At 37.8% G+C, this 144,179-nt stretch overlaps 1 protein-coding gene across 4 annotated transcripts; it reads right to left on the bottom strand.

Annotated features, from left to right (window-relative positions):
* Positions 1-31,317: 31,317 nt before the first annotated feature.
* Positions 31,318-143,868, bottom strand: LOC119539920 (cytidine monophosphate-N-acetylneuraminic acid hydroxylase). 4 transcript variants are annotated; one of them, XM_037843815.1, is made up of 16 exons: positions 143,745-143,868; positions 136,893-136,941; positions 106,908-107,111; positions 103,481-103,572; positions 82,038-82,147; positions 77,099-77,289; positions 69,978-70,125; positions 69,524-69,605; positions 68,589-68,726; positions 67,705-67,840; positions 56,378-56,518; positions 53,106-53,280; positions 51,552-51,668; positions 37,721-37,836; positions 34,704-34,800; positions 31,318-32,628 (listed from the first exon to the last, which is right to left on the bottom strand). In XM_037843815.1, exons 2-15 carry the CDS (start codon positions 136,901-136,903, stop codon positions 34,725-34,727), a joined length of 1,737 nt encoding a protein of 578 aa, XP_037699743.1. In that variant the 5' UTR covers positions 136,904-136,941; positions 143,745-143,868; the 3' UTR covers positions 31,318-32,628; positions 34,704-34,724. The 4 variants fall into 4 exon arrangements, 3 of the variants coding, with proteins under 3 accessions (XP_037699743.1, XP_037699744.1, XP_037699742.1); XR_005217972.1 differs by lacking the exons at positions 136,893-136,941; positions 143,745-143,868 and adding an exon at positions 107,717-107,982 and having other exon boundaries at positions 34,526-34,800; XM_037843816.1 differs by lacking the exons at positions 136,893-136,941; positions 143,745-143,868 and adding an exon at positions 136,370-136,612.
* Between the last annotated feature and the right edge of the window lie 311 nt (positions 143,869-144,179).

The following is a 144,179-nucleotide window of genomic DNA, read 5'->3' as shown; positions in this document are numbered from 1 at the left end:
TGTGAGCAAATGCCCTATGCCCTCTAACAAACTGGAGTCCAACAAAGCATAAGAGATTGATTATCTATTGTCCCTGAAAAGAGCTGTCATAAAAGGAGTAGCCTTCTATTGTTTTCCCTGGGAAATAAGCCTGAAAATGCAAACTACAAGCCAGTATTCCTCCAGAGGTCACTGTCACTTTGGCCCTTTGATTGCCACTCTGTCCTGCAGAATAACAACAGTTAACTTATTTGGGTGCAGAGGTGCCTGCTCTTGGGCAGTGATGCTCAACTGGCCTGAAGGAGGGATTGCTGCAATTGGGGCAGAAAAGGGGAGAGAAGTGATCCTATCTTATTTCAGAGAGAGAGAGTCTCATTTTAAGTTTTCCATAGGCACAGTGAACTATGTGGTTATGCAGCAACGGCAGAAGATCTACCTATGTGATAAATCCTACACTCTTACTTACCTTTTTGAAGGCTCTTTTAAAATTAGGTTGTGGGCTAGAACTAGAAGGGAAGAAGAGTTTCAAGACTCACCTTTTTCAGTGGAAAAGATGGTGCATGAAGCACCTGTCTAGCAGTGTAAACAACAGGAGATAAAATTGCTCCCCAAGAGGGCAGTTATTGAATATGTCATGATAAATCCAGCAAATACTCAACACCTTGCGATAGCATTTATTCAGGAAAAAAAAAAAAAATTGAGAGCTCAAATAGTAAAGTTGATTGATACAATTGAATGATAAAGGGCAAAATGAAATGATTTTTTAAAAAACTGTTATATATGACACAAAATTTCCCATTTTAACCACTTTCAAGTATACAATTCAGTGGTATTAATTAAATTCATAATATTGTGCTAACATTACCAACATCCATTACCCAAAGTTTTTCATTACCTCAAATAGAAACTCCTTATCCATTAGGCATTAACTCCCCATTTCCCCCTACTCCTTCTCCTGGCCCCATGTTAACCTGTAATCTACTTCCTGTCTCTATGCGTTTACTTATTCTAGGTATTTCATATAAGTGAGATCGTACAATATTTGTCCTTTTGTATCTGGGTTATTTCACCCGACATGATGTCTCAGGGTTCATTCATGTTGCAACATGTATCAGAAATTCATTCCTTTCTACAGCAGAATCATATTCCACTGTATGGATATACACATTTTGTTTATCTGTTCATCGGCTGATGGACACTTGGGTTGCTTCCACCTTCTGGCTATTGTGAATAAAGCTGCTATGAACATTGGTGTACAAAAATCTGTCTGAGTCCCTGCTTTCAATTCTTTGGGGAATATACCTAGAAGTGGGATTTCCAGGTCTTATGCTAATTCTATTTTAAACTAAAAGAAATGTTTTTTAATAGGTTTTAGAATCTTAATCATTCCAATACGTGATCCCTGCCTGCCTGTCTGCCTTCTTCCTGTCCACAATTGTGTTTAGACTACCTCCCATGTGTTAAGTGCCAGGGATGCTGAGATGAATATGTCCTTTGGGGAGCTTAGGCTGGGAGAGGAAGGCAGTGAAATAAAGTGTTTGAGGCTACAGTCACAAGATATACAGAGTACATTGGGGAAGCCATACTTGAAGCCGTGTGGTGAGGGGTCAGAACCCCTCTTTGTATGAATGTGAGTGTATAAAGGCACAACATCCAGTGTGGTGAGTCCTGGGAGCTGCAAGTACGATAGCACTGATAGGATGTTTATGGGGACTGGAGTAGCGGTGACGGTGAGGAGATGGTGGGCTGATGGTGAGGTGATGGTGAGGTGATGGTGGGGTGATGGTGAGGTGATGGTGATGTGATGGTGGGGTCATAGAAGGAACAAGAAAGAGCCAGATTAGTTTTCTCAGTTGACTCCATCTTGGTTTGGGCAGGGGAACAGCCTCAATTTGGGCAGAAGAAAATTGTTTAAGCAGTTATCTGTTTAACCTTTGTGGTAGGCTTATTCTGGGGATACATCAGAATGTTGAGGAGAAATATTCCCTTATTATACTTAGTTTTAGAAGAGTCATCTTTTCTCTGGTCTTAATGTCATTGGATTTGGAGCCCTCCCAGCCTTGTCAGTTGAGAAGAGGATGAAAGACAGTGTTCAGAAGGCAGCTTCTCTTCTGTTCACCTGTAAGTAGATTCTGTTCACCATAAATTCAGAATCAGAGTCTCACAGATTGCGATATCACTGCACTACCCCTTCCTTTCACAGAAGAGGAAGTAGAGACCAGAGAGGTTAAATGTCTTGCCAAAGGCCACAAAACTAATTAATTCCTGGGACACTATTAATAAATACCCAGTTATTCTGATTCTTTCAGGACAGTGTTCTTTCCATATTCACAAGCCATCAGACTTCTTGGTTATAAAATATATGTACTTTTGAGCAATGTTTTAAACATTATATATTACGAGTGAGCAAACAGCATAATAAGGCATATGTTTTAAAAACTGTGCTATGAACAGTCAACTCGATTCCTGAATTGTAATGCCTATCTCTAAACTTTGAGATGCTGATCCCTTAGTGTATAACCTAATTGGTCTCTGGAACAACGCGTGTCTCTGAGACACCTGAAACTCAGAGCTAGAGCTCGGCAGATATGAATGTCAGTATTAGTGCATACAGCAACTGTTAAAAAAAGCTGAAAAAGAGCCCAAACTTCAATTAGTGATATGAATGAAGCAGATCTGGTTAAGACTAGGGCAAACCAGGCCAAAGGGTAAAGGTCGAAACTGACTGTGTTTTAAAACTTCAAGTTCCATGTGAGACCAAGGGAAGAGATGTCTATTTGGTGCAGGATCTATATTTTCTAAACAGTATAACTCTACAGTTGGTTTGTTCAAACACCACAATTGCATAGAACTTTGAATAGTAAGTGAGATACGGTAGGTTAGTATAGGTTAGAGTGAAATAGTGACACATCCCAAAGTAATTTGGGCAGAGAATAAAAAATATATTTACAGCCACCCCCTACCCCTGAGGAGCTGGGGGAAGGTGCAGAAGTGTTGGACTTCCTCACCTGGACTGGTGTTGATGTTGTCACAAACATTGGGACTGGCGGTTTGATGTGCTGAGCCTTCTGTCATGGGACTTGCCCTTATGTAGCTCGTTACTACAAAGGAGAGGCTGAACTTGCATATAATTGTGCCTAAGAGTCTCCCCCTGAGTACCTCTTTGTTGCTCAGATGTGGCCCTCTCTCTCTCTCTCTAACTGAGCCACCTCGACAGGCGAACTCACTGCCCTCCTCCCTACGTGGGACCCGACTCCCGGGGGTGTAAATCTCCCTGGCAACGCAGGATATGACTCCTGGGGATGAATCTGGACCCGGCATCGTGGGGTTGAGAATATCTTCTTGACGAAAAGGGGGATACAAAATGAGACGAAATACTTTCAGTGGCTGAGAGATTTCAAATGGAGTCAAAAAGCCACTCTGGTGGACATTCTTATGCACTATATAGATAACACCTCTTAGGCTTTAATGTATTGGAATAGCTAGAAGTAAATACCCGAAACTACCGAACTCCAGCCCAGTAGTCTGGACTCCTGAAGACGATTGTATAATAATGTAGATTACAAGGGGTGACAGTGTGATTGTGAAAACCTTGTGGATCACACTCCCTTTATCTAGTGAATGGATGGATGAGTAGAAAAATGGGGACAAAAACTAAATGACAAATGGGGTGGGATGGGGGGGTGGTTTGGGTGTTCTTTTTTTACTTTTATTTTTTATTCTTATTCTGATTCTTTCTGATGTAAGGAAAATGTTCAGAAATGGATTGTGGTGATGAATGCATAGCTATATGATTGTACTGTGAACAGTTGATTGTACACCATGGTTGATTGTATGGTATGTGAATACATTTCAATAAAACTGAATTTAAAAACACAAAACAAAAAAAAAAAACTGTGCTATGAAGCCAAAGATTCGGAAAATTTTCATGCCACTTATTCCCAGAGGGACATTTATCTAACTGGCTAATGTGTATTTTTATACGTTCACATTTTTAGGCTGGAGAAGGAAGTGATTGAAGAGAGATAAAGCAACAGTAAAGGGTCTTCTCTCCTTGACATCTCCGAGGGTCCTGGACTCATGGGAATCTGTTCAGCCTGCTTTAGGGAGGTCATCCAAGAAGCCCAGTTTTTCTTTCTTACCAGATTAATCCAATTCAGTTCAGAAAATGTAGTAGGCATTTGGGATACAAAGATGAATAATACATGGCTTTGCCCTAGGGAGTTTAAAATCCATGGGGAATCTACAGAGATGCATGAATAACATTACCAGATACAACGTGATCAGTGTCATAGCAGCAGCATTAAGTTGCGTGGGAGCTCAGATGATGGAGGACTCACTTGAGCAGGCAGGTTTGGGGAGGAGATCACATTTGAGCTCTGCCTTGAAAGATGGACAGGATGTCAGAGAGTGGAGAAGCATGAGAAAAAAAGGCATTCTAAGACCAAAGAATGTGGGGAAAATGACAGGTAGGATGGAGAGAAAGAATGAGGGAAGGTGGGGAACCACAAAGGCAGGCCTGAGGGGAGGCATCCCAGCTGAAAGTAAAACAAGCCTTCTACTTGTAGTACAGTAGGGGAAGCTCATTCTGGGCATCCATGGGCCTCTCTCACCACTTGGCTGTTCTGTCTCAGCCTCCTCAGGAATCCCCAGTTCTCATTCTACCTCCCTGCTCCACAGCTGGCTGACAAGAGAGTATCAGAGATACTCACTTATGCCACATGTTGCCATGTGAATGAGCCAAAGCAAAGAGAAATTTGGAGAGAGCAGCAGCTGCCCACTTAGAGCCTCAAGGGGTGAGAACAGCCTTGATGGAATCATCATGTTCCAAGCTGTGCTTTGAACCCAGGCATCAAAAGTTGACCCATTTCTTGGGACTTACCTCACGCTAAGAAAAATCTCAAGAGAGAGACACATAAATCAGAAGGAAAATATATTAGTGGGTAAGAAGGAAAATATATTAGTGGGTAAGAAGAAAAACTGCCAAGATAATTAAACATTTTGGATAACTGGTCAACATAACAAAAATGAAATGAACTTTTAAAATACCAAAAATATAAGCATTTACTGAGTGCTTACTGCATGCCAGGCATTGTGCTAATTGTGTTTTGGGAAATTATCCCTCATACATCTGGAAAGCCAAATCATAATTAGAAATGTGCTTTGCTAAAGTAGAACCTGAACCATGTTGAGTTAGTTGGTTGATGCTAATGGTTAGTGTTATCAAGTCAGGATAACCAATTCATCCTGGTTTGTCTGGGACTTTCCCAAAAGTCTTGTGTCTGGAGAAACCCGTCAATCCTGGGCAAACCAGGATGGTTGGTCACCCTATATCAAATTACGACAGTCCAAAGTATCTCTCTTCTCTAAAATGGTTAAGTTGTAGAGAGGTTTGGACATCTGTTTGAATGGGGCAACTACTCTCCTGGACAGCACTGGATGAACACCACCAAATTGCATCCTCCAATTCCAATTTTTATGTCATGCACTCCTTTCCAATCATTGCAGGCTTTCTTCCTGTGTCTAATGAGATGGAGATGGTGAGGCAGTACTACAGATTGGCTCACTCAGTACCAGCACTCCTTCTAGCATGCCTTCCTGCTCTGTAGTGGTAGAAATCTACAGCATTCTCCAGACTAGCTTGCAGCTAAAGCACCTCGTTTGATGTAGGCTCTGCTAGGCAGGTGGACAGACATGAGTCTTGGAAGGAGCCTGTGAGCAAAACAAGTTGGCAGGCTTGTGCAGGATGAGTAGACCTTTTGATAAGGACTGTGGCTTTTATTCTAAAGCCAGCTGAGGAAGGGACAACTTGTTGATTCAGCAGCTTCCTGATCATGGCAGAGGCATGGATCTTCTGGAGACCCGGTGTCACTAGCTCTCTTAGGCGGCCAGTTCTGAGCTGAAGTTTAGGCTAGCCTGTGTACCTTCAGTCCTCCCAAGGAATTTGTGAGCTATTGGTAACCATTCATAACTCTCCTCCTGCATAAATTAGCCAGAGGATTCTGTAATTTACAACAAAGAACACAGACAGATACAGATGCTAAATAGGATGCCATCACTAAGAGCTTAATAGTGGCTTCCTGGGATACTGCACTGAGAATTCTGAGACCTCATCCAGGCTTCGTGAGGGAGACCGTTCTGATGGATTAGGGATTGCTGTTATGGTACCAGAGAGAGAGAATAATTGCATTTGTGCTAGACTTCTGCTGTGTTTATGACTCTTGACAAAACCATGTCTTCCTCCTTTAGTTCTACTACCATACATTCATTTTAAGGTACCTTCTGTAGAGGTTGGAATTCTAAATTTTTTTATTTTATAGGTTTAGCTCTGGAAACCAGAAACTTTAGACACATTTCTTTAACCTTAACTTTAGAAATATAAGCTATGATTGTACTTAATGTGAATATTTGAATTATTGTTGACATAAGTTCTTGAAGAATGTAAATATTCTGTTGAAAATTTCTTGCTCAGCAAAGAGGAAAAGAAGATGAAAGAATATTTACATTCTACTGAACAAGGAGTATTACAAACAAAGTGACTAGTCAGAGGGCACAAAGATCTGACTCAAGTTTAAATCTCTCTCCTCATATGTATTCTGTTGCCTGTAATCATGATTACAACTTCGCTTTAATATTCAATAGTTTTAGAATAAAATTTTGTTTAATCTTGTCTAAAGTTTGTAATATATATGTGTTTGTTATAGAAAAACATACTTATTCTTCAGCTGTAGAATATGACTATCATATAAAACAGTTGGTTCACTTAAGCTATAAATGAAGTTATCAGCCTTGTGTTAATTTCTCTTCTACTATATAAATTGTTGAGGATCCCTTGTCAGTCAGAAAACATTTTGACTGACTCTCCTTACAGCGGTAGAAAGAAAATAATGCCACTCTTACTTAATCCAAAGACAACACAAAGCATGATTTCTTTGTCAACTCCTAGAGTTTGGGATAAATCCCTCATTGTCTCTCCCTTGCACCACCTACACCTGAAAAGGCTGACCTCTACCAGAGGGATTTTCACTTTCACCTCTCAGGGCCAAAGGGTGAGGCTATAGTGGAGATGCAACAGGCCATCCAGCTGCTAAAGGCATTTTGCCCAGGCATTGCCTGGTCTGACAACCCTAGAGTCTAACTGGGATGAAACCCCCATGTACCCAACCTGGGGTATGTGGGCAGGATAGAGAACTCTGAGTTGGAAAGAACTGAAAACAAATTTCATTTTTCTTCTCGTTTGATTAAGAGCAGGTGTCTTTACTGAGTGTCTTTTAATTGCAAGCAATAGAAATCCGCCATACATATAAACTGAATTAAAAACAAAAGTAGCAGAGGAAGGTATTTAACATGAGATTGCAGGGCAAGTGTTTTAGCCAGTTGTGTGATGGAAGACCATGGAGAAACCAGGCAGCAACTGCTCAGACTCTGCAGGACCTCATTTGCTCTTGGAAGCCACAAGGTCTCTGATTTGGGCTTCTGAGCACTCAGCTGACTCCCACCCCCCACCCCACCCCTACCCCCCGCACCCATGTGGGCAGTGTCATGGCTCTGCGGTTAACCCAGAGATTTCAATCCTGACGGCACTGTTTCAGGCCGTGTCCCCTTACTACCCCACTTAAAGCCTGAATGTCGTCAGCCTTAATGAGAATATCTATAGTTCCTATCCAGTAGGGTTGTGGTAAGGATTAAATGAGCTCAGCTATGTGAAAAGAGTGCCAGCACTTGATAATTACTAGCTATTCATCTGGTTGTATGCTCTTATCTTCTTTTTCTCTGTGGACTGGTTTTCTTTGCTTCACTGGGTCTATGTCCAAGCCTGGTGAGCCCACAACCGCTACACAGTTTCTAGGTCTACCTTTCCCAGTCCAAGCCAACAGCCAGACAGAATGTGGCTCTGAGTTTCCAAACTGAATTCTCAGAAGAAAGGATCACCTTGACTCAATTGTGATCACAGAGGAGGAGATAAACTTAGCTGTGGAGGGTTGAAATTGTATGTGTGTGTGGATGTGTGTGTGGTGGATATAGGTGACAGTGGTAGTTCTCAAAGAAAGAAAGGGTGTCTTTATGGGCTGGTTAATCCTCCCAAAAGGTGTGAGCCCATGTTGAGCCATTATCCAGATACCTTCCATCCTTGCCATATCTGTGTTGCATCTCTCCTTATCCCTGCCTGTGTTCCTTTGCTCCCATCTGCCCTTGAGCTACTGAAGCTGCATTGCTCATTGTACAGAGAATGAAGGGCCTGGGAATCTATGTCTTCTTTTCCCTCCCGGTGGCCTTAACCAGGGACTGCTGGTGAGGGATATGAACGCCTTGATTAGGGAAGAATTTGAGGCATAATTCACACTGTAGAACTCCCCTGCAAGATCAGGCAAGGACCGGGACTTTGCCTGAGATGGCAGCCTTGCTTGGCTTCTCCCTTTCCATGTGGCTTCCCCCACCTTATTAGTCTCCTCTGGGAGCATTTCCTCAATAAGTCACTTACATGTGAATCCTCAGGGTCTGTTTCTGGAACTTAATTTAAGACAATCCCACAGATCAAAAAATGAGCCTGAATCTCATTTCTGAGCTATTAATGAATGTAATTGATTTCCATGTGAAAGGGATTCTTTTTAATCGCTAAGATTTGATTTTGTTTCTCAACCTTGCATTCTTCAGTAGGGTAGACCCACCAAAAGAGGCTTATTGAGGGAGTCCTATCTCTGCCTTCAGAAAATGATCTTGCAAAGGAAACAAGGAGGACAGCCACTCATGGGAAAAAAGAAAAAGAAAAAAAGGAGAGAGAGCAAGAGGGAGGTTGGTCTGGAATGTGATTTGATCTCCTCTGCTGCTGTCTCCATCGCCCCCCTACCCCCTGCTAGCTGGCGAGAGCAGTTTTTTTTTGTTGTTGTTGTTTTGTTTTTTAATATTTATTTATTTTTTTAATCTTCATTTTATTGAGATATATTCACATACCACGCAGTCATACAAAACAAATCATACACTCGATTGTTCACAGTACCATTACATAGTTGTACAGTCATCATCTAAATCAATCCCTGACACCTTCATTAGCACACACACAAAAATAACAAGAATAATAATTAAAGTGAAAAAGAGCAATTAAAATAAAAAAGAACACTGGGTATCTTTGTCTGTTTGTTTGTTTATTTGTTTCCTTCCCCTATTTTTCTACTCATCCATCCATAAACTAGACACGGGAGTGTGGTCCTTATGGCTTTCCCAATCCCATTGTCACCCCTCATAAGCTACATTTTTATATAATTGTCTTCAAGATTCATGGGTTCTGGGTTGTAGTTTGGTAGTTTGAGGTATCTACCACCAGCTACCCCAATTCTTTAGAATCTAAAAAGGGTTGTCTAAATTGTGTGTAAGAGTGCCCACCAGAGTGACCTCTCGGCTCCTTTTGGAATCTCTCTGCCACTGAAGCTTATTTCATTTCCTTTCACATCCCCCTTTCGGTCAAGAAGATGTTCTCCATCCCACGATGCCGGGTCTACATTCCTCCCCAGGAGTCACACTCCACATTGCCAGGGAGATTCACTCCCTTGGGTGTCTGATCCCACGTACGGGGGAGGGCAGTGATTTCACCTTTCAAGTTGGCTTAGCCAGAGAGAGAGGGCCACATCTGAGCAACAAAGAGGCATTCGGGAGGAGGCTCTTAGGCACAATTACAGGGAGGCCTAGCCGGGAGAGCAGTTTTAACTTTCTGAAAAATAGACTCTTCCTGCCAAGACTGACTGCTTTGAAAGCTAAACATGGGAAGGCTTAAATGGAGGCAAGATAAGAGATGACATTTCTAGGACAAGCTGCCACCTTAGCTGATTCTCACTTAGTAACATTCTGAATTCTTATTACTAGGGTTCTTACTGCTGGTTATAAGGACAAGCACTTTGAAAGGATTTCAGTGAGAGATATTCTTTCAGGGAGGTATCATGCAGGCTACCTTGATTCCTCAGGCTTGAAGCCAACTGAGGAGCTCCTTTGGGCTGACTGGTCAGTCCTTGCTTGGAGCTGGGACCATCTCAGTACTAGACAGATGAGGCCGTCACTGATGGGGTGTGATTTGAGTGTCCCTAATTCCTAAACCCAATTCAAAATATTTCAGCCACCTCAACTTGACACTTATGACTGAAATTTCACTCCACAAATTCATCTCCTTGGTCTATTGTTAAAATGTAAACCTCCTGAGGGAGATAAAACATTTCCCTATTGCATTAACCAGGATTTTGTTGTTGTTGTTGTTGCAAGTGATAGAAAAAACTAAAAAAATGGCATAAGCATAAAACAAGATTTAATTGGCTCAATATTCAAGGTGCAGCTAGATTAGGTGCCAGAACAATGTCATTAGAAATCTGCCTTTCTCCATTCATCAGCTCTGCTTTCCCCTGGTCTGGCTTCGTTCTCAGTAAGCTCTTCCCAAAGGGTGGCAAAGATGGCAACTGTGTTCTCTTAGCAATCCCAAAAGAAGAAGTGCAGTTTCCTGTCATCCAGCCCAAATTTCAGGACTGCATCTCATTGGCTTAAATTGGGTCATGTGCTCTTCCATGAACTAATCACTGTGACTCTGACAAGGTCTCAGTCATGTGCCAGTGGCTGGAGTGGGGAAGAGGAGTCAGCCCCACCCAAACCACATATACTAAGAGAGGGAGGGTGTAGTTCAGCAAAAAAAACTTCAGGTACCCTTGTTAAGAGAAGAGAGGATGGGTGTCAGGAAGTCAAAACCACTTTGAAGGTAACAACTATTAGAAAGCAACGCCCTACAGGATGAAGTGCAGTAGAGATTGTAAGGACAAGATCTTCATAAGAAGAAAGCAGACCCTGTGTGGGTTTGTGTGTGTGAATGTGTGTGTGTGTGTGTGTGTGGTGTGTCACTGCCTTGGGGCTCTTGAGGAGATAAGGGGCAACTAGGGGCTGTGGGATTTTAATAGTGCACTCTTAGAGGCTGAGAAAGCTTCAAGACTCTGAAAAGTAACAGTCGATTCCCAAGTAGCATGGCAGGTACTGGGCAAGAGACCAACACTGCAGCTCACAGTTCATACTTGACTTTTAAGGCAAGCCCCACCTTCAGCCTTGTTTAACAGGAAAGAAATAATCTATTAATTCTTTTCTAAACCATAACCCAAGGATCTTTAGTCATCTTCATGTGATGTATCCTTAGGCTAGGTGTTGGTGCCTGGCAGGGACAACTGTGATAAAGCTGGGAAAGGCATTCTGTCTTGCTTGCTGGACTATCCCATGAGCTCTTTTTATTGTTTTCACAAATGGATAGTAATATGATTAACAGGCAGCTAACATTTACCAAGTACTATATTGGGAGGTTTTCTCTACCTCATTGCATCCTCACAGCAACCCCACTAGAGCTATCCTCTTCTTCCATCCTACAAATGAGGAAACTAGGGCTGGAGAAAGGTGAAGTGATTTGCCAACTTTGGAGTGGTACAGCCAAGATACAGATCCCAATAGCCGGATCCTAGACCCTGCATTCTTAACCCCTCATGCCACAAAAACTGAGAATCTGAAAACAGGAAGACTCAAGGGAAAATGAAGGGGAGAATTTAAAGAAGAAAAGATTGAAGCTGAAAGCAATCAACAATAGGGGATGGGAAGAGAAAATCCAGTTGTGTAGATATAGCTGCTGACAATCTGAGAACAAAGTGAAGGAGCCAATGTACTTTGAGAACATGCTGCCCTTTATTTGCTAAAGATGTTATCACTATGGGTGGGGTGACTGTATAATTGATTGTCCAAACCAAGACCTTTTGAGAGTGAAAGAGGGCAGTGTTAATAATTACACTGGGAAGACTACAGTAAACCGGGACTGGCCTGGACAACTAGGACACAAGGTCACCCTAACTAGGGCTACTAACAGAGAGCCAAGCTTTATCCTATTAGTGGTGATGGATATCACCAACTCATCCCTAGCCCTTCATCCACCATCCCTTTGTGGGCTGCAGGCTGGGCAGTGTAGCATTTAGTAACTGGCCCTGTGCTCTAACCCACCAAGTTGCTGCTTCCTTAGTGGGTGGAAGAAGGGACATCCACTCTGGGAGGAATAATAACACCTGACATTTATGAATTGTTAAGTTTGTTTAATAATGTTAGATACAGAGCTAATAAGTGAGGTGACCAAGACTTTAATTATAATTAAAAAAAAAAAAAACCTTTAATATTCTAGAAATTGGGTTGTCTTTCCAGGAACATGGGGAGCTACTTTTTATATGTATATATTTGTATTTAATTAGCATTCCATTCTTGGTTCCGGGAAAAAGTTTCTGAAAGCAATAATGTTAGATACTAAAGATAAAAATCTAAAAATAACAAAAAAGATATGAAATGGCTGTACCTATAGCTGCCAGGATGAGCCCACCTGGGCTAACACTCTTCAGGGTCCCTTTCCTAGATGACCACAGCCAAGGGGCTGAGCAAGGCCAACTGGCTTGGGGGAGCTCAGCCCGATGTATGGCTGGCAGCCAGAAAGCAAGGCCTGGACTCACACCAATCCTCAGGCCTCACTCCTAGCTGAGCAGTGCTTTAGGGCAGCTTCTGCCCACCAGATATATTTGGGGGACAAAAAACAGAATTAAAAGAATTAATTAACCTAGTTAAACCAGCAATAACTAAGAAAGGCAGTGTAGCAGGGTGGTTAATAGATTTAATTTTGAGGTTTCAAGCTCAGTTGTGTGACTTTGGGCAAGAGACGTTAGGGCTTAGATTTTGGGTGTCAGTTTCTTTGGGTCTCAGATCCCTGATCTGTGAAATGGGGATGAGAGCAAACACTGTTGGAGCTTTTACTTTGTTTTAGGGACTAGGCTAAGTGCTTTATGTAGGTTATTTAATTTCATTGTCTTAACAACTTTTAAGAGGCAGGTGCTATTATTATCTCAGTTTTGCAGACAAGAAAACTGAAGCTCAGTGAGGTTAGTAATTTTTCCAGGGTCACACAAATTTAAAAAAAAATACTATTTTATGGGGTTTGAGAAGATATTCATTCAGTGTTGAACATATTGATTGGAATACTGAAAGTACTTAATAAATGTTAGACCTTAATAAAAATAATGATAATAATTTAAGATCTAGCATTACTTTTATCTTACATTTACATTTGTAATTTGGAACGTACTACTTTGGATCATATTTCTAACCCACCATATGTCAGGAAGATCCTTTGGATAAAAACCCTGAAGCTCCTGCCCCACCCCGATATCCTAAGAGAACCACATTGTTGACATGACCCCATCCCTGAAAGCCTCCAGGAATCTGAAACATCCAGGCAGTTCTTGCTGCAGCTGGGAAAATAAACTATCCACATGCATCTTAAACCCAGAGAATTATCCTCCTAAACAATGTATCCTTGGTAGAGAGAAGGCAGCAGAGGTGTGGGGGGTGGGGAGTGGAGAGGGCGGGAGGGGGAGAACAGAGCATAGTTCAATCATCTGCCCAGCTCCTCTGAAACTGATACTTGTGTGCTGGGAACCCATTCCTGGCCATCCCACTCTGCCCGCCTCAAGTTGCTCAACTGTCCCCAGAAATAGCCTTACAAGGAGGCCAGTAATGCCAAGCACAGGTTTTGTGGACACATGGGGAGCACTTTAAAGCTTCCCTCTCAACCTTGCAGGACAGAATGTGTACCTGGGGTCGGACAAGATGGTCTTAATCATATCCCTCACTCCCAAGTTGTGTCTGGACAGAGGGCACAGGAGAGGCCCTCAGCTACAGAGAGATGCCACCTGCCTCCACTCCATCTACCAGAGAAGTAACACACAAGGGTTTAAGAGCATGGCTTTATGTGAAGGACAACACAAGTTCAAATTCCTGGATTCCAGTGGATTGTGTGACCTTGGACAAGTGACTCAACTAGCTCTTTGAGGCTTGGTTTCCTCATTGGTAAAATTGGGATAATAAAACCTTCTATGTATCTTAAAAGAAACAGGGTATGTCATGTGCTTAGCAGAGTGCCTGACACATGATAAAGTTTAATAAATGTTAGCTATTATTACCAATGTGTATTTATGGAGGATGTCACTGTGTTAGGCAGTGTGTCCACAGAAATACAATATAGAGGGTCTGACCTTCAGATCTCACAGACCCAAATAAAAGAGACTCACATAAAATAATTGGCAATTGGGTAGATGCTCAGTTGTGTGGTACAATGTGGGGTTAGAGAAGGGAGAGACAGGTTCAGGCTAGATACACCAAGGGGTAAGTGTTGAGGATGGTTAGAGTCTTAATGGGTGCAGAGAAAGAAAAAGTTCACTGGGAGCCAGATGTGTAAGTAGCACTCCAAAAGGAAACAGGAGCAGCTGATCAAGTGGGCTACCCAATTTGAGACCCATGGGTCTCAATGGTGAGGTAGATCCCCCTAAAGGAGTCATCTTACCTACCCCCCACCCTCCAGGGTCCTTCAAATCTCAAGCCTGTAAAAATCAGCATAGGAATCGAGTCCACTCTGGAATGAGAATCATAGGCAGTCTCCCCTACTGTGACTTTGAACTTTATATATGATAAACTAAGTGATACTGTGAGTTACTGGTATGAATTACTCATTTATTTCCAATGTGAATTGATGACAACTGTTAGTTGAGTGTGGCAACAAGATTGAGCTTTGTTCTGTTTTCATGTGGGTTTCTATTTTTCTTTGGTTGTCCATTTCCTACCTCCCTTATGTCCAAAGTTAAGCTTATTCTAGAGGGTGCTGAATTTGGATACAATACATATAGACACAATCACAGAAGTTTCTTCATTTTGGCCTAGCACTTTAAGTTCAGAGTGTTTTGCAATTATGTTCCTGAGGAGTTCTTGTTTTCTCTAATGAACTCTGCAAAATATCAGCCCAAGATGAATTTTTAGCCTGGGAAGGATTTCTCCCTTTATTTGCTCAGTTGGAAAGCACTGCTCTTTCTTTCTCCTTAAGCTGAGCGCTCTTTTTCTTCCCAGATGCCTCTTTTCTGCCTCAAGTCACTGATGGGAGATAAGAGCGATCTGTGGTGTTTTGTCCTCTTGATAGCTTGTTTCCAGATGAGAGTAAAGCTCAAAGTGATTCTCTCTTTGGGCAGAAGCACACATGCCATATTTCCTGAGTATTGCTTTGGAATAATAATCTGTTGGTTTCATAAACACTTTGTAAAATGTATATGATGATAATATAAATATTATTTTAGGTGTGTGCCATTTTCAGAGTTGACTGTGGGTTCAGCTGCAAGGCACCTGGCCTCGTGGGGAGATGGGCTGGTGGGTTTAGGGCAGCTGAGACTCACTGTTGCAATAACCACAATTGCCTTAGTTGCTGTGTCCCAAATGTCTATTTGAACTTAATCCTTAATAATGTCTGTCTACCCAAGGGCAATAGAATGTTTGTTCCTGGCTTCTGAAGCCATTGATATTTTAATTTTTTTCCCAGAGAAATATTGGCCTGAGGCCTCTGGAAACATTGCCTGGCCTTATGAAATTTTGCTTGACTGATTTTGTGGAGGGGAATTAACCCTGGTCTTAGAGTTTTTTCATGCAAAAGGGATAAATGAAAATTTTTACTGCTGAATAGACCCCCATTTGCCTGAGTCAATTACAGCTAATGGAATGACCAGCTCTATAAATGCCTTTTTAATGGGAATAAGATCTTCACAGGTCCAGACTGGATAGTGAGTAAGCCACAACACCCCATGTTCCCAAAACAAAAGTTTCTCTTCTTAGTACCTATAGTTTGGCAGGGATCCCATGCTGTGAGTATCAGATTATTATTAACACATGAGACTTTCTCATCAGGACTACGCCCTTCAATTGTGTGGTATTTGTGGTTAATATAGCAGTACTATCCTCCCATCTTGCTTTTTTAATTATGTAAATGAAATAATAAAATATCCAACTTCCCATCCACCTCAGAGGATGACGCTAGAAATAAAATCCTTACGAGTGGACATTTCAAAGTTAAGAAAATCTAGCCTTTGTTTACCTAAGGAAGTGTCCAGTAGGAGGTAAATCTCTCAGACACGGGCCCCTTTCTTATTCTGTTGGCCCAAGATGCACAATTTGGAAAGATGGGGGGGTTGGGCTGGGGTGAGCCGTGTTATCAAAGGATAAGAAGTCACATCACTTTGACTTCCAAAGGCACTTGCTAACTCCCCTGTTGGGCAGTTAGGGAAATACCCCCTTCTTAAAATTTCAGTCTCCTTTCTCTGAAAATGAACATGTCCCTAGAAGATGTGTGGGTGGGAGAGAGCAGAGAGCTTCAGGGTTACTGATAGCACCCGTGGGAGGGTCTCTGAGAAGACCACGCTAATGTCCATGCCTGCCCTGGATGGCAGGAGACCCTGCAGCCCCAAAGCCAACTGCCCACTCCCTCCCGGCCAATGATCAGGGATCCTGGAGTAGAGCATTCTGCAGCTAACTGTCCCTGTGAAGCCCTTGAGGAATTACTAGAGTAAATATCTCAGAGGAAGGAATTGTACTGCCTGAGGCCAGGCATGGTCCGGGACGAGTTCCTTTAAACAGAAGTTGGGGTCTCCGTGGTGGGCGTAGGACGCCTGGGTGAGCTGGGACGGAGAGTTTTTTCTTTCTTTCTTTCTTCCCCCAGAGAGCCCTGGGTTTGAGAGCTGGGAAGAATGATTAGGAATTGCGTGCACTCCAAAGGGTCATCCTGTAAAGGGTAAAAATATCTTAGGTATTATTCCATGAAAAAGGGGGGAAATCATGTTTGGTGTACACGGTTTAACCTCCTGCTCCGTGATTTCCTTAATTAACCCAACGCTTAGGTGAAGTGTATCACACTCATTCAGTCTGCGAGGCGTGGGGTGGAGAATGGGGGGCGACAGAGCAGAGGGGGGCCGTCCGGTGGCCGGCTGCCCCGCAGAGGAGCTCGGCAAGACCACGGGGCGAGCTTCCAAAGGATCACTAGGGGCCCAGATGAAGCCCCTCTCTTCCTAGATATGTCGCAGGAAATCGATTCTTGAAACTGCGAAGGGCGGTTGCTTGGTTTACATTGAGGGTCAACAGGGAGTCTGCAGCCACATCCACAAGGCACAAAAGGAACAAAAGAGTGAGCGCTCAGGTCGCTGTTTTGATGTGGTCCTCTTCTGCCACTTATCGACAACATCGCCTCATTACAGTTTCCGAAAGCACCTAGACTCCTTGGGTGGAAACGATGAGAACCAATTCAGGAAAATTAAAATTATTCAAGGCTGCATTTTCTCTATTCAATGACGATAGCTTTATTGAGTCTATGAGAAAATACGTATTCTTACAATCTATATTACCTATTTTATTGGGTAGAAGAATATCAATGAGAAAGGTTACCATTATTTTCAGCAGCTAAAATAGTATGTGGGCTTAACAGGGAGGTAGAGTTCTAATATCTTTTTTCTTACATTTGGTTAGTGCTTTAGAATTAAAAGTGGTATTACATATTTTCCAGTTTTTATTGTTGCCATTGCTCAGAAAATATGATCATCCTATAGAAAGACTTTGTACAAGAGAAATAGTATAATGATAAAATTTGCAGGCAGGAGAGGGGGTAGTTTCTGTGGAATTAACATTATAGCACTCCATGCAGAATGAACATGGAAGATTATACATATGTTACACTGGCTTGTAGATTCACTGGAAGGTTGGGGAAGATGCTATCAAAAGCCACAATTGTTCAAATCCTTTTATTCAGTAATCCAACTCTGAGAATAATTCTACCCTAAGGAAAGAAAAACAAAAAGACTGATATGGATGATATTGTTCATAAGATTGTTTAACAGTAGAAGAAGAAGAGTTCATTCAGAATATGGAATATTATGAAGACATAAAAACATTTCAGCATGTAGCAATATGAAAAACTGCATGCTCAAGTAAACTTAAAATGGTATGTTATACATATGACAGAATACTATTCGGCTATAAAAAAGAACGAAGTCCTGATGCTCACGGCAACATAGATGAACCCTGAAGACATTATGTTGAGAGAAATAAGCCAGACACAAAAGGACAGGTGTTGTACGAGCTCGCTGATATGAACTGATTATAGTAGGCAGACTCACAGAGTTACAGTCTAGAGTATAGGTTACTGGGGAATAGAATGGGGATAGAGAATGGGAAGTTGATGCTTCATTTGTACAGAATTTCTATTTAGGTTGATTGTAAAAGTTTGGAAATGGATGGTAGTGATGGTAGCACGTTACTGTGAATATAATTAATAGAACTATAGGGGTGAAGGTGATTAAAAGAGGAAGCTTTAGATTGTATGTATTACTAGAATAAAAACTAAATGATAAAAAAATAGGACTGTACAACACAGTGAATCCTATTTTAGATGAGGGACTGCAATTAATAACAAATGTAAAAGAATGTGCTTTCATGAATTATAATAAATGTACGATCCTAAAAAAAAAAAACAGTATGTTACAGAAGGAATATTGAATAACACTAGAAAAGAATATTTAAAATATTGAAGTTGAGTTAAAGTGGTCGAGGTACAGAGTCTGTAAGGTATATTGTCATTTTTGTTTGTTTCTAATTACACAATACAGAAGTCCCTTCTTGTTGTGATACATTTAAATAACATGGAAATATATAATGTGAGAAGTGGACCTCATCACCTCCCTCCCCTTACCCAGCTGCTCCCTGTTAATAGATTGGTATAAGCCCTCCAGATCTTCTTCCTTGGAGTTAACACATACACACAGACACATAGACACACACGTACACATTAAATTATTTTAGCATAAAAGTGATATTATATCTTGTTTTTTGCAACTAGGTTCTTTTAAAATTATACATTATAGGTCTTTCTGGATTAGTAAATATAGATCTTCCTTATTGTTTTTAGTGACTATATAATATGCTCTTTCCTAATATATTTAATTATTTCTCAAATGATAGATACTTGTTTCTTCTAATATTAAAATTATAAATAATTATGCAAATGACCCCCATTCTTGTACATTGCTCTTGATATGCCCTCTTAATAAATTTAAGCTTCTTTTCATTTATTCATTGACCATTTGTATTTCCTCTTTAGAGAATTTTCTATTGACAGCTCTTGCCAATTTTTCTATTTTGTTGTCCTTTTTCTTATTTTCTTGTATCTTAAGTTCAAATATTTCCTATTTGTAGGAGTCCTTTACGAATTTTAGATTTTTATTGAGATTTCACTAGATTTAGAGATTGATACAACATAGAATATTTCCATCCAGGAACATAATATATTTCCCTATTTATTCTAGCCTTCTTTTATGTCCATTGGCAATTTTATTGTTTTCTTCATTTAGCTCCTGTATGTTGCTTGTTATCATTCATATTACATGTCTAAAAGGAAACATTTTAATGGCTATTTACATAACTAAAATACTTTTTAATTGAAATAATTATCAGTTGAAATAATTTATTTTCTTAAGGCTGTAATGACCTGTCAAAGAATAACTCAGTGGAGTATAGTTAATTATTAGCCTGCTAACTTGCTTGTATACAAGGGAGGGCACTCAATAGATTGATTACATTATCTCTAACACATTCAAACCAGGATTTAAATACCAAAAAAAGAAGGAACAAAGAAAGAAGAATATAGCTTGGGAACAGTAAACTTTATTTTCCTTTCCCAAGCTGCTCATTAGGTGGCAGTTAGCGAAGAGGCCAGTGGAAGTATTCAGCTCTGAGCAGCTGGGTCACCAAAGAAAAGAGTTTCATTTGTTTATGGGTTCTCCAAAAACAAAACAAAACAAAACAAAAGGCAACCCACCCTTGCTTGAACTTTAAACTGTGACGTATTCGTGTCGAGTTGTCTCTGCACACTGTTGCTATGTTCTTTTTTAGCACCCCCACCTCTGTTAGGCCAGGCTCACCGTAGCCCTTATTAGAATCTCTCAGATCTTCAGCATAGGTTCATCCAGATGTGGAAATAAAGTTGCTAATAATAATATTTCACGTACAATTTTCAGAGACAAACTGGAGCATGGTAAACTGTTCTACTTCTGGAAGAGAATATGTGCAAGAATAGCCTTGACCATTTGGATAAAGGAGAGCAATAAGAAGGGACCCATCCCACCTGCTCTCAAAACATAGTATGCAATTAATGGCAAACAGTGTGACACTGGCACAGCAACAGATATACTGATCAATTGAATAGAATGAATTACCCTTTCTCAATGTCTGCATTGCGCGTCCCACTAGTCCAGAGTTTCTCTCCCAGGACCCCATGACATTATGGAGCAAATGGGCCACACAGCAGTAGATACAAATTTCCCACAATTCTAATTTGTATTTGAGCACTCAAACTTTACCATTGGCAAGAAATGCCATTGGTTGTTTTCCTTGAAGTAACAGGCTCATTTCTGTCATTTTAAAGAAAATGTCTGCCAAATACCCAAGTCTGAATAACCGGTTTGCCAGTTGTTCTTCAACAGAAAAAAATGTGTTCCATGAATAACATGACCACATGTTTTTTTTAGCCTGCAACTCAATCTCATAAGTGCTTGTCCCTGAGACAACCACCGTACTTGGGTATGCAACAGAAGCACTTTATGTGTACTTCTCATGGGAAGAGCACTTGGTGGTCTAGATTTAATAAAATCAATAATTTTTATTGCTTCACCAAGGATGTTCTTGAGGTGAAATGAGCTATTTAAAAAAAAAAAAAAACTGTAAGTGCGTGAGGGTGAAGAAAATAATGACTACTAGCACAATTTGATGTCACACTGCCTTGATTCTAGCTAAGGGGTCGAAGGTTGTTCATGTCATTACTTCTGCACAATTAATGTAAAGGTTAACACAGAGAAAGAGACAAATAATGACTCCCTATTATTATGAAAATAGTTCTGACCTCAAACACTTTCTGAAAGTGTCTTAGAGGCCCCCAGGGGACCGTGAGCCACATTTTGAGAACTGCCACAGTGGAATACAGGCATACCTCGGAGATATTGCAGCCTCAGTTCCAGGCAAGCACAATAAAGCAAATATCACAATGAGGCAAGTCACATGAATTTGTTGGTTTCCCAGTGCATATAAAGTTATGTTTACATTATAGTGTAGCTTACAGAGTGTGCAATAGCTTATATCTAAAAAAAAAACAAAAAAAAACAGTGCACACACTTTAATGTATACCTACACCAGCCCAAGCAGAGACAACAGCAACCACAAGCTTCACTGGTATTACACGTTGATGGAACTGGGGATGTGTCATTTGAAGAAAATGGTTATGAAGAAGGAGATTATGACAACAATGAAGAGGAAGACAGGGAAAGATGGTGCTGAAGATTGGCATGTGTAAGAAGTAAGTTTCTAGGAGAAGACTTGAGAATCCACTCAATCGTTTCCTGTTTTACTTGGTGCCCAACTGAAAAATTGTATCCTGTTTTTTCAGTCTTTTGGGGTGCTATGCAACATATACTTTTAAAGATAAAGTAATTTTAGATTGTTCTGGCTAGATTTATCTTCATTAACCATTAAAATATAATTGTTTTATATAGCTGGTTAATACAAAATGAATGTATTCCAAATTAAATTGTATTTATAAAGGTGGTGGAGAGTGCAGGTAATTCTAATTCTTTGGTTTAAGTCTTTATGGGGTAGCTTAAACTTAAGACATTGGTAGAACAGAGAGATGTGGTTAATTTTTTGTTTGTTTGTTTCAATAATTAAAAAGATATGAGAACATTAAGGAAAAGAAGAGACTCCAGAAAAATGCTAAATGTGACAAATTTATCCATATTCCATACCATTTCCTTAGATAATCTTATTTACTCTTAGAGTCTGTTTTCAGTTCAACAAACCATTCCTTCTTACTCCTCTTTAGCTTTATATTACTAGAAGTATATAAATATGACTTTGTTTTCCTCATGTTCCAACTTTGTTACTTGTATCCAAGATGTTATTGGTCTTACCACAATTTTCACTGTTCTTCAGCTTAAAATGCATTCTTCTTGTTTGTCTTAGTAAGGTTCTCCTAAGTTATCTACGTAGTCTTTAAAAATTTTGTTTTTATTAAATATTGAATTGATACAAATGAGTGAAAAATAAGATTTAAACACACTGATGCCCATCATCCAGTTGAAAACAGAATTACCATTACTTATTAATAAGTCCACTGTGTGTCTTTATCCTGCCCTCTTCCCTCCTCCCTCAGAGTAAGCATGCTCATGAATTTTGTGTTTGTCATTAACTTGCCTTTCTTTATATTTTATCATATGTGTTTATATTCCTAAACAGCATATTGTTTAATTTTGTATGTCTATTTATAACATAAATGGAATAATTTTGTGTTGTTCTTCTGCAAGTTGTTTTTTTCCTTCAAGATTATATTCCTGAGGTTCATTCAAGTTGTTTCGTAGAGCTGTAGTTATTTTCACTGCTGAATATATGAGAATTTATTTATGCATTTTTCTGATATGATGGACTTTAGAGTTGTATCCAGTTGTAATTATAAACAGTTATGGAAAATTCTAGAGTGTGTCTTCTGGGGACACCTGCCAGCGTTTCTCTAAGGGTTATAGTTAGAAATTGAATTGCTGGATCCTAAGATATGTGCATAGAAATGCACATACCTGTAGCATGTATTAGGACTTCATTCCTTTTTTTGGCTAAAAACATATTCCGTTGCATGGATATACCACATTTTGTTTATTCATGTATTTGCTGGTGGACTTTGGGTTGTTTCCACCTTTTGCTTATTGTAAATAATGCTGCTATGAACATTTGGGTAAGTTTTTGTGTGGACAAAGGTTTTCGTTTCTCTTGGGTATACAGCAAAGAGTAAAATTACTGGGTCCTAGGTAACTCTGTTTCCATGGTGCCAGCACACGTTTACATTCCCACCAGGAGTGTAGGAGGGTTCTAATTTCTCCACATCTTGCTGTCTGGCTTTTTGATTCTAGCCATCCTTGTGTGTATGAAGTGGTATCTCTTTATGGTTTTGATTTGTATTTCCTTTATGACCATTGACACTAAGCATCTTTTCATGTACTTAATGGCCATTTTTATATGTTCCTTGGAAAAATAGCTACTCAGAAATTTTGCCCGTTTTTAAATTGGGTAATTTATCTTTTTATTATTGAATTATAAGAGTTTTTTATATAGATTCTGGATACAAGTCCTTTATCACATATATGGTTTGCAAATATTTTCATTCTGTGGATTGTCTTTTCACTTTCTTAATGGTGTCCTTTGAAACATAAACATTTTAATTTTGATGAAGTCCAATTTATCTATTGTTTCTTTTGTTTCTTATGCTTTTGGTGTAATATCTAAGAATTCTTTGCCAAATCCAAGTTCATGAAGATTTACCCCAAAGTTTTCTCCTAAGAGTTTTATAATTTAAGCTCTTACATTTATATCTGTGATCATTTTTGAGTTAATTTTTTAATAGTGTGTACAAGTAAGGGTTCAACTTCATTCTTTTGCATGTTGATATCTACCTGTCCCAACACAATTTGTTGAATAGACTTTTCTTCCCCCATAGAATGGTCTTGGAACCCTTGCTGAAAATCAATTTACCATAGATACATGGATTTATTTCCAGACTCTCAATTCTATTCCATTGATCCGTATATCTATCCTTGAGCCAGGATCATACTTACTTGATTACTATTGTTTTGTAGTAAATTTGGAAATAAAAAAGTGTTAGTTCTCCAACTTTGTTCTTTTTCAGGATAGTTTTGGCCATTCTGAGTCCCTTGTAATTCCAAAGGAAATTTAGAATCAGCTTGTCAGCTTCTACAAAGAAGTTGGCTGGGATTGTGATAGGAATTGCATTGAATCTGTAGATAAATTTGGGGAGTAATGCCATCTTAACCATGTTATGTCTTTCAGTCTTTGATCATGGGATGCTTTTTCATTTATTTAGCTATTCTTTAGTTTCCTTCCGGAATCTTTTTTAGTTATCAGAGTATACGTTTTCACGTATTTTGTTAAATTTACTCTTAAGTATTTTATGCTTTTAATGCTATTGTGAATAGAATTGTTTTCTTAATTTCATTTTCAGATTGCTCATTGCAAGTGTATAAAAATACAATTGATATTTCTGTATTAATCTTGTACTTTGTAACCTTGCCAAAAATTAATTTATTAATTCTAATAGTTTTTTAGTGGATCTTTAGGATTTTCTGTACATGAGATCATGTCAGCTGTGAATAGATATAGTTTTACTTTTTCCTTTCCAGTCTGGATGAATTTTATTTCTTTTTCTTACCTAATTGCCCTGCCTAGAACCTCCAATAAAATGTTGAATAGAAGTGCAAGAATGGATATCGTTGTCTTGTACCTGATCTTATGGGAAAAACATCCCACCTTTCACCCTTAAGTATTATGTTACCTGTGGGTTTTTTGAGATGCCCTTTATTAGGTTACAGAAATTCCCACCTATTCCTCGTTTGTTGAGACTTTTTATCATGAAAGGATGTTGGATTTTGACAGATGCCTTTTTGCATCTGTTGAGATAATCATGTGGTTATTGTTTTTCTTTTCTTTTGATATAGTGCATTATAGTAATTGATTTTTGGATGTTGAACCAAACTTGCATTCCTGGGATGACTTCCAGTTGGCCAAGACATATAATTTTAAACTATATATTGCTTGATTAGATTTGCTGTAATTTTGCCTGTAGTTTTCTTTTCTTGTGAAATCTTTGTCTGGTTTTGGTATCAGGGTAATACTGACCTCATAAAATGAGTTGGGAACTATTCTCTCCACTTCTGTTTTTTGGAAGAATTTATGAAGAATTGGTGTCAATTCTTCTTTAAATGTTTGGTAGAATTCAGCAGTGAAGTCATCTGGTTCTGGGATTTTCTTTGTGGGTAGTTCCCCATCCCACCCAAGTGGATGAGACTCTTGCTTCCTGAACTCGTTTTATCAAGAGCTCAACTTTTTTTTTTTTTTTTTTTTACATCTGCTGGGCTGCTAAATAAGAGTGTCTCTGAAGAGGAAACTGGATATATATATAGGTATATGTAAGTGTGATATATATGTATAGTACACATACATGTCTATATGTATTCATATACATCACACATCCATATACATATTCATATATACGCATATACATATATACATTCATGTATGTGTATATCAGTATCTATCTATCTATCTGGGGACTTTGAAAACTAACACAATGAGTGGAGAAGAGCCACTGAAGGTTTTTGGCATAAGCCTGTAAGACTTTATTCAATGGCCAGGTTTTCCGTTTATCTAGATCACTGTGGCTGCAGCCTGGTGTGAGGGAGAACAATTTAGAAAGCTATACAATCTACTTTTTAAAATTTTTTTATTACCTTTTTTAAAATTCAGTTTTATTGAGATATATTCACATATCATACAATCATCCACAGGGTACAATCCATTGTTCACAGTACCGTATAGTTGTGCATTCATCACCACAATCTATTTTTGAACATTTTCCTTACACCAGAAAGAATCAGAATAAGAATAAAAAATAAAAAAGAGCACCCAAAACATCCCATCTCCCCCAACCCCCAACTAATATTCATTTAATTTTGTACCCATTTTTCTATTCATCTGTCCATACACTAGATAAAGGAAGTGTGAGCCACAAGGTTTTCACAATCACACGTTCACACCATGTAAGCTCTATAGTTATACAGTCGTCTTCAAGAATCAAGGCTACTGGGTTGCAGTTCAATAGTTTCAGGTATTTCCTTCTAGCTATTCCAATACACTAAAAACTAAAAAGGGATATCTATATAACACATAAGAATAACCTCCAGATTAACCTCTCAACTCCATTTGAAATCTTTCAACCACTGAAACGTTGTTTCTTTTCTCTTCCCCTTTTTGGTCCAGAAGGCTTTCTCAATCTTATAGTGCTGGGTCCAGGCTCATCCCTGGGGGTCATGTCCTACGTTGCGGGGAAGATTTACACCCCTGGGAGTCATGTCCCACGTAGTAAGAAGGCAGTGAGTTTACCTGCTCAGTTGGCAAAAGAGAGAGGCCACATCTGAGCAATGAAAGAGGTTCTCTGGGGGGACTCTTAGGCACAATTATAAGCAGGTTTAGCCTCTCCTTTGCAGTAACAAGCTTCATAAGGGCAAGTCCCAAGATCGAGTGCTCAGCCTTCTAAATTGGTAGTCAGTGTGTAGTTTTTTATTGCCAATTCAATCACTTTTTTTGTGATAAGTCTATACAGATTGTCTGTTTCTTCTTGAGTCAATTTCAGCAGTTTGTATCTGTTTGGGAATTTGCCCATTTTATCTAAGTTATCTAATTTGTTGGCTTATAATTGTTCATAGTCTTCCTTTATAATCATTTATATCTATAAGGTTGGTAGTAATGTTACCTCTTCTAATTCTGATTTTAGTAATTTGAGTCTTCTCTCTTTTCTTTTTTGTCAATCTAGCTAAAGGTTTGTCAAATTTTGTTGATTTTTTTCCCAAAGAACCAGCTTTTGGTTTCACTGATTTTCTATATTGATTTTTTTTATCCTCCATTTCATTAATGTCCACTCTAATCTCTATTTTTCCTTCCTTCCTCTTGCATTGGGTTTAGTGTACACTTCCTTTTCCAGTGTCAAATGGTGGCAGGTTTGGTTATTGATTTGTCATATTTTTTCTTTCTTAATATAGGTATTTTATAACTGTAAGTTTGTAAGCATTGCTTTAGCTGTAGCCCATAAGTTTTTGGTATGTTGTATCTTTGTTTTTATTCATCTTTCAAGTTTTTTCTGATATCCCTTTTGATTTATTCTTTGACCCACTGGAGTGTGTTAATTTCCCCTTGTTTATGAGTTTTCCAGTTTTTTCTGCTATTTTTTTTTCTAATGTCATTCCATTGTTTCAGAGAACATACTTTTTTTAATTTCAATCCTTTAAAACTTATTGAAGTTTGTCTTTTGCAAACTATCCCGGAGTTTTAGTCTATCCTGGAGAATGTTCCACATACACTTGAGAAGAATGTATATTCTGTTGTTGTTTGGTAAACTGTTCTGTAGATTTCTGTTAGGTATAGTTGTTTATAGTGCTGTTCAAGTCTTCTGTTTCCTCATAGATCTTTGTTCTAGTTATTCTATTCATTATTGAAAGTGAGGTATTGTGGTCTCCTACTATTATTGCTGAAATGTCAGTTTTCCCCTTCAATTCTACCAGTTTTTGCTTCTTGTCTTTTGGCACTTTTATATATGTTTATAATTGTTATATTTTCCTGATAGATTGACCCTTTTATCATTGTAAAATATCCCTTATTTCTTGCAATGCTTTTTGTTTTAAAAGTATATTTTGTCTGATATTAGTATAGCCATTCCAGGTTTTCTGTGGTTGTGTTCGCATGATATATCTTTTTCCATCCTTTTACTTTCAATCTATTTGTGTCTTTGAATCTAAAGTGTATCTTTTATAGACAACATAAAGTTGGATCATGTTTTTTAATACATCCTGACAATCTCTGCCTTTTGATTAGATTATTCAGTTCCTTTATATTTAATATTATTAATATAGTTGGATTTATGTCTGCCATTTTACTTTTTGTTTTTTATGTCTCGTCTTTTTAAACATTTTACCACTAATTAAAATTTTTGCTGTGGTGATTTGTTTAAGTTCTTTTCATTCCTCATGATTAAGGATATTTTCCTCTTAAATTCATGAGTTGATGTTGAATTTTACCAAATGCTTTTTCTCCATCTATTGAGATGATACTATAATTTTTCTCTTTTATTCAGTGACTATGGTAAAATATATTTCTTGATTTTCAAATGGCAATTGGCAAGACTGAATTCTGTAGGGAAGGCTGCAGTTTGGAAATTACAAAAGTGGTGATTCTGAAGTCTGACACATCTAAACATGGTAGGACAGGCTGCAAGCTGGAAACTGATGAGAGTGAAGATGTATTCCCCAGGAGAAGCTGGTTGGCTGAAGAAAAGGCAGACATTCTTCTTTCTGACTTCTAAAATATTCAGCTCTCACTTTAAGATCTCTAACTGATTGGATGATGAGACACCCCATATTACTTGGGGCAGTCTCCTTTGTTGATTGTAGATGCAGTTAGCCATAGGTGCAATCAACTGCTAATGATAGGTAAATCTATCTTCCCTCACAGTAACAATAACAGTGCTTGCTTGACCGAACATCTGGACACCATAACCTAGCCAAGTTGATATGTGAAATTAACCATCACAGGTTTTTAACCACAGCTTCAGTTAGTTTAATAGTTATTCAATTATTAGGATTTGCTTTTTCTTCTGATATTGGTTTTGGTAGGTAGTATTTTTCAAGGAATTTGTCCATTTCATCTTCATTTTCAAAATGATCTGCATAAAGTTGTTTATCTACCGTCTTATAATTTTTTTAAGTTTCTATAAGATATTTTTCATTCCTGACATTGGTCATTTGTTCCTTCTTGCTCTCTCTTTTTTCTTGCTCAGGCTTGCTAGGAGTTTATTAATTTTAGTGGTCATTGTGAAGAACCAGCCTTTAACTTTGTCCTCTTTGTATTTTGTCCATTTTGTATTTCATTAATTTTTATTTTATATTTTTTATTTTCCTCCTTCAATTTTCTGTGGGTTTAGTTTGCTGCCTTTTTCCTAGTTTCTTGAGAATAATGCTTAGCTTATTGATTTTTCAGCCTTTCTCTTTTTCTTATATATGCATTTAAGGCTATAAATTTCCCAGTAAGCATGGTTTTAGTTTGCTACAAAGTCTCTGATATGTTGTATGTTCATTATCATTTTGTTTAAAATATTTTCTGATTTCCATTATGATTTCTTCTTTGAACTATGGGTTATTTAGAACAGTGATTTTCAAAGTGTCATCCCCTCCAAGTAGCATTAGTATCACCAGGGAACTTGCTGGAAATGCAAATTCTCAGTCTCCACTGCAGACTTACTGAATCAGAAACTCTGGAGCTGCAGCCACAGATTCTTAAGGTGATTCAGATCCATGCTAAGGTTTGAGAACCACTGACCTAGGAAAATGAGATTGCCCATATTCTGCCTTCTTTTCTTCTAGAGTGCACTGGTTACTCTTAAAATTTTGCATTTCCATATAAAGTTTAGAATCAACCTATCAATTTCCACTTAAAAAGTTTGTTGGGATTTTAACTGTGCTTACATTGACTCTATTAACCAATTTGGAGAGAAATGACTTTTTAAAATACTGAGTCTTCAAGTCCACGAACATTTATTTAGTTCTTCTTTAATTTCTCCTAATGTGTTTGAGAAGCACTAATTTAGAAGTATCTTTCTTATTTCCAAATCCATGGTGATTTTATAATTGTCCTTTTTATTACTGATTTTGCCTTAATTGCCTTGTAGTAAGAGAACATATGGTACCTGATTTAAATCTTTGAAATTTGTAAAGACTTTCTTTGTAGCCCATGGTAAAGTAATTTTGTATAAAAGTTCAGTGTATTCTTAAAAAGAATGTGTATTCTGTAGCTGTTGGCTATATGTTCTTTATAAGTAATTAGGTCAAGTGTTTTATTGTATTATTCAAATCTTTCACATCTTTATTGATTTTTTTGTCTAATCGGTCTCTCAGTTACTGAAAGAAATGTGTTAAAATCTTTCACTATGATTTAAATTTATAGATTTTAGTTATGTCAATTTTCACTTTATATATTTTGAGGCTATGTTATTATATCCATACTAATTTAGATCTTTTTATGTCTCCCTAGTTAACTACAGCTTTTATCATTTAGAAATGTACCGACTTGTCTGAGATAGCTTATACCAGCTTTCTTTTTATTAGTGTTTTCATAGTAAATATTTTTCCCATCCTTTTTCTTTTAAGCTTTCAGTGTCTTTGGCTTTTAGGTATGTGTCTTGTAAGCAGCAAAGAGTGTTCTTTTAAATCTAATCTGTTAATCTTTGTCTTTTATCGATAGCAATTTGTCCATTTACATTTACTGTGATTATTGATGTAATCTAGCATCTTAGTATTTGCTTTCTGTTTGTCCTATTTATTCTATGTTATTTTCCCCCCTCATTTATTGGCTTCTTTTAAATTAATATTTTTTATTATTCCATTTTCCTTCTATTAGCTTTGTGGTTACACATTCTTTTACTATTCCTTTGGTGGTTACCTTAGAGATTGCAGTATGCATTCTTGAGTTATTAAGTCTTTGTCAGTTATTAATTTATTGCCTCCCAGCTCAAAATTCACTCCATTTCCTGCCTGCAAAAATTTCCTTTACCTGCTGGTGTAAAGTTAAGCTTTCTCTCTAGAGGGTGCTGGAGGGCTACGAAAGGAAGAAAGGGTTTTTTTCTTCCTAGCTCGGGTATTCTCCTCTCGCCAGGCCCCTGAAGAGCCTGATTTCTCCAGCTCTGGGCTTCTCAAGTGTGAGGTGGCCAGCAATGGTCAGCAGCCAGGAGCTTCCCCTGGGGCTCTCTAGGGTGGCTTTGCAGTGGGTTGTTGTGGCCTGCCAGGCACCTCCCAGTGGATAGCTTTTCCAGCACTCTCTTGAATGGCTTTGAGCAAGTTTCAAGGCATTCAGTTTTTGTTTTTTCTGGAATTGGCAGATGCCTCTTTGGGAAAATCAGCTCCTCATGCCAAGCTTATCTATATGCATTTCTTTTCTCTCCAGTGGAGGTGGTGGAAAGTAATTTAGTTATATTTTGAAGGTAGAAGTGACAGGATTTACAGATGGGGATTTGAGAGCAAGGCGTTATATTGTAATTCCATGTGCTGTTGACATATTTGAGCCTTATAGTGCCCCAAAGGCCTAGTCATGATTTTCCTTGCTCTCATGGGACATGTCCTGCCCACAACAGCCCACCTAGCTCCCCGGCTGCGTCCCACCTGGTTTTCACCTAATGGATTTCACCTCCCTGCAAGCTTGTAGAATTATTCAAACAAGCCAGTCACATCCTCCCATGGGAACCAAAGATCACCCTACCCCCTGACCAACAAAGCTCCTTCTGTTTCCCTGTCCTCTCAAGAACAAACCCTGTGTGGTCCTGTGTGGTGTGTGGCATCCTTCTCCTCCAGGCTGTGAGTATTTGTGACTAATAAACTGCTGTCAGTCGCATCTGTCCAGTGTCAGGTGTCATGTGTTTGGCATTCTTCTGCTATTTAGGGCAGGGGATCTCTCCTTCATCAATGGAGTAAATAGGAGGTGGTCAGAACACGTATAAAGGATGATTTCATGGTTTTGAATAATGGAAATGAGATATGAACAGGTGATATTGAAAGAGCAAGTAATGTGTAGGCTAGCAGGGGAGAAATGAACCATCAGAGATGAATAAGAAGGGAGACCGGAGGAGCCTGGGGAGACAGAAAAGGAGTAGGGTCATAGGATTGGATGTCCAGGTGATATCAAAGAATTTTTGGAGTTAGGATATCAGAAGAAGAACTGGAAAGATAGCATGAGAATAAAGATGAACTTGGTGGTAAGAACAAATTCATATTTTAAAATAATCTTTTATTTGCTCATTATATGCATTTTTACATACATTCTATTGATTTACATTACATTTATTTTCCAATAATAGTTGAATAATTTATTATTTAAGATAAATCACAAAATATAATTCCTGAATTTCAAGTATTTCTCTTATACATATTGTGAGACATGAAACAGAATAATGGTACATCATTGGTGTACATCTTAATGAGAAATAGGTAATCAACATTTTTATTACAAATTGTGAATTCACAGTTTAAGGAGATAGATTCCACCATCGCATTCTTGTGTCTTTTATTAAGAATTAAAGAGGTAGTGTATATAATTACAAAGTAAATTTTGATGTTCAGATCAGTGGAGTGTGTACACGTATTGGAAACATCAACATGTAATACAGAAACCTAGTTAACAATCATGTTTTCCTAGGAGTAACTTTTGCATGTCTTATACAATCATATGTCATAAAAAATTACAGACATTAGCAGAAATGGGTAAATTATTTGCTTATTTTAACCATTCAACAATGTTCTTAAATGTTCAGAAGAGGGGTTCCTAATTTTTTCAAGATACAGATCTTTACTGTTGTTTCTTCTATGATTTTAAAGTTTTTGTATAACAAACCCACTTTATTAATAATTAGTGTTCACATATCTTATTAATCAAAGAGCTACCTAATTGTTAGAACTTATAAGCAGCATTAAATAACAAATTTGTCACTGAATTAATATAGTTTCAGTATGAATAAAATTTGACATTTGAGGCAGCCTCGGCAGCCTTGTTTTAGTAAATATATGATTTCAAGAAAGCTTTTTGAAAAATTGAAAATAGCTCATGAACCCTTCCTTCTCAACTATCTTCATGGACCCCATTTGGGGACTTATTTTTTAAGAGACAAAAGGTGTTTTTTTATAATTTCTCTTTCTTTTCAAATGCCATCTTATTTTGCATTTTCTTCTTTTGATCCCTCTTTTATCCTTCTAACCCAACTTCTGCCCCCTCTTTCCTTTTTCCTAATTTCTTCTTGGAAGTTTTCCCTCCTCCTGCTTTGTTTCATCTATGCTTAGATTCACATCTCTTCCTGTTATGCTTTGTTTTCCACAGAGCATTTCTTCCTTTTGGGTTCACTGGTTCTTTTTACAGAGAATTGTGGATAGAAAAAGTAAAATATTGATGAATCTGGGTATGTAGTGAACCACAAATGTGAGATGTGTGAAAATCTCACAAATGCAGCATAAGAGCTGTTGCTGATGTTAATAAAGCATAGTCTCTTTTGATTTAAGCTTCTTGTGTTCAAGATGTAATATCAGTAAATTCTTGAAATTTTCATGTTGTTTGGCATCCCTGTGAATTAAATATATTACTAATGAACAACAGTGAGAATGCATGTTTTAATACTTTTTCATTTTTTAGTGTATTGAGACAATTTTATTCTTATTCTTTAATTCAACATCTATGATTTTTTAAGGTAAGCAAGACTCTAAAAATGCAATATGAACAAAAAATATGACTCTCCTCCCACCTTCTTAGTGATATACCAAGTGACTGTCCGTGGGTCGCCATGATTCTGCTGTTTACTCCAAAAGGTTGATATAGTTGATATTTGTTTTTCACTTACCAGTCACTCTTCTAGATGTGTCTTACCATATGACACAACCCTATGAGTCAAGTGCTATTATTATGTTCTTTTTACAGATGAAAATCTGAGACATAATACAGGGAAATTCAGTAACTTGCCCAAAGTCACACAGTAGGTGATAGAGACAATTTGAACTCAAGAAATCAGATTCCAAGCCTGAGGTGTGTTGATCACTGTACTTCATAATCTTCTTAGAAGGCAACTTCAAAATGCACACATTGACCTCCAATTCCTGTTACCTTCATCTCTGCTCCATTTCATTCACCCACTAATACAGAAGCACCTTTAGCCCTACCTTCTTTCAGAACTGCTCCATTTCCAAGACTTTAGACTTAGAGCTCTCTCTATATATATCAGCTGCCTCCTTATCTTTCATGCCTCCTGCTTCTTCAAAATGAAGAACCTACTCTGCATCTTCACTGAGCACTCTCAACTCTTTAATCTCCAAGGTCCCACTCATGCCCTGTTCCTGGTTGCCCTTACTACTCTGCCACACCATGAGGGCTTGACATTGCCCCAATTCACCTTGCATTTGTCTACCTTTTGACTTCACCCATTCTTTCTGTCTGGACTATTCTTTTTCCCATTCCTCCCCTCCATTTCAGCTTATTAAAAACTTAAATCTCAATCCCTCCTCTCCCCACAGAAATACAGTCTTCTCCATAGTGCTCTCCTGGGTCATTTAAAAAAGTCAGATGTAATCTCTCCCCTCAGCAGTCCCAAGACTTAGTTTGTACAATAAATAGCATGCTTGTTTGAGACTGCCTTGTGATATAGCTGTATGTGAATTTGCTTGGCTTCCTTCCTATCCTATAGTCATAACTTAGAAGATAGACTCGAGTATGGAACTTAAACTAGACTAGAGTATGGAACAAAGAACTTTACACCTGATTACACCTGAAAGGAATGTTGAAGATATTCTAATTCAACTCCTCATCAGTAGGTAAGGACACTGAATCCTTTTTTAAGAGCTAAGTCTCACTAACAGTGGAAGATAGAAATTTGTTTGTTCCTTCCTTCCCTGAATGCCTATTATGAATCAGATCTATGCTAAGCACTCAAGCAACAGTCTATGCTTTTAAGAAATTCAGAGTCTACTGGGGGAAACAATTAATAGAGTACTATAATGCAAAGTGATTGGATAGCTGTTTATGGAATCATTAAATGAATATATAAATGAATGCATGAGTCAAGGAATTTATTTTTGTAGTAATATTACGTGGTCATTTCAATCAAAATTTGTGGAAACAGATTTTGTAATTCAGTTAATAAAATCACATTCCATAGGAAGGAGTGTCAAATCTGATTTGTGCCAGGCAAGCTGAACTCCATCGTCTCAAAAAAAGAGAAAAGTTTATCAGAAATGGTGAGGTAATGTTTTCCATTTTACTTGCTCTGTTTTAGTTTTTCTCTCTTAAGGTTTTTTTATTTTTATTTTTATTTTTTTCCCCATATGCTCAGGATTTAGCTCTCTAACAGCCTGAAAATAGCACTCTCTGACACTCTCTGACAGCACCCTCTGACAGCCTGAAATAATTTTTGTTCTGTTTGGTAATTAGCTGTATGTTTGTTTCAACCAGACCAAAGATTCTGTGGACTTACCACTCATCTTATTTACTTATTTTTAAACTTGAATGTTCTTGTAATGCTAGTTCCTCTCATTCCCCAGAAAGTCAGGTTTTCTGACAGGCATGGTGCCTGCCTGCTTTAGATGCCAAGAGGGTGTTAGAGGATGCATGGTAAAGGTAAGGGCATATCCCAGACCCAGGGGATGCCCGACCTGTGAGATTGCAGGTCTGCTCTACTTGCGGTGCACCAGGAAGGACTTCCAGTCGGGAGGCGTTAGGGGGAGTTTTATTTGAAAATGGTTCCAGAACCTGTGAGGGAGATAAAACAGGGAAATATGTTTTTGAAACTTCCGTGCCTATTGTTTTGCCAGGACCTGTTTGGTACCTGGCACTCCCCTCTCCCTAAGAGAAAGCATTTCTGTACTGCTTCAGCAGAACATGGAGCTTAGCATTTTTAGTGTGTTGAACATAGTCCGTTAAAACATGACACGTGTGTCTTATTTTTATCTTAATGTAATGTGCCTCACTTCAAGGGATCCTCCTTTGTGAAAATCTAAATTTACATATGGTATACAAAAACTTTGGAACCTAATGTTGGCAAAGGTACAGATAAATGGCTAATCACAAGTCTTATTTCTGGGAGGGTGAACTGGCTTTCTGAGTAACAATTTGGTAGAGTAAATTAAAAGTTTAAACATTGTTATGGGCTGGATCCAGCAGCTCCACAACTAGAAATTTATCCTATGGAAATCACTATGAACCTGTGCAAGACAAACCTACATGTTTATTAACCCAAGCATTGTTTGGAGAGTGAAAAGTTAGAAACAAATGTTGTTCAAGGATTGATTAAATAAAATATGTCAAGGGAGACAGCCATTAAAAACAGTGATGTAAAAAACTACACTAAAGTGGAATATTGCGCCAGTTTGAATGTATTATGTCCCCCCCAAAAGCCATTATCTTTGATGTAATCTTGTGTGGGCAGACCTATCAGTGTTAATTAGATTGTAATTCTTTGAGTGATTCCATGGAAATGTGCCCCACCCAACTGTAGGTGATAACCTGATGAGATAATTTCCATGGAGGCGTGGTCCCACCCATTCAGGGTAGGCCTTGATCAGTGGAGCCATATAAATGAACTGACTCAAAGAGAAGGAACTCAGTGCAGCTGTGAGTGACATTTTGAAGAGGAGCTACAGCCAAGAGGGACACTTTGAAGAAAGCACAGGAGCTGCAGATGAGAGACAGTTTGAAGATGGCCATTGAAAGCAGACTCTTGCTCTGGAGAAGCTAAGAGAGGGCAAATACCCCAATGCAACTAAGAGTGACATTTTTGAGGAACTGCAGCCTAGAGAGGAACGTCCTGGGAGAAAGCCATTTGGAAACCAGAACTTTGGAGCAGACGCCAGCCACGTGCCTTCCCAGTTAACAGAGGTTTTCTAGACGCCACTGGCCATCCTCCAGTGAAGGTACCTGATTGCTGACCTTGGACACTTTATGGCCTTAAGACTGTAACTGTGTAACCAAATAACTCCCTTTTTATAAAAGCCAATCCATCTCTGGTGTTTTGCATTCCGGCAGCATTAGCAAACTGAAACAAATATATTGCTTAGTAAACATGCAGGTACAAAAGTGCATTCAGTATTATCCTATTTTTTTTTTTTTTTTTTTTATAAAAAGTGTGTGTATGTAGGAACAGGAAAGAAAGATTAGCTAGACAACAAAATATAAATTGTTCTTTCTGGGTGGTGAGATTATTTACAATTTCAATTTTTTCCTTGCATTTAAAAATATTTTTCCTAAATTTTACAGTGGAAATGAATAATTTTATAGCCAGAAAACTGAATAATAAACTCATAAATCCATTTTAAGAGCAACAAAGATAAACTGGGCTATGGCTGCTTCTCAAGATTCATAGTGGAATTCTTTTATGTTTATGATCTTTGTTATCAAAGCACAATATAACCAAATAGTCTTTAGCATCAATATTCTAGACGTTTCCAAGATAGAATTGTTTTCTTAAGAAATTTCCAGTAACCCCCCCCCCACAAAGTTACCATATCCCTTTCTTTCCCGAGCAAGAAGACAGGTTTCTGCTTTGTTGAAAATGAATAAAACATGGATTGTTTAACAGCCATTAAAATGTTTGAAGTTGATGTATTTGCCCCAGCACAGAGGGATACCTAAGATACATCAACGAGTAAAAAAAAAAAAAAAAAAAAAATGCAAGTTGCAGAATGTATCTATTGGGATTGCATTAACAAACAACAGTGACAGTGATAAGTCCCCCCCCCCCCCAACTATATGGAACATTTTATTGGGAGCAAATACATTTAGAGAAATGCTGATATGTCTAGAAATAGGTCCAGGAAGACACACATTGAACTGTTACCAAGGGCAACCATGGAGAATGAGAAGGGGGGGCAGGAAACAGTATTTCATGGGAGGTATGGGTGGCGTTATTTACTTTTTACTTTATACACTTCTACATTGTTTGAATTATTTTATAATTCAAATGTATTTAAAAGCAAATAACTAAGAAAAGAAATTTTAATAAATGTCTGTGCTTGCAAACTCAGAGTAGAAGCTATAGAGTGGATTTTACTCATTTTAAATGATTAGAATTTTAAAAAATAAATTTTCTGCATTTTCAGAGGATCAGTGGTATTGATAAGAAAGAAGAATCTCTTCTTGGTGATTATTTTGCAATATAAAAAGGGCCCTTTCTAAGATTTTAACTCAAATATTTCAAATATAATCTTAAAACATAGTCACTGAAAAGTAAAAGATTTACAGTTTTGGAGTGTAGGCAGGCAGAAACTCAGTGGGCCATTCCCACTAAATTCATGCTCAGGCTTGGGCACAGGCAAAAAATGTGACAAGAGTGATGATTGTCTTCAATGACCACATCCTTGCCACAAGCTTACCTACCCCCTCCCTCATTCCTGTCTTAGCAAACCACACCATTTCCCTCTCATAATGTCCCTCCCTTTCCTATACCAAAAAACAATTACAGAAGGAATCAGGAACACATTCATATAAATGTATAAATGATGACTCTCTTAAATGTTATACTTCCCTACCCAGATTTGCTTTTTAACAGGCCAACAAAGAAATGAAGGTATGCATCAATCAGAATTTGGGGGTACAGGTGGTCACTAACTATGCTTAAAACATCCATGGCACCCTTTGGAGTGACCTAGGGAGCAACAGGGGTTCTCTCACTTACAGATGATGGTATATGTCAGGATCCCGCTGGAGTCGGGTTTGGAAGCCTATATATAAGTCATCCCAGAGTAGACCGTTCTTCACCACATGTCTGATGACATCAACCCGGCTCCGGATCTGAAATAGACATGGAACAACATGCGGGGGGAGGGGGGGTGGCATTTGCATCTATTGCAAATCTACTACATCCTCTGCGTCTCTGGGAGAAGCAGCTACAGTGATGGCAGGGAAGATTTAGAAGAGAAGTCTGCTGGAGCAGACTGCAGGCTGAGTGGAAAAGGAGGCACACTGAGTATAGTAGAAATTGTGGAAAAGAAAACAGAAAATGGATCAAGAGCTGGGGGAGTATCGAGTCTGAGAGCACAGACTCTGGGGTCAAATTGCTAGATTCTAGTTGTGTAATCTTGGTGGCCACTCTGGGCCTCAATTTCCTCACCTTCAAAATGAAGACTATACTAATAGAACATTCCTCATAGGATTGTTGTGAGTTTTAAATGAATCAATGTATATAAAATGCTTGAAGCAAATGTTGGCACATAAGAAACTTTAAATAAATGTTTGCTATCATCACCACCACCAGGACCACCACCACCATCATCATCATCCCCAAAGTGGCATATTCAGGTCTCCTACCTGAACATTCAGAGGCAAAGAAGGGCCTGCTGATTTACAGTAATCAGCCATGCTTCAAGCCTGCCACAGAGCAGGATTATCTTAATCAGATGGCCAAAGCCCTTATCTTAGAAAATCCCAACTCCTGACACTGAAATTGTTCAGTAGTTAAAGCAGCACAGAATTTGGAGACAAGATAGAGATGGTTTTAAGCCCCAGCTCTGCACTTACTAATTATGTGACATTAACCTTGCTAAGCCTCAGTTTTCTCTATGATACGACTGTTGTGAGGAAAAAAAAAGTGATAATTTATATAAAAAGCCTGAAGCAGCATGAAGAGAAGATATCCTAAAATAAGCATGTTTTTTACAATTCATCAGTACCAGTGTTAAAGTTTACCAAGAGCTTTTTCAGTATCTGGCATCACATTTTTTTCCTCTGATAAATATTATGTTAATACTGGTAGAGGCAAATTTTCATAAATGACATGCTAATGGCACAGAATGATCAGGAGATTACCATTTAAGATTTATTTCGCTTTCCAGCTCCAATAAAACAATTATGTCCATTGTGAACTGAGATTACAAACATAGGTCAGAGTATCTAATCCTGTGCCAACAGAGATTTGGAAACACAATTTCACATTTGGTTAGGTTGAGGTCTGCCAATCTAGGATGCAGTACTGATAGCTACTTCCTCACAGTGGGGGGTGGGAGTGGGGGGTGGACTTTCTTGATCTTTCCATCCAGAGAGGAACATATGGAGAATTTGGGGTAGATTTGAGAAATGGTCATGGTGTAAAATGGGAAGGTTTTGATGATCGATGAAATTTGAGGATGAAGAAAAGGAAAGAGTCGAAGGTTACTCCCTTGTTTCCAGCTTGGCTGACTGGGTAGATGATATTGCCAACAATCAAGACAGCAAAGGAGAAGCAGCAGTTTTAGAGAAGGAAGATGATGCATTGCATTTTGAATAGGTTGCAATGAGGTGCCATGAGTTTGGAAATCTCAGTGATGATGTCCAGCAGGCAGCTGGCTACAAAGAATTCAAAACTTGGGCAGTACTGGGGACAGCTGGAGACAGTTCTGGGCTGGACATGCAGATTTTGGCATCATTAACAAAGAAATGGTGCCAGCACATGACATCAGGAAGACACTTACAAAGAAACATGAGTTGAGCACAGATCTTGGAGAAAACGAAGAGATTTAAGTGGTAGCTGGAAAGAGGGGCTCCAGAAGAATGCAGAATAATCAGGAAGCGAGAAAAACAAGGGATGCAGTGTCACTGGTTCAAAATGATGGACTGATCACAAGCATAGCATGTTTTCTCTATGCTTCAAGACCCAACTGAAATGTTGACAAAGATATAAATGGTCATGATGAAGAGAAAATGAAGTTAGTTGTTGACAGGAAAGAGATTTCAACTAATTACACCAAGTTGGAAAGCAGGCAGATGAGTGTTATCCAGGCAGAGGCAGCAGAATCCCAGGAAGTAAGTGAAGAGGCATTCACATGTGAAAGGAGGAGAACTAGCTACCGTGGCTGACAGCAGGGATACACAAGCACAAAAGAAAGTACATGAGGAGGCGGGGCAAGATGGCAGACTGGTGAGCTGTATGTTTTGGTTACTCCTCCAGGAGAGTAGGTAGAAAGCCAGGAACTGCGTGGACTGGACACCACAGAGCAATCTGACTTTGGGCATACTTCATGCAGCACTCATGAAAACGTGGAGCTGCTGAGATCAGCGAAATCTGTGAGTTTTTGCGGCCAGGGGACCCGCGCCCCTCCCTGCCAGGCTCAGTCCCGGGGGAGGAGGGGCTGTCGGCTCCGGGAAGGAGAAGGGAGAGCTGCAGTGGCAGCCCTTATCGGAAACTCATTCTACTGATTCAGGCTCCAACCATAGATGGACTGGGGCCAGACACCGGAGAGTCTGGGGGCAGCCGGCCCAGCGGAGAGGAGACAGGCATAGAAAAAAAACAACACGAAAAACTGCAAAATAAAAGCGGAGGATTTTTGGAGTTCCGGTGAACATAGAAAGGGGAAGGGCCCTGAGGCGCATATGCAAATCCTGAAGAAAAGCTGATCTCTCTGCCCTGTGGACCTTTCCTTAATGGCCCTGGTTGCTTTGTCTCTTAGCATTTCAATAAGCCATTAGATCTCTGAGGAGGGCCCGTTTTTTTTTTGGTTGTTTGTTTGTTTGTTTGTTTGTTTTTTAATCCTTTTTTCTTTTTCTAAAATAATTACTCTAAGAAGCCCAATACAGAAAGCTTCAAAGACTTGCTCTTTGGGCAGGTCAAGTCAAGAGCAGAACTAGGAGAGCTCTGAGACAAAACGCAATAATCCAGTGGCTGAGAAAATTCACTAAACACCACAACTTCCCAAGAAAAGGGGGGTGTCCGCTCACAGCCATCATCCTGGTGGACAGGAAACACTCCTGCCCATCGCCAGCCCCATAGCCCAGAACTGCCCCAGACAACCCAGTGTGACGGAAGGGCTTCAAATAACAGGCATACACCACAAAACTGGGCATGGACATTAGCCTTCCCTGCAACCTCAGCTGATTGTCCCAGAGTTGGGAAGGTAGAGCAGTGTGAATTAACAAAGCCCCATTCAGCCATCATTTCAGCAGACTGGGAGCCTCCCTACACAGCCCAGCAGCCCAGAACTGCCCTGGGGGGACGGCACTCACCTGTGACATAGCACAGTCATCCCTCAACAGAGGACCCGGGGTGCACGGCCTGGAAGAGGGGCCCGCTTGCAAGTCTCAGGAGCCATACGCCAATACCAAGGACTTGTGGGTCAGTGGCAGAGACAAACTGTGGCAGGAGTGAACTGAAGGATTAGACTATTGCAGCAGCTTTAAAACTCTAGGATCACCAGGGAGATTTGATTGTTAGAGCCACCCCCCTCCCTGACTGCCCAGAAACACGCCCCATATACAGGGCAGGCAACACCAACTACACACGCAAGCTTGGTACACCAATTGGACCCCACAAGACTCACTCCCCCACTCACCAAAAAGGCTAAGCAGGGGAGAACTGGCTTGTGGAGAACAGGTGGCTCGTGGACGCCACCTGCTGGTTAGTTAGAGAAAGTGTACTCCACGAAGCTGTAGATCTGATAAATTAGAGATAAGGACTTCAATTGGTCTACAAATCCTAAAAGAACCCTATCAAGTTCAGCAAATGCCACGAGGCCAAAAACAACAGAAAATTATAAAGCATATGAAAAAACCAGACGATATGGATAACCCAAGCCCAAGCACCCAAATCAAAATACCAGAAGAGACACAGCACCTAGAGCAGCTACTCAAAGAACTAAAGATGAACAATGAGACCATAGTACGGGAGATAAAGGAGATCAAGAGGACCCTAGGAGAGCATAAAGAAGACATTGCAAGACTAAATAAAAAAATGGATGATCTTATGGAAATTAAAGAAACTGTTGACAAAATTAAAAAGATTCTGGACACTCATAGTACAAGACTAGAGGAAGTTGAACAACGAATCAGTGACCTCGAAGATGACAGAATGGAAAATGAAAGCATAAAAGAAAGAATGGGGAAAAAAATTGAAAAAATCGAAATGGACCTCAGGGATATGATAGATAATATGAAACATCCAAATATAAGACTCATTGGTGTCCCAGAAGGGGAAGAAAAGGGTAAAGGTCTAGGAAGAGTATTCAAAGAAATTGTTGGGGAAAACTTCCCAAATCTTCTAAACAACATAAATACACAAATCATAAATGCTCAGCGAACTCCAAATAGAATAAATCCAAATAAACCCACTCCGAGACATATACTGATCACACTATCAAACACAGAAGAGAAGGAGCAAGTTCTGAAAGCAGCAAGAGAAAAGCAATTCACCACATACAAAGGAAACAGCATAAGACTAAGTAGTGACTACTCAGCAGCCACCATGGAGGCAAGAAGGCAGTGGCACGATATATTTAAAATTCTGAGTGAGAAAAATTTCCAGCCAAGAATACTTTATCCAGCAAAGCTCTCCTTCAAATTTGAGGGAGAGCTTAAATTTTTCACAGACAAAGAAATGCTGAGAGAATTTGCTAACAAGAGACCTGCCCTACTGGAGATACTAAAGGGAGCCCTACAGACAGAGAAACAAAGACAGGACAGAGAGACTTGGAGAAAGGTTCAGTACTAAAGAGATTCGGTATGGGTCCAATAAAGGATATTAATAGACAGAGGGGAAAAATATGACAAACATAAACCAAAGGATAAGATGGCTGATTCAAGAAATGCCTTCACGGTTATAACGTTGAATGTAAATGGATTAAACTCCCCAATTAAAAGATATAGATTCGCAGAATGGATCAAAAAAAATGAACCATCAATATGTTGCATACAAGAGACTCATCTTAGACACAGGGACACAAAGAAACTGAAAGTGAAAGGATGGAAAAAAATATTTCATGCAAGCTACAGCCAAAAGAAAGCAGGTGTAGCAATATTAATCTCAGATAAAATAGACTTCAAATGCAGGGATGTTTTGAGAGACAAAGAAGGCCACTACGTACTAATAAAAGGGGCAATTCAGCAAGAAGAAATAACAATCGTAAATGTCTATGCACCCAACCAAGGTGCCACAAAATACATGAGAGAAACACTGGCAAAACTAAAGGAAGCAATTGATGCTTCCACAATAATTGTGGGAGACTTCAACACATCACTCTCTCCTATAGATAGATCAACCAGACAGAAGACCAATAAGGAAATTGAAAACCTAAACAATCTGATAAATGAATTAGATTTAACAGACATATACAGGACATTACATCCCAAATCACCAGGATACAAATACTTTTCTAGTGCTCATGGAACTTTCTCCAGAATAGATCATATGCTGGGACATAAAACAAGCCTCAATAAATTTAAAAAGATTGAAATTATTCAAAGCACATTCTCTGACCACAATGGAATACAATTAGAAGTCAATAACCATCAGAGACTTAGAAAATTCACAAATACCTGGAGGTTAAACAACACACTCCTAAACAATCAGTGGGTTAAAGAAGAAATAGCAAGAGAAATTGCTAAATATATAGAGACGAATGAAAATGAGAACACAACATACCAAAACCTATGGGATGCAGCAAAAGCAGTGCTAAGGGGGAAATTTATAGCACTAAACGCATATATTAAAAAGGAAGAAAGAGCCAAAATCAAACAACTAATGGATCAACTGAAGAAGCTAGAAAATGAACAGCAAACCAATCCTAAACCAAGTACAAGAAAACAAATAACAAGGATTAAAGCAGAAATAAATGACATAGAGAACAAAAAAACAATAGAGAGGATAAATATCACCAAAAGTTGGTTCTTTGAGAAGATCAACAAGATTGACAAGCCCCTAGCTAGACTGACAAAATCAAAAAGAGAGAAGACCCATAGAAACAAAATAATGAATGAAAAAGGTGACATAACTGCAGATCCTGAAGAAATTAAAAAAATTATAAGAGGATACTATGAACAACTGTATGGCAACAAACTGGATAATGTAGAGGAATTGGACAATTTCCTGGAAACATATGAACAACCTAGACTGACCAGAGAAGAAATAGAAGACCTCAAACAACCCATCACAAGCAAAGAGATCCAATCAGTCATCAAAAATCTTCCCACAAATAAATGCCCAGGGCCAGATGGCTTCACAGGGGAATTCTACCAAACTTTCCAGAAAGAACTGACACCAATCTTACTCAAACTCTTTCAAAACATTGAAGAAAATGGAACACTACCTAACTCATTTTATGAAGCTAACATCAATCTAATACCAAAACCAGGCAAAGATGCTACAAAAAAGGAAAACTACCGGCCAATCTCCCTAATGAATATAGATGCAAAAATCCTCAACAAAATACTTGCAAATCGAATCCAAAGACACATTAAAAAAATCATACACCATGACCAAGTGGGGTTTATTCCAGGCATGTAAGGATGGTTCAACATAAGAAAATCAATGAATGTATTACAACACATTAACAAGTCAAAAGGGAAAAATCAATTGATCATCTCAATAGATGCTGAAAAAGCATTTGACAAAATCCAACATCCCTTTTTGATAAAAACACTTCAAAAGGTAGAAATTGAAGGAAACTTCCTCAACATGATAAAGAGCATATATGAAAAACCCACAGCCAGCATAGTACTCAATGGTGAGAGACTGAAAGCCTTCCCTCTAAGATCAGGAACAAGACAAGGATGCCCGCTGTCACCACTGTTATTCAACATTGTGCTGGAAGTGCTAGCCAGGGCAATCCGGCAAGACAAAGAAATAAAAGGCATCCAAATTGGAAAAGAACAAGTAAAACTGTCATTGTTTGCAGATGATATGATCTTATATCTAGAAAACCCTGAGAAATCGACGATACAGCTACTAGAGCTAATAAATTTAGCAAAGTAGCGGGATACAAGGTTAAGGCACATAAGTCAGTAATGTTTCTATATGCTAGAAATGAACAAACTGAAGAGACACTCAAGAAAAAGATACCATTTTCAATAGCAACTAAAAAAATCAAGTACCTAGGAATAAACTTAACCAAAGATGTAAAAGACCTATACAAAGAAAACTACATAACTCTACTAAAAGAAATAGAAGGGGACCTTAAAAGATGGAAAAATATTCCATGTTCATGGATAGGAAGACTAAATGTCATTAAGATGTCAATTCTACCCAAACTCATCTACAGATTCAATGCAATCCCAATCAAAATTCCAACAACCTACTTTGCAGACTTGGAAAAGCTAGTTATCAAATTTATTTGGAAAGGGAAGATGCCTCGAATTGCTAAAGACACTCTAAAAAGGAAAAACAAAGTGGGAGGACTTACACTCCCTGACTTTGAAGCTTATTATAAAGCCACAGTTGCCAAAACAGCATGGTACTGGCACAAAGATAGACATATAGATCAATGGAATCGAACTGAGAATTCGGAGACAGACCCTCAGATCTATGGCCGACTGATCTTTGATAAGGCCCCCAAAGTCACTGAACTGAGTCATAATGGTCTTTTCAACAAATGGGGCTGGGAGAGTTGGATATCCATATCCAAAAGAATGAAAGAGGACCCCTACCTCACCCCCTACACAAAAATTAACTCAAAATGGACCAAAGATCTCAATATAAAAGAAAGTACCATAAAACTCCTAGAAGATAATGTAGGAAAACATCTTCAAGACCTTGTATTAGGCGGCCACTTCCTAGACTTTACACCCAAAGCACAAGCAACAAAAGAGAAAATAGATAAATGGGAACTCCTCAAGCTTAGAAGTTTCTGCACCTCAAAGGAATTTCTCAAAAAGGTAAAGAGGCAGCCAACTCAATGGGAAAAAATTTTTGGAAACCATGTATCTGACAAAAGACTGATATCTTGCATATACAAAGAAATCCTACAACTCAATGACAATAGTACAGTCGGCCCAATTATAAAATGGGCAAAAGATATGAAAAGACAGTTCTCTGAAGAGGAAATACAAATGGCCAAGAAACACATGAAAAAATGTTCAGCTTCACTAGCTATTAGAGAGATGCAAATTAAGACCACAATGAGATACCATCTAACACCGGTTAGAATGGCTGCCATTAAACAAACAGGAAACTACAAATGCTGGAGGGGATGTGGAGAAATTGGAACTCTTATTCACTGTTGGTGGGACTGTATAATGGTTCAGCCACTCTGGAAGTCAGTCTGGCAGTTCCTTAGAAAACTAGATATAGAGTTACCATTCGATCCAGCGATTGCACTTCTCGGTATATACCCGGAAGATCGGAAAGCAGTGACACGAACAGATATCTGCACGCCAATGTTCATAGCAGCATTATTCACAATTGCCAAAAGATGGAAACAACCCAAATGTCCTTCAACAGATGAGTGGATAAATAAAATGTGGTATATACACACGATGGAATACTACGCGGCAGTAAGAAGGAACGATCTCATGAAACATATGACAACATGGATGAACCTTGAGGACATAATGCTAAGCGAAATAAGCCAGGCACAAAAAGAGAAATATTATATGCTACCACTAATGTGAACTTTGAAAAATGTAAAACAAATGGCTTATAATGTAGAATGTAGGGGAACTAGCAATAGAGAGCAATTAAGGAAGGGGGAACAATAATCCAAGAAGAACAGATAAGCTATTTAACGTTCTGGGGATGCCCAGGAATGACTATGGTCTGTTAATTTCTGATGGATATAGTAGGAGCAAGTTCACAGAAATGTTGCTATATTAGGTAACTTTCTTGGGGTAAAGTAGGAACATGTTGGAAGTTAAGCAGATATCTTAGTTTAGTTGTCTTTTTCTTACTCCCTTGTTATGGTCTCTTTGAAATGTTCTTTTATTGTATGTTTGTTTTCTTTTTAACTTTTTTTTCATACAGTTGATTTAAAAAAGAAGGGAAAGTTAAAAAAAAAAACAAGGAAAAAAAAAAAACAAGGGAAAAAAAAAGATGTAGTGCCCCCTTGAGGAGCCTGTGGAGAATGCAGGGGTATTCGCCTACCCCACCTCCATGGTTGCTAACATGACCACAGACATAGGGGACTGGTGGTTTGATGGGTTGGGCCCTCTACCACAGGTTTTACCCTTGGGAAGACGGTTGCTGCAAAGGAGAGGCTAGGCCTCCCTATGGTTGTGCCTAAGAGCCTCCTCCCGAATGCCTTTTTGTTGCTCAGATGTGGCCCTGTCTCTCTAGCTAAGCCAACTTGAAAGGTGAAATCACTGCCCTCCCCCCTACGTGGGATCAGACACCCAGGGGAGTGAATCTCCCTGGCAACGTGGAATATGACTCCCGGGGAGGAATGTAGACCTGGCATCGTGGGACGGAGAACATCTTCTTGACCAAAAGGGGGATGTGAAAGGAAATGAAATAAGCTTCAGTGGCAGAGAGAATCCAAAAGGAGCCGAGAGATCACTCTGGTGGGCACTCTTATGCACACTTTAGACAACCCTTTTTAGGTTCTAAAGAATTGGGGTAGCTGGTGGTGGATACCTGAAACTATCAAACTACAACCCAGAACCCATGAATCTCGAAGACAGTTGTATAAAAATGTAGCTTATGAGGGGTGACAAGGGGATTGGGAAAGCCATAAGGACCACACTCCACTTTGTCTAGTTTATGGATGGATGAGTAGAAAAATAGGGGAAGGAAACAAACAGACAAAGGTACCCAGTGTTCTTTTTTACTTCAATTGCTCTTTTTCACTCTAATTATTATTCTTGTTATTCTTGTGTGTGTGCTAATGAAGGTGTCAGGGATTGATTTGGGTGATGAATGTACAACTATGTAATGGTACTGTCAACAATCGAAAGTACGATTTGTTTTGTATGACTGCGTGGTATATGAATATATCTCAATAAAATGAAGATTAAAAAAAAAAAAAAAAAGACATAATGCTGAGCAAAATAAGCCAGGCACAAAAAGAGAGATATTGTATGTTACCACTAATGTGAATTCTGTGAAAAATGTACAATGTTTTATACTGTAAAATGTAGGGGACCTAGAGATACAATTAGTGGAGGGGGAATGATAATCTAATAAGAACAGATAAACTATGGAGGGTAATCTCAATGTTATGGGAATGCTCAGGAGTGATTATGGTTTGTAAACTTTCTTGGATATAGTAAGATCATGTTGGAAGCAATAGAGTTATTTTAGGTTTTTTTTTTCTCTTATTCCTTTGTTTTCTTAGGGGTTGTTAATTTTCTTGGGGTATGGTAGGAACATGTTGGAAGCAATGTAGTTATTTTAGATTATTTGTTTTTCTTACTCCTCTGTTTGGACATGGTTTATTAATTTTCTTGGGGTATGGTAGGAACATATTGGAAGCAAAGTAGTTATTTTAGGTTATTTGTTTTCCTTAATCCATTGCTTTGTTTGAAATGTTGTGGGGTTTTTTTGGTTGTTGTTTGCCTGTTTGTTTTTAATTTTTTGATAAACAAAGTTAAAAAATTGAAAAAAAATCAGTAGAAAAATGAGAGTAAAAACTAAATGACAAATAGGGTGGGATGGGGGGATGGTTTGGGTATTCTCTTTTCACTTTTATTTTTTATTCTTATTCTGATTCTTTCTGATGTAAGGAAAATGTTCAGAAATAGATTGTGGTGATGAACGCATAACTATATGATCATACTGTGAACAGTTGATTGTATACCATGGATGACTGTATGGTTTATGAATATATTTCAATAAAACTGAATTTAAAAAAAAAATGGAAAAAAAAAAAAAAAGAAAGTACATGAAACATTGACCACTTCCCTCCCCTATGCATGGCTCCCTGGCCAAATTCATTCCAACAGATCTCTGCATAGATGGATTCCATTTGTGGGGAGAGTTAGGGCAGGCAGCCCTCCAGATCAAGGCATCCACATTTTGACACTTAGGGGTCCCTCCTGACTACTAGCAAACTGGTAATAAGCTGACCAAATACAACCTTTAGCTCTGTTTCTTGTAGTCTGCAGTTCATGTAAAAAACTGAATTAGCTTTCTCTATTTATAAATCTGAGTATTTCACATGAAGATCCAGATTTTAAGTTCTTTGGAAATTTCAGAAGATCCTCTGGAGGCGAGTAGGAGCATCCCTCTTTTGATCTGGCATTGGCTGTCCACTTGGTGCAGCCCCTACCCAGCTTCACCCATTTACAAGATTTGCCTTGGGCCAATCTATGAGATTTTAAGTGTGTAACCCGTCTTCAAGTAAAGCCCACTGGATGACAAACCCTACGCATATACATAGAGCCTCTGAATCAGCTTTTAAATGTCTTTTTATTGGGAAATATGGATCGATCCCTTAATTCTTAAAAATCACCTACAAAGGAAGAAGGATCAGCCTGGTGCCAGGTTCCTTATAAGCAATGTTGTCTGCAGCTGTAAGCCAAGGAGCCTGCCTTCAGATGTCTCAGGAGAATGATTCAGAAATATATGCTCAGTCAATGTATCTTGCAGTGTGAGGCAAGAAAGTACTCCAAGTTGAGCTCCTATACATCCTTTCTTGGGGAGTTACTTAAGGAGAAAGTCCCATAAACGAATAAAGCCAGGAGAGGGAAGGCATGAGTGAGGTCTGGGAAGCAGTGAAGGGATGTCCCAGGATGACAGATTTTCAGCAGACCTCAAGAGGGGCCCATCCAGATGGGAGCAGGGGGATGGAGAACTGTAGGCGCCCTGGGTCTCGGAAAGATGGAGAATCGGTGTGATAGAACATACAGTTGTAAGTGTGAAAGGCAATTAATGCAAAAAAAAAAAAAAAAAAAAAAAAAAAGTAAAGCAATATGAGAGGGATCCAGGTATAAAGAAGAGAAGGTCTTCTAAGTATAGGCTTAGCCTGCTTTAAGCAAAGCTCAGCATATAGAAATCTCATTAAAATCCCAGGAGATAAAAGTACTGAGAGAGACATGCTACACATGCCTGTGTATGGGGTAGGTCTGATGATTTAGTATATTTAAGTCTACAACAGAGCTGTCACTTGCTTTATCCAACAGATATGTTAGAGAAAGCTGTGAATAAGCTTTCTTTTCTATTTCTTCCTCCAGTTAAATATTTTCAGTAAACTTGTCATTTTAAAGATTCTAAAGATGAGTCTCCTTTAAGGCTTATAGATACTTTCATGTATAGATTTTGCAAATCCAGATTTCAGAGGCAACATGGTAGCTAAGGTAGCTTTGGAGCTAGACTGCTTGAGTTCAAATCCTAGCACCACTATTCAATAGTTACATGAAGTTGGGCAAGATATTTAACATCTACAAAACAGGGAATATAATAATCCCCACTCACAGAGTTGTTCTGAGGATTAAATAACTTAATATTTGTAAAGAATTTAAAGCTCTGTTTGACATAGAGCAAGCTAATTAAGTATTTGCTAATTTGTTAATTTTTATTAATTTGTTATTTTGTTTAAAATTTGTGTAAACCTGTTTTTCTTCTGTATGGTGTTTCACATAGAGTTCTCCTGTATGTGAAAATTCAGTTTTTAAAACCCATAAAGCAGGTGGTGGATTATTGGTTCTGTTCTACTGAAGTTTCAACACAGAATTCTCTTCAATAGCAAGTACTTCAGTAAACATAAGGATACAATCCAATTTATAAAAATATATTTTAAGAACACATCAATTACTTCTATTGTGTTAAGGTATAGTTCAACCTCTATAATTAGAGCATCACACATTTAAATGACTCCTGCAATAAGCTTCTTAAGGGCAGACTGTACATCCTCCTAACTTACCTAATGATTCTTACATTTATATAGCATTTTTTTACATTTTTTATTGTGAAATATATACAGAAAGGTGATAACTTTCACAGTACAATTCAACAGGTAGCTGTAGAGCAAATTTCAAAGAATGTTATGGGCTACAGTTCCACCATTTCAGTTATTTCCTTCTAGCTCTTCTAATACCCTAGCATCTAAAATATATATTTATATAAATATTCAGTATTCATAATCCTTTGTTACATCTTATCTTGTATATAGCATTTTTAATTGCCATGTATGTTCACATATGTTATGTCATTCGACTATCACAACAACCTGGTAAAGTGGACATAAGCTCTATGGTAGTTAAAAAAAAAAAAAAAAAAAGACAAGGCTCAGGCAGGTTAAGTAACTTGCTCAACACCTCATAATCAGTGAGTGACGGGGATGGGGTACCAGTCCCAATCTTAAAGTGTCTCCAAAGCCACAGCTCTTTTTTTTTACATAATGCTGCCACAGTTCAAGTATTTGCTCAAAATTGGAGTTCAACAAAATATGTGTTAATTTATGTTGATTTAAGTCCCTTTACAGAGACACCCACTGGCTCCATTTGTGGTAGGAGACACCACTGGAGAAAAGGGAAAGGAAGGAAGAGATCAAAATTTGCAGGTCCAATAAAAGCTTAGGCAGATCAGGTGTCTGGAAGTAAGCAGGCAGAGAAGTTAAACTTTGCGAATGGCTCAAAAAGAAACATGTGGACTTTAATTAATAATAGTGTTTCAATATTGGTTAATTGGTTGTGACAAATGTACTATACTAATGTAAGATGTTAACAATACAGTCTTACTATTCTTGCAACTTTTCTGTAAAACTATTCTAAAATAAAAAGTTCATTTTAAAAGGAAAGAAAAAGAGAAGGAAGGAAGGGAGAGAGGGAGGAAGGAAGGAACGAAGGAAGGGAGGAGGGAGACAGAAAGAAGCTCTTCCACCAGGGTTGCCACTTACTTCCTCATAGGGATGTTCCCGGCTTGGTCTTTGTTTTGGAAAGGATAAATCTAGAAAGTCAACCAAATAGTCGTACCCTCCAGGAAAAGGGTTGAAGTCTTCATCTGTCTCAATCATCTGTGCAAATGACAACACGATAAAGGGAAGAAGCATATCAATCTGGTGATTAAGGACTTTTAAAAATTTTTGGAGTTTGTAAGACCCAAATATTGTTAAATGATAGCAATGAATTGGAAATTAATACAGAATTTCAATATCTCTCTCCCTCCGTTTCCTGAATTGATACTATTCAAATCCTAGTCTTCTACAATAGCAAAATTGCTTTATACCACTAACTTCAAATATATATGCAAGGTTATCCTTATCTTAAATACTATTAGTAATGAGACATCAAATACCACAATAAGTTTGCAGGCTGGGGAATAAATAAGATGGGGATTGTTTCTCACCATCACGTAACAGCTAAATGTAAATAGTTTCATTGAAAACTCCAAAATTTTTTTCTTTTCCATATGAATTGTACAACCAAAATGCCATAAACATCTAGTGTTTCCCCAGTCTTTGGATTTCAATGACAAATTCCTGAAAAATATTTGGGAACTAATATAGGTGTCAAAGTTTTATTCTGCCAAGAACTTTAAAAAACATTCTTACATGGAGCATCATCATTATCTACTATCCTTTTATTTCATTAAAGGAAGGATGATTTAACCCCTCAAAACCAGAAAAGACATACTCTTGGAATATGACAGTTTATCCCAAGAAAAGAGAGTTGACATCTTTATACCAACATTCATACCCACACTCATACTAATGGCCAGTGAGTACTTTGTCAGAGACCGGCATTGACCTCCAGGACGCGTTTGGGGAATCACTGCTTTTGAGAATGGGAGGTGTCCGGAACTAATATGTGGGGGTTGAAAGGTAAATTGGAAATAGTCCTTGTTCTGATGGTATCGTTCCCTGTTTCTAAAAGTGTGAGTGTGGTTCATTTGTTGATGTACCTTGAACTTTGCTCCCCATTCAGGCCCTAAATATAAGCCAGAAGTTACTCACCAACTTGGCAGTTACTCCTGGCCCATTTTCAGGCCTCCTCTTTCTCTTGTATCCCCTGATTGTCAGGACTTACACCCTAAGCTTTGGTGACCAGGGCATAACCTGAACTATTTGGCTTGTGGGCTTTATGTGTACATGCCAAGGCACAGTGTAGTTCCAGGCTCTTGGTTTGTGCAATGCAGTCCTCACCACAGCTATGGGAAAGAGTTATCTGCTTCTTTCTCACCCTTTCAAACGGGGTGGATAGAGCCTGCCGTGCTCAGAAACAAAGAAAAACAAAAACTTCATAGTGATAGGAAGTAAAAGAATGCTCTGAAAGAGAAACTGAGCTGAACTTCAAACCATTGTCTAAATTTTCAATGAGGGATGGTTTATGACATCGTCAAATCTGTTCTTTGTTAGGAGTTAATGAATGCTTATTGGAATACTATAGAGTTTTCATATATTTCAATAATACAAGAAAGCAAAGGAAAAGTATATTTTCACTTAATAGCATACCCTGACCACAAGATTATAATCCTTAAATCCAGCCCAAGTGAAGTATTCTCTTATCCAGGATGAGTGAAGAAATATTTCATCTTCTACAGCAGCATTCAGGGTTTGTAAGTATGGTTCAAAGTCCCAGCAATCCTTGTAAATTTTAGTCCCTGCTGGGGGTGCTACAATGCCCTTGCTTAAAAACACAAAAAAGAGAGAACAGTGAAAGAAGAGAACAACAAATATGGACCCAGAAGGCAAATGTTAGCACTGAAATGTTAAAAATCAACCAGACTTAGTAGTTTTCAGACTGCTCAGATGCTCCCAGGGGTTCCACAAAAGTAAGACCATGTGAAGGCTGGGATCCACCCCTGCCTTAACCAGAACAGCTCTTATTAATTATTTAGTATGATGGGTTTCCAAGTATGATTTCATTTGAAGAAAGAAGTCCATGGCTAAAAAAAGAATGAGTTTCAAAACCACTGGTTTGGACCCTCTTGGCCCATATAACTAAATGATGAAAATATTGGCTATAATCTGGTCATCCTGGCTTTATGGGTGTCTGCAGATCTCCTCCACCACCCTTGCCCAAATAGAATATAATTTCCACAAAAGTAACAACCACGACTGACTGGTCCATAGAAGGTTCTCAACAAATATCTGTTAAAAATATGAATGGCTTTAACCCTATATTTCAGAAATATATCCTGCATTTTGGGTCTCTAACATAGGGTCTTCTTATTGTACTAATCAAACTGCAACTGACAGGCAGATGGGCAATTTCATCCTAAAACCAAGAGAGCAATAAAGACAGCAGACTTCACAGGCATTCCTAAGTCCCACCCATCCAGCGTGAAGAGAGATCATTGCTTGAAACATGAACTCTTGAACCCTTAGAATGGAATAAAATATGATCTGACAAGGGAAGTATTCTATTATGAAACTCAAAGTTGGAAGGAGGGAACTAGACTCCAGTCTAGTCAAGATTTGGCAAGTGATGGTAAGTTTCTGTGTCCCTCTTCCCACAAAAACACTTTTAATCCATTGCATACCCAAATCTACAGTGGTACTGGTTTCTATAATAAATTATTTACTAATTCCTAAAGCTTTTAATTTCTAAATACATCTCAGATCTTATTCTCCAACTTCTTGCCCTTGTCTCAGTTTAGGGCCTAATTTGTTCCACAGCCTCCCAACTGGCCTCCCTGATCTCAATTATTCTACCTATAGACTTTCCCCAAATACATTCTTCTCAGCACAGCCGAAATGTTTTTTTCTAAAACCCAACTGAATACACTTTCTTCTTTGCTTCAGAACTTTCTGCAGATCCCCTAACTCAAGGACAAATCCAGGTTCTTTGACCTGGCTTACAAGGCCTTTCCAGCCCTAGCCCCCAGCCCAGCATCCCTGCTGCATCCTTTTCCTCTGCCTTCACTCACCAGCCTGCCCCAGGTAGGTGGAAGGCTTCATGAGGGCACAGACCTTTTCACAGCTGTATTCCCAGTACCTAGTATGATGCCTGCTATGTAGAAGAAGCTGGGTAGGAAAGCCATACATTTAGCATTCACCAAACCCGCAATACTATTTATTCCTCCCTTCTTGGGCACATGCCATTCCCTCTGACAGGAATCTCTTTCTCCCTAATTATTCTACTCACAGCTCCCTCCTCATCTCTTAGAGCTAACTCAGATGTCAGGAATTCCCGATCAAGTTTTCCTTGGCTACATTTCATGCTCTCTCTGTCCCCTTCTCCCCTCACAAAGCAGAGTTAAGCATTTAGTCTCTGTGAGTCTCTTACATTCAGTCTTAACACAGGGTCTCAACCACTGACTCTCTTGTTACCCAGAATGCCGAGGTATGGCACAATTATACAAATGCAAATTCCTGAGCTCTGCCTCAGATCTACTGAGTAAGAATCTCTCAGGGTAGAATCCAGGGTTCTGCATTTATACAAGTTCCTCAGGTTATTCTCATGTTCATTAAAGTTTGAGAATTATTTTCATAGGATACATCTGGAAGAGTGGAGAGGGATGAAATTTGCATGTTAGGCAAATACCAGATGACCAAGGCTCTTGAATGCTCTGCTAATATAACTGAAATAATTAAAAACCTCTCTCATCCCTGATCTGGAGAATAAAAACAACTTTTACCCTGAAGGTCATAGGGAGATTCTAAAGAATTTTAAGCAGGGTAAGAAGGTTACTTTGGCAGCTGTGTAGAGTGGGTGTTTTCAAAAGTTTTGCCCATGATCCCAGTAACAACTATTTTACACCAGGATCCAGGAAGTTCACACAATACCAAAGGTGCCTATCAAACAAAAGTTTCTTGCAATAATACATACCCTTGTTACACACAGTTGGGTATTTTTCATTTTTATTCTTATTCTATTCTATCCTATCCTATCCTATAATTAATTTAAAAAATTAATTTAAAAAGTTTAAAAAGCCCTGGCATGGAGGATGGATCAAGGGGGAGTAAGACAGAGGCAAATCAGGGGCCACTGCAGGAATCTAGGTGAGAAATCAGAAAGAGGCCACGGCAGAGAGGCTGGAGGTGAGTGATGGATCTGTGAGGGATTTATGAGGGAAAATTAATATTTGATAACCAGTTTGATATGGGAAGTTAGCAAGAAGGCAGTTGCAGCTGGCTGTGCCATTCATGCCAAGTTTGTAGAGGAAAGGCAGGCAGAGGGGTGTGTTTTGGCTAATTTTCTGCACTGCTCTCCACAATGTTTAGTCCATTTCTAAATAGGGATGAGGAATGTAAGATTCCAAAGGGCTTAGGAGAAGTATGTATAAAAATATAGGTTTGTGACATCAATGTTATCTCTTTTTAAATTGCGTTTCTGGTATATTGTTACTTGTTCAAATGTATTGTCTGTGGAATAGGCTACTGGGTAATGTTCATGTAAAAAATGAAAACTGTCATGCTTACTGCTTTTTACTTATATTGGACAACTGATTTTTGAGCTGTAATAAAGGTCCTTAAAAAACCTTCCTCATTCTTTACATTTGAGTAATTATTACATAGTATGAGAAACTTGGTAGAAAAAAAAATTGTCTTTTTTTGTTCTAGTTTTGAGAGATACTTATTGAATATTTTATTTGAATGGTAAGAATTTTCTATTTAAAAAGGTGACGTATGAATCTTACTGTGTAACAAGTAAAGTATGTTAGCCGACATAATATTACTACGAAATCTGTTTGAAGCAAGAGGTATTGACCTTTATTTTCCCATAATATTGAGAAAAATTCATCAAGCATTTTTATCCTCTGCCAATAATTAAGCCAAACCTGTCTGTTGGGTCCTTTAGCATCCTACCCAGATCAAGGGTAGATCCAGGTTGTGGGGTCCAGGTTACCACATCAGAGATTTTCTTGATAAGATTGTTGAGTTCATTTGGGTCATTTTTGATGTTTGTTTCCTTAATATACCTGGGAAATAAGAATAGCCCCATGTAAGAAATTTTATTTTTAGATGAGATGCACAGTCTGATTAGTACAATGACAGAATTTTTTTTTTTTTCTACATTCCTACTTCTCCCTCCCTTATCCTGTGGAAAAATAAGGACTATACTTGGGCTAATGTCCCTAATTAGGGAAGAATTATTAGTAAAGAGGATTGTGTTTACACTTCTTTCTCACATAAAATCAAATGGTGATTGGAATTGAAGTTAGATCCAATGACATGGTGATTGGAACATCAAGGCTGCTGATTATAAATAGGCAGGAGTTGCACTCTTGTGCTTAATATTAATTAAAATATATCAACCAAATATTATTTGACAGGTATTATATTAAGTGCTTAATGTGTGACCTATTTTATCATCACAATGCCCCCATGAGAATGTTACCATTATTATCCTTAATTTATAGAGGAGGAAGCTGAGGCTTAGAAAGACTAAATGACTTGCCAGAGATGAAACCACTAGTCATCAGTCCAGCCCCAGCTCTCCACCCAGCCAGAGCTGGGCCCAGCCTTCACGCGGTGCCACAAAGAGGGCCTCACCCCAACTTTGGGAGTAAAGTCTGAAAAGTCTCTGCATTCACAGCTGTTAAAAAACCACCTATTGCAAAAGAGCGTTCACCTCCTCAGTCGTAATCCATCCTAAGATCTAGTTTCTAATTGTGCTGTTGATCAGAGTTGGCTATCTCCCATATCTAATTCCAAACTACGGTGTTTCTTGAAAAACTTTACTTCATCAATTTTAATGTTATATAGAAAGGTGACTGTAGTGGTGTTGAGGCAGAAAAATAATGGATCTTGAGAAAAAGAATGTGCCATTTTGTTTCATCTGATATGGGTTATCTAGGTAGATATTTCTTTTGAAGGGAATTTTACTTTCTTTAGCTACAACTTGGTAAACTAGGCTTGAAACAATTTTTTAGTCAGATGAGCAAAAACATTTGTAAGCATTTGTATTTCTTTAGCAGTAAGGTGACTTACATTATTTTTGATCTCTGAATCAATTTTGCAGCTATGCATAAACATGCCACTTTACCCACAGATGTTACTAGTTTTTCCCTTCTTACACATGTCACTGTCCTTGCTGGTACAGACAATACTTTTCAAGTCCTTTGTTTGAAGGATTTTCGAAGTCCTTTGACTTGTCTTCTTATTAACTCTAGTCCAAAAATGGCTCACTAACTGGTCTCTCTGCCTGCAATCCCCCCTCCCCTTCAAACTATGATACTATCAGATTATTCTTCCCAAAAAATGATGCTATAGAATTTGAGTTTTCTGTTGTTCACAAAGTTCTGTAACTTATTGGTGCTGCTCCCCCCACCTCCATCCCTCCCTGTAAAATAATAATAAAATCAATACCTCAGTGATGCCCCCTGAGGGGTACTGTAAACTGCAACATTTGTCTTCTACTTAATATATAGAAATGTGGCTTTTAATTGCTTTGAATGATAGCATCACATTAAGTGATCAAGTGTCCTATAAATAAAATACCCACCACATCCAGTTCTTCTCCAAGTCCTTTCAATTCAACCTACTTAATATTTCTTGAATCGTAATTATCTCCTCAGTCCCCACTACCACTCATCATTCCTCCTTGGATTATTGTAATGGTTTCCCACTGGGTTTCCAGGATCAATGTTCCCTTTCCCCTTCTCACCACACACATACACAGCCTAACCTCCCCAGGGCACATCTGATCATGTGCCTGCTCCTCATTAGACTCCCTTTCCTTCAGGTTAAAAGCCAAGCCACGTACTGTGACATAGAATGCTGTTCACGCCTGCCTCCCTAGCCTCTCTGCACTCCTTACACACGTCCCTCAGTCCCACTATACAGAAACACAATCTCTCAGCTCAGCATCTTTTCATCTTTGCTGCTCAATGCCTACTCATTCTTCATCCCTTAGCTTTCGTAGTCTCATCCTGGAAGCATTCTCTGATGCCCACCCATGTCCCCATTGCCTTCAGAACAAATTTGCATCATAGTATTTACCATTCTGAATTATAACTGTTTTTTTTTTCTCTTCCAACAGACCATCAACTCTCAGGACAGACAATATTTCATCCCTAGTTTTCCAATGCCTAGCATGGGGCTGCTCAGGAAATGACAAATCAATGTATAATAAATAGCCTTAATCAAAAGAGATTCTTTTTTAACCTTAGAACATCTCTGGCAACATTTGGAAAATATGAGAGGCTAAATAATGTCAACTAGAAGGATAAAGGAAAGAAATACATCTGTAATAGGCCACATTAAATGATTACACATATATAGAAACAGCGTCAGAGACAGAAGTCCAAAGTGATGAGTCACATTTAATGATGAGGCACATGAGGCCCAGAGATATCAGATATTTGGTTCCTATAAGTGGTGGTAGGACCAGAGTCCAAATTCCATGTACACTGCTTCTTGTGTACTGTGCTGCCTCTAGTTGAAGGCAATCCTTACAGAATTTTTGTCATAAAACTTTCCTCAAGGACTGGTTTCCTTATTATCCAACAAATTTATAGTTAAGTTTATTGTCAGAATAGAATGACACATGTATTCCCTGCCTGCAGCATAGGAAGTCCCTGCCCTTTATACACAAAATAGTCCAAATATCTGCATCAAAAGTCAACCTTTGTGAAGCAGATGGTACTTAACGTGTTAGAATAATATTATAGTTAGGGGCTGAGTCACTGCATGTACTCAGAAGCAAATAAATTCTATACACAATTAACAGAATCTTATAAAAGCAAAGTTAAAACATCTATAAGATTTTGTTAACCATTGAAAATCGTAAAACTATGCTCCAAATAGTATAAAATGGATAGTTATATTGTATATATTGTTTTTTCAAGGCGTTGTGCATTCTACAAAACATGCATGTAACCCAACTTGATAGTGTCATAAATATCACTTAAACAAATATGCTAGCTTTAACTAGCTTAGGTGTTGTTTTAGAAGAACTGTTTGCCTTTTAAAATGTATACCAATTTACTTAGATCCATTTTTTTACTTTAATTTTATGTGCTTGCACACAGTTCTATGAGTTTTAATGCATGCGTAGATTCATGTAACCACCACCACAATCAGTACTCACAAGCTCCATCACCCCCAAAACTCCCTTGTGTTGCCCCTTTGTAGTCAAACTCTCCTCCCACTCCTAACCCCTGGCAACCATTGATTTTTTCTCCATCCCTATGGTTTTCCTTTTCCAGGGTGTCATATAATGGCATCTTTCACTCAGCATAATGCCTTTTCACTCTTCCATGTTGTGTGTATCAATAATTCTAGTTCTTTTTTTTATTGTTCAGTAGTATTCCATTATATGGATATACCATAATTTGCTTATCCATTCACCTGTTGAAGGACATTTGGGTTGTTTTGGTGATTATGGATTTAGCTACTATTAACATTTGTATATAAATATCCAAGAGTGGAATGCTGGATCATATGGTAAGAGTTTGTGTAACTTTAAAGAAACTACAAAATTGTTTTCCAGTGCACCCCTGCCATAACTTGGTATCATTAATTTTTCAAATTTTTGTTAATTCTAAAAGCTATTTCATTGTGGTTTTAATTTGCATTTCCCTAATAGCTAAGGCCATTGGGCATCTTTTCATATGCTTACCTGCCATCCATATATCTTTTTTGGTGAAGTAGCTATCTGTTTACATTTTTGCCCATTTTTTATTAGGATCTTTGTTTTCTTATTGTAATTTCTGAGTCCATTATATATTCTTTTTCTAATTTATTAAGGTAGAAGCTTAGACTTTTTATTTGATACCCTTCTTCTTTTATAATATAAGCATTTAATGCTATAAATTTCCCTCTAACCACTGCTTTGGGTGCATTCCATGAATTTTGGTATGTTCAAAGTATTTTCTGATTCCCCATGAGATTTCCTCCTTGGCCCAGGGATTATTTAGAAGTGTGTTGAAATTTGCCAGTTATCCTTGTTTTGATTTCAAGTCTAATTCTATTATGATCAGAGAACATATTTTGTATGATTTCAATTTTAAATTTGTTAAGGTTTGTTTTATGACCCAGAATATAGCCTCTCCTGGTGAACATTCGACGTGTACTGGCAAAGAGTGTGTGTTCTGCTACTTTGGAGTTGAGTTTTCTATAAGTTTTCTATAATATAATGCTTATATTATAAAAGATATTAATATAGCCATTCCAACTTCATATGTTTTTCCATTCTTGTACTGTTAACTTACATCATTATATTTAAAGTGGATTTCTTATAGACAGCATATATAGTTGGGTCTTGTTATTTTATCACTTCTCACAATCTCTGTGTTCTGATTGGTGTTTAGACCATTTGTATCTTTTTTAATTAAAAAAACAATCATTTTACTATATCTCAAAATTTTGTGGGTCATGAATTCACTGGGGTTTGGATAACCAATTCTTTTGTTTCACATGACACCAACTGGGATCACTCCATATTATTTGGCTGATAGCAGGACTGGTCTGAAAGGTCCAAGATGGCTTCATTCACATGCCTGAGGACTGTTTACATTTAATGTAATTTTTGATATGTTTGCATTTTTAAAATAATTGTATTATTTGTTTTCTGTTTTTTTTTTTGTTCCTGTATCATTTATTGTCCCTTTATCCGTTCTTTTGTGTTATTTAAATGTTTTTTAGTTTTCCATTTAGTTTACCTATTGACATTTTTTTATCTTTTTATGTGGTTTTTTTTTTTTTTAGTTGCTTCTCTATGGGTTACAAGATAACATGGTTAACATTTCACAATCTATTTAGAATTAATATTTTTCCACTTTGTGTGGAGTGTAAAAATGTTTCCACTATATAGAACATTTTATGCTATGTACATTGAAAAATCCCATCAGACAATGTTACAATTTTTACTTCAACTATTATAAATATATTAAAGAACTGATTAAAAGAAAAACAGTCTATTGCATGTACCCAGATATTTACCATTTCTATTGCTCTCCCTCATTTCTGAAGTTCCAGGTTTTCTCTGGCATCATTTCCCTTCCATCTGAAGAACTTCCTTTAGCATTTCTTTTAAAGCAGGTCTGCTAGAAGTGAATTGTCTTGGATTTCCATTATCTGAGAATGTCTTTATTTTATGTTCATTCTTGAAGGATATTTTCCCTGGATATAGAATCTAGGTTGACAGTTCTTTTCCTTTAAGCACTTAAAAAATGTTATCCTACTACCTTCTGGCCTTCATGGGTTCTGATTAGAAATCCACAGTTATTTGAATTGTTCACTGCATGTAATACATTCTCTTTTTCTGGTTGCTTTGAGGATTTTTTTCCTTATTTTTAGTTTTTAGCAATTTGATTTGGTTGTATCAGAGCATCAATTTCTTTGAGTTTATCCTGTTTGGGGTTTGCTGTGCTTCTGAAATCTCTAAGTTTATGTCATCTGCTAAATTTGGGGAGGTTTCAACCATTATTTCTTCAAATACTTTTTCTTTACCACAGTTTTTCTCCTCTTCTCCCAGTGATTCCAATGACATGAATATTAGACCTTTTGTTATCCTTCCACTAGTCCCTGAGTTTCTGTTATTGACTTTAGTCATGTGTTTTAGTTTCCTGACTGCAGAAACGAATAGCATGAAATGGGTTGGCTTAAACAACAGGAATTTATTGGCTTACAGTTTTTAGGCTAGGAGAACTCCAAATTCAAGGTGTCATCAAGACGGTGCTTTCTCTCAGAAGACTGTGGCCTTCTGGGGCTGGCTGCTGGCAATCCTTGGTCCTTGGATTTTCTGCCACATGGCATTGCTTGTGGCAGCCTCTCCTGGCTTCTTTAGGTTGTGCTGACTTCCAGCTTCTTCCTGTGGCTTTCTCTCTCTCTGGTTTTCCCTATAAGGCCTTCAGTAATAGGATTAAGACCCATCCTGAGTCAGTTGGGCCACACCTTAATGAAGTAACCTCATCAAAAGGTTCTAATTACAATGAGTTTATCTTCACTCTAACTTGACATAAGAAATTAACACAAAGTTCATTTTGACATTTAATTCCTTAGGTGACTAACAATAGCAGATCAAAAGGGAGGATAGGGCTGCTAGATATATATTTTTAAAAACAGTGAAGAAGTATCACTGGCAGTGTTTTCAAAAAAAGTAACAAATAGACATCACACTTTACTACCTGGGGCAAGCACCTTGGTGGACTGTACTATATCTGCAATAATATCCTTCAGTGAACCCTTGGGATATCAGATATTCATTCTTTAAATTGACCAAGTCCCTCAGAGTTCTGTACAGTTGAAGTTTTACTTTATAGGTTAGTCTACAATGCATTAAATTATTAAACTCGCTAGTACAGCACTGTCCAGTAGAACTAGGGTGCAAGCCACATGTGTAATTTTAAATATTCTTGTAGCCAAATTAAAGAAGTCCAAACTAAGAAGTAAAATTAATTTCCTTGATTTTATTAAACTCAAAATATCCAAACTTTACCATTTCACTATGTAATCAATTTTTAAAATTATTGATGAGATATTTAACATTTTTGGTACTATGTCTTCAGAATTCAATGTGTGTTTTAAACTTAGAACACATCTCAATTCAGACACTAAATTTTCATCAGAAATACTTGCTCAGTATTTAGATTTCATAAAGTTTACAGTTGTAAAAGTAGATTCATTGGTTCAGTTTTTCCAAACATACCTAGAAGTTTTCCAATAACTTAATGATGTACCAAAAATTTATTTTATATACAGTATTCACATCCACATTGATAAAACTGGTTCATCTTTTTCAGAAGAATTGATTTGACTTTGAAGCAAAAGCATGTCAGTTTAAAATCTACGCCTTCCAAGTTTAATAAACTCTTGTGTCAACTCATTAATATTGACTTTGGACTCAAAGGGGTATTGCATAAATTGAAAAGCAATTTTAAATTATCAATACTAACAAAGCATTCTTCAAATTTTTCTTGTGGCTTTTCAGAAAATTTACTTAATGCTGTGATTACAAACAAAATCTTCTGCATATTGATTCATGTGACAAAAATATGTAAAATCATTTTTATTGAATTTTATTATAATAAGTTTCAATTTCATCATAAATACTCATACCTGCATAACTAAATCACAAAAAAATATTTTTCTTCCCTGGGATCTTCAAATTTAGCTTGTTCATGTGCAGTATGATATCTGAGAAAATGTAAACCACATTGCCAGATTTTGTCTTTGGTCACTGAATATTTGACAAGTGTTCTTTTTGTTTCAAGAAAATTTTGAACTGGAGTTAATAGAAGTTTTCCATGACTCAATCAATTAGCATTGACAAAGGACATAAGATCTCAAATTCATTGTCTTCTATTTCAGCAGTTCCATCAACTGATGATGACTCATAGCATTTGTATGTTTACACGGAATGATTTTAACAACTGTATCCATGACAGTTTTCATAGAGTTTGCTTCAGAAAAATTAATGTAAGTGCTTTCAAAATGTATCATACAATGGAAAGAATTAAAGGAAAGAACATAAACTTCCTATTTTAAATTCCAGAAAATCTAGATTTTTGACTCAACATAGCTGAAGTTATGAGAAAAACTAAGTTCTTCATATTTAGCTGAAATTCTTCGTCAGATGTAAAAGATTCAAAAATATTTCATGAAGAGTTCAATTTTTTAGGGCTGCAAATTGACAATATTTCTTCATATACTGAGAAGTCCTTAGAGACTGTTTGCTCAGTGCTATTTATTAAATAGTTCATTTTTCCAACCACTGATTCGAGATGCCTCATGTAACATATTTCAGATCCATAGCTGTATATGAGTTCATTTCTGTACTTTTTATTCTGTACCACTGGCTATTTATGCAACACTCTCACAATATTTTAATTATAGAAACTTTATAATACATTTTACTACCTGGTAAGATACTCTCCCCACAATGTTCTTCTTTATCAAAGGTTTTTTAACTCTTCTTATCTTTCTTTCCCCAAAATTAACTTCAGGGTCAATTTATCTACTTCCAAAAGTACATATTACTAATTATATTGGAACCACTAACTTTATATATTAATCTAGAATAAATGCTATCATTTTGTTATTTCATCCAAAAACCCAGTATGTCTTTCCATTTGTATAAGCCCTTTTCTGTGTCATTCGGTGGCAGGTTAAAGTTTCTTTCACACAGACTTGCACATTTCTGGTTAAGCTTATTCCTGGATATTTTTCCCTCTTTGGTTGCTATTATAAATGGGGTCTTTTCCGTAATTATATCTTCTAACTAGTTTTAATTATTTGGAATGCTTTTCAGTCGATTCTCTTGAATTTTCTAGATATAAAATCCTATCATCTGGAAATAGCTATAGTTTGACATCCTCTTTTATTATTTTTTATTTCTAATTCCTTTATGTCATTTTATTGTACTGTTTCAAGTACAATATGGTTGGCTTAGTCAGAATGCTTTAGTGCTTTCCCATGGTGGTGCTCTCTCTCTCTCTCTCTCTCTGTGTATGTGTATACATATATATATGTTTTAGAGTATTTTTGTTGAATTGGGAGCTTAAATTTTCTACATCTGTGGACATATCATGACATCTGAGTTCTTAGATCAATTATTCAGTTGGATTATGTTATCCAGTGATCTTATATTGAAAAAACTTGCATTCATGAGATGAACCCACTTGTTCTTTATTGATTATTAATTTAATGTATTGCTGAATATAGTTTAATAATGTTTTATTAAGATATTCATAAATAGGATGGTCTGTAGATTTTTTATACCATTTTTGTCAGATTTTATTACCAGTGTTCTACTCATTTCATAAAACAATTTAGAATATGTCTCTTTTTTTCCTTATATCACAATTCATTTAAAGTGGGGTTTCTCAACAGTGGCACAATAGACATTTGGGCTGGATAATTCTTTGTCATGGGGGAGCTGCCCTGTGAATTGCAGGATCTTCAGCAGCAGCCCTGGCCTCTACCCCACTAGATATAAGAAGTGGTCCACAGTTGTGACACCCCAAAATATTCTGGACATTGCCCAATGTCCTCCAGGGCTCAAAATCACCCCTGGATGAGAACCACTGATCTAAAGCTAAAGAAAAATAAACTGCAATTTTTCAAATTTTTAATCTACTGATCTCTGATACCATTAGAACCATTTTATTATTGTTTGGGGGATTAACTGAAGATCTTTCACTTTTTGTAAAATATCTTTTTTAACCTTTTCCTTTCAATATTCTAAGAAAATTTTCTAACAAAATATCAATAACTGAAATAATCTCGTTTTCCATCTCATTGTATAAAAATGGTTTTTTTTTATGCAAATATCCTAGCTATTTCATAATTGGCTAAAGTTACAATCATTAAAAAATGTTTGGGACATTTAATTCTGATTTCAGATGACTAATCATTTCTATGTTGACTATTAAGAGGAAACTTATCATATTCCCTATGTATTTGCTGAAAACATCTCTTAATATTGTCCACTTTATTATTTAAAAACAATTTTTTTACCCAACAGTTTTTTTCTCTGTTGAAGCGAATTGCATTTGCCATGCATCATGAAATTTGCAATAAATCTTCTCTTCTAATCTCTTTTTCTCTTTCCAGCTGTGGTACTACAAGTTTTTATATCTGCACTCAATTCTGCATCAATAGATGCCTTCATTTTAAATGTAAAAATGTGTCCATATTTTCCTGAACTAGAAAAATTATTTATAACATAAGTATTTCAAGGTAATTACCAATTACAGTTAATCTAGGTATCACTTTAATGTGAGCTGGTTACATAAAATATTCAATTAAACACACTACATCATATCAGTGCATAGAAAAAGTAATTTGAATCAATCCATGGACATCAACTGGATGTGTTTATGTATAATACTAGAAACAAAACAATGCACATATGCAACATGCATGATACAATACAACAATACTATCTCACACAGCGCAATGGTTAAAGTGAAATGTAGTCCTACCAAAACAATAAAGTTGCATTTAACAGAAAATATTTTCTACTGCTTCAGTTTTAAAATTTAAATTTAAATTACTTAGAATTAAAAAATTTGCTTCTGTGGTCACACCAGCCACATTTCAAGTGCTCATTAGCCACATGCAGCTAGTGGCTACCATATTAGACAAGTCAGCTCTAGCAGGTCTAATCAAAATTTCAAAGGAAATTAATAATCTTGCAAATATTTAATTTAGACTTAGTAATGCATATGAAATTTTCAATATTTTCATTTTTATCACAGGATCCATGTTTTGAGTTAAAAGAGAAAGCACTTTGGTGGCTCAGGCAACTGGAAGCAGTAAAGTCCCCAAGAAGGGAGAAAGACAATTGGTATCTAAAGACAGTTGATAAGATTGACTAAAACATTTCTCAAATTTGAGGTTCCCCTTGAACAAAGACTCCTGTTTGAGAAACACTATTAAAAGGGAAATGTTAACTCTTTAAATGGTTACTTCATATCAAAGTGACCATGAAAGAATCATAAATGTGGATACTTTACAAATATGAAATCTTGTGGTGGTGATACCCAGTATTAAGGTTGTCATGTATTTCACCATTAAAACGAAAACCCAACATTTAAATATTCTCAAGGATAATTCATGGACCTCCACAAATACACTTGAAAAACAAGACCTAGAAGTTCTATTGCCATAACAGAAATCATTTCAGATATTCAAAATATGGAAAGATAAATTCAATTTTATAATGATACCACTCTATTCTAGGATACAATGTGGTGTAGAGAAAAGAACTTTGCAGCTAGGAATACCAGGGCTCCATTCTCAACTCCACTGTTTCTCTGACAGGGTGGCTTTAGGCAAGACCTTTAGCCTCTATGAGTTTCAGATTCCCCATTTGCAAAAAAAGGCATAATACCTACCTCTCAGTGTACCGTGAAGATTAACTTAGATAACTGAGTTAAAAGCTTCTACTTCAGATCCTATCACATACTTAATATATATGAGTTGCCTTCCTCTTTCCTAGGGATTCTTTCAGAGAAAATCTGTCTGAATGAACCTTGACTGCCAAGCTTGGCTTTCATTCTTTCATTCATGCTCTCTGTTCTCAGATAGCTTGTTAAGTCCAGATTCCGACTTAATCACTCTCTTCCTCATTTCATGTTCTGTTCACGGCTAAATAACTCATCCTGGCAGGCATCAACTTATATGTAAAAATATTGTGCAAAATATTCAGCCATACTTGTCTGATGGGTGGGATTCCACAAAATATCCAGCAAAGGGACAATAAATTTGGGGTTGTAGGTCCTTCACCAGCCGAGCCTTGTAGTTCAAGAGCTTCTTCCTTTCTGTTTTAATGAATTGGGCTTTCCATTCCTCTGAAATGACAAAGTTTGGATGAGATTCTTCTCTGTTCAGAAATAACAGAAAAACAAAAATGCCCATAGAGTGGTACTCTTTTAGGAGACAAAATTGATACACGACTAAGAGAGAAATAGAGCAAAACTCTCTTTGTCATCAGTGGAGGGGTCCCCATTCCACCGGCATTGTTTGTTTGTTTTCAAATTTCAGTTGGTCTCTAGGAGAAAGTTACCAGAACAGCCAAAGGCACAGAGCCCTCTTCTTATTTACGTCAACTCATCAGGACCATAGCTGAGTACACAGGGTAGCATCATAGTCATATCTTGCATGCATGCACATTTTACATGTGCTGTAATTCTTCTAATTATTAACTTTTTACTAACATGGAAATGACTTTATTGTATTCGTAATTTATAAAAATAAAGATTTGCATCATACCCTGGCAATGCCCAGTGGTTAAGAGTATGGACATTGGAGTCAATTAGAATTCTGATCAAAATCCAGCTCCATCATTTATATGTTTTGCAGCCTTAGGCAAATTAATTAATTCTTTAATTCTCTCAGTCTTTGCTTCATGCTCCATCATCATAATTCGAGCTGGAAATTTTAAGTTGTATATCTGAGGTTTAAAAGTCTGCTTCCCCAATAAGATTGTAAACTTCTCATAGGGAGGAATTAGGTCTTAATTATCTTTGTATTAATTCTCACAGCATTTAGCAAAATGCCAGACTTGATGTTTTGTATTACTTCAATATAAAATATTACCAGTAAACTTTCCACCACTGAAAGTCATTGGAAAGCCTGATGCTCCTCCAGCGAAATCACTCATCATTAGAGCAACCTTCCCAGGCAGCCTTCCCCCATTGGGCCTGGTGCAGTCCACGGTATTGAGTATTTTATGACCTGTGGAGAAAAAAAGGTGTTACGGGTATTCAAAGTGAATTCTTTAAAATCGTATTTGAACTCCTAAGTCCACAAAGTCTTCCATGTATAGCTTGTATAAGCTGACTATCTGATGATAGAAGAACTGCTTATGTCCAAAGAAAAACAAAAAGACTAAGGCTAAAGTCTTAACCATCTGAATTTTCAAATGAAAATTCATCCTGTTCGATTCAGCAGGTTGTGAGTGTCTGATGGGGATAGTTAGCTTGGCTCCACTCCAGGATCATCAACAGAATGCTTTCCTAATCTTGGTCAGCTGTCTCCAGATGTTGAGCCCAAAGGATCCAGGGTAGAGAGTAACTGGATCAGCACAAATCCCTCAAACTTTTGCAAATTCCATGCAAAGCTCATATTCAACTGATCATTGTCAGTGAGGCCATCTTCTCACATAAAATGGCGGAAGTGTATGATTATATTATATGATAATATGTCAAGATGAAAATAAAGACATTAATTCATCAAATGCAATTTTGAAGAAATTACTATAGGTGCAATCTGAAGTATCTGTTGCTTATTTGGAAGAGTTTTGCACCCATCACTATGTAATGGTATGTTACTGGTAAATTGTTCTCTGGAAAGGTATCTGAATGATAGCCCATTTTTCAAATACAAGAATATAATATACTATATTCTGTTAAAGTGAATGTGAAAGAAGATGAACATAGGATGAAATTTTGGGTAGCCATTATTATCCTTTCTACAAACAGTGTTTTTGTGTTGTTGTTGTTTTTTTCCATTTTTGATGGGTAAGGAAGTACCTTTGTATTCCACAATAATGCAAGTGTCCATTTCAGGATGAACACCATCCATCAAGATCATGAATCGAAGATTCTTGTCCACCTGTAATTTAACAATAAATTGAACAACTGAGTATGTCAGTTTGGCTTTTAATTCAAGATTTGAAAAGGATGTAATCTCTTATGGCAAGACTGGTTAATTAGTTCCTTAAATTGGAGAAAATACCCCTTGTTCAGAACTGGATTTATTAACCTGTGCTATAGAGATATATTAGAGTTAAATGGAAAGAAAATAATCCTTTACTGTCCGTGGTAAATGTCCTCCAATATTTGGAGCTTAAGTGAAGGTTGTTTCACACAGCATTGAGTAATGACAAAATTGGCCATATTTCCTTCATCTTAAAGTGACAACCTAACTTAAAATTCACCCTGAAAAATACAACTAGAAAATGTGAGAAGATCACAGATATCTGACCTGCTTCCATATTCCAAAGGGCACTACATTGATATTAGTCAACTGGACACCACTGTGACTCAGATTCCAAAACACAGGTCTTTCTGTGTTTCCCACATAAATGGGAATATCTGGTCTTCTCTCAGCAAGCTTCGTCAGTGTAGGGTAACTAGGATCAAAAGGATAGAAAGGTTGAAACGTTAAAAATAGGACCATCTGGCATAACAGACAGTTTGCTCCTTATACATCATGTTAACTGAGAAGCAAGGAATTGAAACATCTAGACTATCAGTAGAGTCTAGAAAAGAGTTTCTGCTCAAGGTTGACTGTAATGGTCAGGGAAGTCTTCTGGAAGACTTCTCTTCATTGTTAAAAAATATCATACCATAACGTGTACATCAACCAGATGTGCAAGTTCCACATTCTTCCACCTTCCATACTGATGCTACTTTGAGTAAGGGTAGTTCTAACAGAAGGTACAGAGCAGAAAAATGCTGAAAATGTTGCTGGCAGGTGGAGATTTCCTTGTTTTTATTTCTTTTTGTTCCTCAAGAAACAGCTACCAATGCGAGAAAGAACCAGGACACAGCATAGGATGAGAAGAATCTGTGGGTCAGCCACAGTTTGGGAGCAGGTTTTCAACCTTCAAAGATTGATAGTCAAGGTTCAACATGCAGAATGTATGCTTTGTCCTTGTTAAGAAGGGTCAGAGTTTACCAGTGAGGCAAAACTGTAAAATTTAGTATAGAGGAAAACTCCACTAAACATTTCGATAATCTTTGACTAATCTCGTCTCAGTACACAATCGACCTTCCCAGTAGTTTTGAATACCTGTTATCATTAGTTTGACTCTCATTTATTGAGCATTAATTATATAAAAGTGTTGGGTACCGCTGTGGAATGTGATAGAAAGACAAATAATAAATTAATAGCTAGACACCTGTTACTTTTTGAACATGGTGCTGGGTACTTTCACATGTTATTTTATTTTATCCTCACAACAAAACTCTGAGGTTTTTTGTTTGTTTGTACAGATGAGGAAACATATTCAGAAATATACAACTAACAAAGAGTAAATTCACATTCAAATTCAGCTTTTCTGATTCTAAACTTAGTGCTTCTTCTATTAGAAGACAGTTCCTAACTTTAATGAATGCACTCTGTGGAAGAAGAATCAGACTTGGACATTGTGCCAGTTTGAATGTATTGTGTCCCCCAAATGCCATTATCTTTGTGGTCTTGTGTGGGGCAGACGTTTTTGGTGCTGGTTGGATTTGTTGGAGTGTGCCTCACTCAGCTGTGGGAGATGATGCTGATGAGATGTTCCCATGGAGGTGTGGCCCTGCCCATTCAGGGTGGGCCTTGATCAGTGGAGCCATATAAATGAGCTGACTCAAAGAGATGGAACTCAGTGCAGCTGTGAGTGATGTTTTGAAGAGGAGCAAGCTTGCTAGAGAGGAACGTCCTGGGAGAAAGCTGTTTTCAGGCCGGAGCTTTGGAGCAGATGCCAGCTGCCTTCCTAGCTAACAGAGGTTTTCCAGAGGCCATTGGCCATCCTCCGGTGAGGGTACCCGATTGCTGATGTGTTACCTTGGATGCTTTGTGGCCTTAAGACTGTAATTGTGTAGTGAAATAAACCCCCGTTTTATAAAAGCCTATCCATCTCTGGTGTTTTGCATTCTGCAGCATTAGCAAACTAGAACAGATTTTGGTACCAGAGAAGTGGGGTGCTTTTGCTGCTGAGTTTGCAAATACCAAACATGTTGGAATGGCTTTTTAAATGGATAAGGGGGAGTTTCTGGAAGAGTTGTGAGGAGCTTGATAGAAAAGGCCAAAACTGCTTTAAAGAGACTGTTTGTGGAAATATGGACTCTAAAGATACTTCTGATGAGGACTTAAGCAGAAATGATGAATGTGTTGTTGCAAACTGGAAGAAAGGTGATCTTTGTTTTAAAGTGGCACAGAATTTGGCAAAATTGAGTCCTGGTGTCAGATGGAAGGAAGAATCTGGAAGCAACAACCTGGAATACTTAGCTGAGGAGATCTCCAGACTATGTGTGGAGGATGTATCCTGGCTTCTCCTTGCAGCTTATAGTAAAATGCGAGCAGAGAGAGATAAACTTAGAACTGAACTCTTGGGTTCAAAGAAACCAGAAGTTGATGGCTTGGAAAATTACAGGCTTCCAGGGGGTGGAATCCCAGAAGCTACAGCCCAACATAAGGATGTAACCAAACATGGAAGCCAGTCGCCATTTCAGTACAAGCCGAGATTGGAAAAGGAGTTAAGCAGAAAGGATTTGTGGAAAGTCCTATTGTCTGATGGCTTTGACACCTGCATGCTTCATGCAAAGCCAACAGAATTTTTGCGAGATCTTTATAGACAGAGCCATTGCCAGTCTGGACTGGAGGAGACAGACAAGGAAAAAATTAAAGGAAAAATCTCTTCAAAGACAGAGCCATGGAGGTTGAGGTCTGGAGTCAGGAGGTCTCGGGCTGGGAGAGCGGAGCAGCCCACATGCATGGAAAGGGTGAGTTTGCCCTGGAGGTCGAGGGCGGGCTTTCCGCCTCGATGCTCTGGAAGAGTTTTGCCACCTCAGGTCCCAAAGAGGGTGGAGCACATTTCCAGGGAATTGAGGAGAGCCTGGCTGCCACCACACTGTTCTGAAGGGGTTGAGCGTGTGCCCCGGAGATGGAAGGGAATCCGGGAGCTGCCCCAAGGTTTGAGGAGGGTGGAGCCGAGAAGGTGGTCTCCCCAATGTGTGGAAATGTTGGAGCACTCACCCAAGCATTTGGAGAGAAAAGGGCTGCCCCAAAGGCCCTTAGGAAGGGTTAGACTCCCGCTCTCTCAAGCCCCAAGGATGCAACGTTGTTCTGTTAATGACTCTCGGACTTTGAAATCTAATGGAGTTTGTCCTGCAGGTTTTAGGAATTGTTTTGCTCCTGTTAACCCTGTTTTCCTTACTGTTTCTCCTTATGGCAATGGAAATGTTTATCCTATGAATGTCTCTCCTTTGTATATTGGAAGCATATAACTTGTTCTAAATTCACAAATCCACAGCTAGAGGGGAATTATGCCTTAGGACTGACCACACCTAAATTGATTTTGATGGGATTTTGTACTTAACTTTTGTTACTGAAATGATTTAAGTTTTTGTGATATTGTGATGAAATGAATGTATTTTGTATTTGGAAAGATAATGTCATTTTGGGTTCCAGGGGGTGGAATGTGCCAGTTTGAATGTATTGTGTCCCCCAAATGCCATTATCTTTGTGGTCTTGTGTGGGGCAGACGTTTTTGGTGCTGGTTGGATTTGTTGGAGTGTGCCCCACTCAGCTGTGGGAGATGATGCTGATGAGATGTTCCCATGGAGGTGTGGCCCCGCCCATTCAGGGTGGGCCTTGATCGGTGGAGCTATATAAATGAGCTGACTCAAAGAGGAAAGTGAGTGCAGCTGGGAGTGATGTTTTGAAGAGGAGCAAGCTTGCTAGAGAGGAATGTCCTGGGAGAAAGCCGTTTTCAGGCCAGAGCTTTGGAGCAGATGCCAGCTGCCTTCCTAGCTAACAGAGGTTTTCCAGAGGCCATTGGCCATCCTCCGGTGAGGGTACCCGATTGCTGATGTGTTACCTTGGATGCTTTGTGGCCTTAAGACTGTAATTGTGTAGTGAAATAAACCCCCGTTTTATAAAAGCCTATCCATCTCTGGTGTTTTGCATTCTGCAGCATTAGCAAACTAGAACAGACATAGACTATAATTTAAGGAAAAATAAGATATATATCATAAGAAAAGTATAAAAGTCTGCATATTAGCACTTAACAACTATAATAATATTTCAGTTCTGGCACTATGTTAAACACTGTTCAAATAATTAGCATCCAGGGGAATGCTTTTCTCCCCAAACAAAGGATTTGAAAAATCAAGAATTCTTTCAATCTCTGGGTTCAGCCACTAAATCCTGTGCTTTAAAGGACTATGGGTGTTATGATAAATTGCTCTAAAATAGATGTTCATTATTTGCAATTTTTTAACTACTGACAATTCTTACTGGCATCTATTAATGACATCATATATTACAATACTCACTATATTTTGCTTAATAAAATCACATTTCTTTGAGTAAAGTGTATTGGACTTTTCTCTTGTTTTTCTGAATCAGGGAGGTTGTGTTCTGTAAAACAGGTCAAAAGTCTCCCTGGCAAATGACCCCCATGTTTATTAGGAGGCTAGATGAGAGTCAAAGAGTAAGGATCTATCAAAGAGACAGGCTCAAAAGAGTAAAATCTACAAACCTCAGTAAGTAACTTTTCAGAAACAAATTATTTGCAACACGGCACAATCAATCTGTTGTGATACTACAGTTGAGAAGTGGTGTTCTGCAAAATATATTTGCTCACACAAGCCCCTGAAACTAAGACTAAATCAGTTTTCAGACTAGTGGTTGGAAGTACTGGGCTAAATGACATTAAAAGTCTTTACTTTCCCTAAAATTCAATGTAGCACTATATTCCCATAGAATATCTCATTAAGACTTTAGACAATTGCATCTTCTAACAGACACATAACAATGGCTGTGTTTATATGATTTTGTTTTTAAGGCTCAAATGTTTCCCTTTTAAAAAAAAAAGAACAGCTGTAGGTTACAGAAAAATCATGTGGAAGTAAACAGTTCTTATATACTCCCCCTTCACACACAGTTTTTCCCTATTATTAACAGTTTGCATTAGTGTGTACCTATGATACAACTGATGAAACATTATTATAATTATACTATTAACTATAATCTCTATGCTATATTGTCCCTATATAAGCTATAAAAAATTTCTCCCACATAATTTGTTATTATACAATGCATGGACCCAGGGCTTTCAGATCCCCGAAAATGGGCAAGTTTAGTTCTAGAAGCTTCTGTGGGACAAAAGTACCATGTAGTAGATGATCAATTTTTAAATCATAGCAACACAATACCCTAGTGGGCTGTGATCAATTAAGAAAAGTGTTGCAGGTAATTTACTACTAAAAAGGTTAATTACTTATGTTTGTAAGTTATTTCTTTAAAAAATATAAATTGTAGCATGTTCAGGCCTTAGAAACCCCAGATGCTTTGGATTAGAAAATCAAGGAGCTACTCAACCAATAAACAGCCTATTCTTGGTTACCATGGACATTTCTAACCCAAATAAGTACCGTACGTGAACTTTGCCTGTCACATAGGCTCACAGCAAAAAAAAAAAAAAAAAAAAAAGGTTGAAATTGCTTCATTAGAACATTGTGGGCATTGCTGGGTGTTTATATTGGCAACCCAGCAGAAGTGACAGGAACTTCAAACTAGTAATGATCGGACATGACCCTGTAATTAATCAAAGGTGTTGGCAAAATTATCCGCCCTTTCCTGATAACTCAGTTCATTCTCACGTATTTGTGGTTTCATGACCTCTTCAATTCTTCTTTCTCCCCCCTTTTTGAAGGGAAGTTTCAGTTCTTACCCTCATTATCATACTGCTGTGGTTTCAGTCAGGTGTTGGATGAGGTTAACTCAGCGTTAAAAAGTTGGGAGCTCTCCTGAGGAGCTGGGGGAAAATGCGGAAGAGTTGGACTTCTTCACCTGGATTGTTGCTGATGTTCTCACAAACACTGGGGACTGATGGTGTGGTATGCTGAGCCCTCTGTCTTGGGGCTTGCCCCTGTGAAGCTTGTTACTGCAAAGGAGAGGCTAAACCTGCTTATTGTGCCTAAGAGTCTCCCCCTGAGTGCCTCTGTACTGCTCAGATGTGCCCCCCCCCCTCTCTAACTAAGCTACCTTGGCAGGTGATCTCATTGCCCTCCCCACTACATAGGACTTGACTCCCAGGGGTGTAAATCTCCCTGGCAAGGCAGGATATGACTCCCGGGGATGATCTAGCATTGTGGAATTGAGAACATCTGCTTGACCAAAAGGGGGAAGTGAAATGAAACAAAATAAAGCTTCAGTGGCTGAGAGATTTCAAATGGAGTCGAGAGGTCACTCTGGTGGACATTCTTACGCACTATTTAGACAACACTTTTTAGATTTCAATGTATTGGAATAGCTAGAAGTAAATTCCTGAAACTACCAAACTCCAACCCAGAAGCCTTGACTCTTGAAGATGACTGTATAACAATGTAACTTACAAGGGGTGGCAGTGGATCACACTCCCTTTATCCAGTGTAAGGATGGATGAGTAGAAAAAGGGGGACAAAAACTAAATGAAAAATAAGGTGGGATGGGGGGTGGGGGTGATCTGGGTGTTCTTTTTTATTTTTATTTGTTATTTTTATTCTGATTCTTTCTGGTATAAGGAAAATGTTCAAAAATAGATTGGGAAAAAATAAAGGAAAAAATAGACTGGGGTGATGAATGCATAACTATATGATGGCACTGTGAACAGTTGATTGTACACCATAGATGATTGTATGATATGTGAATATACTGCAAAAAAACTGAATTTAATTTAAAAAAGAAAAAAAAGTTGTGCTGGAGCTGGCAGACTACAGCTCATGGGGCCAAATCTGGCCTGCCACTTGTTTTTGTACAATCTGCAGACTAAGAATTGTGTTTAGCCTTTTAAATGGTTGTTAAGAAAACCAAAAGAAGAACAATATTTCGTGACACATGAAAATTACATGGCCTTCAAATTTCATTATCCAAAAATAAAGTTTTACTGGGACCCAGGCATGCTCAATCATTTAAGCACGGTCTACAGCACCAATTGAGACACTGACCATATGGCTTGCAAAACTTACATATTTACACTCTGGCACTTTATAGAAAAACTTTGCTGATTTCTGCTATAACTGTTGAACTGAAAAAGGAAGTCAACTTTAATGACCCTTAAGCCTAAACTTCTACCATGAGGCCAGAGAGTGGGAAGTGAAAGGGTGGGAAAGGTTATTAATCCTTGTCATGCTCCCCATAATAGCACCTTCTTCACTCCCCATTACACCAGGTATGAAAGCACATTTAAAAGTAGGAAATTTCTATGCAAATGTAAGTATTTATCTTCATTAGTCTTCTTTCCAGCATCCCAACTGAACCCAAAGTGAGCAGTGATTGCAAAGGAACCTGAAAACACCTTTTGTCTTTTCTGCTACATTGTCTTATGAGTTGAGTCCTTGGGACTTAATTACCTCAGGTGGTCTGAATGCATATGACTGATGTAAATTAGGTCTGCTTGGCACAGTCTCTCCAGCCAATCAGATGGAGGCTCATGAAGCAACCACCATCCTCGGGCAAAGGCAGGACCAATTAACCAAGGGTCAAACACTATCCTCTTGTCTCCCAATTTGAGGTCCATGCAGGCATGAGTGAGGTATGTGATCTGTTGGAAGAGGGTGATATTCATATTAATTCATATTATCACTTCATTACTGGTCAGTCACAATGAACTGAAGGGTTTGGGCTCATTAGCTAACAGATCACATTGGAGAACTTTGCTCCTAAGCATGATCAGGCAAAACCATAAGATTCAAGTAAAACTCAGCAGAAGCCTTCATATAGAGCAAAGCCCCCAATACAGGTTGCTAGTTTATTAGAGTAGAAACTCTCATGGTTGGTTTTAGGTGTCAAAACAATTGACTTGAATAATCTAGAAGATGGCGGCTAGGTGAAACAGGGCAAAATAATACCTCCTTGAAAAATACTAGATAAAAACCAGAAGGTGACCCAGAATACTGGTTTCAGCGATGTACCAGCTGGACAAGGTCTGCTAGAACCACAGGGGCCGTACACTTGGTAAAAATGGGAGTCTGCATTCTGAAACGAGTGAGTAAGCCAGCTGAAAGACCCGCAGCCACGCTGCAGTGTGGGGAAGCCAGGGGTTGGCATTTGGAGACAGACTGGTTCTTTTTTTAAAAAAAAAGGGAAAAACCCAGGAGCGGCTGCATTTGCGATGGTGAAAACCGCGCAGTGGAAGCATGGCAGAAGCAGTCTGAGCCAGCCTCTCGGTGTCTGGCATGGAGGATAGCCCACTACAGATACCCTCAAGGCCAGGGGAGTGGAGGGGAGAGCCGGAAGGAAAAAGAAACTCCGCTGCTTGCAGCTGCTCCCCAGCGGGCTGGAGACACTCCTGCCCGGGGCCGTGCCCACAGCCCAGAGCAGCGCCAGTTGTCCCTGAGCTGGGAAGGAGGAACTGTGCGAGGAGAGGGGAGGGGTGAAGATGCCCCGTTCAGCCATCTTTGCATCAGGCTGAGAGCACCCCTGCACGGCCCAGCAGCTCGGGGCTTCCCTTGAGGGACGGCGCACGCTTGTGACGTAGCATAGCCTTCCCTCAGCAGAGGTCCTGGAAGATCACAGCTGAGAAGGGGGCCCGCTCGGAAAATCCAGGGACGCTACATCAATGCCAGTGGTTTGTGGGTCAGCGTCAGAGAGGATCGGGGGCAGAACTGAAATGAAGGTTTAGACTCTTGCAACAGCCTTGAATCTCCAGGAACACCTGGGAGGTTTGAACATTAAAGCTGCCCTGCCTCCCTAGCCACCGGGACACATGCCCCACATTCAGGGCAGATGGCTCCAGCAACACACCCAAATTGAGTTCACCAGCTGAACCCCACAAGAATCATTTCCCCACACACCACAAGAACAAAGTTGAGAACTGACTTGAGGGGTATAGGTGACTCACAGACGCCATCTGCTGGTTAGTATACGCCACCAACTTGTATTTCTGAAATTAGATTGGTATTTTTTTTTACAACTTGAAAGAACCTTATCAAGCAAAGCAAATGCCAAGAGGCCAAAAACAACAGAAAATCTTAATGCATATGATAAAACCAGATGATGTGGAGAACACAATCCCAAAGACCCAAATCAAAATATCAGAAGAGACTCAGTACTTGGCACAATTAATCAAAGAACTACAATCGAGGAATGAAAACATGGCAAAGGATATAAAGGACATGAAGAAGACCATGGAACAGGATATAAGGGACATAAAGAAGACCCTAGAAGAGCATAAAGAAGACATTACAAGAGTAAATTAAAAAAATAGAAGATCTCATGGAAATAAAAGAAACTGTTGGCCAAATTAAAGACTCTGGATACTCATAATACAAGATTAGAGGAAGTTGCACAATGACTCAGTGTCCTAGAAGTCCACAGAACAGAAAATGAAAGAACAAAAGAAAGAATGGAGAAAAAAATTGAAAAAATTGAAATGGATCTCAGGGATACGATAGATAAAATAAAACGTCCAAACTCGTTGGTGTCCCAGAAGGGGAAGAGAAGGATAAAGGTCTAGAAAGAGTAGTCAAAGAAATTGTTGGGGAAAACTTCCCAAACCTTCTACACAATATAAATACACAAAGCATAAATGCCCAGCAAACTCCAAATAGAATAAATCCAAATAAACCCACTCCAAGACATATTCTGATCAGACTGCCAAATACTGAAGAGAAGGAGCAAGTTCTGAAAGCAGCAAGAGGAAAGCAATTCACCACATACAAAGGAAACAACATAAGACTAAGTTGTGACTACTCAGAGGCCACCATGGAGGCGAGAAGGCAGTGGCATGACATATTTAAAATTCTGAGAGAGAAAAATTTCCAGCCAAGAATACTTTATCCAGCAAAGCTCTCCTTCAAATTTGAGGGAGAGCTTAAATTTTTCACAGACAAACAAATGCTGAGAGATTTTGCTAATAAAAGACCTGCCCTACTTCAGATACTAAAGAAGCCCTACCAACAGAAAAACAAAGAAAGGAGAAAGAGATATAGAGAATTTTAACAGACATATATAGAACCTTACATCCCAAATTACCGAGACCCTCATTTTTCTCTAGTGATCATGGATCTTTCTCCAGAATGGACTAATATGCTGGGACATAAAACAAGCCTCAATAAATTTAAAAAAAAAAATGGATATACTCAAAGCACATTCTCTGACCACAATGGAATACAAATAGAAGTCAATAATTTGTGAATTGTAACTCCACTATTTACTTCCTACACGATATAAAATACACAAACTCTAATGACAAATCAGTGGTTTTGAACTCAATGTAAAATATGTAAGTTTTGACAAGAACTATATAAAGGTGGGGGAATGGAGGAGTATAGGAGCATAGTTTGTGTGTCCTATTGAAGTTAAGTTGGTATCAAAGAAAAACAAGATTGTTATGGATTTAAGAGTTTAATTTTAAGCCCCACAGTAAACACAAAGAAATTATCAGAGAATATGATCATAGAGATGAAAGTAGAGTATGGGTTAAGCGAAATGGGGGAAGGGACAATGGGGAGTTATGAAATGAGTGTAGGGTTGCTGTTTGAGGTGATGGGAAATTTTTAGTATTGGATGGTGGGAAATAGATAGCATTACAACATTCTAAATGTGATTAATCCCACTAATGGAAGGCTAGGGAGGGGGTAGAATGGGAAGATTTAGGCTGTATGTATGTTTCCACAATTGAGGAAAAAAAAAAAAAAAAGGACAGTCTAAATAGATGACAATTGAATGCCAAGGATGACCCTGGATGGGATCTGAGGATGGAGGACAGGAGGCTCAAAGGGACACAGTTGAGACATAAGGGGAAAAAAAAAATGGAAATATAGAATGTATGCTTTGTATCAATGTTGAATCTCTAGTACTTCTTAGCTGCATTTAATGGGATTGCATAAAAGAATGTTCTTGTTCATGGGAATTGTATATGTGAACTGTAGTGTTTGTTCAAGGATGGGTGCAGCTAGCTCTCATATGTTCAGTAGACAGAGCAATAGATGATGGATGATAGATAGGGAGGGAGGGAGGGAGGGAAAGAAATACTGGTGTGACAGCATGTTAAAGTTGGTGGATTGGGGTATCAGGGGAGGAGGGTCAGGGTATGCTGGAGTTCTGTGTATGGGGTTTGTATTGTTTTTGCAACTGTTCCTATAACTTTGAATTTATTTCAAAATAAAATAAAATTTAAAAAAAGCAAAACAAAAAAACAATTTACTTACCTACTGAACTTAAACTAGCTCCTACACACTTTTTTATAGTCTGCACTGCAGAATATCTTTTGTGACCAGTCCCTTCAAGTAACCACTTAGACAAAAAAGCAGTTAAACATGTTAAGACAGGCATTTGGAAGTTAAATGCTAGAGTGGCTGTAAATAAGAATATGAATGAATGATTCCCCATAAGTTTAGGGAGCTGGACTTGACATAGCCACACAGATTGAACTGACAGTTGGTTAAAAAACGCTGGCAAGGTTTTGTTTTCCAAATTACCTGCTAAATCACTCCTTCAGGATGCCAGTATCCTCCAAGAATTCTACAAACAAGACTCTGAGTCAGGCATAGGCCCAGGGATTCCAAATTGATTCCTCACTCCCTCTCTGTGATCTGGCACATCCACAGAAAGGGGCATGTAGTCAGGAAGCAGAGATAAGGCACCCAAGACTCCAGTGTGGGAAGTCAGCAGATTGGGTGTGGAGAGGTCAAGGAATCAAGTAAGTTTGGAGTTAGGCCTATTCTGATTATGTTCTTTTGTTTCCTCTAAAAAGTGCTTCCCAGATATCCAGGGAAAAAATGAGTTTTTGATTGTTTGCCTCTCCCAAAATACTAAAGGGTTTCCTCTGAAGGCAAATCTCGGCCTATTCCTACATGAAACAGGCTCTAACAACCCTCTAGGAATCTCATCTGACATAGACAAATTCCCATTCCACCCTTACTACACCATTAATGATACCCTGGGGTTATTCTTCATAATTCTAGCCCTTCTAAAAAAAAGCTGGAGAATGCACAAGATAAAAGATGTAGGGGGTAATGTGCAGAAATATGTAACTGGACTTTCTATCAGACAGCAAACTGGTCTTGAGATATTTCTGAACTTCCTTCACTAGTTTTGCATAGCTTGCCCTTGGGAGCCTCCTCTAAAGCTTCTTTCTGGATATATTTACTTGTAATCCTTAGCAACTCTTGGTGTTCCTAAAGGAAGTTTGCTCAAGAGTTCAGGATGATTTTATTATATGTCCTAATTAGCCACCTCAAAGAGTATTCAAGGTAATTTGGGTGCAAATACATATATAACTACAACAAATTGACATCTTAGTTTTATTTTTGTTTTTAAGAATATTATAACATTATGTTTCCTTACCTGCACTTCTCCAAAGGCCAGCTCTTCAGTGGGTCTTGGTTCTGAATCCCAGGGGTTAGGAGGATTCAGTTCTAATAGTGAAAGTCCATATTCTTCATCCATTTCAACAACTAGAACAATGGAGAACAAATCTGGATTAACAACAAAAGTGGATTTTAGCAAGCATGACTAAAATAAAAATACATGGCCCAGGTCCACAAGAGTGCCAAAACCAAAGGAAAATCAAAGAAAAAGGAAACACTTGGGCCAAGCAGTGAGGTGAGGGCTAAGACCAAATCAATTGATTGCTTTAGGGAACTCATGAAATCTCAGTCACGTTAGAGACATACAAACAACTTTATTACAATTCAATGAAAATTAGTTGGAGATGAGTTCAGGGTGGCTCTGGGAGTCTTGAAGAAGGAGTACTTGGTTTGTTTGCAAGAGCCAAAGTAGATTTGAAATAGGAGGCAATCCTCAAGTTAGACTGGAAAGATGAGGTATTCGGAGAAGACAAAAGAAACATGGTTATGTAAGGCCAAAGGATGAGGGAACAGCATGTGCAAAGGCGTGGAGGCACGGGAGAGCTTGGTAATCACAAAGCCACTGGTCATTTATGACTGAGGAAAGTGGTGCTTGAGTCGGGCAGGGAAGAGAGGGGGCCAGAGTAGGTCACAAAGAATCCGAGGTACTATAATGAGGAATCTGGATTTTATCTTGTGGCAGTGAGGGGTGTGCCGGTTTGTATATTTATGTCCCCCAGAAAAAGCCATATTCTTTTAGCATTCTTGTGGGGGCAGACATATTAGTGTGGATTGGGTTGGAAACTATTGGTTCAGTGTCCATGGAGATGTGACCCACCCAACTGTAGGTGATAACTCTGATTGGATCATTTCCATGGAGGCTCATCCCCGCCCATTCAGCGTGGGCCTTGTTTAGTTTACTGGAGCACTATATAAGCTCAGACAGAAGGAGCTCATAGCTAGCTGGAGCTGAGACAGACATTTTGAAGATGGCCATTGGAAGCTGACGCAGACATTTTGGAGAACACTATTTTGAAATGGAACCTGGGAGCAAGCAGACGCCAACCATGTGTCTTCCCAGCTAACAGGTTTTCCAGATGCTAATGGCCTTTCTCCAGTGAAGGTACCCTTTGTTGATGGACACTTTATGGCCTTAAGACTGTAATGTGTAACCAAATAAACCCCCTTTCATAAAAGCCAATCCATTTCTGGTGTTTTGCATTCCATCAGCATTAGCAAACTAGAACAAGGAGCCACTGAAGAATTTTAAACAAAGATGCCAGGCACTGCTGGTGGTCTACACAGAATCCACTTTCTCCTTCTTCCTTACTATTAGCATCTTATTTTTATTAGGGGTGGTTAAAAAATCAGGATTTCCCAGGCTCCCTTGCAGTTATGAGTGACCATAAAACATAGCTCTTACATGCAGTATGTGTAGTTCTCACCAGTGAGATGTGAGCAAAAGTTTATTGGTGAGACTTTCAGGAAAACTCTTCTTTTCATGGCAAAAAGGGGCAGACCAAGGACCTGCCTTTTGTCTTTCCCCTTTTATGTTTTACTTTTTGTATTTTTTGTTATTAGAGCCTTTGTAGGTTTACAGAAAAATCATGCAGAAAGTACAGAGTTCCCACACACACCATTTTCCCTATTGTTAACATTTTGCATTAGTGTGGTACTTCTGTTGCAATTGATGAAACAGTATTATTATAATTAAGCTATTAACTTTAGCTCACTGTTTACATTATGGTTCATTCTTAGTTTATACTGTTCTATTGGTTGTTTTTTTTTTTTGCATGTGATAATTTATATACAACCTAAAATTTCCTTTTTTATCCTTTTTCAAATATACAGTTCCATGGTGTTAATTACATGCACAAATTTGTGTCTCTATCACCATCATCCATGATGAAAACTTTTCTATCACCCTAAACAGAAACTCTGTACCAATCAAACATTAACTCTCCATTCCCCTTCTCACCTGATCCCTAGTAACGTGTTTTCTAGTTTCTGAATTTACGAATTTACATTTACTGCTTTTTTCATATACGTGACATTACACAGTGCTTGTCCTTTTGTGTCTGACTTGTTTCACTCAACATAATGTCCCCAAGGTTCATCCGTGTTTTGCATGTATCAGAACTTTATTCCTTATTATGGCTGAATAATATTCCATTGTATATATGTACCACATTTTGTTTATCCATTCATCGGTTGATGGAAATTTGGGTTGCTTCCATCTTTTGGCAATTGTGAATAATGCTGTGAACATTAGTGTGCAAGTATTTCTCTGAGGCCCTGCTTTAAATGCTTTTGGTTTTATACCTAGAAGTAGGATTTCTGAGTGTATGGTAATTCTATACTCAGCTTCCTGAGGACTCTCTAAACTGTTTTCCACAGTTGCTGTACTAGTTTACATTCCCACCAACAATCTATGAGTGTTCCTATATCTCCACATCCTCCCCAACATTTATTTCCTCTTTTTTAAAGTAGTTGTATGGTGTGTGAATATATCTCTATTCACACAGCGTACAATCCATCCAAAGCGTAAATCAGTGGCTCTCTACATAATCACATGGTTGTGTGTTCTTCACCACAGTCAATTTGAGAACATATTCATTATTCCAAAAAGAAAAACCCCATAATCCTTATACTTCCCTATTATTGACACTTAGCATTGGAGTGGTACCTTTGTTACCACTGACAAAATAATATTAAGATATCACTTTTAACTATTGTAAATAGATTGCATTAGGTGTATTTTTTCCTATGCACCACTCTATTATTAATATCTTTTAATAGTGTCAAACTTTTGTTTCCAGTTCATAAAAGAATATTATTACATTTTTACTATTACCCAGAGTTATCATCCACAGCCAGGTTCTCTGTGTTTACAGTCCCATGTTTTATCCTCTGGCTTTCTTTCTAGAGACATACACAACCCCAAACTTCCCCTTTCAACCACAATCACACATATAACTCAGCACTGTTAATTACACTCACAATAATATGCTACCACCACCTCTATCCATTTCCAGACATTTACAATCAACCTAATTACAAATTCTGCACAAATTAAGCATCAGTTCCCCATTCTCTACCCTCATTCTATCTCACCATGTTAGGGCTTGAACATATCTTTGTGGGGAACATGATTCAATCTATAACAGGTTTCCTGTTTTTTTTTCCTTGTCAATTAGCATAATTTCTTTCTAGATGCTAAATATTAATCTCTTGTTGGTTGTGAATATTGCAAAAACTATCTCCCAACCTGTCATATGTCTTTTAATTTTGTCCGTGGTATCTTCATTAAGCAAAAATTTTTAGTGTTGATGCAGTTATAGTCATCAAACTTTTCTTTGCCCTATGAGCTGTGCTTTTGAAGTACTGTTTGACAAGTCAAGAAGTTCTAGTCCATCTCTAGGTCACAAAGATATTCTTCTGGATTTTTTTCTTTTACTTTAATAGTGCTATCTTTAGCATTTAGGCTACCAATCCATGTGAAGTCCACTTTTAGGCTGAAATGTATGAAGCATTAGGAATAAAAGCTTTAATTAATACTGTTTACCAGTAATTCAGCTATCTTGAAACAACTCCAAATACAGAGAAGCTTTTATGGGCAAAGACACCACAGTTTTACTTTAATGGCAAAAAAATAAAACTGTTAACATTCTAAATTCCAACAACAGGGAAATGACTAAAGAAATTATATAAGTTAATACTCAATGTAAACATACCTTAAAATATGTTTATACAGAATATTACAATTAAATATTAATAATATCTGTGATAATATTAACAGATAAGAAAACAAAAAGAATTTATCTAGAGTAATTACAGCTGTTTGTAAAAGTGTTGCTAAAAAGAAGATTGGAGAATAGTACAACTAGGCAGATCAATAAGGAAATAGAAAACTTGAACAGCACTATAAACCAACTAGACTTTACAGACCTCTATAGACCACTCCACCCAAATTCAGCAGAATATACATTGTTCTCAAGTGCACATGGAACATTGCCTGGTACAAACCATATGTTAGGCCATAAAAAAAAGGTTTTAATAAACAATAGATCGGTATCATACAAAGTATATTCTCCAACACAAGGAAATGAAATTAGAAATCAGTAAGAGAAAGAAATTTAGGAAATTCAAAAATATGTAGAAATTCAACAATACACTTCTAAATAAATGGATAAAAGAAGAAATTACAAGGGAAATCAAAAAATACCTTGAGATGAATGAAAATGAAAACACAACATAACAATACTTATACAGTACAGCTAAAGCAGTGCTTAGAAGGAAATTTAAACCTGTACATGCCTATATTTTAAAAAGGAAGAATGATCTCAAATCAAAAACATAACCTTCCAACTTAGAATACCAGAAAAAAAGAACAAACTAAACCCAAAGTGTTGGGGATTGATTGTGTCCCCCACAAAAACATGTGCAAATATTAATCCATATTCCTATTTGTAAATAGGACCTTTTGATGATTTTATTAGTTAAGATGTGACCAAGTTGACTCAGGATGGACTTATAAAGAGAGGGAAACCAGATATAGTAAATCAGAGAAGGTTACAGGAAAAATCCAGAAGTCAGAGGAAAACAGAGGAGCAGACACAAAGAGAGAAAGGGTGTCACATATGATGGAGAACTTCCATCATCAGAGCACTACTGATTCCAGGGAACGCATGACCTTGCCAACAGCTTGATTTTGGACTTCTAGCCTTCTAAAACAGAATGGCTGTAATAACAAAGATGGACAATAGCAAGTGCTGGTGAGGATGTGGAGAAACTGAACTCTCATACATTGCTATGCGAATGTATAATAGTGCAGCACTTTGAAAAACAGTTCGGCATTTCCTCAAAAAACTAAAACAAAGAATTACCATATGTCCCAGCAATTCCATTCCTAGGTACATACACAAGAGAAATGAAAACATATATCCATATATCCACACAAAAACTTGTACATAAATATTCATGTCAGTATTATTCATAATAGCCCCCAAATATAAATAATGCAAATGTCCATCAGCTGATGAATGGATAAATAAAATGTGGTATATCCATACACTGGAATATTATTCGGCCATTAAAAGGAATGAAGTACTGATACATACTACAACATGGAAGAACCTTGAAAACATTACACTAAGTGAAAGAAGCCAGGCACAAAAGGCCACATATTATATGATTCCATTTATTCCTTGTCCAGAATAAGTAAATCCATAGAGACAGATAGTAGATTAGTGGTTGTCAGTGGCTGGGGGAATGGGGACTAAGGAGAGACTGCTAATGGTTATAGGGTTACTTTTTTTCTTTGTTTGTTTGTTTGTTTGTTTAATCTTTTTTTTTAATTTTGTTTTCCCTTTTTTTTTAATATTCAGTTTTATTGAGATATATTCACATACCATACAGTCATCCATGGTGTACAATCAACTGTTAACAATTATCTTTTTTTTTATTAAATTCGGTTTTATTGAAATACATTCACACACCATACAATCATCCATGATATACAATCCACTGTCCACAGTATGATAACATAGTTATGTGTTCATCACCACAATCTATCTCTGAACATTTTCCTTACATCAGAAAGAACCAGAACAAGAATAAAAAATAAAAGTGAAAAAAGAACACCCAAATCATCCCCCCATCCCACCCCATTTGTCCTTTAGTTTTTATCCCCATTCCTCCACTCATCCATACACTAGATAAAGGGGGTGTGATCCACAAGGTCTTCACAATCACACTGTCACCCCTTGTAATCTACATTATTATATAATTGTCTTCAGGAGTCCAGACTGCTGGGTTGGAGTTTGGTAGTTTCAGGTATTTACTTCTAGCTATTCCAATACATTAAAGCCTAAGAGGTGTTATCTATATAGTGCATAAGAATGTCCACCAGAGTGACCTCTCGACTCCATTTGGAATCTCTCAGCCACTGAAACTATTTCGTCTCATTTTGCATCCCCCTTTTGGTCAAGAAGATACTCTCAGTCCCACGATGCCGGGTCCACATTCATCCCCAGGAGTCATACTCTGCGTTGCCAGGGAGATTTACACCCCTGGGAGTTGGGTCCCACATAGAGGGGAGGGCAGCGAGTTCACCTGTCGAGATGGCTCAGTTAGAGAGAGAGAGGGCCACATTTGAGCAACAAAGAGGTACTCAGGGGGAGACTCTTAGGCACCATTACATACAAGTTTAGACTCTCCTTTGTGGTAATGAGCTTCATAAGGGCAAGTCCCATGCTCGAGGGCTCAGCACATGAAACCGCCAGTCCCAATGTTTGTGACAACATCAACACCAGTCCAGGTGAGGATGTCCAACACATCCGCACCTTCCCCCAGATCCTCAGGGCTGGGGAGGGGGAGGCTGTAAATATATTTTTTATTATCTGCCCAAATTACTCTAGGATGTGTCACTATTTCACTCCAGCCTATACTAACCTACCGTATCTTACTTCCTATTCAAAGTTCCATGCAATTGTGGTGTTTGAACAAATCGACTGTCGAGTTGTACCATTTAGAAAATTTAGATCCTGTACCAAATAGATATCTATTCCCTTGGTCTTATATGAAAGTTGAAGTTTTAAAACACAATCAGTTTCAACCTTTACCCTTTAACCTGGCTTGCCCTGGTCTTAACCAGACCTGCTTCATTCATATCACTAATTGAAGTCTAGGCTCTTTTTCAGCTTTTTTTTTTTTTTTTTTTTTTTTTGACAGTGGCTGTATGCACTAATACTGACATTCATATCTGCCAAGCTGTAGCTCTGAGTTTCACATGTCTCAGAGATATGCATTGTTCCAGAGACCAATCAGGTTATACGATAGGGGATCAGCATCTCAAAGTTTAGAGATAGGCCTTACAATTCAGGGATAGAGTTAACTGCTGTAAGAGCTTACAATCTAGGGACTATTACAATTATTGTGTCCACGTTAGGCTATGTTCCAAGATTCAATTCTGAGTTTACACATTGTAGTTAGTCCATATTGGTGAGGCATAATCCCTCTCACCATGTTTTCTCCAACACTTTTACTCCTATATATATATTTTCCTACAATTTTATAGAGTTATGTTCACATACCATACATTTATCCACAGTGTACACTCAGTTGTTCATGGTATCATCATACAGTTGTACATTTATCACCACAATCAGCACTTGAACATACTGATTACTACAAGAAAAATTGTTTTTTTTTTTTTTAGCAATAAGAAAAAATGATAAAAAGAAAAATAACATGTCATACAATACAATATACTACTAAGGACAGCAAATAACACCACTACCAAGAATCCCATATTACTCCCCTATATCCCCCTCTCATATACATTTAGCATTGGCATATTGCCTTTGTTACATTTAATGGAGGTATATTACAATGTTACTGTTGACCATAGACTCCAGTTTGCTTTGATTATGTTTTTTCCTGAATACCATCCCTTTTTCAAATTTCTACATGGTTGACATTCATTTGCTTTCCCACATGCAAAAACATTTTTATATTTGTATATTTAGTAACAGTCATTGGCCACTCCAGTTTTTGCCATGTTATACAGTCCCAGTCTTTATCATCTATCTTTACCTCTGGTGTCATACATTCTCCTATCCCACCTCTTTCAGCTTTACTCACAGACATCTTTGTTCAGTGTACTTACAATACCATGCTACCATCACACAGTATTATGCTATCTATTTCTGGATCTATGCAATCAATCCTAAGCATTCTGTAGTCCTTCAGCATCAAATGGCTGATCTCTGCCCTCTTTCTATCTCCTGGTTGCCTGTGTTGTCAGCTTTTAACTCCCAAAGTTGGTTCATTAATGTCTGTTCATATTAGTGAGACCATACAGAATCTGTCCTTTTGTTTCTGGCTAACTTCACTCAACATAATGTCCTCAAGTTTCATCCACATTATTACATGATCCATGTCTTTGTTCTGTCTTACAGCTGCATAATATTCCATCATGTGTATATACCACAGTTTGTTTATCCACTCGTCCTTTGATGGACATTTGGGCTGTTTCCATCTCTTGGCAATTGTGAATAATGCTGCAATAAACATTGGTTTACAAATGTCTGTGTCTTAAGTTTCAGTTCCTCTGAGTATAAACCCAGCAATGGAATAGCTGGGTCATATGGCAAATCTGTATTTAGCTTCCTGAGGAACCTCCATACTGTCTTCCAGAGTGGTTGCACCATTCTACATTCCCACCAACAATGAATAAGTGTGCCTCTTTCTCCACATCCTCTCCAGCACTTGTCATTTTCTGTTTTTTGGATAATGGCCATTCTGGTAGGTGTGAGATGATATCTCATTGTGGTTTTGATTTGCATTTCCTTAATAGCCAGTGAAGTTGAGCATTTTTTCATATGCTTTTGAGCCATTTGTATTTCCTCTTCAGAAAAATGTCTGTTCATGTCTTTTGCCCATTTTTTAATTGGATTGTTTGTCTTTCTGTTATTGAGATGCAGGATTCCTTTATATATTCGGGATATTAAACCCTTATCTGATATGTGGTTTCCAAATATCATCTCCCATTGTGTAGGTTGCCTTTTGACTTTTCTGACAAAGTCCTTTGATGTACAAAAGTGTTTAATTTTGAGGAGATCCCATTTGTCTATTTGTTCTTTGGTTGCTCGTGCCTTGGGTGTGAGGTCTAAGAAACCACCTCCTTTCACAAGAGCTTTAAGATATTGCCCTACATTTTCTTCTAAGAGTTTTATGGTCTTGGTGCTAATGTTTAGGTCTTTGATCCACTTTGAGTTAATTTTGGTATAAGGTGTGAGATGGACATCCACTTTCATTCTTTTGGAAATGGATATCCAGTTCTCCAAACACCATTTATTGAACAGGCTGCTCTTTCCCAGTTGCTTCGGCTTCACTGCCTTATCAAAGATCAGTTGTCGATAGATGTAAGGGTCTATTTCTGAACACTCAATTCGATTCCATTGATCAGTGTATCTGTCCTTATGCCAGTACCAAGCTGTTTTGAGCACTGTAGCTTTGTAATATGCTTCAAAGTCAGGTAGTGTGAGACCTCCCACTTCATTCCTCTTTCTCAAGACATTTTTGGCTATTCGGGGCACCTTACCCTTCCAAATAAATTTAGTTATTGGTTTTTCTATTTCTGTAAAGTAAGTTGTTGGGATTTGAATTGGTATTGCATTGAATCTGTAAATCAGTTTAGGTAAAATTGCCATCTTAACTATATTTAGTCTTCCAATCCATGAACATGGTATGTTCTTCCATTTTTTCAGGTCTTGTTCAATTTCTTTTAGCAGTTTCTTATAGTTTTCTATGTAAAGGTCTTTTGTGTCCTTGGTTAAGTTTATTCCTAAGTACTTGATTCTTTTGGTTGCTATTGTAAATGGGATTTTTTTCTTGATTTCCTCCTCTTGTTGCGCATTACTTGTGTATAGGAACACTACAGATTTTTGTGTGTTGATCTTGTAGCTTGCTACTTTGCTGTATTCATTGACTAGTTCTAGTAGCTTTGCTATAGATTTTTCTGGATTACCTACATATAGAATCATGTTATCTGCAAATAGTGAAAGTTTTACTTCTTCCTCTCCAATTTGGATGCCTTTTATTTCTTTTTCTTGCCTAATTGCTCTAGCTAGAACTTCCAGCACAATGTTGAATAACAATGGTGATAGTGGGCATCCCTGTCTTGTTCCTGATCTTAGAGGAAAAGCTTTCAGTCTCTCCCCATTGAGTGTGATGTTAGCTGTGGGTTTTTCATATATTGCCTTTATCATATTGAAAAAGTTCCCTTCTATTCCTATCCTTTGAAGTGTTTTCATCAGGAAAGGATGTTGAATTTTGTCAAATGCCTTTTCTGCATCAGTCGAGATGATCATGTGGTTCTTCTGCTTTGATTTATTGATGTGGTGTATTACATTAATTGATTTTCTTGTGTTGAACCAGCCTTGCATACCTGGAATAAATCCCACCTGGTCATGGTGTATAATTCTTTTAATGTGCTGCTGGATTCGATTTGCGAGTATTTTGTTGAGGATTTTTGCGACTATATTCATTAAAGAAATTGGTCTATAATTTTCTTTTTTTGTAGTATCTTTGCCTGGTTTTGGTATTAGGGTGATGATGGCTTCATAGAAAGAGTTAGGTAGCTTTCCCTCTTCTTCAATTTTTTTGAAGAGATTGAGCAGGATTGGTACTAATTCGTTCTTGAATGCTTGGTAGAATTAACATGTGAAACCATCTGGTCCTGGGCTTTTCCTTTTGGGGAGCTTTTTGATGACTGACTCAATCTCTTTATTTGTGATTGGTTTGTTGAGGTCATCTATTTCTTCCTGAGTTAATGTTGGTTGTTTATGCTTTTCTAGGAAGTTGTCCATTTCATCTAAGTTGTCTAGTTAGCATACAGTTGCTCATAGTATCTTCTCATTATCTCCTTAATTTCTGCAGGGTCGGTAGTTATATTTCCTTTCCCATTTCTGATTGCATTTATTTGCATCTGCTCTCTCTTTTTTTTTGTTAGCCTAGCCAGTGGTCCATTGATTTAATTGATTTTCTCAAAGAACCAACTTCTGGTTTTGTTGATTCTCTCTATTGTTTTCCTGTTCTCAATTGCATTTATTTCTGCTCTAATCTTTGTTATTTCTTCCCTTCTGCTTGCTTTGGGGTTAGTTTGCTGTTCTTTCTCTAATTCCTCCAGGTGAGCAGTTAACTCTTCAATTTTTGCTCTCTCTTCTCTTTTAATATATGCATTTAGGGCAATAAATTTCCCTCTGAGCACCGCCTTTGCTGCATCACATAAGTTTTGATAAGTTGTGTTTTCATTGTCATTTGCCTCGAGGTATTTATTAATTTCTCTTGTAATTTATTCCTTTACCCACTGGTTTTCTAAGAGGGTGTTGTTTAGCCTCCATATGTTTGTGAATTTTATGACCTTCTGCCTTTTATTTATTTCCAACTTCATTCCATTGTGGTCTGAGAAAGTATTTTGTATAATATCAATATTTTTAAATTTGTTGAGACTTGCTTTGTGACCCAACATGTGGTCTATCCTAGAGAATGTTCCATGAGCACTTGAGAAAAAAGTGTATCCTGCTGTTGTTGGATGTAGTGTTCTATAAATGTCTGTCAAGTCTAGTTCATTTATCATACAATTCAACATCTCTGTTTCTTTAGTGACCCTCTGTCTAGATGTTCTATCCATTGATGAGAGTGGTGTATTGAAGTCTCCAACTATTATTGTAGAGGTATCTATTTCTCCTTTCAGTGATCGCAGTGTTTGCCTCATGAATTTTGGGGCATTCTGGCTTGGTGCATAAATATTTATGACTGTTATGTTTTCTTGATGAATTGACCCTTTTATTAATATATAGTGTCCTTCTTTGTCTCTTTTAATTGTTTCGCTTTTGAAGTCTAACTTGTCTGATATTAATATAGCTACTCCTGCTTTTTTCTGGTTGTTGTTTGCATGAAATATCTTTTTCCAACCTTTCACTTTCAGTCTATGTTTGTCCTTGTGTCTAAAGTGAGTTTCCTGTAGACAGCATGTAGTTGGGTCCTGTTTTTTAATCCATTCTGCCAGTCTGTGTCTTTTTATTGGGGAGTTTAATCCATTTACATTTAGTGTTATTACTGTAAGGGCAGTACTTTCTACTACCATTTTGTTTTTTGGAATTTATATGTCATATCTTATTTTTTCCTCTCCTTTTACCTTTCCTGATAATCTTCATTTCTGCACTCTTCTCCAACTCTCTCTCTCCTGTCTTTTCCTATCAGCCTGTAGCACTGCCTTTAGTATTTCTTGTAGTGCCGGTCTCTTATTCACAAACTCACTCAGTGTCTGTTTGTCTGAAAATGTTTTAATCTCTCCCTCATTTTTGAAGGAAAGTTTTGCTGGGTATAGAATTCTTGGTTGGCAGTTTTTCTCTTTCAGTATCTTAAATATATCATGCCACTGTCTTCTTGCCTCCATGGTTTCTGCAGAGAAATCTGTCCATAGTCTTATTGACCTTCCTTTGTATGTGATGGATTGCTTTTCTCTTGCTGCTTTCAGAATCCTCTCTTTGTCTTTGACATTGGACAATCTGACCAGTAAGTGTCTTGGAGTAGGTCTATTGAGATCTATTCTATTTGGGGTACATTGTACTTCTTGAATCTCTAATTTTCTGTCTTTTATAAGAGTTGGGAAATTTTCAGTGAATATGACTTCTATTATTCTTTCTGCCCCTTTTCCCCTCTCTTCTCCTTCTGGGATACCCATAACACGTATATTTGTGCGTTTCATGTTGTCACTCATCTCCCTAAGACCCTGCTCATATTTTTCCCTTTTTTTCACCATCTGTTCTTTTGTGTGTATGAATTCAAATGACCTGTCTTCCAGTTCACTGATCCTTTCTTCTGCCTGTTCAAATCTACTGTTGTGTCCCTCCATTGTGTTTTTCATCTCCTCCATTGTGGCCTTCATTCCCATGAGTTCTGCCATTTGTTTTTTTAAGTTTATGAATTCTTCTTTATGGTCAGCCAGTGTCTTCTTTATATCCTTCAGCTCTTTTGCTATATCTTCCTTCATTTCATCAAATTTATTTAGCATTAGTTGCCTCCACTCCTGTGTCTCAGCTGAGCTATTAGTTTGTTCCTTTGGCTGGTCCATGTTTTCGTGTTTCCTGGTATGGCTTGTTATCTTAAGTTGTCTAGGCATCTGATTTTCTTGATTAGTTTATTTTGGAGCTTGTTTTCTGTCTTTTACCTAGTGGTTTTCTTGTTGGTTGGCTTTGTTCTCTGGCCTCTGTTATTCAGTTCAACTTATTCTAGACCTCTAACTTAGGTTCTATTTAGTTGATCAGAATTTTTCCCCTCTTGTTTTTTCTGTTTCTTGCTCTGCCTCTATGTAACCTTGTTGTGAGTGGGTCTCCTCAGATATGGTTGACCCTAGTCAGATTTTCCCAGTCTAGTGAGGCCCAGGTCTCATTGAGAGGGTATGAAGTTTTCCTGAGAATAAGACCCTCCTATGAGGCCTTTAGAATTGGTGCTTTTCCTCTCCTGTCCAGCAGGTGGCGCTGGCCAGCCCACAGCTCCCCCACCAGTGTAAGGAGGTGTGGAGACTTTAGTTCTCCTGGTGACTCTGATCCTGTTGGGGGCATGGCTGACTGAAGCCAGAATCTGAATTCCAGCCCCTGGGGTCTGAATTCCCAGAAGGAGGACTGCCAGTTGAGCTGGACCTCCCTCCACTCTCCCAATCCTCAGATCTCCAGTTGTCTCTCAATGGCACTATTCCCTTCTCCCCTCTCCTCTTTGAGGCCTCTCCAGGTAGATTCCTTGGTCAGCCTGAGTTGCCAATTAAAGACGGGAGTGGAGGCCTTCAGTAGTGAATACAGAATTCAAAGACACTGTGGGTACTCTGTCTCCCCCAAGCCCAGCCTAGTCCCTCAACCTGGGCTTTCCGATAGAAAATAACCACATATATTACTTTTAGATTTAAAAAAAAAAAAATAGAAAAGAAATCAAGAAAAGGAAAAAAGGAAAGAAAAAAAAAAAAGTCTCTTTTAAAAGTCTTTCCCCAGCCTGAAAGTTTTGTCAGTGTCAGTATAGAGCATTTAAAGATATGTTTTGGGCTACTGTCTGATAATTACTCTCCAACAGCTTCAGTTCCACCCCTGCCGGGGGCTACTGAAATGCAAAAAGATAAGGGATCAGTGAGAAGCCAGAAGGGACAAAATGTAGGGGGAAAAAGTGGCTTTTTTGGAGTCTGGGAATGGGTGCCCGCTTTTACGTGCCCCCACTTCCCAAAGCCCAGCCCTTCTTTAGCACCCCAGCTCCTAAAGTTAGTTAATTAATTTGTTAATTAATTCTGCAGTTGAGGCTGGGTTGAGCCTCCCTTCTTGCCCTCAGCAGATTGCTGTTTTTTGGTGGTTTTCTTCCCCCCCTTCAGGGAGCCAGCAGCAAGACAGTCTGTGAGGTCTGGGTGGGGAGGGGCACCAGACCCCTGGTCCGGGGAACTTACAATGTTCGCTGCGATCTCAGCTTTTCCTCCAATTCCAAATTTGTGTCCAATGTGTGACTGGTTACTGGAGACCCCGAAAACACTGTTTCATATAGTTCTCGGGTAATTGCCAGCTGCTCTAGGGGAGAGACGAAATTCTGCTCCTCACCACTCCGCCATCTTGCCCCTATAGGGTTACTTTTGGGAGTGATGAAAATGTCTTGGAACAAGACAGTGGTGATAGTTACACAATATTTAGAATGTACTAAAACCCACTGAATTATACACTTTATGGTATGTGATTATATCTCAAGAAAAAAGAAGAACTATAAAATTGCCATGGGGAAAAAAATAAACAGAGGGATACAAGTGCTGGAGAAGATGTTGAGAGAGGGATGTACCTATTCACTGTTGGTGGGGAAGTAGAATGGTGTAGCCCATGTGGAGGGCAGTGTGGTGGTTCCACAAGAAGCTAAGTATGTGGTTGCCATAAGGTCCTGCAACCACATTATTGGGAATATACTTGAAAGGACTGAGAGCAGGGATACAAATGGACATTTGCACACTGGTGTATATGGTGGCAGTATTCACAATTTGCAATGGATGGAGGTGGCCTAAGGTACACTGACTGATGAATGGAATGTTGAACTCTGGTATATGCATACAACAGAATATTGAGCAGCTACAAGAAGGATTGAAGTTGTGAGAAATATAACTAGGTGAATGGATCTTGAGGACGGCATTTTGAGTGAAACAAGCCAGAAATGAGCAAACAAACATTATAACACCTCACTAATAAGGACTAACTATAATGTGTAAACTCTGAGAATTGAATCTTAGTGCACAGGTTATCAGGGGAATGCTTTTTGTAAAGGTCCCTAGATTGTAAGCTCTTACAGCGGTCACATCTATTCCTGAGTTGGAATGGTTATCTCTAAACTCTGAGATGCTGAGCTCTTTGTTTACAGCATGGTCGGTCCCTGGAACTTCAAGTATCTGTGTGACACCTGAGACTCAGAGCTAGAGTTTGGCAGCTATGAATGTTAGTATTACCCCATACAGCAACAGTTTAAAATGCTGAAAAAGAGTTCAGACTTTAATTAGAGATATGAATGATGCAGATCTAGTTAGGACTAAGTCAAATCAGGCCAAAGTGTAAAGGATGATATTGACTACGTTTTAAAACTTCAACTTCTGTGTGAGACCAAAGGAAAAGATGTTTATTTGGTACAAATTCTGTATTTTCTGTAGCACACTAAATAATTTACCTTGTATGGTCAGTTTATTCAAACCCTATAACTACATGGAACTTTGAATGATGAGTGAAATCTGGTAGGTTTTTACAGGTTAGTGTGAAACCCTGATACATCCCAAAGTAATTTGGACAGAGAATACAAATGTATTTGCAAAGTCCACTTGAGGGACTGGGAAAAAATGCAGAAATATTAAACTTCCCCATCTGGGGAATTCCTGATATTCTCACAAGCTTTGGGGACTACCAATTTAGAAGACTGAGCCCTCGATCTTGGGGCTTGCCTTTATGAAGCTTGTTACTGCAAAGGGGAAGCTAAGCTTACTTATAATTGTGCCTGAGACTCACCCCAGAGAACGTCTTTTGTTGCTTAGACATGGTCTCTCTCTCTCTAAGCCCACTTGGCAGCTAAACTTACTGCCCTCCCTCCTCCACTCCACCCCCTATCCCCTACTGTGTGGACATGACTCCCAGGGGTGTAAATCTCCCTGGTGATGCAGGACATAAGCCTGGACCCAGCATTGTGGGAATGAGAAAGTCTTCTTGACCAAAAGGGGGAAGAGAAATGAAACAAAACAAAGTTTCAGTGGCTGAGAGATTTCAAATGGAGTAGAGAGGTCATTCTGGAGGGTATTCTTAAGTACTATATAGATATCCCTTTGTAGTTTTTAGTGTATTGGAATAGCTAGAAGGAAATACCTGAAACTACCACACTGCAACCCAGTAACCTTAACTCTTGAAGACAATTGTATAACTATGTACCTTACATAGTGTGACTTTGTGATTGCAAAAACCTTGTGGCTCACACTCCCTTTATCCAATGTATGGGCAGATGAGTAGAAAAATGGGGACAAAATTAAATAAAAAATAGGGTGAGATGAGGGATGGAATGCTTTGGGTGTTCTTTTATATTTTTATTTTTATTCTTATTTTTATCTTTTTTTGGTGCAATGAAAATGTTTAGAAATTGATTATGGTGATGAATGCACAACTATAGGATGGTACTGTGAACAACTTATGATTGTACACTATGGATGATTATATGGTTTGTGAATATATCTCAGTTTTAAACAAATGTAAAAAAAAAAAGTCCCACCCACAATAGGTCTGCCCCCATGAGACTGGATTAAAACAACATGGCTTTTCTGGGGTACATAACAGATTCTAACCAGCACAGGTACCAGGTTTATCTCTTTTTTTATGTTTGAGGAAACTGATTAAAGTCCAGGCCTGAGGCCCCAGCCTTATCTGAGTTAAGGGCTCTCTTCTGCTCCCCCCCATTCCTGGGATGCTAAGATTAAAAAAAAAAAAATCCAGCCATAGAAACCGCCCCCCTCATGTAAGACTTTGGAGCCCACCTTATCTAAAAAGCAGTCCAAGCCAGTTTGCTATGCATGCACTGAAAGAGGGACCCTGAACTTAAAGCGACAAAGGAATATAAAATACACTGTGAACAGAATTAAAGACAGCAGGAACTACAGGAAAAAAGAAACACCAGACCCAACAAGAAAGTGAAAGGTCCATCCATTACCAGTTCTGGCAACGTTGTAGTCCCCACCTATCACAATAAAGTACCAAATAGCAGAAATAACTAGTTTGCAATCCCTAATTTGAATATCTTAAACAGCCAATGGCAACAGTTAACCTGCGGTTGCTAATTTAGCTATTTACTAACCAATCACCATATGCCAATACCCCAAACATTCTTGTCTCCACCTCCCTTTGTTTGATTTTAATAAAACCCACATTTCTCTAGTTTAGGGAAGCAGGTTTGAGACCGTGAGGTCCCCTGTCTCTGCCGGCTGTTAAATCACTTTCTTCCGTGACCAAAGCAGTGTGACAAGCCATTCTTGCTGCTCTGGGCAAGGACCCAAGACCTGCAGGGTCTTCTCCAAAATTAAGACACGAAGAGATTGAATAAATTGCCCAAAGTCACATATGTGAGTGATCTGAACTGGCTGTCAGGCCCCATTTCTTTCACTTTTAACCACTTTGCTATAATGTCTCTCTTTAGATCTTGTCCAAAAGATTTAGGAGTTTTCCTAAAAACCCCTAAGCAGCTGTAGATTTATGGGCTCCTTATTCATAAGATTGATAGTCCATTGTCCTTTCACTTAAACTAACAGTGTCTATGTTCAAACTGTTTTTGCTTGTCAATTTTATGCCAAATAAATTTAGCAATATTTGCACAGCACATGTAACTGGTTCCCAGTAGCAAGGTAGTCTGCATGATTTCCGGGCTAAGTCAAAAGTCTTGGGGTGGGGCTTACTGGAGAAAGGCTCTAATGGTCCAGACGTCTCTTTGACGGGAGGGAAAGGCAGAGAGGCTGAACTTGTTGTCAAAAGCAATATGTAACTCTCTCTAGAATATACCATTCTGTCTCCTCTGGGGTGAGTGGCAAAGGACATGCACCTCAATAAGAGTTGCCTCTGCTCCTGGGGAACTGGGAGGATACTTAAGCAAGGTAGTCTCTTCTTAAAAAAAGCACTTGGAGTTGGTCTCACAGAGACACATGGGTGAGAGTGGCCCTAATAGTCTTTACCACATACCCTGCTCACAATAATGTGAGCCTGAAGGAAACATAAAGGCAGTATTATCAAAGTCCACAGTCTGGACAGACAGCCCAGGAAGCCCCCACCTCAGCTACCTTTACCACTGGTAAAGGCTGTGATCCACTGGGAGGGCCGCCCCTGAATGGTCCACATGGGCTTATATATGTTTTCCTAATAGGTATTAGTATATATAATATTTGCAACTGGCTTTGTTTTTTCTTTATATAACAGGAATATTCCCTTTTTTTATTATAGCCTCTTCCATAGTGTCCTTTTCAGGATATACCAGAATTATTTCCAATATTTAAGTTGTTTCTATTTTCCCTCTTTTGTAAATATTATTGCTGCAAACATTCTTATACATCCTTTTGACAGTGATTATTTCCTCAGGATATGACCTCAGATGTGGAATTTCTAATTCAAAAGATAAGCACTTCCTAAGTGTAATAGGAAGCCACTGGAACATTTTGGTGAAGTTGGGGAATGATATGAAGTGATTTGGATTTTTAAAAATCAGACTGGGTGCTGTAAGCAGAAAGGATTGTAGAAGGCCAGTGTAGAAGAAGCAGGGAGGCCAGTCTTCGAGGACTTGGATGGAGGCAGAATGCATTTTGGCATAGAGGTAAAAGGATTTATTAATGGTTTGGATGTGGGGGGTTAAGGAAAGAGAAGACTCAAGGAAGATTCCCAAGTTTGGGGCTTGTTCCATTGAGTGGATGTGGTGCTACTTACTGAGATGGGGAAGGCTGGAGAAGGAACAAATTTGAAGATGAGGTGGGGTGGGCGTTAAGAGTTCTGTTTTAGCTGTATGCTTGAAATGATTGTTTGAAATCCATTTTGAAATATTGAGTAGGCAGTTGGATATCAGAGTCTGGAACTCGGGAATGAGGTCAAAGCTGGAGGTAAGTTTTTTAGAGTCATCTGAGTAAAGATGGGTTTAAAGCTGTGGAATTGGATGTAATCACTTAGGGAAAGAGCAAAGACAAAGAGATTAAGATCAAGTCCTCTGATTATGTAACTATGTAGCTTACACGGTGTGACTGTGTGATTGTGAAAACCTTGTGGCTCACACTCCCTTTATCCAGTGTATGAATGGATGAGTAGAAAAATGGGGACAAAAATTAAATGAAAAATAGAATGGAATCCTTTGGGTGTTCTTTTTTCTTTTATTTTTATTTTTATTTTTGGATTAAGGAAAACATTCAAAAATTGATTGTGGTGATGAAAGTACAACTATATGATGGTATTGTGAACAGTTGATTGTACACTGTGGATGATTGTATGGTATGTGAATATATCTCAATAAAACTGAAAAAAAAAAAAAAAAGATCAAGTCCAAGGGCATTCCAACTTTCAGGAGTCTAGCAGAGGAGATCGAGAAGTGGTTAGTGTGGTAGCAATAAAAATTAGGACAGAGTACTAAACAGAACACCAGTCCCCAAAGATGTCCATATCCTAACCCCCAGAATCTGTGGCTATGTCAGGTTACATGGCAAAAGGGAATTAAGTTTGCAGATAAAATTAAGGTTGCTAATCAGGTGGCTTTAAAATAAAGAGATTATCCTGGATCATCAAGGGTGGCCCATGGATCTTTAGAAGTGGAAGATGGAGGCAGCAGAGAGTCAGAGGGAGGTTTGACTATGGAAGCATTGCACAGAGAGATACAATGTTGCTGGCTTTGAAGATGGAGGAAGAAGCCATGGTTCAAGGAACATAGTGACCTCTAGAAGCTGGAAAAAGCAAGAAAACACATTCTCCCTTAGGGCCTCCAGAAGGAACGCAACCCTGACGGAACCTTGATTTTAGCCACTGAGACCTGTGTTGGACATGCTAACCCACAAAACTGTAAGATAATAAATCTGTGTTGTTTTAAGCTACTAAATTTGTGATAAATTGTCATGGCAGCAAATGAGGGAACTAAAACAGAGAGCAGGGCTCCCCAGAAGCCAAGAAAATAAAGAACATCAAGAAGGAAAGAGTGGACCACTGTGCTGTATGCTGGTAAGAGTTTGAGTAAGATGACAATGGAAAATTGACAGAATTTAGCAATGTGGATATCACTGATGATTTTGACAGGAGATGCCGTAGTGGAATGGTAGGGAGAGAAGGTCAACTGGAGAGACTGAGAGAGAATGGGAGGTGAGGGAGCAGAGAACCTGAGTATGGACACCTGTTTCTAGAGTTAGAGAAATGGTACCATAACTTGAGGGAGATTTGGGGTCTAGACAGGGCTTTATGAACACTAGATCATTTGTGTGTGTGTATGTGTGTGTGTGTGTGTGTGCATGCGCGTGCTAGTAGGCAAGGGCAAAATTGATACAGGAGAGGGAGGGATACTTGGTGGAATGAAGTCCTTGAGTAAGTGTGAGGAGATGGGATTCAGTGCATGAGGGGCAGGCTTGGCCTTGGGAGCAGGGACAGTTCATCCCTTGTAGCAGGAGGGAAGGAAGACTGTATAGGCACAGAGCCAGGTGGGTGATAAATGCGGTGGTGAGAAAATGACTATCCATTACTAACTCCCCATTGCCGCATTGTAAGGTGACTGTGAGGGTAGAATGAAATAATCTACATAGAATACCTATTACTACGCCTGGCACATGCTTAATAAAATACTGAGTTTGGTTTTAATTCTCACACTAGCATTCCAAGGTGTTCCTTGTAAAGTGCCTTTGCAGTCTTATAATCTATTACTTGGAGGCACATGCTATATACTCCAGCCTACCAAATATGCACTGGGACCCAAACATGCTAAAGTTCCCCAAGCTGTTCCCCCTATTTGAAATGCCCTTCTACCTGTTGAAATTCGGCCCCCCTTTCAAGACCCAACACAAGAGCCATCTTTGGCATGAAGACTCCTGTGATCCTTCTGATCATTTCACATCTATTTTTATTGTTATTTTTATTTGTCAGTTTTAAAGATTGTCACAAGTGACATTTTACTACTGATAGAATACTATTTTAATAAACTAGAGCAGAGACATTTGTCCCTATTACCAAGCCCTTCTTACTTATATTTCTACAGGCTTTCTTGAGTAAATGGGAGAAAGGAGTAAAAGTGGAGCCCACATATTGAGAATCAGAACATAAACTCTAGCCTCTTTTCAATGCCTGAATGAGTGATATAATTTGAATTCCCCTAGTACTTTACTTCTCAACCAAAATTGTAAAGTTTCATCATAGTTGTTGAGAGTATTACTCACATGACCATATCTATCTCGTGTGTCTTCACAGATAAAACATATAGAGCCATTATTCTGCAGTGCACCATGTATATCTTAAGAAACTTCTCATATCATACTTGATCTTAGATGTTCACTGGATTGTCTTACCCACCCTGCATGTAAATGTAATCTCACTTAAGTTGAAGACTCTATCTTATCCTTGTTTGTATTTATTAATAACTGCCAGCACAATGTTTACACATGGGAAGGTCTCAATAAATATTTGCTGAATGACTGAATGAATAGATGAATGAATGAAAAGATCTTTTGGAGAAATTCTCTATTTAGAATTTTCAGTATTAATTATTTTTAAAAAGGCCTAATGTCCACAGTTTAAAAGCACAGTGTATCCAAAGTTTCAATTAAGATTCGAAACAAGTTGATAAGAAGGACCCTAGTAACAATACTAGCAGAATGTACTTATCAGTATTGATGATATTTACCCAGCTCATCTTGACAGAAGCTTCCTGGAGGATTGATATACTTCATGGTGCTCACATCCAACTTCCAGTTGTGCTTTGTGCATCGAACAGACCTGTATGAAATATTGTACTTAAGTTTATGAAATGGTAGAAATAAAAATTAATCTTTATTAGGCTTAAGTTCATTTTTTTGTCAAGAAATTAAATTAGCTGCTTGAATACAAAATATGTGAAAGGCAAACTCTTAATAGCTAATACTCAAAGATCTAAGGAGATAGACGCTAATCATCAGTAGGTGGTGGTTAAAAAATTAAGCTAAATTCTATGTCACAAAATAATACATGTTAAGAGATCAACAGAGCCAACAGAATAAAGCAGTCTTCAGGGATGGCTCTTTTATGAAAGTTAGGCTAGATGAGATCAGCTGGGGCCGAATGTATGTCTATGATTTAAAATCACTCTACAACCTCTGGCCCCTAGTATAGTGTTAGACTGAAGTTTTCATTTGTCAAAGAGAAAAGATTTCCCTATAGTTTAAGATTTCAGTGCAGGGCTGTCAGATAAAGTACAGGATGCCTAGTTAAATTTGAATTTCAGATAAACAATGAATAATTTTTAATATAAGTATGTCCCACAAAGTATTTAAGACATATTTATACTGAAAAATTATTTGTTGTTTATCTGATTATCCTGTATTTTTATTTCCTACATCTGGCAACCTTATCTCCAGTGAGAATCAGATTGTAACAAAACAGGGTCCTTAGTAATCTTTTCCCCATTTCTTACCATGATCTTTAAGGAAAGGGACTAGGGATTGGAGGTGGTGTATAAAGTTTCTATTTCTTCACTTTATTTTTATCATGCTTCCAGTGATACTTTTTTAGAGTTAAAATTTTTTTACAAACAAAGAAATATAGAGAAATATGTCTCCAACCAGAAACATCAGATTTTTTTAAACTGAAAATTTCTACTTTACTATATAAGTAAATCAAGCTAATTTTTCCTAGCTTCACTATATGCAGATTTTTAAAAAGCACTCCTTTCTAGTTACAAGGCAAAAAGCATATTCCACACTTCAGTCTAAAGAGGATTATTTTATGATACCTCCTTTCTAATTGATGAGTAGCCAACAACCTGTCAAAAATTAAGACAGAAGATTCTGACCACTGCTATTTAACATGCTGGGCCATGAAAGGGAATCTGTGGCAAGATTATATGCTCATAGGTGGCAGGCAAAAAGGAGGGAGGCAACAGCTTGGCAAGAAGGAAAGGTTGTAAAAAATAATTAAACTTAAAAAAATAAGAATCACAGCTTATGGTATTTGTTGATCTTGGTTATGTGCTAAGGAGCAAAATGACTAAGGAGGATGGATTAAAACAGGTAGATCACTGTTTTTGACTGCATCCTGGAAAAATAGAGATTCTTTAGGTGAATGGCTCCACACCTAGTCCAAGGGGAAGCAACCCAATTTGAAGAGGTGAGGAGTTAGGTGTGGGGGTGGTGAGGTAGTGTGTAAGTGACTGTGGGAATAGTTTGAATACATAAGTGTTCGATGAGATGCATCTGGAAACAGAGCTGGGAGAACCCGGTTCCTCATTTCCAGGAGAGTATTCCCTCCAGGTTAGACTATCAACTGAAATAGGTGAAAGAGATCACTCACCACCAAGGCTTTGGAATACAGAGAGAGAGGCCAGTCTGTGGTAAAATATATCATCACTAGGTTAAAATGAGCAAGGTAGACCCAAGAACAATCTGAGTCCTGTAAATAAGCTATCTGTACCTAAGCTACACAAGAAGATTGTGGCATCATCACAATAAAACTAATATTTTTTGGGTGCTAACCTCAACACTAGGCATTCTGTTAAGTGCTTTATGTGTTCGAAATAATTTCATCCTCTCAACAAGTCTACTAAGTAGGTAATAGTATCATCCCCATTTTATAGATGAGAAGACTGAAAGCTAGAAAGGTTAAGAAACTTGCCCAACTTTACTGAGCTAGTGAGTGGTAGAGTCAGGTTTCTATACCAGGCAATCTAAGATAGATCATACTCCACTGACTGAGCTCTACACCTCCTTAAGTGGCTGGCTAAGTGGGCACTGTATGAAAGAGCACATCAAGGAAATAAAACAAAGAAAACCAGAGTCTCAAAACTGCAGTATTTAGAAGAGAAAACCTCAACATCCCAGGTTGGTGGGAGAAGTTTACCAGTTATGCTACAATATCAAAGGCTTCCCTGACTTGAATCCACTAAGAGGACGGAAGGGAATCAAGATAGGGCTGTCAGCAAACTACCTAGAGATTCTTTTGGAGTCATCAGCTAAAAGTGTGCCCCATGAACGTCATCATTTATGTGAAGTTCAAATTTAGCTGTGTCTCCTGTATTTTATTTTCTAAATCTGGCAACCCTATCTGGGTTGTCAAGGAAGATACAGGTGCCACAGTGGCCAACATATGTGGAGCTGGGCTCTGAAATTAAGTACCCAGAGATGTAAATCTGTGTGCAGATGTGAGACTATTCTAGGCTTTGGGTGACTGACATATACAATTACAGCAGGGGACTCTTGAAAGATTACCCAGCTCCCTCTGAGTACACTCGTACTAAACTGCCCATAAATCACATGAGAAATAAGATTGACACCACAGTGGAAGGAAAAAAAAACCTAATGCCTGAATAATTAAAACCACATGGTCTGGTTAGGCTGAAGAGAACTTTGAAAGGTACAGTCAACCAAATAGATAAAGCGTCCACCCAAGATCTGTCCCTGGCTCTGACAGGCAATGCAGCTGTGTGGCAGTCATAAATGAACTAAATCAAACAATCCCATTCTGGTATTGCTCCTGCACTGAGCAGCACTGGGGAAGGTGATTTATGCGCAGGTGTTATCTGTTGACAAAGGGACAAAGGGGAAGGGGAGACACCAGCCCCAGCTCTTCCAAGAAATAGGAAGATTTACTGTTTAAGGCACAAACAGTTGAGGATCTGCCGTTTATGTTTTTTTAATCACAACTAGGCTGTCAGGAAAATACCATCTTCTCCCTACCAGGATGTGGAAAAGTACCTCTCCTCCCACACACACACTTCTGGGAAGGGGCAAAGGAAACTTATAGAAGGCTTGGGTCTTTGCGTACAAAAAACCGTGTAAATTCCTACCCTCCCCATGCACCTGCAAACACTCACTCACAAACAGACATGAGTACCCTGCAAGTTATACTGTTTATCAAGCTAGGAATAAATTTAAAGTTGGAGTTTTTATAAGAAAGAGGAAAATTAAGTAAAGGTCATGAGATTTTGAGATCAGAAAGAGGCCCTAAATGAGCAATTGTGAAAATTGCTAGGGGAAGAACATTTGCTGATTGGCTTCATTCCGATTTTCTAAACGAGCCATTTCCTGCCAAGTCCAATTGCAAGAAGGGTTACCAGTGAGAAAGCAAAGAACTCTTGGTACCTTCCTTCTAAGTCTTCGATATCTTTTATGAACAGGCCTCCTTGGTGCTTGCACATATTCTTGCATGCTCTCAGGTGGCTTTTATTCTTGTATAAGATGTAGTCTTTGCCAGTGCTCTTATTTCGAAGAAAATTGATTCCTTCCTTGAGACTGGCAACTTCAACAGGTGATAGACACAACAGGATCTCAGTCATCTGTTCAGTGCTGTTAAAGGCAGACATTTTGAAGGGAAAGGTTAATAATGTTAGGTTTCAAGAGATATTCATTCATGTACGTTTTTAAGCCTCTCCCTGCAAGTACCCAGACTTGGTGGGACTTGACAGCATAACTTCTGCCCTCATTTAAAACTGCATCCTACTTACTGAATGTCCCATTTCCCTTGAGTAATATATGCCCCTCTCACTCGCCTGCCCATGGTCTTCTCTCTCCTCTAACCAGGGTATTTCCAAAGAATGGCAGTTGCTCTTTCAGCTTCTGTTGTTTATCAGCTCTACCAAACTGATGCCTGCCTAGAGAGAGGATGTGTGCCCCAGCTCATGATAATGTCAGTTGATGGTGGGTTTCCTCCTCTTACCACCTCTTTTTTAGAAACAAGTCACTACATTCAGTTTCAGGAACCCACTATGCTCTCCCCGATGCTCTCCCTGCTTAAGAACAAACTAGAACTCAGTCAAGCCTAGGTTAAGGCTGCCTAGATACCCTCCCCCCACACCTCACCCCCAGTAGAACCTATCCCTTCTCAACGTGCACCACTACCCTGTAGAAAATTAAACATAATGCCAGGAACACTGCCCCGTTTCCTTACTTACATGTGATGCGGGCACATTTTAAAGCAGTCTGTCTTCTCTGGTTTTCCCTTCCAGCTACTTAGTAGACTGCCGGTTACGAGCGACCTTCATTAGCTATCAGCTTAAGGAAGTACTCCTCCCACTGCACTAAATTTGAGTAAGTTTAAAAGTTCCAGCAGCAAATGACGCATGTGTTCTTTCATATTTTCTCGAGGAAACTACAGATGTTATGACTTCTTTAATCCCAATTCTAAACACCTGTTGCTATGATGCAACTCTGAATCCTAATGGAAGATAATTTTTGCCAGAACCAAAATTTTGTCTATCCACTTTATGACATGAGGGTGAAGGTTTTACATTTTACTCCAAAACGAAAGTGGTTAAAATGCTCTTTATTTTAATTTATTGAGTCCAATCCCATGTATGACATTTTCATTTTCATTTTTAGAAGTACTGCGAATTTCTTAAACAGGAAATAAAATTAATTGAAAAAAAAATCATACCAAAGTAGTAAATAACAAAGAAGATACTTCCCATTTTAACAAATAAAGGCATAGGTCTGTAAAAGAGTAGGATTCATTTCCTCAGAGATTTTATCATTTCTTTCCCAAATTCCTGACATTTCTGTTCACAATAGACTTGAAATATTTCCAAAAGTGTATTTAAAAGGTATTTCATAGGAATGCCTTCTAAGCCTTATGTTGCTTTTTTAGCTTTGTGTTTATGAGTACATAGATCTGACCCCAAGCCCAGCTAAACACTGAGATAATTCCTGGAAAATTAATCTAAAATGTGAAAGGAAAACCTCTATAACTATTTTGTTTTACACACACAATTGAATGAATTACATAGCAAAAGTTCTGTGTCAGATTACAAACCATTCCATGTACCATGTAAAAGAGGTTCTACTAACCATAACTGTGGGGTTGAACTAACTACAGCTCTTTTTACCTGCGCTGTGCAAAGTCATATTAAAGAACCAGGCAAAAGGAGAACCGTGTGTCCCTATATACATGTTTTTTTCCTAATGGTTACTTTTTTCTAAAAGGAGATTTTTTAAAAATAGTACTGATACATTTACTTCCATTAAGGTAAGGAAAATAAAATTAAAATAAATTCTGGTTTGGGTATAAATACAATTTTTAAACTGAAATAAGGTTGTGATTTTTAATAAACCTACATTTCAATTTTTTAATACTCCAGACACAAAAGGATAAATATTGTATGATCTCACTGATATGATTTAATTAAAATAAGCAAAACCATAAGAGTCAGAAACTAGAATATAGGTTATCATGGGCCTAGTTAGAGGTAGGAATACTTAAATTATACAGAGTTTCTATTTGGGTTGATGGGAAAGTTTTGGTAATGGATGGTGGTGATGATAGCACAACATTGTAAATATAATTAACAATGCTGAATTAAAAGGGGAAAATTTAGATTGTATATATGTTACTAGAATAAGAGTTTAAAAAAAACAGTGAAACAGATTATAAAAAATGGACTACAGTTAAAAGTACAATTATAAAAATGTTCTTTAATGAACTGTAACAAATGTACTACACTAATGCAATGTGTTAATAATAGGGAGGTATATGGGAATTCTGTATTTTATGCATGTTTTCTCTGTAAATCTAACAACTTCTCTAATTAAAAAATTAACCATTAAAAATACATATAATGTTAGAATTGGTGGGGTACTTGGGGGGCAGGGTATGTTGGAGTTCTCTTTATGGGATTTGTATTATTTTTGTACCTTTCCTATAAGTTTGAAATTATTTCAAAATAAAAAGTTGTAAAAACTCATAAAAGCATATATATAGGGGTGCACATTTTTCTTTTGCCTCAGCCTTGGTGGTTCAACACAGCTCTGTAGTACCATGTCTTTATTTAAAATTTGGTATTTTATTGTGAATGTTTTGCATTAATATTGATTTTTTTATTATTGCATTAAAGTAATACTTATCCTGATTATTAGTCTTGTTGGAATCCTCTTAAATTTTGCACCCATAGCAAGAGTCTCACTAGCCTTATCCTAATCATAGCCCTGCTGTTTTCTGATGCTTAGTTATCATCTAAACTAGGAGGTAATTGGAGGTCAGCTCTGAAATCAATTCATGTAATTCCTAAGTTAGCTGCTTAATGATTCTTCTTCCAGGTCCCCTTCTGGAGATTAATAACAACCATAACATGTCTAATAACTAAATTTTAAAATTTTTAATACACTAGAGAGCACAAGAAAATAACTATAGTAACAACAACAACAAAAAAACAAACATTATTGGTTTGTTATTTTGAGGGCATATAGCATAAAGAGTGATGCTTTGAAAACTTCTGTAAATTCAAAAGCTTGAGATAAAGATTTCATTCATGCTCTGATGTCATCACAAACCCTAAGAATCTCTTCCCAATAGTCAGGGCTTCCAATGTCACAGCTAAGAGAGAGGAAGAGGTAGGATTGTGAAGTAAGCTTTGGGCCAAAGCAGAGAAAGGAACTTACATAAAGATTAGCTCTCAAGAAGCCAGGAATCCAAAGAGTTAAGCTCTGAGAAAAAGAGATGGGGGAAAAACTAGTAACTCATTCAGAATTGTCAGTCTGTAAATGCATTTTGCTACCTATAATTGCTAAACTATATTATTTTTGTTTTGTTTTAAAATAGGAAGATGTTCAGTGTTCTGTACACAAGAATGTAAACTCCATGGAGGGTAAAACCTATGGTGCCTGTCACATGGTATGTGCTGAATAAATATCTTTTGAATAAAGAAATGCTGGTACAAGAATAAAATGTGTACACCATGGTTCAAAGAGGGAAAGTTTACCTATTATTTCCTGTGATATCCAATGCTGAGTTTAAGGATTACTATGTAGAAAATCATCGGAAAATGCCTGCAAAGTTACAGATACATGGAGGAAAAAATTAAATTGGTGGCCCATACAAGTATTAAAAAGCAACTTATGAGAATTTTGTTTCAATTAAAGAGAAATAAAAAGTAAATATTAACCAAAGAAAATATACAAATGGCAAAGATACATATGAAGATATGCTCAACATCATTTGTCATTAGGGAATTGAAAATTAAAACAAGGGGATACCACTACCCACCTATTAGAATGGTTGAAATAAAAAAAAAAACTGATACTACCAAATAATGGGAAGGATATGGGGCAACAGGAACTCTTATTTATTGCTAATTCAATGCAAAATTGCACAGTCAAGCAACAACATGGAAGATGTCAGAGTAGGAAGTTCCAGGAATTAGTCCCTCTGCCGAAACCACTATGAGCACACAAGAACTGCCAGAATCAACTATTTCAGAACTCTGCAGTTAGTTGTTCACTTGCAGCATCCAGCGGAGTGTTTCACGAAGAAAGAGACTGCTAAAGTTTGGTGAATTTTGACATTTCATGTAGCAGCTACCATACCCTAACCTACAGCCTTGTGGCAGGCAGTGAGGAGGATATTGGCCCATGTTTCTGGTGCAGCTTTCTGCTACCAGGGTGGGTATTAAGGATCTTGTCCTCAAAAATTGGGGTTGTGGTTTCAGTCTGCCTGGTTATTCACTGAGGGATAGGCACAAAGGCTAGCTATTGTTTCAACCCCCTTGGGCTGAAGCAGCTTCGCAGGCAGCATCTATCAGAAGAATTTAAAGAGACAGAACACCTCTTTCTTTTTTTTCCTTTCTTTCCTTTTCCTTTCTCTTCTCTTCACCTCTTTTCTCATTAGATCCAGGCATTTAAGGAAATCTCTGTCAGATCCCTGGCTGACCACAGAAATAACAGAACAGAGGTTTTATTGACTATACATGACAAGGGCTATAGTTTTTTAAAAAATATTTTGAAGTCACTATGCAAAGAGACAACTGCAGCCCTCTCCAAGCAACAACAGCTATCCCTGGGGATGGAGGAGAATCTGATTTCCAGAGTTACTACATTGCAATATTCAAAATGTCTAGTGCTCAAGAAGAATTTACAAATCCTTCAGAGAAACAAGAAAGAATGACATCCATAGGGAAGCCCACACATTAAATACATTAGACAAATTCTTTAAATTAACCATCTTAAATATGCTCAAAAGCTGATGGAAATCATGAGCAATCAATAGAGAGACAGAAATTATAAAACAAAACCAAATAGAAACCCTGGACCTGAAATGCGCAATAGCTGAAATGAAAAATTCACTAGAGGGGTTTAACAGAAAATTTGAGAAGGCAGAAGACAGAATAAGTCAACTGAAGATAGGACAATTTAAATTACTAAATCTGAAAAGCAGAAAGAAAAAATAATGAAAAAACCTAAGGAATTTCTGGGACACTATCAAGAGTACCAACAAAAATATTATGGGAGTTCCAGAAGGAGACAAGAGAGAGAAATGAGGCAGAAAAATTATTTGAAAAGATAATGGTCAAAAATTCTCAAATTTGATGAAAGACATGAAGGCTCCACATTCAAGAATATTAATGAACTCCAAGCAGGGTAAACTCAAACTGAGACACATAATCAAAATTTCCAAAAACAAAAATAAAATCTTGAAAGCACCAAGAGTGAAGCAACTCATTACATGCAAGGGATTCTCAATAAGAGTAACAGCTGATTTCTCAACAGATATCATGGAAGCTAGAAGGTATTGGGATGATATATTTAAAGTGCTGAAAGAAAAAAAAAATCTGTTCAACTAGTAATTCTATATCTGGCAAAACTACCCATCAAAAATGAAGGAGAAATTAAGACATACCCAAGTAAACAAAAACTAAGGGAGTTTGTCACTAAAAGACCCCCCCCACGCACACACACACAAGAAATGTTAAAGGAGTTCTTCAGGCTGATGTGAAAGGACAATGGACTGATGGTAGTAAGAGGAAAAGGTGTTCACCCACGTATATTTGGAAATGAGTGATTTCTGTAAGACTAAAGCAAAAGGAACTACATATAAGCACTGTACTCAAGTTGAAAAGTTGTTTCCCATGGAGGTACAGGTTAACAATTCTGATCCTACTATACATGTATACTGGAATTGAACAATTAAATAAATGGATAGTGGATGGGGGAGCCAGGTTTCTTACTGTCGGGTTAGGAATTTACAGGTAAGCAAGGGGAGGAAGCTAGAATGATTCATGTGGAAATGGATTAGAGCTGGAGATATCAGTAAGAACTCATACAGAAATATTTGGAGATATGTGTATACACATGGGTTAGTATACACACATATATTTCCTTGCTCTGTCAGCTCAGAGGGCCTGGAAACAACAACACCCCATGGCAATGAGCATACCATTAGAAACCAGATCTTGGTTTCTAATACCATTCTCCCATAAAAGAAATCAGGACTCTTTGGAGTTTTGGCTGACTCTAGGACTGACTTGGGTGGATTCTTTCAGCTTAGAGCATCTCATGGTTCCACAAAGTAAAGAAGTACTCAAAACAAACAAACAAACCAAAAAACCCTATACTGCTGGAGTTATGTCAAAGGGACAGGAAACAACTGCAAGTGCTCCTATTGGCCAAAGCTAGAATGATTTGAGCAATGATATAAATCAGATCGTGTTGGGTTATAACCCAAAGTATAAAATATCCATGATTCCATGTGATATAAATAAATGATTGAATAAATGAATAAATGGGGGAGAAGAAACAAATCTCCTCTGCAGAGTAATTCCAAATAACTTATGTAGATTCTCCACCCTCAAGGAGGGGGAGCATAAATTCCTGCCCCTGAAGTATGGGCTATACGTAGTGACTTCTTTCCAAAAAGTACAGTTTGGAAATGGAGAGGGGAAAAAGAGTAACTTTGCTGTGGAGAAATATGACAAACACTACCTCATCCAGGTGATTAAGGTCAACATCAACGGTGATTAGTCATGTTGATAGTGTCTACCCTTGATATGATATAATGAAAATTATACTTTCCCACTCTGGCCTTCCTCCCCCCAAATCATAACCCCATCAGATAAATGCCAATAGAGAGGCATCCAATAAAATACTTGACCAGTACTCCTCAGAACTGTCAAACTCATCAAAACAAGGGAAGTCTCAGAAACTGTTACAGCCAAGGGAAGCCTTAGAAGAAGTGACAACTAAATGTAATATGTTACCCTGGATGGAATCCTGAAACAGAAAAACATGTTAGGTGAAACTAGGTAGAGCTGAAAAAATATGGGCTTTAGTTGGTAATAATGTATAAATATAGATTCGTAAACTGAAACAAAAATACCATAATAGTATAAATAAAAATAGGGGAAACTGGGTGTGGTATATATGAGAACTATCTTCTCAATTTCTCTATAAAACTAAAACTGTTCTAAAAAATACAGTCTATTAAAAAAGTAAAAAGTTAACTTGGTAAAAATTTTAAATCCATTATTTCAAGAATAAAAATAAATAAATTTTAATTTTAACTTTAAATTATGGCTAGATAAATGAGGAAGAGAATAAAGTGCATTCAAAATGGAATAGTATGAATCAAAGAACTAATGGATCAACTGAAGAAGCTAGAAAATGAACAGCAAACCAATCCTAAACCAAGTAGAAGAAAAGAAATAACAAGGATTAAAGCAGGAATAAATGACATAGAGAACAAAAAAACAATAGAGAGGATAAATATCACCAAAAGTTGGTTCTTTGAGAAGATCAACAAGATTGACAAGCTCCTAGCTAGACTGACAAAATCAAAAAGAGAGAAGACCCATATAAACAAAATAATGAATGAAAAAGGTGACATAACTGCAGATCCTGAAGAAATTTAAAAAATTATAAGAGGATACTATGAACAACTGTATGGCAACAAACTGGATAATGTAGAGGAAATGGACAATTTCCTGGAAACATATGAACAACCTAGACTGACCAGAGAAGAAATAGAAGACCTCAATCAACCCATCACAAGCAAAGAGATCCAATCAGTCATCAAAAATCTTCCCACAAATAAATGCCCAGGGCCAGATGGCTTCACAGGGGAATTCTACCAAACTTTCCAGAAAGAACTGACACCAGTCTTACTCAAACTCTTTCAAAACATTGAAGAAAATGGAACACTACCTAACTCATTTTATGAAGCTAACATCAATCTAATACCAAAACCAGGCAAAGCTGCTACAAAAAAGGAAAACTACCGGCCAATCTCCCTAATGAATATAGATGCAAAAATCCTCAACAAAATACTTGCAAATCGAATCCAAAGACACATTAAAAAAATCATACACCATGACCAAGTGGGGTTCATTCCAGGCATGCAAGGATGGTTCAACATAAGAAAATCAATCAACGTATTACAACACATTAAAAATTCAAAAGGGAAAAATCAAATGATCATCTCAATACATGCTGAAAAAGCATTTAACAAAATCCAACATCCGTTTTTGATAAAAACACTTCAAAAGGTAGGAATTGAAGGAAACTGCCTCAATATGATAAAGAGCATATATGAAAAACCCACAGCCAGCATAGTACTCAATGGTGAGAGACTGAAAGCCTTCCCTCTAAGATCAGGAACAAGACAAGGATGCCCACTGTCACCACTGTTATTCAACATTGTGCTGGAAGTGCTAGCCAGGGCAATCCGGCAAGACAAAGAAATCAAAGGCATCCAAATTGGAAAAGAAGAAGTAAAACTGTCATTGTTTGCAGATGATATGATCTTATATCTGGAAAACCCTGAGAAATCGACGATACAGCTACTAGAGCTAATAAACAAATTTAGCAAAGTAGCGGGATACAAGATTAATGCACATAAGTCAGTAATGTTTCTATATGCTAGAAATGAACAAACTGAAGAGATACTCAAGAAAAAGATACCATTTTCAATAGCAACTAAAAAAATCAAGTACCTAGGAATAAACTTAACCAAAGATGTAAAAGACCTATACAAAGAAAACTACGTAACTCTACTAAAAGAAATAGAAGGGGACCTTAAAAGATGGAAAAATATTCCATGTTCATGGTTAGGAAGGCTAAATGTCATTAAGATGTCAATTCTACCCAAACTCATCTACAGATTCAATGCAATCCCAATCAAAATTCCAACAACCTACTTTGCAGACTTGGAAAAGCTAGTTATCAAATTTATTTGGAAAGGAAAGATGCCTCGAATTGCTAAAGACACTCTAAAAAAGAAAAACGAAGTGGGAGGACTTACACTCCCTGACTTTGAAGCTTATTATAAAGCCACAGTTGTCAAAACAGCATGGTACTGGCACAAAGATAGACATATAGATCAATGGAATCGAATTGAGAATTCAGAGATAGACCCTCAGATCTATGGCCGACTGATCTTTGATAAGGCCCCCAAAGTCACTGAACTGAGTCATAATGGTCTATTCAACAAATGGGGCTGGGAGAGTTGGCTATCCATATCCAAAAGAATGAAAGAGGACCCCTACCTCACACCCTACACAAAAATTAACTCAAAATGGACGAAAGATCTCAATATAAATGAAAGTACCATAAAACTCCTAGAAGATAATGTAGGAAAACATCTTCAAGACCTTGTATTAGGCGGCCACTTCCTAGACTTTACACCCAAAGCACAAGCAACAAAAGAAAAAATAGACAAATGGGAACTCCTCAAGCTTAGAAGTTTCTGCACCTCAAAGGAATTTCTCAAAAAGGTAAAGAGGCAGCCAACTCAATGGGAAAAAATTTTTGGAAACCATGTATCTGACAAAAGACTGATATCTTGCATATATAAAGAAATCCTACAACTCAATGACAATAGTACAGACAGCCCAATTATAAAATGGGCAAAAGATATGAAAAGACAGTTCTCTGAAGAGGAAATACAAATGGCCAAGAAACACATGAAAAAATGTTCAGCTTCACTAGCTATTAGAGAGATGCAAATTAAGACCACAATGAGATACCATCTAACACCTATTAGAGTGGCTGCCATTAAACAAACAGGAAACTACAAAGGCTGGAGGGGATGTGGAGAAACTGGAACTCTTATTCATTGTTGGTGGGACTGTATAATGGTTCAGCCACTCTGGAAGTCAGTCTGGCAGTTCCTTAGAAAACTAGATATAGAGTTACCATTCGATCCAGCGATTGCACTTCTCGGTATATACCCGGAAGATCGGAAAGCAGTGACACGAACAGATATCTGCACACCAATGTTCATAGCAGCATTATTCACAATTGCCAAGAGATGGAAACAACCCAAATGTCCTTCAACAGATGAGTGGATAAATAAAATGTGGTATATACACACGATGGAATACTACACGGCAGTAAGAAGGAACGACCTCGTGAAACATATGACAACATGGATGAACCCTGAAGACATAATGCTGAGCGAAATAAGCCAGGCACAGAAAGAGAAATATTGCATGCTACCACTAATGTGAACTTTGAAAAATGTAAAATGAATGGTTTATAATGTAGAATGTAGGGGAACTAGCAATAGAGAGCAATTAAGGAAGGGGGAACAGTAATCCAAGAAGAACAGATATGCTATTTAATGTTCTGGGGATGCCCAGGAATGACTATGGTCTGTTAATTTCTGATGGATATAGTAGGAGCAAGTTCACAGAAATGTTGCTATACTATGTAACTTTCTTGGGGTAAAGTAGGAACAGGTTGGAAGTAAAGCAGTTATCTTAGGTTAGTTGTCTTTTTCTTACTCCCTTGTTATGGTCTCTTTGAAATGTTCTTTTATTGTATGTTTTTCTTTTTTGGTTTTTTTTTGTTTTTTCTTTTTTTATTTTTTTTTTTTTGTTGTTAATTTTTTTTTTCCATACATTTGATTTAAAAAGGAAAAACAGGTTAAAAACAAAAAACAAACAAACAAAAAAAAAAAACAGGAAAAAAATATGTAGTGCCCCCTTGAGGAGCCTGTGGAGAATGCAGGGGTATTGGCCTACCCCACCTCAATGGTTGCTAACATGACCACAGACATAGGGGACTGGTGGTTTGATGGGTTGAGCCCTCTACCGTAGGTTTTACCCTTGGGAAGACGGTTGCTGCAAAGGAGAGGCTAGGCCTCCCTATAATTGTGCCTAAGAGCCTCCTCCCGAATGCCTCTTTGTTGCTCAGATGTGGCCCTCTCTCTCTAGCTAAGCCAACTTGAAAGGTGAAATCACTGCCCTCCCCGCTACGTGGGATCACACACCCAAGGGAGTGAATCTCCCTGGCAACGTGGAATATGACTCCCGGGGAGGAATGTAGACCTGGCATCGTGGGACGGAGAACATCTTCTTGACCAAAAGGGGGATGTGAAAGGAAATGAAATAAGCTTCAGTGGCAGAGAGATTCCAAAAGGAGCCGAGAGGTCACTCTGGTGGGCACTCTTACGCACACTTTAGACAACCCTTTTTAGGTTCTAAAGAATTGGGGTAGCTGGTGGTGGATACCTGAAACTATCAAACTACAACCCAGAACCCATGAATCTTGAAGACAATTGTATAAAAATGTAGCTTATGAGGGGTGACAATGGGATTGGGAAAGCCATAAGGACCGCACTCCACTTTGTCTAGTTTATGAATGGATGAGTAGAAAAATAGGGGAAGGAAACAAACAAACAGACAAAGGTACCCAGTGTTCTTTTTTACTTCAATTGCTCTTTTTCACATTATTATTCTTGTTATTTTTGTGTGTGTGCTAATGAAGGTGTCAGGGATTGATTTAGGTGATGAATGTACAACTATGTAATGGTACTGTGAACAATCGAATGTACGATTTGTTTTGTATGACTGCATGGTATGTGAATATATCTCAATAAAATGAAGATTAAAAAAAAAGAAAAAAAATGGAATAGTATGAACCACTTATAGGAAAACAGAAACAAGAAATACAAAGACGGTAAAAGAAAAATGAAGGTGGAAATTCGGGGGGGAAGAGAGAAGTTCCGAGATGAATGTTGCATTGTGGAAGCAAACTGTTCTCCCTGGTCACAGCTAAAGGTCTAGGATGACTTTATATGCCATTTTATTTCTTCTATCCTAGTGATAAAGCTTGATGCTTTGGGAACAAATAATATACTTATTTAAGCTGCTAAAAAACATTCAAAATTTATTAAGTTCTTTTTATGGCAATTGTATAAGACATTTTCTGTCTTCAAAGGGTTGGGTTGAATGATATGAAATTGCCAAGAGTTAACAGTTTTTCATCTACAAAAATGACAGTGTCAGATGGTACAAGCTAACATACCAAACCAGCATTTCTATTCTTGCCACTTTATAAACAAAAATGATGAGCTTCTTTCTTATATAACAAGAATATACTCTACATTCACATAGGACTTTATGGTTTTCAAAGTGCTTATTTAATCAGTGTCTCACTAATCATCAAAACAAACCCATGAAGTGAATAGGACAGGTTTTTATTCCCATTTTTCTGATGAAGAAGCTAAGACATTTAATGGTCAAATAAGTAGTCAGTGTCTGAACAGAAGCTAGAATTCATGTCTACTGATTCTTAGAGTAGAACTTTTTCTATTCACCTTGAGTGAAGCTAATCCTTAATACATTTAAAATTTTTATGAAATATTTTAATGAAATTTCTAAATTCTATCATGCTTTGAGGTCTTTAGTTGGCTTGTCTGATCTTGTCCTATCATACAGTCATTAAGAAATTATGCCCTTTTCTGCTTATAAATTTGACACCAATATTTCTGCATACAAATATTTCCACCAAAAGTAATCTAAAGACCAATTTAACTCATGAGTATAGATGCAAAAATTCTAATAAAAATATTAATGACCCAAACCAGCAATACATAAAAAGGATAGAACAGTACATCCAACTAGGCTTCATTCTAGCAATGAAAGATTAGTTTTTTTATTTTCAAAAAAAAAAATAAGTTAACTCTCCACAGTAACAGATTAAAGAAGAAAAGTAATATAACCATTTCAGTAGACACAGAAAAAGAGTGTAAGAAAATTATATCCATTCATGACAAAAACTCATAGCAATTTAGGAAACTTCCTTATCTGATAAGGGGTATGCAAAACAAAACAAAACAAAAACCTACAGTAAATATCGCTAATGCTGACACATTGAAAACATTCCTTTCGTGAATGGAAATAAGATGAGGATATCTGCAATTACTACTTCTATTCAACATTGTACTGAAAGACCTACCCAGGGCATTAAGACAAGAAAAAGAAATCAAAGATATAAGGATTGAAAAGGAAGGGAAAGAAACATTTCACTTTTTTATGATAGTTAGATTGTGTACATAAAATGTCCCAAAGAACTTACAAATAAGTTATAGGAATCTATAAGAGAGTTGGACAGAGTTGTGTATACAATCAATAGTTTTTAAAAATCAACTTATTCACCTCTACCAGCAACAAACAATAAAAACTAGAATTTTTGGAATGATATCATTTACAATTTGTAATAGCATAAAAATATGAAATGTTTAGGAATGAATCTAACAAAAGATGTGAAGATGTTCATGGAAAAATTATAAATCTATTGAAAGGCATTAGGTAGGCCTATAAGTAAAGAATTACATTATGTTCATAGATTGGAAAATTCAATATTATAAAAATGTCAATTCACTCCAAATTGATTTATAGATTCAACACAATGTCAATCAAAATCCCAGGATTTGTTTGTTGGTTTGGGTGGTTGGTTAGGTTGGGTTTTATTTGATTTGTTTTGAAATGTAAAAACCTATTCTAAAATTTATTTGGAAATGCAAAAGGCCAAAAAGAAGAAGAAAGTGGGAAGATTTGTCCTGTCAAATATCAAAACTTATTGTAAAGCTGTAATAACAATGATAATGTAGTATTTGCCCAGTGATAAAGAAAATACCTCAAAGGAACTGAATAGAGGCTTGGAAACAAACCTACATATATAGTAACACCTGAAATATAGCAAAAATGGCATTGTATAGCAGTAGGAAAAGGATAAACTTTTCCATAAATATTTCTGGGATAATTGGGGATCCATACTGGAAAAATAAATTGACCTCTTGCATTATACAATAATCATATTCAGTTACAAGCACATAAAGGCAAGCAATAAAGCTTTTGGAGATAATATAGAAAATATTCACCCTTGGGGTAGAGTGGATTTTTAAAACAAAACCCAAAAAAGCACTACTCAAAAAGAAAATGATTGATATTTTAGAGTATATTAAAATAATTATTTAAGTTCACCCAAAGGCACCATAAAAAGAAGACAAAGCACAGAATGGGATATTTGCAATACACATATGACAAAGAACTTCTGTGAAGAACATATAAGAATGTCTACAAATCATGACTAAAAAGATAGACTACCAATCAGAATAATGGGCAAATGATTTGAACAGGCATTCACCAAAAATGGATATACAAATGGTCAACAAACATATAAAGAGGAGCTGAACTTCATTAGTACTTGGGAAATGAAAATTAAAACCACGATGAGATACCACTACACACCCACCAGAACGGCTAAAATTAAAACAACTGAAAATGCCAAATGTTGTTGATGATGGGGAGCAGTGGAAACTCTCACGTATTACTAGTGTGAGTTCAGGTTGGTTCAGTTATGCTAGAAAACAATGTGGCATTTTCTAGTGAAATAGAAATTGTGTGTATACTGTGACCTAGCAATCCTACTCTTAGCTAAGTCTCAACACTGGAGAAATGTGTGCATATGTTCTCCAGGATATATGTAGAGGATGTACATCATAGCCTTATTCATATTAGCCCCAAATTGGAAAAAAAAAAAAAGCCAAAGTGTTCAACAACAATCAAATGGATAAATTGTATGTTTCTATCAGATATAAATAAATTATAAGTTATAACAATGGCATATAGTATTATGGAATATAATACAGAAATGAAAATGAACCAATTAAGATTACTTATAATAACATACAACAATCTCTAAACAAAATATTGGGCAAACAAACAAGCAAACCACATACAAAAAATACATACAGTGAGATTCCTTTGAAATAAAGTTCCAAAACAAGCTAACTAAAGTATATTACTTAGGAAAATAATAAAACAATTACAAAAGTCAAGGTAGTATTCTCTAGTGGGGAAAGGAAGCTGTCATTAGAAAGGGGTATATGATATGAGATGTGGTTATTAAACAGGACATAGAAGGGAGAGAGTATTTTGTAGGAAGTAGAAAGGGCATTTTAATTCGTGTAAACAGGGGAACGCCTAAGGCCACAGTGAACACAATCCTAGGACAAGATACAGGTTCAGAAAAGATGGGAAGGACCCTGCCCTTTGCATTGGCCTTGGACTGCCCTTCTTGTAGGAGGGCTGAACCCTGAAAGAGATGATTGGCCATGCAAAGCCAATTTGCGAAGTCTGTGAAAGGTGTTTTTGCTTGGTTTGTTTGGTTTTGTTAGTTCCTGGCACTCGGGAATCTCTGTCATAATACCAATTGGATATAAACTCAAGAAACAGACAGCTCAGGGACTAAATTCCAGAGTTTACACTTTGAAATATTAAAATGTACAGTGAGAAACAGAAGATTACAAGACAAATAAAGAAACCAGAAATGATGGCCCATCCAAAGGGAAAGATAAAAATCCAGAAAGCATTAATGAAGACAATCAGGCTGTGGAAATACCTCACAAAGACTTTTGAAAAGTGATACTCAATATGATAAAGGACAGAAAGAAAAATACAGAGAAATAACTAAAGGATATCAGGAAAACAATGAATGAACAATATCAGATTCTCAATAAAGGGACAGAAATTTTTAAAAGGATCCAAACAGAACTAGTGGAGTTGAAGACCACAATAAATGAAATTAAAGATTCTCTAGAGGGTTTCAAAAGCAGATTGGAGTTTGCAGAAGAAAGAATCAGTCATCTCAAAGAAAAGACAATTGAAATGATTCTGACTGAGGAGCAGAAAGGAAAAAAGAATTAAAAAATGAACAAAGCCTAAAAGGCCTGTAGGAAACCATTAAGCATACCAAAATATGCATTATGGGAATCCCAGAAGGAGCAGAAAGAAGGAATATTCAAAGAAGCAATGACAGAAAACTTCTCAAATTTAACAAAAGACATATGTACATTCTGGAAGCCCTATGAACTCCAAACAGGATAAACTCAATGTGAAACAAGCCCAGACACATAGTAATCAGACTGTCCAATGCCAGGGATAAGGAGAGAGTTCTGAAAGCTGCAAGAGAAAAGTAACAAATTATATTCAAGAGAATCCCAATAATATTAAGTTCTACTTTCTCATCAGAAACCAGTTTCTCATTAGAAACCATGGAGGCAAGAAGGCAGTGGAACAAAATATTTAAAGTGCTGAAAGAAAACAATTACCAACCAAAAATTTTATATCATGCAAGACTTTCTTTATAAAATGAGGGATAGATTAAGACATTCACAGATGAATAAAAGCTGAAGGAGTCTTTCAGAACTATGCCTGCCCTACATGCAAGTCTAAAGCAAGTTTTTCAGACTGAAAGAAAAGGACACTAGACAGTTGATCAAAGCAATATAAAGAAATAAAGAACTCCGGTAAAGGTAACCATATGTATAATTTTAAAGGCCAGAACTATTTTATTGTAAGTTTTAATATGTAACTCTACTTTTTACTCCTTACAGTTTCTAAAATACATTCATGAAAGTAATGATGTATCCAAGGTTTGGCCATGTAGTATATAAATATATAACTTGTAACAAGTACAACAAAAGGTGGGGGGATAGAGGGTTATAGGGAAAGTGTATATGTATGCTATTGAAGGTAAGTTGGTATCAAATCAGACATGACAGCTATAGACTTAGGATGTTAAATTTTAGCTCAATGGTAGCCACACAAAGAAAATATATGAAAGATATATTCAGAAAGAAATGAGAGGAGACACAAAATGGTACAATACAAAAAAATAAAATAGGAAAATAGGAATTTACAAAAAATAAAATATAAAGGTAGGAGCTAACAGAAAAATTGATGGTCAAAAAAGGTATGACTTACAAAGATAAAACAGAAAAATGGCAGAAGAAAGTCCTGTATTATCATAGCTTCTTTACATGTAAATGAAATAAACTTTCCAGTAAAAAGACACAGATTGGCAGACAGAATTAAAAAGCATGATCCAACTATATGGTATTTATAAGAGACTCACCTTAAATTCAAAGACACAAGTAGACTGAAAGTGAAAGGAAGGAAAATATATTCCATACATATTGGAAAGATATAATAATATCCGATAAAATAGACTTTAAGTCAAAAACTGTGACAAGACAAAAAAAAAAGCCACTATGTACTGCTAAAGGATGAAATTCAACAAGGAGGCATAACAATTATAAATATATATATGCACATGGTCAATTAGAGTTATGTACCCCAGAAAAACATGTTCTTAAACTTATTCCCTTTCTGTAAATAATCTCATTTTAATGTTACCTCAGATAAGGTATGATCCAGGATGGCTCTTAATCCTATAACTGAGGCTCAAACAGGGAAGGTCACAGAGAAAGGGAGAAAAAAAAAGCCACAGAGGGAACAGCCAGAAGCTGAAAGTCAATGGAACCCAAAAGAGAAAGGCGTGGCTAGGAGAGGCTGCCATGTGCATTGCCATGTGACACCGGACCCAAGGATCAAGAATCACTGGCAGCCAGCCCCAGAAAGACAGTATGTGGGGAGAAAGCATCACCTTGATGATGTCTTCATTTGGAGTTCTCCTACCCTCAAAACCTTGAGTCAATAAATTCCCATTGTTTAAGCCAAACCATTGCATGGTATTTGCATTAGCAATGAAGAAACTAAAACCTGCACAAACTGGCAAAGTCCCAAAACATAAAACAAATATTGACAGATTGGAAGGAAGAAATCGATGATTATACATTAAGGATAGATACTTCAATACACCACTTCCAATAAGGAATAGAATACCTAAACAGAGGATCAATAAGGAAATAGAAGATATGAATGACACTAAAAACCAACTAGATATAACAGACTATGTAGAACACATCACCCAATAGCAATAGAATAGAAATTCTTCTAAACTGCACATGGATCATTCTCCAGAATAGAACATATCTTAAGTCCCAAAACAAGTCTCAGTAAATTCAAAAGTATTGAAATCATACAATGTAATTCCTCCAACCACAGTTGAATGAAGATAGAAATCAATAACTGATGAAGAAATGGAAAATTCACATATATATGGAAATTAAACAATGTACTACCATCAATAGGTCAGATAAAATCACAAGGGAAATTAGGAAATACCTTGAAGTGAATGAAAATGAAAACACCATATACCATAACTTATGGGATGAAGCAAAAGCACTGGTGACAGGGAAACTTACAGCTCTAAATAATTATATTAAAAAAGAACAAAGAAAGGCAGGGCAAGATGGCAGCATAGGGAGGTGTGGAACTTAATTAGTCCTCTAGAGTAGCTAGTAAATAGGCAGGAACAATTAGTAAATAGTCTGGAACAACTGCTGGGGGACATTCATAACTGGACACACATCGTACACCAGTCTGGAATGGGTGGAATAGCTGAGATCACAGCATAGAACTGTAAGCAAACCTCTCCAAACTGTGGAGTTCCCCCACCACCACCACCACTGGCATGGCAGGCTGAGTTGGAAACTTTCCTGTGGAAAAAAGAAGCATTCCAATAGGAGCAAGGGAAAGTAACTCAACCAAGATCCAGTTGTGGTTTTATTGAACAAATTTGGACTACTGAATACAAGCTACAAGCACAGATAAACTTGGAGCACAGGAAAGGAACCTTGAGGTTTCTCCTGGCAGAGCAGAGGTGGGACTGATGGTAATAAAAATTAATAATAAATTAAAACAGAGACTTTTGGAGACAGCTGAGCTCAGAATACTGGCAAACAGCTGTGTCCCAAGAAAAGGGGCACACAGAACTGGGTACCAACTCTGGTCAACCAGTGAATCTCGGGAGTGGGGGACTGGCTCTGAAAATGAGATTTCTTTCTTTTTTCTTTATTTTTCGCTCATTAGAGAAAGCCTCAGGCATTTGCAAGTGTCAGCACTGACCCAGGCAAAGGTGGAGTTAAGAGAGTCAGAGAGACAAAGGAAGAAGTCAAATACAGAATATAATTCCCTAAAGGGCATAACTTCCCTAAAAAGGGGGGCGGATCCAAGCTCAAGTGGCTGCCCTCCCTCAGAGAATTCAGACCCCAGGACCCAGAGAAGGGAAAAAAAACAGAAACAAGCTTGGCTTCTGACATCCTTAGCCCCTGGCCAGGTCAGGGTACACTGAGAATGAAAAGCAGCCCACCTCTTTACACCAGTGGGGAGCTATGTGCTGACAAGTACCACCTGCTTGGCAGGATAGGAAAAGCACAGAGACTAGAGGCCTCACAAGATAGTCTGACAACCTGCTGGGCCTCATCCTCAGGGAAACATGATACTGATTACACCTTCCTCCTGAGACCTGGGTCTGTCTGGTCTGGGAAAATCTGTTTGGGGTAATCAAGGAAACCAGATGCCTAGGCAACAAAAAATTATGAGTTATGCTAGGAAAAATGAAGATATGGCCCAGTCAAAGGAACAAACTTACACTTCAAATGAGATACAGGAGTTGAAACATCTAATTGAATATGTTCAAACAGATCTTCTAAATCAAATCAGTGAGTTGGAGGAAAATGTGGCAAAAGAGATGAAGGATATAAAGAAGGCAGTGGGTGGCCATAAAGAAGAATTCATAAGCTTGAAAAAAGCAAATGGCAGAACTTGTGGGAATGAAAAGCACAACAGAAGAGATGAAAAACACAATGGAGACATGTAACAGCAGATTTAACGAGGCAGAAGAAAGAATTTATGAGCTGGAGGACAAGACATCAGAAATACTACACACAAAAGAATAGATAGGGAAAAGAATGGACAAATATGAGCAGCATCTCAGGAAACTGACTGACAACATGAAGTGCATGAATAGAAGGAGAAGAGAAAGGCAAACGGGCAGAAACAATAATGTAGGCAATAATCACTGAAAATTTCCAATCTCTCATGAAAGACATAAAATTTCAGATCCAAGAAGTACACTGTACCCCAAACAGAATAGATCCAAATACAACTACTCCAAGACACTTAATAATCAGATTATCAGATGTCAAAGAAGATAATTCTGAAAGCAGCAAGAGAAAAGCAATCTATCACATATAAGGAAAACTCAATTAGACTATGTGAGGATTTCTCAGTAGAAACCATGGAGGTGAGAGGTCAGTGGTATGATATATTTAAGATACTGAAAGAAAAAACTGCCAAGCAAGAATTCTTTATCCAGAAAAACTGTTCTTCAAAAATGAGGGAGAGTTTACAATATTTTCAGACAAATAGACACTGAGAGAGTTTGTGAACAAGATACCTGCTCTACAAGAAATAGTAAAGGGAGCACTACAGGAAGATAGGAAAAGACAGAAGAGAGAGGTTCAGAGAACAGTATAGAAAAGAAGACTATGCAGACAAACATACACTGAGAGAATGTGTTAACAAGAGACCTGCCCTACAAGAATTACTAAGGGGAGCTCTACCGGCTGAGAAAAAAAGGAAGGAGAGAGAAGGGCACACTACTGAAGAGTCTTAGTATAACTTAAAGGAAATATAGACAGAGTAAAAATAGATCTGACAAATAAAAACCAAAGGAAAAGATGGCTGATTCAAGAACAGCCTTCACAGTAATAACATTGAATGTGAATAGATTAAACTCTCTAATTAAAAGAAAGATTGGTAGAATGGATTAAAAAATACGAACCATCAATATGTTGTTTAAAAGAGACTGATCTTAGACCTAGTGACACAAAGAAATTGAAAGTGAAATGATGGAAAAAAATATTCCATGCAAGCTACAGCCAAAAGAAAGCAGGGTTAGCAATACTAATTTCAGATAAAATAGACTAATGCAAGGGTGCCATAAGAGACAAAGAAGGACACTATATACTAATAACAAGGATTAAGGCAGAAATAAATGATATGGAAAAAAAATAGAGTAAATAAAACCAAAAGTTGATTCTTTGATATCAAAAAGATTGATAAACTCTTAGCTAGACTGACAAAGTCAAAAAGAGAGAAGACCCAAATAAACAAAATAGTAAATGGAAAGGGGGATAGTACTATGGATCCTGAGGAAATAAAAAATATCTTAAGAGGATAGTATGAACAACTCTATGCCAACAAACTAAATAATTTAGAGGAAATGGATAATTTCCTAGAAACACACCAACAGCCTAGACTGGATAAAGAAGAAATAGAAGAACTCAACAAACCAATCACAAGTAAAGAAATCCAATCAGTTATCAAAAAGATTCCTACAAATAAAAGCCCAGGGCCAGATGGCTTCACAGGGAAATTCTACCAAGCTTTCCAAAAAGAACTGACACCATTCCTACTTAAACTCTTTCAAAAAATTGAAGAAAATGGAACTATACGTAACTCATTTCATGGAGCCAACATTGCTCTAATACCAAAACCAGATAAAGATGCTACAAGAAAGGAAAACCACAGGCCAATTTCCCTAGTGAATATAGATGCAAAAATTCTCAACAAAATACTTGCAAATCAAATTCAAAGATGCATTAAAAAATTTTACACCCTGACCAAGTGGGGTTCATCCCAGGCACGCAAGGATAGTTCAACACAAGTAAATCAATCAATGTACTATAACACATTAACATATCAGAAGGGAAAAGTCAAATGATCATCTCAGTAGATGCTGAAAAAGCATTTGACAAAATCCAGCATCTTTTTGTGATAAAAACCCTTCAAAAGCTAAGAATTGAAGGAAACTTCCTCAATATGAGAAAGGGCATATATGAAAAAACCCACAGCCAGTATAGTTCTCAATTATGAGAGACTGAAAGCTTTCCCTCTAAGATCAGGAACGAGACAAGGATGCCTGTTGTGACCACTATTATTGAACATTGTGCTAGAATTTATAGCCAGAGCAAGGAAAAGAAGTAAACAGCATCTGAATTAGAAAGGAAGAAGCAAAATTCTCATTAGTTGCAGATGATATGATCTTATACTTGGAAAAACCATGAGAAATTGACGACATACCTACTTGAGCTAATAAACAAATTCAGTAAAGTGGTGGAATATAAGATTAATGCACATAAGTTGATAATGTTATACTGTCTATAATGTTTCTATAAGGAGACCTAAAGAGATGGAGAGATATTCCACGTTCATGGAAAGGAAGGTTAAACGTAGTTAAGATGTCAATTCTATCCAAACTGATCTACAAATTTAATGCAATTCCCATCAAAATTGTAGCAATCTACTTTGTAGACTTGGAAAAGCTAGTCATCAAATTTATTTTGAAGAGAAAGATGACTTGAATAGCTAAAAATATTCTAAAAAAGTAAAACGAAGTGGGAGGACTTACAATGCTTGACTTTGAAGACTACTATAAAGTCACAGTAGTCAAAACAGCATGGTATTGGCATAAATACAGACATATTGATCAGTGGAATCAAATTGAGAATTCAGAAATAGACCCCATGAACTATGGTCAACTGATTTTTGATAAGGCCCCAAAATCCACTGAATTGGGATATAGCAATCTTTTCAACAAATGGGGCTGGAAGAATTGGATAGCTATATCTAAAAGAATGAAACAGGACCCCTACCTCACACCTTATACAAAAATTAATTCAATATGGATCAAAGATCTCAATATAAGAGACTGAACCATAAAACTCCTAGAAGATAATGTAGGGAAACATCTTCAAGACCTAGTTGTAGGAGGTTGCTTCTTTTTTTTTTTTTATGAGCCAGATTGCTAAAGGTATTACTTTTTTTTTTTTTTAATCATCATTTTATTGAGATATATTCACATACCACGCAGTCATACAAAACAAATTGTACTTTCGATTGTTTACAGTACCATTACATAGTTGTACATTCATCACCTAAATCAATCCCTGACACCTTCATTAGCACACACACAAAAATAACAAGAATAATAATTAGAGTGAAAAAGAGCAATTGAAGTAAAAAAGAACACTGGGTACCTTTGTCTGTTTGTTTGCTTCCCCTACTTTTCTACACATCCATCCATAAACTAGACAAAGTGGAGTTTGGTCCTTATGGCATTCCCAATCCCACTGTCACCCCTCATAAGCTACATTTTTATACAACTGTCTTCGAGATTCATGGGTTCTGGGTTGTAGTTTAATAGTTTCAGGTATCCACCACCAGCTACCCCAATTCTTTAGAACCTAAAAAAGGTTGTCTAAAGTGTGCGTAAGAGTGCCCACCAGAGTGATCTCTCGGCTCGTTTTGGAATCTCTCTGCCACTGAAGCTTATTTCATTTCCTTTCACATCCCCCTTTTGGTCAAGAAGATGTTCTCCATCCCACGATGCCGGGTCTACATTCCTCCCCGGGAGTCATATTCCACGTTGCCAGGGAGATTCACTTCCCTGGGTGTCTGATCCCACGTAGGGGGGAGGGCAGTGATTTCACCTTTCAAGTTGGCTTAGCCAGAGAGAGAGGGCCACATCTGAGCAACAAAGAGGCATTCAGGAGGAGACTCTCAGGCACAAACACAGGGAGGCCCAGCCTCTCCCCCGCAGCAACCGTAGGAGGTTGCTTCTTAGACCTTACACCCAAAGCACAAGCAATGAAAGAAAAACAGATAAATGGGAAGTCCTCAGAATTTAAGGCTTCTGTACCTCAAAGAAATTTTTCAAAAAAGTAAAGAGACAGCCAACTCAATGGGAGAAAATATTTGGAAAACATCTATCTGATAAGAGACTGATGTCTTGTATATATAAAGAAATCTTACAACTCATTGACATTAGTACAAATAGCCCAATTATAAAATGGGCAAAAGATATGAAAAGACATTTCTCTGACGAAGAAATACAAGTGGCTAAAAAACACATGAAAAAATGTTTATCTTCACTAATTATTAGAGAGATGCAAATCAAGACCACAGTGAATTATCATCTCACACTAATAAGAATGGCTTAAACAAACAGGAAACTACAAATGCTGGAGAAGATGTGGAGAAAATGGAATTCTTATTCATTGCTGGTGGGACTATATAATAGTTCACCCATTCTGGAAGACAGTTTGGTGGTTCCTTAGAAAACTAGGTATTGAGTTACCCTACAGTCCAGCAATTTCACTTCTCAGTATTTACCCAGAGGACCTGAAAACAGTGACAAGAACACATGTTTGCACACTGATGTTCATAGTGGGATTGTTCACAATTGCCAAGAGATGGAAACGATCTAAATGTCCTACATCAAATGAATGGATAAACAAAATGTGGTACATACATACAATGGAATACTATGCAGCAGTGAGAATAAATGAGGTTGTGACGCATATGACAATGAGGATGAACCTTTTAGACATAATGCTGAGTGAAATAAGTCAGTTACAAAAGGAGAGATACTGTATGTTACCACTAATGTGATCTCTGTGAAAAATGTAATACAAGTGTCTTATATTGCAGAATATAGGGGACCTAGAGATAGACAGCAACTAGTGAAGGAGGAACGATAATCTAATAAGAATAGGTAAGATATTGAGGGTAATCTTAATGATATGGGAATGCTCAGGAATGACTATGGTTTGTTAATTTTTTTGTGGTATGATAGGAGAATATTGGAAGCAATGAAGTTATTGTAGGATATTTGTTTTTCTTATCCCTTTGTTTTGTTTTGTTTGGAAATTTTTTTTATAAATACAGTTGATTGAAAAAAGAAATGAAGGCTATCAGTAAGGGTAATAAGAGAGAGAAAAAATAAAAATAAAATAAGATATGACATATAAAATTCAAATGATAAAATGGTAGACAGTAGACATTACGTTGAGTGAAATCAGCCAGAAAAAAAAGGGCAAATACTGTATGGTCTCACTAATATTAACTAGTGAGAGAACCTTGAATGTTAAAGTTGAGAACACAGCTTATCTGGAGATAGGAAGAGGGTAGAGATCAGGCATCTGATGCTGAAGGAGTACAGAATGTTCAACAGGATTGATTCTATAGATCCAGAAATAAATAGCACAACACTGTGTGATTGTAGCACAATATTGTAAGTACTCTGAACAAAGATGAGTGTGAGTATGGGTGAAAGAAGAAGGCTAGGGGCATGTATGATACCAGAAACAAAGATAGAGGATAAAGACTGGGACTGTATAACTTAGTGAAGCCTAGAGTGATCAATGACATTGATTGAGTGTACTAATATAAGAGTGTTTTTACATGAGAGAGAACAAATGAATGTCAACATTGAAAGGTGTTGAAAACTGGATTATATAGGGGAAAAAAAATAAAATCAATGAAAACTAGAATCCATAGTTAACAGTAACATTGTAATATGCTTCCATGAATTGTAACAAAAGCAATATACCAAAGCTAAATGTCTATAAGAGGGGGATAAAAGGGAGTGGTATGGGATTCTTGATGTTGTTGTTGTTGTATGACCTTCTCATTTCATTTTATTTTATTTTCTTCTGCCTTTTTTTTATTATTTTATTTTCTCCTCTTCCTCTTTCATAGCCGAAGAAATGAAAATGTCCTTATATATATTGTGGTGATAAATGTGTAGCTGTGTGATTATACTGGGAATCATTGATTGTTTACTTAGGATGGATTGTATGGTATGTGAATAAAACTGGTAAAAAAATAAACACAGGGATACAAGTGCTGGAGAAAATGTGGAGAGAGGGATGTACCTAGTCACTGTTGGTGGGGAGTAGAATGGCACAGCCCAGATGGACGGCAATGTGGTGGTTCACCAGGAAGCTAAGTATGGGGTTGCCATATGGTCCTGCTACCCTGTTATTTGTTGTATACTTGGAGGAACTGAGAGCAGGGACACAAGTGGACATTTGCACACTGGTGTTTGTAGCAGCAGTATTCATGATTGCAATGGATGGAGGTGGCCTAAGGGTACATCAACTGATAAACCAAAAGGTGAACTGTGGTGTATACATACAATGGAATATTGAGCGGAGCAAGAAGGAGTGAAGTTGTGAGGTATGCAACTAGGTGACTGGACCTTGGAGATAGGAGGTTGAGTGAAATAAGCCAGAAATGAAAAGACCAATATTATAATGCCTCACTAACATGGACTGACAATAATGTACAATGTCTAAGAATTGTATATGGGAGCATGGGTTATTAGGAAAGTCTTATGTAAAGTTTCCTAGATTGTAAGCTCTTAAAGCAGTCACATCTATTCATGAGTTGTAACAGTTGTTTCTAAATTCTGAGATGCTGAGCTGTTTGTGTGTGACCTGGTCAGCCCCTGGAGCTTTGGGTATCTGTGTGGCACCTGGGACTCAGAGCCTGAGTTCAGCAGCTGAGAGTGTTGGCATTGCCCCATGCAGCAACTGTTAAAGAGGCTGAAAAGGAGATAAGACATCAATTGGAGATATGAACAAAATGGACTTTTTTGAGACTGGAGTAGATCAGACTAAAGGATAGAGGATGATATCAGCTGTGTTTAAAAACTTTGGCTTCTGTGTGGGATCAAAGGTTGAGATATTTATTTGGTACAAAATCTATATTTTCTGTAGCACACTACATTATTTAACTTGTATGGTCAGTTTACTCAAACGCCATAATTACATGGTAAATACAGAGTGAGACCTTGTTGGTTTGTACAGGTTAGCATGAAGCCCTGCTACATCCCAGAGTAATTTGGGCAGAGAATAAAAACTATTTGCAAAGCCCCCTTGAGGGACTGAGGAAAAATGTGGAAATATTAAACTTCCCTAGCTGGGAAATTACTGATATTCTCACAAGCATTGGGGACTACCAGTTTAGTAGTCCAAGCCCTTGATCTTGGGACTTGCCCTTATGAAGCTTGTTACTATAAAGTAGAGGCTCGTCCTACTTACAATTGTGCCTGAGAGTCACCCCCCAGACAACCTCTTTAAGCCAGATGTGGTCTCTTTAAGCCAACTCGGCAGGTAAACTCACTGCCCGCCCCCCACCCCCCATGTGGGACATGACTCCCAGGGGTGTAAATTTCCCTGTCAATGTGGTATGTGACTCCTGGGGATGAGGTTCATAGGACTGAGAAAGACTTCTGGACCAAAAGGGGGAAGAGAAATGAAACAAAATAAAATTTCAGTGGCTGAGAGATTTCAAATAGAATTGAGAGGTCATTCTGTAGGTAACTCTTATGCATTATATAGATATCCCTTTTTAGTTTCTAGTTTATTATAATAGCTAGAACTGCTGAACTGCAATCCAGTATTCTTGATTCTTGAAGACGATTGTGTAACTATATAGCTTAGATTGTGTGACCATGTGATTGTGAAAACCTTATGGCTCACACTCCCTTTACCCAGTGTTATGGACAGATGAGTAGAAAAATGGGGGCAAAAAGTAAATGAATAATGGTGATGGTGGCGGGAATTGGATGTTTGGGGTATTTTTTTTTTTTTTACTTTTTATTTTTATTTTTTTGAGTAAAGAAAATGTTCAAAAATTGATTGTGGTGATGAATGCACAACTATACGATGATGTTGTGAACAAGTGTTGTATGCTTTGAATGACTGTATGGTTTGTGAATATATTTAAATAAAATTGCATTTAAAAAAAGAAGAATAAAGATCCCAAATAAGAGACCTCACCTCACAACTAGAAGATCTAGAAAAAGAAGGGAAAATTAAACTCATGGCAAGCTGAAGGAAGGAAATAAGATTAGAGTGGACATACATGAAATAGAGAATAAAAAAATAGAGAGTATAAACAAAACCAAAAGTTGGTTCATTGAAAAAAGATCACTAAATTCAACAAACCTTTAACAAACCTTTAACTAGTTTGACAAAGAAAAAAGAGAGAGGAGGACACAAATAATTAAAATCAGATATGAAGAGGGGTGGGGAGCAAATTACTACAAACTCCACAGAAACAAAAAGGATTATAAGAGGATGCTATGAACAGTTGTACACCTACAAATTATATAACCTATATGAAATGGAAAAAATCCTAGAAACACACTGAATCAAGAAGAAATAGAAGATCTCAACAGATCAGTACTAGTAAAATGATTGAATCAGTAATCAAAAACCTTCCAACAAAGAAAAGCCAAAGACCCAGACAGCTCACAGGTGAATTTTACCAAACATTCCAAGAAGAATTAACACCAATCCTGTGCAAACTCTTCCAAAAAACTGAAGAGGACAGAACACTCCCTCCTAACTCATCCTATAAGGTCAACTTTACTCTCACACCAAAGTCAGTTAAAATATCACAAGAAAAGAAAAAATTCAGACCAATAACTCTTATGAATATAGATGCAAACATCTTCAACAAAGTACTAGCAATTCAAATCTAACATCATATTAAAAGCATTATACACCAGGATCAAGTGAGATTTATCCCAGGTATTCAAGGGTGTTTCACTATGAAAGAATCGATTAATGTAATACACCACAATTAAGAACAAAAGGAGAAAAAAATACATGATCATCTCAATTGATGCAGAGGAGTCATTTGACAAAACCCAGCACCTCTTCTGGATAGAAAAACTTAGAAAGCTAGGAATGAATAGAAGGAAACTTCCTCAACTTGATAAAAGACATAGATGGAAAACTCACTGCTAACATCATACTTAATGGTAAAAGACTGAATGCTTTCCCTTTAAGATCAGAAAGAAGACAAGATTGCCCACTGTCACCACTGTTATTCAACATTGTACTGGAAATTCTCATCAGAGAAATTAGGCAAGAAAAATTTTAAAAAAAGCCATTCAAATTGGAAAGAAGAAGTGAAACTTTGCCTATTTGCAGATCATATGATCTTATACACAGAAAATTCTGAAAAAGCCACAAAAAAGCTCTGAGAGCTATCTCACAGCCATCTTCTCTGTATCCTCCTTCCCCATCTTAGTCCAATCCATCATCAGCTCCCTTCTGGACCACTGCCATACCCCCCTAAGAGGTCTCCCAAATTAACTCTTTCTCTATACTGTACTGTTCTTTCCACTATAGCCGGAATAGCACATTTAAAATGGAAATTTCAAGATGACCCTGTCCTGTTGACCCTTTCCCACCTCTCAAAAAATGCATCAATATTGTCCCCTTCTTCTTAGAACAAAGAACAATATTCCTAATATGGCCTCAGAGTTGAACATTGTGACCCCTAATCACTTCCTCCAGCTCATTTTGAACTATGCCTTTCCTCCCAACACCTGGCTTTCTCTTATTTCCTCAAAATACCATTCTTCTTCCTCCTTAAGATCATATATCCAGAGTAGTCTTCCTTGACCCCCTTCTTCACAGACTGAACTCTCATCCTTTAGAACTCAGTTCAATCATCATGTCCTCTGGGAGGTCTTCCCTGATTCCCCAGATAAGGCCAACTCCCATATTACACATTTTCATAACACCATGTACCTTTCCTTCACATGACTTATCAAACTTGTAATTTCATCGTTAATTGTAGGATCAATTAATGGCCCACAACAGCATTTCTTCCAAAATCTTTTGTATGAACCTGAGATTTAAACATGCCACCATGCCTAGAATAGTTTTAAAATAGCTTCATGTCTGAGAACTAGCACTTGCAAAATGTTATATTTACACTTTAAAAATTAAATATACTACAGACAAAACCCCCAATTTATGACCAGGTAGTGTCTAAGGTTTCTTTGTTTTATAGCTGACATTTTACTATGAAAACAAGCTGCAGATGTTGATTAAGTTCTAACCCAGCTCACAAAATCTTATTTATCCCATGAAATTGTCAACATTTTATTGATAGGAGCTTTAAGACTGACTAGACTTTTGAGCTATGAATTCAAAGTACCTCTTAGTTAAAAACTTGAGTCCCTCCAGGCCCCATTCAGCCCTGAGGCTTTAGTGTCGCTCTTGGTCCTTAAGCCTTCTGAGCCCTGAGCAGAGCAATAAATAAAGTATTGTCAGAGGAAAGTTCCAGGGACAAAAAAATGAGGAAATGTGTTGACAGCGAGAGAAAAAAAATAAGAGAAGGCTTTAGAAAAAGAGGCATCATCCAAAGTGGGAGAAGAGGTCAGATGAAGTGGAAAAGGGCTGAGAGAGAGGGCATAGGCAGATGAGCTATCAAAGGGCAAGCTCTATACCCAAATAAACAGGTTAATTGCAAATCAGATGTTCCCAAGATAGTAACTACTGTAAATTTGTATATTCAAAATTTGTTTCAAAACCTTTAACCTCACTCTATCCCCCTCCCCCTCCAAGGCCTCTCAGTTCTTGTGGTTTATCACCAGAAGTGAGAACTACCCAAACTACCAACACTACAAAAAATAGGAATCCTAAATACAGTAAAAAAAAAAAAAAAATGTAAATAGTACCTTTGTTCCATTCCAAGTCAGAAGGGGCCAGGCAGCACAAGAACAGCTCCTTTGAGAAAGTAAAAACACAATGAAGTCAAAATCTGCTTTGAAATGATATGATCAGAACTTTTAGAATGGCTGAAGCCTGGCAATTTCAATTTGCTTATTAACAAATTTGATTTTGATTCTCTGTAGCTAGAAAACCCTTTCGAAAGCAAGTACAGGAGCAAAGCAGACAGTCCATTTTCTAGCATCAGGAATGCTCATCTAAAGGGATTTCAAATAGTGTCAAGAGGTCATTCTGGAAGTTATTCTTATGCATTATATGGATATTCATTTTTAGTTTCTAATGTATTAGAATAGCTAGAAGGAGATACCTGAACCTGTTGAACTGTAATCCAGTAGACCTGATTTTTGATGGTGATTGTATAACTACATAGCTTTTATTGTGTGACCATGTGATTGTGAAAACCTTGTGACTAACACTCCCTTTATCCAGTGTATGGCAGATAAGTCATAAAATAAAGACAAAAAATTAAAATATAAATAAATAAATAATAGGGGAGAATAAGGGGGTATGGATGTTTAAGGTGTTTTTATTTTTATTTTTATATTTTTTGGGGAGTAATGAAAATATTTTAAAATTGATTGTGGTGATGAATGCACACCCACATGATGATACCATGAGCCATTGATTGTATACTTTGATGGATTATATGATATGTGAATATATCTCAATAAAATTGCATTTAAAAAAACCCTCAGCCAGCTGATGTGTATTTCAATTGTCTTCATATATCTGCCAACCTTTATATTACCCTCCCAGCTCCATTCCTGAGAACCTGGAAAGAGGATGATGAACTTTAGATAAACCAATTTCCTACCAAAACCCAGTATATGAAGTGTGTGTGTGTGTGTGTGTGTGTGTGTGTGTGTGTTGCAGATACATGAGTGTGTTAAAAGAGGAGAAAGCATTAAGGAGGAATGAATTTATCACTGTACTCTTCTGGAAATAAGCCAGCTTGTCACGAATATAAACTTTGGGCTTTTTTAAATGCAATAATAATTGCTTTATTGTAAAAGTGAAGGAAGGATTGCTGTAGAATATTACACTAGGGTGTAGAGTTTAATTCTGGCCACAGTTTTTCCTGATTCCTCTGTGTTTCTGTCTTCCCAGCCCCCAGGGCCCACACTGGTGTCAATTCAGGGTCCACGCCTGGATTTCTGAGAACTCTGTAATTCCTCTTCTGGGTCTATTTTTTCCTATTTGACAAATATCCTGTCCTTTGTCTACTAACATTATCTCAGCTCTAGGAAGCAAGTCAGCCATGGCTCTTTAAACAAGTACAATAGAGTAAAGGACACTTTGACATTTTATCCTCCACCTATTTTTTAAAATTCACTTCCTCCTTTATTCCATTTCTCACTAATGACTCTGACTCCTAAGTTCCTGGAGAGTTCTGCACTTTACAACATTCAGTTTAAAAAAAAAAAAGAGAATGCAAAGTTTTCTAAATAATTTATCCATTTTAGTCTTGCCTCTCTAAGTAGACTGTGAGCTTCAGGAGCACAGGAACTGTGCCTTAGGATTCAAATGCCCCACAATGCTTAGAATGGTGTGTAGAAAAAGCTCAATGGCAAACCCCCATAAATTAGCAAGAGGACAGTTTTAACCCCGGCTGTTCTATTGGAGCAGGTAAGGCAATTCTTCTAGGCAACACCTCACCTCGAAAGTATTCATTTTCTCCCCCAAATCAAGAAGGTCTTGCAAATACTTTCTTCCCTAGTTCTGCTCACATCACAGAATATATAATAGGGCATACTACTCTTAAGTGAACAACTATGATTCTTTACATATGCGTACACCCATGTAACCACATACATATCAAGATTTAGAATATTTCTAGTGCTCTAGCAGAGTTCCTTATTTCCCCTCCCAGTCAATACCCACTCAGGCAGTAATCATTCTTCTGATAGGTGAGTTATGCCTACCTTGAATTTTACATAAAAGGAATCACACAGTTACATACTCCTTCACATCTAGTCTCTTTCTTCCAACAATACTACTGTGGGATTTATCCATATGGTTACAAGTAGCAGGTCAAAATTAATACCAAGCTTAGCAAGTAGAATAAAGGTATTTCTCCCTCAAACAGACTTAGAAAAGGAAAGAAGGGAGATCTTAAATAAAATTAGTATCAGTGTATCCAGGTATAAAAATTGTAATTTTAACAGTAGGAACCTGAATTCTCTTAAGGAGAGAAGAAGATTGGCAACAGCTTTTAGACTTCTTTATGTATTGACAAGGAAACAAAGAGGACTCTAGAATTCAGGTAAAAGGAGTTTGGAAGTGAGATCAAACAGGATGAAACAGAAAGAGAAGATAGAGAAGAGAGAAGCAGAACTTATCAACAGGACAGCAGAGGGACCTTGCAGAGAAAGATGGTCAGCGAGGAATCCCTGGTGACGGAATGGCTGGAGGACTTTTAAGGACATGTATGTGCCCTCGTGAGGGCAGGGATGTTGCCCTTTCACCACTTGTCTTCGTTCCCTAGGGCTGCCACAAGAAAGTACCACAAACCGGGTCACTTAGAACAACAAAAATGTATTCTCTCCCCATTCTGGATGCAGAAGACTGAAATCAGGTTATCAGTGGGGCCATCTTTCTTTTTCAGTTCATAAAGGAGAATCCTTCCTTGCCTCTTCTTTTCTCTGGTGGTCTGCTGGCAATCCATGGTGTTCTCTGGCTCAGTTGTCACATGGCATTCTCCCCTCTCTCTGTGTCCAATTCTTCTCTTCTTATAAGTACACCAGTCATATTGGATTAGGGACCTCCCTAATTTGGTTTGGCCTCATCTTAACTAATAACATCTTCAAAAACCCATTGTAGATTGAATCATGTCATCCACAAAGACAAGGTCAAGCCCTAACCCTCAGTCCTGTAGATGTGAACTCATTTGTAAATAGGTTCTTCAAAGATCCTATTAGTTAAAATGAGGCAAACCTGAATCAGGGTGGGCCTTAATCCAATAAGACTGGACTCCTTATAAGCAGAGGAAATTTGGACACATCCTGAGTAGGAGATAAAAGGGGAGAGATAACCATGTGACATAGGCAGAGACTGAGTAATGGACTGCTGGCAAGCCACCCCCAGAACACTACAGACTTCAGAGAAAGCACAATCCTGATAATGCCTTGATTTTGGCCTTCTAGCCTCCCAAACTGTGAGGCAATAAAGTCCTGTCCTGTTGTTTGAGTCAACCAAGTCCATGCACAGGACCGGAGGAGAGGACTTGAGCATTTTTCAACCCTTAACACCACCTCATGCCTTCAGCAAAGTGTGTGCCACACAAGGATGGCTTGTGTAAACAGTGTTTGTGGAACACAAGAGAAAGGGGTGTGTCCCATGTCTGGGCCATGGAGGCATGAGATCAGAAGATTATTGGTCAAAGAAATTTGAACCTAGAGGGGACCATAAGTACAAAACCACTAGGAATTAAAAAAGAAAAAAAGAACTGAAGCGAGGCATTACATTTCCCATCAAGTATGGGACCAGGAGCTAGAGATTTTTTACTTCAATCTGAAAGGACAAGGTGACCTTCAGTAAGCTATTGTATAAATCAAATAAGAGTTATGAAGAAAGGGGCAATGGGAGAACAAGAAAGTTCTAAACTAAAACCATAAGTGCTAATGAAAACCCCCAAATCAGCAGATGCCCTAAATTGTGGAATAATGTGCTAAAAAACAAATCTTGAGTCTGTGAAATAAGAGACCAATACAAGGAATCTCCCAGAAAGCAGAGGGAAAAAAGAGAGATGGAAATTATGAAAGAAAAATAATAACAGGAAGAATAATATATAATAACTAATTTGTGTATAATAGGAATTCCGGAAGGAGTAAAGAGAGCATATGAAGAAGGAATGATCAAAGAAACAATAAGAAAAAAAGTTCTCAGCTGAAGGAAGACGCATTTCAGTCATCACCTTGCGGAACATCTCAACTCCATTTGACGGTTGAAAACTGTTATAGGTTGACTTGTGCCCCCCAAAAGGAAATGTTGAAGTTCTAACCCCATATTTCAGAATGTGACTGTTTGGACATCGGCTCATTGCAAATGGGATTAACTAAAAAGCAGTCAGACTGAAATAAGGTGGACCCTTAATCCAATATGACTGGTGTCCTTATAAGAAGGGGTGAAGAGACACAGGACAAGAGGACAGCACCATATATGATGCACGCAGGGGCTGAGGTGCTGCAGCTGCAAGCCCAGGAGCCCCCAGGATGGCCAGCAACCCACCAGAAGCCAGGAAGAGGCAAGGCAGGATCCTGCCTTACAAGTTTCAGAGGGAGCATAAGTCCTGCCGATTCCTTGGTTTCAGACTTTTAGTCTCCAGAACTGTGAGACAATCCATTTCTGTTGTTTTAAGCCACGAAGCTAGTGGTAATTTGCCATGGCAGTCCTAGGAAAATGATATAGCAATGTTCACCTTTTTGAAACTCTCACTTCCTTTGGCCTCCATGGTACCGTTCTTGACTCTTCATCCTCCCTCATCGCCAATATACCAGAAAACACCAAACCTCATCCACTTGAAATGAATACCCTGCCCCGGTGCAAGTCCACATCTTCACTCATCTGTCCTCACCAGTAGCATCTACACTGGCCTTCTTGCATCTCCTCTTGCCAATTCTGCCTCCAACCCACTTGCAACATTACAGCTAAAGCCACCCTTTAAAATGTTTCAAGATTGATCATGTCTCTTCTCTGCTTTAAACTCGCAAGGACTTTCTATTTCCTCAAGGATAAAGTCCAGAATCCTTAACATGGTCTATAATCCACACCCTGATCTGACTAGTGCCTACTTCTCCAGCCTCATCTCTTACCACTTGCCTAAACCCTCTCTCCATTCTGGCCAATGTGACCTTCTTATGGTTTGTTTAATGTTCCATGGACTTTATCATTTCATCTGTTCCCTCGGCTTGAAATGTTCTCCCTCCCCATCTTTGCCTGACTAACTTGTACTCACTGCTCAGAGTTCAACTCAAATACCACTTCATCTAGAAATCTTTTCTGATCCCCAAGGATTTGGTTAAACCCAAGTATAAGATCCTATAGCATATAGAACTCTGCATTTCTCCTTCTTTACACCCAGCACACCTGTTATTACTTATTCAATGTCTGTCTTCTTCTCCAGAAATTAAGTTAAATGAGACCAGGGGCTATGCCTGTCTTGTTCATTGCTATATCCTCAGTGTCTAGCATGGTGCATATTTTTGAATGAATAAATGAACTGAATGTTATAGGAACACCGAAGAAGTACACCCAAACCTGTCCCAAGGAAATGAAGATCAGGTCTTTTCCAAATCTATTAAGACTATAATTTCTAGAGGAAATTTAGTCAAAACCAGAGGAAGTATTTATGCAAATAGTTGAATGTTTGTAAAGGGCAGATATATTTACAGAAGACAACTAAGGAGAACAGAATGAGTTTTAAGACAACCACTGCTATTCTCAAGTTTTATAATACAAAGTACAGGATGGTCTCAAGATCCAATAATTCTGGCCAGCAATATGGTTTAGACTCTGAGGAAATATCTGTTTTATTGAATAAACTCATATTGCCTAACTTTAGTTAAATAAAAATGTGTGCAGGGCAGACACAAACAATAGTTTCCAGAATGAGGCATTTGAAGTTAAATCATTGCCATAAATCAACAAAACCCCCAACTAAAGTCTTACACAAATGGTAATCTGGCCTAGAAAAGAAAGCAGTCCACAAAACATTTTAAATCATAGATTTTCAGGGCTGAGAAACACCTTACATTATCTAGTCCAATGCCTCCATGCCACCCCTAATTTGTATAGTATTGGACACTAAGGTCCCAAGAGGTTAAGTCACATTCCTAACATTACATGTCCTGTTAGTGGCACATCTGATGATAAAAACCAGATCTCTGTGTCAACAAATATCTCTTTTTGGAGTCTTGATCCCATAAACTACAATGAGACTTTTCCAATTGTGGTATGAAAAAGATTATCTGGAAGCCCTTACCCTCCACTAATCTCTGATCCTGATCCACCAAATAGCATATCTTTTATTAGAAGAAGGTGTTAGATATTGCTTACTTCAAATATACTTCCCTCTTCCCACCCCCGTGGGAAAGTCTTAGGAGTTAGTGATAGCAGTAACTGGAGAACACTGAGCAACTCATTAAATGGTAGTCTGTTCCATGGCATTGGTTAATATCATCCCCATCTGTCCTTTGTGAGCTCTGGGCAAATCAGACTCCTTGCTGTCATAGAGCATTTGGGAAACTTCTTGCATTTTAAAATAATTACGCAAGGACTTTTGATTCTAGCCAAGATGAATCGCCTCATTCCTCCCTTTTATAAGTAAAAAACATAAAACATAAGCAAATCAAGATAATCTTAAAACACGTTCAGATAACCCACCAGAAGGCATGAAAAGAGAAACACAGGAAACAAACAATAAACAAAAAATAATATGGCAGATTTAAGTCCTATCTTATTAGTAATTACTTAAATGCAAATAGTCAAAATACACCAATTAAAAGAGAAATTGGCAGAGGTGATTAAAAAAAATATGTTCTTACAATACGTAGTCAATAAGAAATTCACTTCAAATACAACACAGGTAGGTTGAAAGTAAAAGGAGAAAAAAGACATACCAGATACATATTAATAAGAAAAGAGCATGATTGATATATGACTATCAAATGCAATCAGCAATCATGAATTGTGAACTACACTTAAAAACAATTTAACCTGTGGATAGATGAAGTAAATATTTAAGGTCAAATAGATTCATATTACTATTTCCCAAACAAACCAACAATAATAATGTACATTACCTTCTTCAGTTTCCTTCTTAATAAAACACTGGCCACTTCTTCCTGTGGACAATAAGGACTGAAACCTGCTTGGATGGGAAAGGACATGCCCATCATATTCTCTTTCTCCATTGCAACACTGGCTCCTGAGATGTCGAAAGCTGCTGTGTTGACCTCAACTGGTCACACCCTCTCCAGATGGCTGTTAGCCAGTCTGGGATTGTATCCATGCTGGTGTGCGTTAGGGAACGGAGCGCAGCCATGACTCAAGGAAAGCAAGCACACAGATCTGTCCCGTTGTCTGTGGCATAAGGGAAGTTGGGGGAGGGGGCAAAAATTTTGTTTAAGCAGACTCAAGATGCAGCAGCAGCAGTTTGTGGCTGGTTCTCCTAGTTGCTCTTCCCCATCTGTTAGATTTTGACAGCACTGACATCTATCTCTGATGCACAGGGCAGG

This window comes from Choloepus didactylus, chromosome 7 (genome assembly GCF_015220235.1).
Source record: "Choloepus didactylus isolate mChoDid1 chromosome 7, mChoDid1.pri, whole genome shotgun sequence".
Classification (NCBI taxonomy): domain Eukaryota; kingdom Metazoa; phylum Chordata; class Mammalia; order Pilosa; family Megalonychidae; genus Choloepus; species Choloepus didactylus.
Note: the sequence above shows the minus strand (reverse complement) of the source record. Positions and strands in the feature narration are given on the sequence as shown.

Coding starts and splice junctions, on each gene's coding strand:
- LOC119539920 (XM_037843814.1), bottom strand. Junction 69,606..69,977: donor CCTTTGGAATATGGAAGCAG/GTCAGATATCTG, acceptor GTTAAATTACAG/GTGGACAAGAATCTTCGATT. Junction 51,669..53,105: donor ATTATAATCTTGTGGTCAGG/GTATGCTATTAA, acceptor TCATTTGCACAG/ATGATTGAGACAGATGAAGA.